Source organism: Schistocerca piceifrons, chromosome 8 (assembly GCF_021461385.2).
Source record: "Schistocerca piceifrons isolate TAMUIC-IGC-003096 chromosome 8, iqSchPice1.1, whole genome shotgun sequence".
Classification (NCBI taxonomy): Eukaryota; Metazoa; Arthropoda; class Insecta; order Orthoptera; family Acrididae; genus Schistocerca; species Schistocerca piceifrons.
In genome coordinates, this window is record NC_060145.1 from 303,847,399 (window position 1) to 303,991,577 (window position 144,179).

Below are 144,179 nucleotides of genomic sequence, written 5' to 3' on the forward strand. Positions count from 1 at the left end.
ATGGTTCTATGAACGTTGTACACGTGAAGCATTAAAACCACCATCTTAACTCTCCTATATTTTTTATTAACCCACTGTCGAGACTTCTTAGACTGACGGGTTAGACTTATCCTTAGTTGAGTGAAACTCAGTGAGAAAAATTAATAGCTGGGATTGTGTTCGTCGCGCACAAATACTAACTTTAAAAATAGTCAAAGGATGGTCATATATCTAAGTGGAAAACACTTCTAAGGATGTCTGTAACTCCTAATTGTAATTGTGGTCATATTTTCATAGACTACCTAAAGTAACGAATTATTTACCTTTATATTTCACTGCTCTTTCATAATATATATTGTAATTAACTTAATGATATTTAAGTATCACTGTAAACTGGCCATTTATACACGAGTTCACGTAATAGTAAACAATATTTAGTTTAATAATACAACAATGTCACACTTTAGCACTAAAAAGACTACAGATTTCTAGATAAAAGTGCTATGGAATGGATACCATGGGAAATACGAACTATATACTATTAGTGACACGCCCCCGCGTCACACGAGTAGCGCAAAGAATTTGCGGCCGAACGACTTGTCTTATGTAGCAGTGATTCTGTTGACTGGCCATTATGTAGAGCTTTAGATAACTGAATATTAGCTCCAAATTGTAATACTGCTCATATATGCATAGGAAGTGAAACAAACCTTGTTTCATGTAGCCTCCAGAAGAAGCTCTTAAAAGGGTATTACTTATATTTTAATTGTGGTACGGCAGATATTTTCTATGAATTTAGTATATTTATTTGTAGACTACATTAATAACGTCTGCAGGCTTAGGTGCAAAAATGAACATACTACGTTAAGATGTTACACATGACAGAGCCACGTACAACCGATCATTTGAGAAGTAATGCACGCTTAGGTCAGCTCCAGCAACGTTCGATATATGCTTTGTTAATTGTCATACCAAAGGCGAGTTTAATAGGGAACTCGAGCCGTTTAAACTGAAAAGGTAAGTAGTCTGTGAGTATCATTGGTATTTTTTATATCAAAACTGTATGTTCAGTTCCACAGACAGTTTTTAATACGAACACGATTAAAAACATTTTAAAATTGGTTATTCGGAGTCTTATTCCGTTGCAAAAAAAGGGCCGGTTTAAATATCTCAATAAAACAATAGGTCCGTTGCCGGTCCGAAATCCTTGGGTGCATCTCGCAAGTGATGGGGAATTGAGCGGGGAAGGAGTAATAACCTCACAAATATATTTTCGCTCACCTGGTGATGATACGACGTAAGGGTTGGCATGATCCTCAATGGCAGCGATTGCAAAAGTAGGAAAACTATGATGTATGATGAAAAAACTAATATTGCTCCTAGTGGCCAATCCACCACTTATGAAAGATGAGGTGCCTGCACCATCACGCAAGTAACATTTGGGGGATCGTGAAAATCTTTGTAATCTGAGTACTGAAATATGAGAGTAAATATAAATTTGCCCTGCGTAGTTGAGAAACTCAACCATTTTTGAACAGCAACAACATCCTGCTTGCAACCATCCAAGAGACAAGATATGCTGATGACCTAGCAAGGGTTAGCGAAAATTGAAGAATTTTTAAGAAAACTGGCCTTCAGACATTCCAATTCCAATCTCAGAGTTTTAGGAACGGCGTTCGCAGATCAGGAAAGTATACTCCGAAATGTTAATTTTGAATCCATCAGTGAAAGAGTTTTAATAACTAAATGCAAAAGTAAATATTACTCAATATTCAGTTTCCATACACCAACCAATGAAGAAAACAAGAAAAACCGGGTCAATGTAGAAAACTTCTGAGGAGATCTGGAAAACAAGAACAACATAGTTATTATGAGGGGAGTGTTCAGTGCCCAACTGGAAAAGGAGAAGTCACACCAAAACGTTATTGGAAACTATTGAACTCATAAGAGAAAAAACATAAATGGCTTAAAATTAGCAGATATATGCAAGTCACTGGGTCTTAAAATCGTGACAGAGTACTTTAAAAACCTACGTAGAAAGCAAAAAACATGGCTATCACCAAATCCCAGCTTGGGACGGTTTCAGATTGATCATATCGCCATCTCCAAATGCAGAACATAGAGTCAAGAGAGGGATCGAAGTTGATTCAGTACACTACCAAAAGGAGCTCAACGTGAGATTTATTCCAAAACGTAAGCAGAAGAAACAAATCAGTACCATTAAGAGAATTAATAAAGAAACTTTGCAGAAAAACGAATGTGATTTTCAAAAGATGCTGAGGTAGACTCCTTGGCGGAATTGGCAACCAGAGCTGATAAGGGTGTGTATGGGAGTGGGCTGCAGATTGGTGGTGCAATCACGTGATTACTGCCAATTACAGAACGTGGTCTGGTTTGGCCCCCTGCCCCATACTGACTGAAACCGGTCATCGTCAAAAGAATTGATATTGTGATCAAAGACTGGAATAAAAACACATTTGATTCATTACTATGTCCTAAATCAAGTATGCAGTTGAGAGAAATAGAAACAGAACATCAGGCATCAGTTTGCGTTCCAGACGAAGATCCAACCGTTCACTTTTCAAATCCGTTTCATTATACGAATCAGCAAGATGTATTATGGAAACAAAAGTGTTAGCAATTGAGAACGAATCGGCAAGTTTACAATCATTTATCCTCTCATGTATCATCCCTTTTTTCTTAGGAAATATTCGAAACTTAATTCCTACCTTTTTTTCGTTGTCTGCAGTAGATAAGTGATTGCAGAGCAAACCATTATTTTTAACAGAAAATGTGCTCTCTGGGCCGCTAGATATACTTATAACGTGACACTGAACTTAATAGTCAATCGTCCATAAGAGCTCCTACTGACGAAACCAAACTCGAATTCACTCGAAAACCAAAGGGCATCTGAGTATTTTGTGACAAGAGGCGGATGGATGATTGTCAGGTAGGTTGGTTGTGATGTTAGCGTCGTAGTCCCTACTCCTATCCTCTGTTCTGGTAACCTGGGCTGTGTGGTAAGAAACTGGACAGGTGGGCTATTCGCGGCTGATATGCCGCCATTGGCCAGACCTCAGGACGAACCCGGGAAACAGCAGTGCCACGCACTTATTTTCTTCGTAGGTAAGCGGTGACTGCAAAGTTGTCAGCGTATTTATTGTACTGATCATACACGATTAAACTGTTGATCTCCAGGGCACTTTGAAATAGCTAATATTCTAATTGATTTACCTGGAACTGCTGCAATTTTTTTACAACAGAATTAAAAATGAGGCTCCACAATGTCTCTCACAGCTATGTAAGTTAATAGTTTATAATAAAAATCAGATCATCTTCAATAACAGCTTTCCACTAATTTCCTCTGCCACTCACCCAGTTTTTTGGAAAGTTTTGCCGGACACGATGAACTCCTGCTTTCACGAGTTCCGCAAGATGAAAATAATGAAAAATAGTTATGTTGCACATGAGACGTATACATGCAAATGAATAAAACTGATGTACTTTAAACGACATTCGCGGAAATGTGCTCGGACTCTATCAACGTAATCAGCCATTGAAGCGAGGAACTTTAGAACTCATAGTAATCCGTTCACGATCTGCGATAATTTTTGTAGCAGACTGACGATTTCTTGTTTGATCTTTCAACGAACTGTCAATGTTCTTGCATTTGAGTATTCGGCCGGGGTGGCCGAGCGGTTCTAAGCGCTACAAAAAAAATGGTTCAAATGGCTCTGAGCACTATGGGACTCAACTTGTGAGGTCATCAGTCCCCTAGAACTTAGAACTACTTCAACCTAACTAACCTAAGAACATCACACACATCCATGCCCGAGGCAGGATTCGAACCTGCGACCGTAGCGATCACGCGGTTCCAGACTATAGCGCCTAGAACCGCAAGGCCATTCCGGCCGTAAGCGCTACAGTTTGGAACCGCGCGACCGCTATGGTCGCAGGTTCGAATCCGGCCTCGGGTCTGGACGTGTGTGATGTCCTTAGTTAGTTAGGTTTAAGTAGTTCTAAGTTCTAGGGCATTGACGACCTCAGCAGTTGTCCCATAGTGCTCAGAGCCTTTTTTTTTTTTTTTTTTTTGCATTCGAGTACAATATATCCTGCGAAGTATTTAACTTAATGAGTGCCGCATCTTCACTGGAGAACTCTGAACAACTGAACACAACATTTAGAAGCAAGTTATCCTCGCTGCTGTCTTCCGCACTATTATAACACGTCACCGATAATGGTGTCACTGAAGTAGAGTTACTAAATACAGTTTTCCGTGGTTCCTTCACGAAAGAAGACGAAGTAAAAATTCCAGAATTCGAAACCAGAACAGCTGTTAGTATGAGTGACATAAAGGTAGATATCTTAGGTGTTGTGAAACAACTCAAATCAATTAAGAAAGGCAAGTCTTCCGGTCCAGATAGTATGCCAATCAGGTCTCTTTCAGAGTATACAACCGCTCACTTGACGAAATGTCTGTTTATAAAGACTGGAAGGTAGCACAGGTCACACCAATATTCAAGAAAAGAAATAGGAGTAACCCACTGAATTACGGACCCTTATCACTGACCTCAATTTGCAGTAGGATTTTGGAGCATATACTGTACTCGATCATTATGAGTCACCTTGAAGAAAATGACTTATTGATACATAACCAACACGGATTCAGAAAATATCGTTCTTGAGCAACACAGCTAGCTCTTTATTCCCATGAAGTAATGGGTGCTGTCGACAGGGGATCTCAGATCGAATCCATATTACTAGATTTCCAGAAGGCTTTCGATACCGTTCCTCACAAGCGACTATTAATCAAATTGTGTGCATATGGAGTATCGTCTCAGTTGTGTGACTGGATTCGTGATTTCCTGTCAGAGAGGCCACAGTTCATAGTGATAGGCGGTAAATCATCGAATAGAACAAAACTGATATCTGGCGTTCCACAAGGTAGTTTCATAGGCCCTCTGCTGTTCCTGATTTACATGAATGATCTAGGTGATAATCTGAGCAGTCCCCTTAGATTTTTTGCAGATGACGCTGTAATTTATCATCTAGTAAAATCATCAAACGTTCAAATCCAATTACGAAATGATCTAGAAAGAATTTCTGTATTGTGCGAAAAGTGGTAATTGACACTAAACAAAGAAAAGTGCGAGATCATCCACATGGGTACTAAAAGGAATCCGATAAATTTTGGGTATTCGATAAATCGCACAAATCTAAGGACTGTCAATACGACTAAATACCTAGGAATTACAATTACGATAACTTAAATTGGAAAGACGGCATAGATAACATTGAGGGGAAGGCGAAGCAAAGACTGCGTTTGTTGTCAGAACACTTAGAAGGTGCGACAAGCCCACTAAAGAGACAGCCTACATTACACTTTTCCGTCGTCTGCTGGAATATTGCTGCGCGGTATGGGATCCTTACCAGATAGGATTGACGGAGGACATCGAAAAACTGCAAAGAAGGGCAGCGCGTTTCTTGTTATCGCGCGTTAGGGGTGAGAGTGTCACTGATGTGATTCGCGAGTTAGGGTGGCAGTCACTGAAACAAAGGCGGTTTTCTTCGCGGCGAGATCTATTTACGAAATTTCAATCACCAACTTTCTCTTCCGAATGCGAAAACATTTTGTTGACACCCACCAACGTAGGGAGAAAGGATCATCATAAGAAAATAAGAGAAATCAGAGTTCGAACGGAAAGATTTAGATGTTCCTTTTTCCCACGCTCCATTCGAGAGTGGAATGGTAGAGAAGTAGTATGAAAATGGTTCGATGAACCCTCTGCCAGACACTTAAGTGTGAATTGCAGAGTAACCATCTAGATGTAGAACTGAATGGAAATAAAATTTTCGTAAATTTTGTTGGTTTCTCCCAGAGCATTAAATTATTTGAGGAGAAGTGTGGTTTGCTCTGACTTCAATACTCCAAATCTTGAAGAGGCAGTATATTTAGAGCTGGAGGAGAATTATTGAAAACATTCGAAGAGGTAGGTATTCTCAACTTCGATAAGGTATACATTGCTAGTCGAATAAGCTACGTCTGCGAAAGTGAGATATTGGTTGTTGGTGGAAAACAGCTTATTTGTGACATGAAACAAACAGTATATCACCATTTCGACGGCACAACAACTAAAGGGTTCGTTGAAAGAATAATAAAAGAAACGGAAGGACTTGGTCTAAGCATTCTAGCTGTTACATTTTAATATATTTTTTTTTTTATCAAAAATTTGAAAAAAATTCTCTCACACCGGCCTGATTTAGCTTCACTGATCAGGATAGTAAAAACATGCGTACGTTAAGGGAATTTTCATTCACAAAGCAGGCTTATCACATTCACACAGTTCAATACTGTTCTGTCCTGATTAAATTGAGCTTAACTTAAATTCCATAAGGCAGTGAAGCCATTTCGAAGTCTCGGTGCGACGAAAATTGTCAGTCGATCTCCTGAAAACATTTGTAATAATTATTAATTTTCGGTGATCACATGGGGAAGACCGGAGATCTGCTGGTAAGACCGTGTTAGCCTATTTATTTGAAGTAACTGGATATCTTGAGCATACAAAACGGCAGGTTCGTCCAGTGTAAATCAGACGTTCCCCACTGATCCCGTGCAACACAGCGTAGTAAGCAGACACTGTCAATAATAATCAGTTAAATAATACGCGAACACACTTACTTTAGTTTAGTTCATGTATTAAATTCCTTCTCATACAGAATCTCATCAAGATGGCGACTATCTCAACAATACATACATATACATCCTCCTTCTTTCACGACTAATCGGCAAGCATTCCTTCATTCTTTTCCATAAGAGAAAACATAGATAGCAGAGCAGCTATTCCATGGAGTAAATGGACGCTCCAAGGAATAATTGGGCTTGAAACTACTTTGCATTGATAATCGGTAAGATAAGAAGAGATATTTCGAGATATGTACTGAGTTATATAATTTATAAAATTTCTGAAAATATCGTGGAGAGACCGCTGCAAGAGACATTGCAACTTGCGACATGGGAGCAAAAGTCTGAAACCAGCTTGAGCTATATACAGGTAAAACGTATTTATCAAACCATGCGGAATATGACAGAATACTAAAAGAATACTTTAGTGTATCCGAGAAATTACCGAGAAAGCATCAACTAAGCGAAGGGATCAATTTTTCAGATGTCATGACTACAACAAGAAGGTTAATACAGAATCTGCCATATCATCAGAAGGGCCATCTTTCAGTTGCATTTCATATTTCAGAGACGCACCCGAAATTTGTCGACGTACACGTCAAAGTTTGAGGACAGCTGCGTACTCACTTGCACGCGATCCTGCTCAAGCTGTGATGTATGTGCAGAAGGAAATAAGATGATTTCGCGGAAGCAGAAAGCGGTACGTATTAAGCTCTATATGCACCAAACATGAGTTCTAGAGCTACATCTACTTCTGGAGTAGTACTCTGAAATTCAAACTTAAGTACTTGGTAGAGTGTTCCTAAAACCACTTTCAGGTTATTCCACTGTCAACAAGCACGTGGGAAAACGGAAAGCCTCTTTTCGTGCGAGCTCTGATTTAATTTTCCATTGCGTTGGTTTCTCCCTTTTTTGTTAGGAATCAACAAAATATTATTCGTTCGGAGGAGAAAGTTGGTAACTGAAATTCAGTGAAAAGATCTCAGCGCAATGAAAAATGCGTTGGTTTTTATCATTGCCATCACATGCCACTCGTCAAACCGTGACACTATCTCCTCTAATTCGCGATAGTACGAAATGCGTTGCCTGTCTTTAAACTTTTTCAGTTTCCTCTGTCGATTGTATCTGACAAGGATTCTGTACCTCGTAGGAGTAGTCCAGAACAGGACGGACGGAGTGTAGGCAGTCTCTTTAGTAGATCTTGTGCATCTTATAAATATTCTGCCAATCAAACGCAGTCGTTGACGAGCCATCCCCACATTTTCTGTGTGATCGTTCTAAATACAGTTGTTCGTGATTCCAATGGCTACGTATTCAGTTGAATCCACCACCATTAAATAGTATGATTTATCGCGTAAGCAACATTTACCTGATTTTGCTTTAGTACTGTTATGGGGTGCATCAAACATCGTGTTGTTCATGGTCAATTGCCCCGTTATCCACAATGCAGATATCTTCTTTAAATCATTTTGGAACTCGTACTGATCTTCTGATAAGTTTACTAGACGGTAAAAGACAGCATCATTTGCAGACATTAGAAGAGGGGCGTTTCGATCGTGTCGCAAAACGTTTGTATAGATCAAGAATAGCAGGGGGCCTGTAACACTTCCTTGAGAACCCTAGATATTATTTCTGTTCTACTCGATGACTTCTTGTCTGTGACCTTTCTGACAGAAACGATGAATCTAACTGCACGACTAAGATACTGCATAGCCATGCAATTTGATTACGAGACGCTTGTGAAGAACAGTGTCAAAAGCCTTGAGGAAATCTAGAAATATGGAACCAACTTGGAATCTCATGTCGACAGCACTCATTACTTGGTGTGAATAAAGAGCCAATTGTGTTTCACTACAGCGATTTTTCGTGAACCCAATAAGTGTGAATATTTCGTTTTCTCCAAGGTACATGATAAGATTCCAACACAGTGCATGTTCCAGGCTTCTACTGCAAGTAAATGTCGGTGATATTGTTCTAATTCTGCGGATTACTTCTGTCTCCTTTCTTGTGGTATGGTGTGACCTTGTGCAACCTTTCGGTCTTGCGTTATGGAGCTTTCGGTGAGCTATCGGATGTATGCGGCTGCCAAAAATGTATCTATCTCATCAGTGTACCCCGGAGGGAACGTAGTTGGTGTACAGCCTGGAGTGGAAGATTTGTCTCTAGTGAGTGACCCAAGTCGCAGCGCCACACTGAGGACCCCTACTTCTAAATTACTCACCTTGGCAGCTGTTCTTGATTCGAATTCTTCTTTGGTGAAAGAATGTTGGAAAACCACATTAGTAACTACGTTCTAGTGGCAATGCCGATAGTAACATTACCATCACTATAGCTCAATGTATTGACTGTGTCTTGCGACGGTATGCTGTAAATTCAGACAGGTTTTTTTTAAGGTATGCTGACAGTTTTGGAGTAAGAATATTTTGTGGAAACTGTTCAAAGTACTTCGCACTTAAGTGCAAGATGAATTTCGAGCTTCTTTGAGACATGGTCAAACTTGGAGATTTGCATTATTTACAATCTGACATTGTTTTTTCATTACTTTTTCGACAGTGTGGTTACCTGTTTTCTATACCATTGGGGACCTGTTCCGTCTCTTATTAATTTCTTGGCATGGAACTCTCAGTTGCTGTCTGTACTATTTGTTTGGAGTTAAGCAACATCTGGTATACGTTTACGTAGTTTTAAAGTAGTGGAGACTGTCTCCTCTAAATCCACATCTGTATATATATCCATACTCACAAAACAACTGTGAAGTATATTGGAGAGTATATTTCCGATTGTACCGGTTATTAGACTTTCTTCTCGTTCCATACACGCGTGGAGTGTGGGAAGAATGACTTTTTAAAAGCACGTGTTTGCGCTGTACTACATCTAATCTCGTTTACACGGCCTCTGTGGGGATGTTTTAAAGCTGGCTCTTTAAATTTTGTGAGCAGGCTTCCTCGGGATAGCTTCCGTCTATCTTCAAGAGTCTTCCAGTTCGCTTTCTTAAGCATCTCCGCGAGACGATTCGACAGGTAAAACAAACCTGTGACTATTCGTACCGCCCCTCTCTGAGTACATTCAGTATCAGTCTTGCGTAGTATGGGTCCCACGCAATTGAGGAATGCTCTAGCATGGGTTACAAAGTGATTTGCAAGCCATCTCCTACACGCACAAGTAGCAAAAAAATGGTTCAAATGGCTCTGAACACTATGGGACTTAACATCTGAGGTCATCAGTCCCCTAGAACTTACAGCTACTTATACCTAACTAACCTAAGGACAGTACACACATCCATGCCCGAGGCAGGATTCGAACCTGCGACCGCAGTAGTCGCGCGGTTCCGGACTGCAGCGCCTAGAACCGCTCAGCCACCATGGCCGGCGCCAAAAGTAGCATTTCCTTAGTATTCTACTAATGAACGCTATTCCTCCAGCTGCTTTTCTACGACCAAGCCAATGTGATAGTTCATATTCCTGCGAAGTGTTACACCAAAGTATTTGTATGAGTTGACCGAATCCAGTTGTGACTTGTTGATATTTAGTCATCGAAAACTACGTTCTTTCGTTTTATAAAGTGTACAACTTTACACTTGTGAGCATTTAAAGCACGTTACCAATCTTAGTGCAAATTTGATATCTTATAAAGAATTATCCAAATACTTCTGCAGCTTTTTTCAGACGGTATTTCATTACAGATAACTATGTCATCTGCGAAACATCTGAGGTTACTACTAATATGGTCTGCAAGTCCATTAATATACAGCATGAACAGCAAGCGTTCCAACACACTTCCCTGGAGCAAACACAAAGTAGTCTGTGCATCTGTCGATGACTCTCTATCGTGCTGCGTCCTCCCTGCCAACAATCCTCAAACTACTCACAAATTTCGCTGGAAACCTCATACAATCGTACTTTTGATAATATACATACGTGTGGTACTGAGTCAAATGCTTTACATAAATAGAGATGTACTTTATCTACCTGACTGCCTTGAACTGGGGCTATCGGGATGTCACGTGAAAATAATGCAAATTGCGTTTCACATGATCGATCGTTTCGGAAGCCATGCTTGTCATGGACGAGATCATTTTGTTTAAGATACCTAGTAACGTTTGATCTCAGGCTATGTTCAAAGTTATTGGAATGTTACGAATATTGGGTGGTAGTTTGCGGGTCACATCTGTTATCCTTCTTGTCAACACTTGAAGACCTGCGCATTCTTTTAACTACTGGGGCAGATAATAGTTAAGAGAAAAACCTCGGAAAAACATTCGGTACAGAATACGGTAGGGATTCCATCGGGCCGAGGAGCTTGCTTCAATTTCAGCGATTTCAGCGGTTTCACCCCATCATTGACGGTAAAACTTATTTCACTCAGTGGAACGAGGATTAAATAGGGGCAATTCTCCTGGGTTTTCCTTTGTAAAAGAACGTTTAAAACGTTCAGCCTTTCTGCTTTTGCTTTGTCACTCTCAATTTCAGTTCTTGCCTCATCTATGAGTGTCTGGAGTTAAGCTTTGGTTCCACTAACAGCCTTTGCATATAAACAGAATTTCCTTTAATGAGAGATCGTTCGAAAATATTCTGCCGCGGTAGTCGTTAATGGCTTCACGATCGCCATCTTGATAGCCAAAAGCGTTTCATTTAGCATCTCTCTACCTGTAGTCCTATGCTCTGTTTTACATATGTTTTAAAATCGTCTCTTAGGAAGCAAATTTATGTCTCCTTTTTTAAATAGACGAATTTTGCGTTTATTTTTGGTGGATTTGGATATCACGGTATTCAGTCTCACTACAAAAACCTTGTGTTCACTAATCCCTGTACCCAGCATAATGTTCTGTTATTGCTCAGCACTATTTGTCGCTAAGTGGTCTAGTACGTTATCGCAAACATTCACACTTCGTGATACCTCCTGAACTAACTGCTGGATATAATTTTCAGAGAAAGCATTTAGAACATTTTTGGACTATGTTTTTTATCTACCACTGGCTTTAAATATGTATTTTCGTCAACATTAAGAGATTAGATTGAAGTGCTCACCAGCTATAATAGTGTGAGTCGTGTACCTATTGGAAGTTAAACTAATTTTCTGAACCCTTTTGCGCCTATATATCTTAATGGGGCAACAGCTAAGTGGATTCAGTAGCTGATTTATCCAGTTGTCGAGTATAATCTTTACCCAAGTGTCTCACAGCAACCATCTGTTTCACTACAAGATAAACTCCTTCTAACAGCAAAAGACACCACACCACCAACTGAATTGAATGCAACGTTTCCGAATACGTTGAAAGGTGGCTACACTGAGTCACGGAACCAGAGATTGCGCCAAAGAGTATTATTTAGCCGCCTCCACTGGCAGTGCTTGTTGAGATGTGGTAGTGGGGAGTGCTTGTCGAGAAGTCGGAGTGGAGAGTGCTTATTGAGAAGTGGGCAGTAGGAGTTCTGACGTATCCGTGACTAGTTGTGAGCATGTTGTATGCAGTTGTTCTGATGGGCTAGACAGCTGATGCTGTTCGATTGCGGATGTTGTAATGATCAGAGTGTATGTTTAGTCAATATATATGAAGGTAAAGAAAATCTTTTATATTTTATTTCAAACGTGCTAAATAACAATGCCTCTTGGTCACAGGTTCAGTCAACAAAGCATCTGGCTTGTGTTCATGTATTAGAGTGTAATTCTGGTTTCTATGTGCAATTATAGTATTTCTGTTTTTTTTAATTACTTCAGTGTAAATGGTGCTTAAATTGTCTTGTTTTATTGAGGAAGAACCGTGCCAGATGTGTACGTTGAATCACACTTCCACACACAGAACAGTTACACTTGTGTTTTGTTGTTTCATAGGTTTTATAGTTGCTGGGGACTTAATTAATTAATTGTGTTAACGGAAGTTTTCTTTCATTCTTTGTTGTTATTCTATGCAGTCAGATTGCGGAGTAATACTAGTCAGGGCCAACCGGTTACGAGACTGCGTAATCGGACAGACACCCACTAAAATTAAAATTATTTGCATTATATATAATTAAGCCCCCATGCACGTGGCGACCGCTGCTTCGGATCGTCCCTTGGAATTCTTCTGATAGTAAAAATAGCAGACAGTAGTATTGTTGAAGTAATGTGTAGTTTAGTAATTGTAGTCTATATTGCATGTGTAGATTTGGTAACTGAACATTTGTAGTTGTCTTGTCATTCTTTTAATGGTATTTTGGCAGAATTTAATTTTTGATGTCTTGTATACAGGTCTGACAATTTTGTGCAATTGTGAAGGTTTTAATTGTTCGTTAGGCGTGTTTGTCGGGAAGCAATTCGTGTGAATGGTATTGTTTGTGGTAAAGTGTTATATTGTGTGTAATTTTCGTATAGTGACGAGCTTTGTATGTTTTGTAAATGACTACCCGATCGATGAAAAAGGCAAAAATGGTTGATGGTGAGAATGACGAAATTGTTAACATGGCGAACTCGCCAACACAGGAGAACAGTATGATGAATAATGAAGTAGAAAACAACTTAATAAGTCGGGAAAATAGTCCGGAACCAGTTCAAAATTTTTCCAAATCAAAAAATTTTCAGAATTCGAGATTAACGACAGAAGATTCTGGAATAGTATCGAACACAGATAGCTTTACGGCTATGTCGAAGGAAGTTAGTTTTACGGGAAATGTTAGGGGCGAAAAGAATTTCGAACAAGTTAACATGGAGCAGTTGATGAGTGCAATATTAAATTTGGGATCTCGGTTAGACTCACGGATAGGAACAATTAAAACAGATATGGGAACATTGGCAACACGGTTAGAAACTGATATGGGAACTTTGGCAACACGGTTAGACTCACAAATAGTAACAATTAAAACGGAGATGGAAACAATGGAAACACGGTTAAGACTCACTGGGATCACAGTTAGGATCTGAATTAAAAACAGAGATGGGAACTTTGGCAACACGGTTAGAAACTGATATGGGAACAATGGAAACACGGTTAGACTCACGAATAGGGACATGTTTCAAAAACATGAAAGATGAATTAAAGATAGAAATTAGAGAAGAAGTACAACCGATTTTGAATGCTCACAATAACAGATTAATTTCAATAGAAATCAGACAAAAGGAACAGGATAGAGAACAGGAAGAAAGAGATCGCGTGATAGTACAAAAATTTTCACAGTTAAATTTACAACGTGCACACGATAAGGAAGAAATACTTGAAAGAATCGAGGAATTCGTACCAAATGACAGAATAAATAACCTATCACAACAGTATGAACAGTTGACTACTAAATGTGTCAATACTGAAGCCCGAGTCGCGACACTTACGGAAGACGTAAATAAACAGAAAGAACAAATAGGTGACGACGGAAAGAGTTGAGGAGATTGCAGATAAATTGACAAGTCTTAGTTTAAATGGGAACAGAGATTCAGATGATACCATTGCCATTTTCAGAAACCGAAGAGTACCAGAGCATAAATAAACATGTTGAAAATCAGGAAAAATTTAATGAACGCGTTAAAAGGGGATTTGAGGCATTACGAAATCAAGTCAAACAAATTGAAGGCGAAATCGTAGGGATAGACAGCAGAAGAAATTTAGAATCACAGATAGCAGAGGGGTTTGAAGAAAATAATTTGTTTCATTTACGAGATGCAACAAGAGAGCGCCAGGCGCGCGAACTTGACAATAATCGATATTGGGACTGGGACAGACGCGGTAGGTCTTTGTCGCCACGAGGAGAAAACTTTGACTATAAACACTTTTTAACCGTTCGGAAATTTAAGATCTTTCGCAATTCTAAGAATGACATACATCCATGATCATGGTTAGATCAATTTATGTACGCACTTCCACCAAATTGGCCACTAAGTCACAAACTGGAATTTATGTGTGGATATTTAGAAAACGAACCGGCGACGCGCATGTGCGCACTTATTAGAGATTGTAATAATCTAAATGATTTTTATCATGCATTTCTATCGCCATATTGGTCCGAAAACACGCAAGACAGAGTCAAACATAGTCTTATTATGCAGCGTAATTTTAAACAGTCTGAGTTCCGCACGCCATCAGAATACTTTGAAGACATGATTCAAAAGAATCAGTTCCTTTCCAACCCTTATAGCCCGACTGAATTAATTCACATTTGTTTAACTAAGCTGCCACAATCCATAAGACAAATTGCTTTAGCCGGAAGATGTAAGGACGACATTGAGACTTTTAAGACGTTGCTACAAGAACTTGAGTATGACAACGACGACGGGACTTCTTGTAATTTTTTCAGTAACAGTAATTACAATAGATTTTCAGAGGAAAGGGATAGTGATCGGAACGGACGTTATAGTGGTAATTTTGAAAATGACAGACGTAACAGACAGGACAATAGATACCAGCCTTATGACAATAACAGACGGTCTAACAGAAATTACACAGACAGTTATAATAACGGAAATTCCTACCGGAATGATCAATCATACGGAAACAGTAATCGGTATCATCAAGACAGAAATTATTCATACAATAATAGGAATTCTTACTACAGAAATAACCAGGGTAGTAGATATAACAATAATTTCAGAAGTGACAGTCGAAATTACACAAGAGGTAGTCGTGCAGATAGCCAGGAAAACAGAAATTTTAATAACAGACACAACCAAGAATTTACATGTAACAGACAGGAGGGACCTAATTGGCATCCTCCGCGTGACAGAAATTCAGAGAGACAAGTGCAAATCGTAGAAAATGATCCACGAAATGACGGAAATAATCAAAGACGTGACGCCAACAATCGACAATGACTTGTAGCTTCGGCTTCTGGCAGCAATATAGACGGTTCAGAAAGTAGTCACACTACGACTTTACACTACGTACGCCTGGAAGACATGAGAGACATTTTGCTAGACGAAAAGGAAAATAATGTAGACACATTTTTACATCCTGTTTTTGAAGTATGTGTGGGTAAGAATAAGTTCGCTGCAGTTTTAGATTCTGGGAGCCCATTGAATGTCATTAGTGAATCAGTTTTTCGTATATGTGTAAGAACTATTGCTTGTTCTGTGTTACCTGTTTCTGTAACTACAATTCGAGGAGCTATTTCTGGAAAAAGTGTGGAAGACAAACAACAGACCAACCTAAATTTCATTTGTCAAGGATACGAATTTTCTGCTAATTTTATTATTGTTCCATTACTCAATACACAAATTATATTAGGTATGGAGTTTCTTAGCACACATAAGGCAATTTTAAACTTTAAAGAAGGAAGTGTGAATTTGACTGTTGCCGGAATGCCGAAGAGTTTGAAATTTTTCGGGTGTTTAACAAAATCTGAATCAGACACAAAATGTTTAAGGTTTCTTACTTCTGATGTTTTCGCTGAGCATTATGACGACAATGTGTTCATTCATGACAATGACAATAGATACAGAGACGGGATGGATGATACAATTAATAGCGAAGAATTAATTAATGAAAAGGTTAAGAAAGCTGAAGTGCCAAATGACGTTGCAAGAGAAGAACTGCACCAAATTTTGACTTCACATGCTACAGTATTTAGCCATCACACAGGAACTATACAAGGCTTACAATATTTACTTAAAGTAAAAGAACACACACCATTTCAGTTGAAAACGTACGCTATTCCTTTGGCTTACAGAGACAAGGTTAAGAGTGAACTTCAATACATGTTAGATCGAGGCATTATTGAGCCAGCAGTCAGTCCTTATACCAGCCCATTACACGTCGTTCTTAAAAAGATTGGGTCAATTCGTTTGGTTCTGGATTCCAGACAGACAAATAATATCATCATTCCTGAAACTGACCGACCACAAAATTTAGATGAACTTCTTCAGCATTTCCATGGAATTAAAGTTTTATCCACGATTGATATGCGCGCAAGTTTTTGGCAAATAGAACTCCACCCTGATAGTAGAAAATACACTGCCTTTTTAGCCTTTGGTAACTGTTATCAGTTTCAGAAATTACCGTTTGGACTTACAGTGTCTTCAGCAGCATTCATTCGTAGTTTAAACGAAATTTTACCTTTTATCTTCGTGACAATATTACTTCATATGTTGACGATATTCTTATTGCTAAACGTTCTTGGAGTGAGCACAACAAAATTTTGGATTCATTATTACGCATTTTTGCAAGAGTTGGCATTACAATGAACTTAGAAAAATCTGAATTTGGTCGTTCTCAGGTGAAATTTCTTAGTCATATTATTTCTACAGACGGTATTCTTCCTGATCCAGAGAAACTAGACGCTATTCGTAATTATGCTGTTCCTACCACAAAACGTGATGTTCGTAGTTTCCTTGGTGTCTATAATTTTCTTAGACGCTTTGTTAAATTGGACGATTTGACCACACCTCGTTTATGTGAACTATCTGGAAAGAATTCTAATTGGTGTTGGGATGAGGAAGCTCAATCAGAATTTGAACAACTTCGTGATTCTTTAGTTGCTGCTCCACTTCTTTCACATCCGGATTTATCTAAAGATTTTTGTTTGGCGACGGACTCATCATACAAAGGCCTAGGTGCACATTTATTTCAAGAGATAGAAGAAAACGGCGTTGTAGTACAGAAAACTATTGCATTTGGAAGTCGTGTTCTCTCTAAATCAGAAAAGAATTATTCGATTACGGAACTTGAAGCCTTGGCTGTTGTATGGGCTTTCACAAAATTTCGCATGTTTTTGTATGGCAGACATACTAAGGTTTACACCGATCATCGAGCTCTGGAATTTCTTATGTCAACAAAATTAACTCATGGAAGGTTGTCACGATGGGCGCTGTATCTACAGGAATTTGATTTCAGTATTGTTTACATACAGGGATCTTCAAATATTATTGCTGATGCTTTATCACGTGCACCTATGGGTTTGAAACAAAGTGCTGAGCAGGACTGCAAGGAAAACAATTATTGTTTGATGTATATTCAAGGTGTTGCGTTTGAAAATTTTATTTCGTCTTCGCTCCATGACATCGCTATGGAGCAAAATAAGGATCCAATCTGGAAGGACATTAAGGAGAAGTGGAGGAGAAAGGAAAGCGTAGCGATTAGACAGTATTATTTAGTTCGCAATGATATTCTTTTTAAACGAAAATCGGTCGACAACTCTGTTTGGTTAGTTTGTATTCCTGATGAGTGGGTCAATAAATTGATTTGGTATACACATTGCAGTTATGCACACTTTGGTCCCAGAAATTGCTTTCATAAATTACGAGAAAATTGCTACTTCAGTAATATGGAAAAACGTATTCGATCTGTTCTTGCCAAATGCAAATTATGTCAAAAGGCTAAGCCGCCAACTATTTCTCACAGAGCACCGTTGTTTCCTATCATTCCAGCGAAATTAAAGGACATGGCTGCAGTCGATTTGTTCGGTCCAGTGGTTCGTTCTACTAATGGTTTTGCGTACATTTTAGTAGCAGTGGAATTGACATCAAAATATGTGTGTTTTACACCTTTACACAAAGCAACAGCTCGTTCAATATCTAATGCCTTCATCTAACATTTTCTTAAAGAAGTGGGTCATGTTGATAAGGTTATATCAGATAATGGATCACAGTTTCGCTCTAAAATTTGGCTTCGTACTCTACGGCGTCGTAAGATTAAACCAATTTTCATTTCACTTTTTCACCCTCAATCTAACGCTTCAGAGAGATGGATGAAGGAAATCAATAAATTGTGTCGACTTTATTGTCATCAGAATCACAGAACGTGGGATCAGTATCTTCATATTTTTCAAAACATTCTGAATGAACTCCCTAATGATTCAACTTCTTTACAGCCTATATTGATATTAAAAAATAAAGCACCGACAAATCGCATTTCTGAAATCGTTCCTTTTCCGCCTACACGGAAACTGCGGCATTCTGAAGTTGTCAATCTGGCTCTACAAAATATTGCATCTGCGGATGCTAGAAGAGAGAAATCAGCTAAACATCCTGATCGTTTAAAAACCTTGTCAGTTGGTCAAAAGGTGTTAATTAAGTCTCATCGTTTGTCTCACGAAGGAAAAGGTTTGTGTCGCAAATTTTTTCTGCTTTATAACGGTCCATATAGGATTTGCAAAATTATTCAAGATAACACTGTCGAAGTAGAAACTCTTAAATCTCAGCGTTCTAAGGGAATACATCATATATCCAATGTTAAAATTTTTGTGGAATGACATACTTTCGAGAAACCAACAGTTATACGTAAACATGCAGAGAATACAAGGATACCACGCTGTGTTCCGGCGGTGGCACATACTCAAAGCAACAGACAAGTCTGCGCGGCGTACATGGCAGTCGTTGACCACAAACAATTACTTCCTACGTCACGCGTACCTACAGCTGATCGAGCGCTCAGTGCGAATGCACTGACAGCCGTAAACAAATACACAGTCTAATTTCTCCGAATAAATTCAGTATAAAGCGATAGTGACTTGATAAATTATGTTATTAACGTTCAATATTTTTCAGGATACGGTTGTATAAAATATTTAAGAACTTCAGGTAAATTCTGTGTGTGTCCGACGTTAAGAGGACTTGCTATCGAGAAAATTTCAGGAAGAATGTAATTTCGAAGAAGAAAGTAATAAACTAAAAAGGTAACTATTAATTGAGTTTATTTTTCAGGTAACATATTTCCACTTAGGAACTGATATTGACAATGATTGATCAATGAACAGGGTTGTTACTTGTATATATTATGCATCGCTTGGCTGCACTGCTTTTTCACTTATGTCATATTTTTCTATTATGTGCCTGCTGTGCTTATTTATTCAAATTATAATTGGCACATGATTAATTATGCTGATATGGTTATGTATGTAAGTTATACTTTGTGTTTTATCTGCTTGCGCCTTCATGTTTTCTTATTAAGATTACATATGAACATTTATTTGCTTATGCTGATATGATGCTAATGACCTGTCTATAATGTGAGATATATGTTTGCTGCTTTGCGTATGGATTGCATATTTACACATTTCTGTTTTGTTGTCATGACTACTCTTTAATTTCATATATAGAAATGCTGATATATGGTGTACGAACGTGGAGTTTAGGTCACACTATGGTATTAATTATAGATTGTTTGCTTAGCAGAGCCTCGTTGTAGGGATTGTGCTGCATCCACTTGTTGACATTCTGTTCTCTACTGGTATATTTACTCGCTATAGCATGTTTCGCTTACGCTCAGTGCTTTATATTTCAAGATAAGAAAATGAACTGCTACAATTCTACGAACGACGTTGGTACAAGAAACTTCATTGAAATCACATGAGCTGGAGGTTTTATGGAAGCTGTATAAATTTATGTTACTAGGAAGGAAGCTAACGATATGACATACCAACACTAGGTTTAGACCATTGACAGTTACTACACTGCATTCTTCGTGAGCAATTGAAATAGTAAGTGACACTTGACACAAGAAATACTCCACATGTTTGCTTCTGTTTTGCCATGATTCTTGAAGTGGTGTACACACTATGAAATATTACTATCATTCACACTCCGAACTCGTACTTACTTACTGAAAGTTATTCAAACTGAAGGCTGTTAGAGGTCATGTATGCATTTCTTTTATTTTATGATGGACAAGGTAACCAAAATGTATTTTATAATTCATAATGAGTAGAAGATTTGGCTCAGGTGGACTACACAGAGGTTGTGTGTGGACATTGTGTCTTCGGATTGTATGGGATGATGAATTGAAGTTTGCACTAGGATTTTATCTGTACTTGTTCGAGGAGACTGACTAGAGGAAAGAGTTGTTATGGAAGTGAAATGATATTGGTGATAAGGTTTATATGTATCGACGTATTGAAGAGGTATTCTTGAGGTATTGAGATTATGTGAAGTTGATGATTATTGGAGTTTTGGTGGACAAGAGGTAAGGTAAATGATATTGATGATAAGGTTTATATGTATCGACGTAAGAGGTGTTATTGAAGTATTAAGATTATGTGATGCTAATGATTATTGGAGTTTTGGTGGATAAGAGGTAAAGTAAGTGAGGAGCATATTTTTTTTGTTGGTTTATATGGAACAAGGAGGATGAAGTTGGCAGACTAGAACACTCAAGTGGAAAGAAGATTGTCTACACACACACTTTGTTAAGTCACTAAGCAGTATATATATATATATATATATATATATATATATTTTTTTTTTGGAGAGAGGAAGTATTTTCATATCTTGGCACACTGACAGTTGTTGAGCAACTGTACATTTTCATTTGGCTTGGCAAACATTGGTCTTGACATGATGACTATGACGTTGACTAACTATTATTGACTGTTATACACTGTTACCACTATTACTTGATACACATGAAAATTTTGACAGAATTGCATTTACTCAGTTAACACTATTCAATTATACAGTAGTACTTAAATGTGGATGAAAGATGAGTGAGTGTGTTTTGTGTGTTTCCCCTTCCTAATCCCAAATAATTGGTACCGACCTATCTCCTAAATATAATTTTACTTGTTTGTTGTGGCTTGCACTGACACCCATAAATATTATAGGTTTACTGATATTTGTGTATTTGTAATATTTAATATGACAATTATCTGATATCATTTGTGTGTTTATTATAATTTGTATGTTTAGTGTAAGAGCATTGATAATAATTTTGTAAAAGCAATTGTGTGTGCCTTCAAACTGTTGTTCGTGCTTGCACCTATTCAACACTGCTGGGTGCCACTTGGAAATGTTTAATTTCTGCTGATGAACTCTGATGAACTGTCTAATTAGTGATAGTGAATATTATGGACTGTTACCTGCACTTGTTCAACATGATGGGTGCCACTAGTAGATGTTTAATTTATGTTAATGAACTCTGATGAACTGTCTAATTAGTGATAGTGAATATTGTGGACTGTTACCTGCACTTGTTCAACATGATGGGTGCCACTAGGAGATGTTTAATTTCTGCTGATGAGCTCTGATGAACTGTCTAATTAGTGATAGTGAATATTATGGACTGTTACCTGCACTTGTTCAACACGATGGGTGCCACTAGGAGATGTTTAATTTCTGCTGATGAACTCTGATGAACTGTCTGATTAGTGATAGTGAATATTATGGACTGTTACTTGAAGCTGCTCAACATTGCTGGGCGCCACTGATGAACTGCTTCTACTGAGATAATGTCACTTGTTGGTGTCTGCACCTGTTCAACATTGCTGGGTGCTACTAATGGAACTGCTTCTACTGAAATGATTTCACTTGTTGGTGTCTGCACCTGTTTAACATTGCTGGGTGCCACTGATGGAATTGCTTCTACTGAAATAATGTCACTTGTTGGTGTCTGCACCTGTTCAACATTGCTGGGTGCCACTAATGGAACTGCTTCTACTGAGATAATGTCACTTGTTGGTGTCTGCGCCTGCTCGCCATTTTTGGGTGCCACTGTTGAAGCCGTTTAAATACCGCTGATGAAATGTTATGAGATTGCTATTTGCACCTGTTGATCATTGCTGGGTGCTACTGTTGGAACTGTCAACTACTCTGAGGAGCTCTACTTGTTTATTGAACTATTGAAAGGGTTTTATGTGAATATTTGTAAGATCTGATTTTTTGTGTGTTTACTGTTTATGAGATGTTATGAGACTCTTACCTGCACCTATTCGTCATTGCTGACGCTATTGATTGAATTGTTTAACCACCTGATACTTGTGTAAACTATTATGTAAAATCATATGTATGCAAGCATTTGTATTCCTTACTGTATTTTATATATTAGGTTATTGAAGGGTCAGTGCAAAGCCAAAATTTATTTAGTTATGCGATATTCACTTATTAATATTACTTTTTAATTTTTGTCTGTATTTTTTTGGACGAATTTGGTGGTATTTTCACCACCAATGCTGGCAAAAATACCATCAAATTCTAGCCTGTGGAGGAGGGGCGTATGAAAGGTGGCTACACTGAGTCATGGCGCCAGAGATTGCGCCAAAGAGTATTATTCAGCCGCCTCCACTGGCAGTGCTTGTTGAGATGTGGTAGTGGGGAGTGCTTGTCGAGAAGTCGTGGTGGAGAGTGCTTATTGAGAAGTGGGCAGTAGGAGTTCTGATGTAGCCGTGACTAGTTGTGAGCCTGTTGTATGCAGTTGTTCTGATGGGCTAGACAGCTGATGCTGTTCGATTGCGGATGTTGTGATGATCAGAGTGTATGTTTCGTCAATATATATGAAGGTAAAGAAAATCTTTTATATTTTATTTCAAACGTGCTAAATAACAATGCCTCTTGGTCACAGGTTCAGTCAACAAAGCATCTGGCTTGTGTTCATGTATTAGAGTGTAATTCTGGTTTCTATGTGCAATTATAGTTTTTCTGTTTTTTTTAATTACTTCAGTGTAAATGGTGCTTAAATTACCTTGTTTTATTGAGGAAGAACCGTGCCAGATGTGTACGTTGAATCACACTTCCACACACAGAACAGTTACACTTGTGTTTTGTTGTTTCGTAGGTCTTATAGTTGCTGGGGACTTAATTAATTAATTGTGTTAACGGAAGTTTTCTTTCATTCTTTGTTGTTATTCTATGCAGTCAGATTGCGGAGTAATACTAGTCAGGGCCAACCGGTTACGAGACTGCGTAATCGGACAGACACCCACTAAAATTAAAATTATTTGCATTATATATAATTAAGCCCCCATGCAACGTTTAGGTTCTCAGCAAGAATTTCAGCAGAACTTATCTCCGGCTTCAGCAAGCTCTCAGTACATCTAACGAATTCTGCTTCTGTGTCTTGTTTGTGGTCTTGTCTTGGTCCTTCCCCGAATATAGCGCTTCCAAATTTGGAGCTGTATCACTATGCGTTACGCCATTTTAATGGCACATGGTGAAGTAAGTTACGGAATTTGTTTCTACATGGTAACTAATTTTCTTATGAAGTGTTATTTTCAAAGTACTATGAGTGTTTGTGTTTTTTCCTACTTGTTTCGTATTCTTCTGGAGCAATTTGCGGACAACAAGGTGCCGGACCCTGTTAACGCCGGCCCGATAGCCATTTCTTGCCATAAAATGAGTATCGCTGTTTTAAAATGCTGCTTATCATTCTTAAATTGAAAAAAGTGGTCAGTGTAATAATATCCTTGTTTCAGTTCATTTCTATCTAGGTTTGTATGTGCTCCTTTGTTAATTAACGTAACGCCCTTAATATGCGGCGGTATTATGCACTTTGCGAAAGTGCAATATATTATTGAAAGTGTTACAGATCATTCAATGGTTGTGTGATGAAATTTTTACTGAATTTTACCTGAAATAAGCATGTCTGAAAACACTGACAGATCAGAATCCAAACTGAAGTTCACGTACGACAGTGAAACATTAACACAACGACTTTGACTTGCAGTACTACAGACGATTCTGATGTGCTGACATATAAAAGATCTTGAAGCAGTCTGTTACTGAAATATGACGTTTAACTATCTGACGAGTGACAAGTTACCGGAAATGCTTACAACTACAATATTAATTTTAATTCATTTGATTCACCAATTTTTATGCAAGAGATTATTTGAAGCAGGTATGCCGTAAATATTTAGCATCTCTGGTTCTCATAGCAACACACTAAACAACAATGATTATCTTAGGCGATATTAATTGAAAATTTTTAATTGAAAGAGATCAGAAGTTATTGTGCTCCTTATACTCTTACAGATTTTATGAATTCGAACCTGCATCCATCGCATAACTTCGGAAACATAACACTTTACTGACCCATTTAATATAAGCGAGAATGAAACGAAGATAATTATCGCACGGGATGCCGCAATTTTACTATTTCAGTCGTACACAGCTTCGACAATTTAAAATTATTATACCAATGCTTCGTAGCTGCAACGGTGTCCCGTGTTTGACCTGAACCCTTTGAGACTAAACCCACTTTTCGGAAATCTTCTACCCAAAAAGCCCTCTAACCTTAAAAAGCGCATACCTGAAAAATCGGGAGATTATTTTAAGTAGGTTTCTGCAAGTCTGTTCGACAAGGATTGTAGGTAAAGGTGTTTTGTCATCAGTGAACCCAGTATATTACACTAACGATGGCATTAGCCCTGTCACGGTAAAAGCCAAGTAGACTACTACCGGCTACTGCTAGATTAGCAATTAGCCGATAATGTTACTCCTGTGTTGAGATTTGAAATGACCCTGATGGTGTGTAGTGGAAAGGTATGTAACAATTTTTCGTTTCTGGAAAGTTTTCTGTTGGAAAGAAGCCAACAGGAAAGTCAACTGCAATTACGTAAAAGGAAACTGTAGCTGCCCTGACAGGCAAATCTGTACCAAGCAAAAGCTTTGTTCAAAAAGAAACTTAGCTATTGGAACGAATTTTACTTCATACTTACGTTACGTTTTACAAATTAGATACGAGAAAGGAGCACACATTAGCTAGAAATGTATGAATGTACCAGAGATTTGGTATGAACAACACAGAACAAGTATTAAAACTTTATAGGAACAACTGGCTCTCAGTAACACTTACTAAACTTACAATGGTTGGAACTTAAATAGTGGCAACTATTTATTCACAACCGATAGAAAATAGTTATATGTTTGCACCTGTTACTGTCCTTCGCCGGCCGCGGTGGTCGTGCGGTTCTAGGCGCTCCAGTCCGGAGCCGCGCTGCTGCTACGGTCGCAGGTTCGAATCCTGCCTCGGGCATGGATGTGTGTGATGTCCTTAGGTTACTTAGGTTTAGTTAGCTCTAAGTTCTAGGGGACTGATGACCACAGCAGTTGAGTCCCATAGTGCTCAGAGCCATTTGAACCATTTTGAACTGTCCTTCAGAGCAGTCACCAGCGTTGTGCAGAACCAGTTGCCATCGATGTGGATGGCGTAGTATATCGTTAAAGAGCCTGTACTGTTGATGGCTGCCTATCGAATCTCTGCTACAGTCTGAAGCGAATGCCACGACGTGGTTCCTTCATCTTCGGAATCAAAGCGAAGTCACAAGGACCTAAGTCCGGGGAGTATGGTGGATGGAACGATACCTCCCTGTCCCATCGATCAAACGGAGCAGCCACAGCTTGTCGTGCAAAATGATGGGTGGGTTGCGCAGAAAGTGTCGCCGCTTCTTTTGCAAAGCTGGTCGCAGGTGATGGTAATGCGTTAGGATGACACCATCACAGTCGTACACGAGAATCACCATAACTTTCACCATACAGGAGCTCTGACGCACTTTCGGCTTTCGCAGCGACCCAAAATGACGCCATTCTTTGGATTGGCGTTCCAGTTTTGACTAGTACGATGTGAGTCATGCGTCATCCAGCGTTACGATACGGCGTAAGAAAGCCTCTCCTTCGCGCTCATAGCGCTTCAAGTGCGTCTGAGCAGCGTCGTAAAGCATCTATATCTGCATTTGCGTCAAGTCATGCGGAACCCATCGTGATGCAATTTTTCACATGCCCAGGCGTTCCTCCAGGATGTGAAGCAGAGTCGTATGCACTAATCCGGTTTCGTGGGCGAGTTCACGAATCTTATGGCGTCGATTACTGTCCATTAATACGGCAACAGCACGCACTTCTTTTTCAGAGACGCTAGGACGACCTGCCCAATGCATATCTGCCACAGTTTGCCGACCGTCGTTGAAGGCTTTTACCCAAAGTGCCACTGTTCTGGACGGCCATGCCGATTCCCCGCAGGCCTCTTGGAGACTTTGATCGTGCCGTACGACCTCCGGCACATTCAAACTTGATCCAACTCCGCTGTTACTGTTTCGAAAACATAGTGACACCGTTACGTTAGACCGCTCGCTCACAAGTGACTGTGTTTCCCTCGATTGTGCGCACGCCTGCGACATGGGACAGGCGAGTCCATTTGCTCAGAGGTATGGTCTGTATGTCAACAACGTGTGCTATCAGCGACAGTAGTAGATTCCATCGCATAGTGTCTCTACAGCAGTGTTGCCACTGTGAAAGTTCCAACCTACGTATATTAAAGCAGCGAGGATATGACCTTTACAGTAAATGGTCATTAATGATGGAGCAGTACTAACTTTAACATGTGGTTGTTTTATCGTTTAGTTATTGGGGAATACTATCACTCATATGGTTTTCTGATAATTATGTTATTTGTTCAGATTACGGTTAGTTTCAACAGAGAGCATTTACTTCTGTGTGCTAAACATAACACACATAAGACGTGTGATCTCTGAATCTGTAGTAGTTTGGATAGTGGTAGCCTCTTACTTTTTATAACACATGAATGTTACAAAATTGGTAGTGGCGCTGTGTTAGTTCAATAACTGTGGTTGGGAAAGCAAAGCTGGCTGAACCGTTTGTAAGGGGGGAGGGAGGGGGGAGGGGGCAGAAACCAATCTATTAGTGTCAGTGGCGAATGGTGGCGGCGTGTTTATTGTAGTAAGGAATTCTATAAAATGTACCAACGTTATCAGGGGTTGTGAATTAACTTTCATGAAGTTAAGTGTCAGAATCGGTCAAAAATGGTGATCGGATATTTTATAGACCGCCTGGGTCAAGAGCTCTAGCGGCATAGCACTTGAGACAGAGCTTGCAGAATATCGTTAATAATTTTCCTGATCATGCCGTTATAATGTCTTCAACTTGCAAGGTATAGATTTGGAGTGTCACGCTACCAAAACGGGTCCCAGAGACAGAGATTCATGTGAATTGGTTCTGAACATCTTGTCCGAAAGTTACTTTGAACAGATAGAGAATCAATTCGTGAGGATAACGTCTTAGACCTCCTGGAAACAAACAGACCTAAACTTATCCAGTCAGTTAACGTAGAGGAAGGTATCAGTAATATTAAGGCTGTGATAGTATCTCTAACAACGGTTCTAACAAAGAACGTTAAGAAATGTAGAAAGATATTTTTGGTTAGCATGAGTGATAGGGTAAAAATATCAGAATATCTCAGCAGTTAGCATCACATATTCGGTGATGAGGAGTGACATGTGGGGAACAAATGGTAAAAATTCAAAGGCATCGTGCAATACGCCCTAGACAAGTATGTTCCGAGTAAGGTCTTAAGAAAAGGGAAAAACCCACCCTTGTTTAATAGCCGCGATGGAAGACTGCTACGTAAACAAAAAGAAATGTATCTGAGATTCAACACAAGTAAAAACGAAGCTGACAAACAAAGGCTGAACGAAATGAAAATCGCGTAAGGTGAGCAATCAGGGAAGCGTTCAGTGGCTTTCAAAGTAAAATTTTTTCAGCCAATCTGAGCAAGAACCATAAGAGGTTTTGTTCGAATGTAAAATCAGTAAGTGGGTAGAATTCATCTATTTATTCACTCGTGATCATACTGACACCGAAATTAAACATAACAGAGAGAAGGCCGAAATAATGTATTCGGTCTTCCGAAACTGTTTCATGGCTGAAGATCGTAAGACGGTCCCTCCTTTCAATCGTCGTACGAACGTCTAAATGGCAGACACTATGATAATCGATAGCGGAATAGAGAAACAAATCGGTTAGTAGTGGAAAGGCGTTGGAATCATATGACAAAGCTATAAGATTCTACGAAGATCATGCGAAAGACCTTGCCGCTGTTCTAGCAGTAATTTATCGTAGATCGCTCGAGCAACGAACGATACCTAGCAACTGGAAGAAAGCGCGTGTCATTCCCGCTTTTATGAAAGGCCGTAGGACAGATGCGCACGGTTAAAAGACCTATGTCTTTGACGTTAGTCTGTTGTATAATCGTGAATCATGTTCTGTGCTCAAGAACTATGACGTTTCCGAGAAAGAAAACCTCCTCGGTAAAAATCAACATGGATTCCGCAAACCGAGATCCTGCGAAACAGCTCGTTCAGTTCCTCCGTGAGATCAACATCGCCGTACACAACGGCGCCAAGGTTGATGCCGTGTTCCTTGACTCCAGGAAGGCATTTGATACCGCCCCGCACTGCCGTTAGGCTTCTTGCAGACAGATCTCGAAAACTCGTTCTTAACGGAGCAATATCGACAGATATAAACGTGATTTGCGGAGTACACCAAGGAAGTGTGATACCACCGTTACTGTTTACAGTATATATAAATCGTCTAGTAGAAAGCGTCGTATGCTCTTTACGGTTTTTCGCACATAATGCGATTGTCTGTAACAAAGTAGAAACGCCAGGAGATAGTAAACATTTGCAGAATGTCCTCCACAGAATTTAAGAATGGTGCAGGCTCTGGCAGTTGACCATGAACGTAAATAAATATATCATATTGCGCATACATAGGAAAACTACACTGTGCCGCTACACTGTTGATGACAAACCGTTGCAAATAGTATCTACAGTAAAATACCTAGGAGTAACTATCCAGAGCGAGCCGGCCGGTGTGGCCGAGCGGTTCTCAGGGAGCTGGTTGGCCTCTGTGATAAAAAAACTGAGTGGAAGGATCAACAAACGAACTTTAACGGATGTCATTTGACGTCCGCAACGACCGAACTCAACGATCAATAACGGACCATCCTCGGGCATGGATGTGTGTGATGTCCTTTGGTTAGTTAGGTTTAAATAGTTCTGCATTCTAGGGGACTGATGACCTCAGATGTTAAGTCCCATAGTGCTCACAAGGGAATATCCCCATCGCACCCCCCTCAGATTTAGTTATAAGTTGGCACAGTGGATAGGCCTTGAAAAACTGAACACAGATCAATCGAGAAAACAGGAAGAAGTTGTGTGGAACTATGAAAAAATAAACAAAATATACAAACTGAGTAGTCCATGCGCAAGATAGGCAATATTAAGGACATTGTGAGCCCAGGGGCGCCGTGGTCCCGTGGTTAGCGTGAGCAGCTGCGGAACGGGAGGTCTTTAGTTCCAATCTTCCCTTGACTGAAAATTTTACTTTCCTTATTTTCGCAAAGTTATGATCTGTCCGTTCGTTCATTGACGTCTCTGTTCACTGTAATAAGTTTAGTGTCTGTGTTTTGCGACCGCACCACAAAACCGTGCGATTAGTTGACGAAAGGACGTGCCTCTCCAATGGGAACCGAAAACATTTTATCGCAAGGTCATAGGTCAACCGATTCCTCCACAGGAAAACACGTCTGATATATTCTATACGACACTGGTGACAGCATGTGCGTCACATGACAGGAATATGTTGTCGACCCACCTAACTAGTACACTTGGCGAATGGGTAAAAAGATTCTTCTACCTTGCCCGGTTTAGGTTTTCTTGTGGATGTGATAATCACTCCCAAAAAAGTGATGAAAATATAAGAGTTTGTCACATAAACTGAAAATAAAAAGTTAAACATTTCACTCAAGGGAAGACTCGAATCTAGGACCTCTCGTTCTGCGGCTGGTCACGCTAACCACGGGACCACAGAGCTCCTGAGCTCATATTCTCCTTAATATTGCGTATCTTGCACATGGACTACTCAGTTTGTACATTTTGCTTATTTTTTCATAGTTCCACACAACTTCTTCCTGTTTACTCGATCGATCTGTGTTCAGTTTTTCAAGGCCTATCCACTGTGCCAACATATAACTAAATCTGATGGGGGTGCGATGGGGAGGTTCCCTTGTCAGAGCCACTTGACCCATTTTTTATGCAGAGCGACCTGAAGTGGAATGACTGCATAAAACAAATAATGGGGAAAGCAGATGCCAAACTCAGATTCATAGGAAGAATCGTAAGGAAATGTATATCATCCACAAAGGATGTGGCCCAAAAGGCGCTTGTCCGACCGGTTCTTGAGTATTGTTCATCTGCCTGGGATCCCTAAAAGATAGTACGAAGAGCGGCGCGTTTCATCACGGGATCGTTTCGACGGCGCGAAAGCGTTACGGAGATGCTCAACAAACTCCATTGGCAGACGTTACAAGAGAGGCACTGTGCATCACGGAGAGATTTACTACTGCAACTTCGAGAGAGCACTATCCGTGAAGAGTCGGACAACACGTTACTTCCCCCTACATAGGTCTCGAGAGATGATCACGACAAGAAAATTTAAGAAATTAGAGCCAGTAGAGAGACTTACCGACAATCTTTCTTACCACGCGCTATTCACGAGTGTAACTGGGTTGGTAGGCTCAGTTAGTGGTACAAAAGATACACTCCGCCACTTACCATTAGGTGGCTTCTGGAGTACGATGTAGATTGTTGGCAGCTTGCGTACTTCGCTAAACGCTTTTTTTATTTTTTTCATCACCGATTGCTGCTCGCGAACTCTGCGCTGCGCTAAATACTTCCACTTGTTCCGTACTAATGAGCCACGTCCTATTGACGAAGTCCCTTTTCCTTCTTTCCACACCACCCAATTTTCTGGTCTTATGATTCTTTTTTAAATCCACCGATATGATTCTTGGTACAACGATCAATGATCTCCTCTCAGCGGTTTGCAATAGCTGAGAACACACTTTCGCGAAATTTATCATTATTTAAACTGATGTACTCGCGTACAAACACGTTGACGTTATCTTCAGCTACGGCGTCACTGTCTACGGAAACAGTTTCATTACATTTTTCTATGAGGCCCTTATTCTGTCCTGTTGTCGTACCTAAAGCTTCCATATGTACAGCTGAAAGATCTGGTTTCTTCATTACTGGCAGCTGTGCTGTTTCATTGTCTGCCTACAGTGATTGAGTCCTGAGCTCACATGTCGCTCCGTTTGCAGCAGTCTCGGGTGCTTTGCAGTCGCTTTCTCGTGTACTTAATTCATCACTTCTACGTCGTTACTGTTTCTTATGTCTGGAACGTGAAAATCTGTTGCGCTAGTTTTGGTCGCAATATACAGGGTGGTCCAAAAGTCCGGAAACACCCTGATAAAATCCAAATGGAGTAGCAAACAAGGAAACAGAGTCCCTACACACGAGGAACGGGAACGGGGAAACTTTATAGGCTATGCCACCAACATGGCGGCCATCTTGAAAGCCGCCATCTTGCATTCAACTCCAAAATTTTAAATGGGAATGTGGTCATGTGACATATCAAACAGATAAAAAATTTCACCAGAAAAACAATGACATTGTTATTTTAAACATAGCTTTATTCATTCTTGGTTTATAGCCAATTACTTGCGGCAGGAGTGGGGCGCTCGGCAGCGTGAGTATTACGTACTGAGAAGTCATAAAATGGAATCTGAAACGGTGCAAAGTGACTATTCCATGCCTGATATGTTACATGTGTTTAACTGTTAGGTATCATTTACTCATGCTAACGTTTTAATCATTGTTTCCTTATTACAGGTTACATAATTTCCTTAACACATGAAGAACGCGTTGAAATCATCTTGATATCAGGAGAAAGAAGCAGACGGGTCATTGCTGAGGATTTCAACAGTTGTCACCCAACCAGACAGCCCATCACTCACAGCGCAGTTGCCAAGCTTTTCGCCAAATTCCGGACAACAGGTTCTGTCGCAGATAAACCTAAGGCTGGAAAACCAAAATCCGCCACCGATGAAGCAACCACAGTGAGCGTGTTGGCACCATTTAGCAAGAGTCCGCAACGGAGTACTCGTCCCCTGTCACAAGACTGTGGGGTTAACCGTACCTCCATACTGCGAATTTTATTGCAGCACAAATGGCACCCGCACAAAATTCAGCTGCTCCAACACCTGAACGAGGATGACCCAGACCGCCGGGTACAGTTCGCAGAATGGTTAACACAGCAGCTTCAGATAAACCCACGTTTCCCCTATCAGGTGCTATTCAGTGATGAAGCCAATTTCTGTATCAATGGTGAAGTGAACAAGCAGAATCACAGATACTGGTCCGACACAAATCCGCACTGGATTGATGCTTCCAAAACGGTCGACTCACAAAAAGTAATGGTTTGGTTTGGTGTGTGGGGTACCAAAGTCGTTGGACCTTTTTTATTGATGGTACGTTAACAGCCAATGGTTATCTGAGGTTCCAGCATGATGCAGCCCCACCACATTATGGGCACAATGTGCGAGCATACCTGGATGTGCAGTTCCCTCAAAAGTGGATTGGTCGTAGGGGTGCCTAGGAGTGGCCACCACGTTCACCAGATTTGACTCCTTCGGATTTTTATCTTTGGGGTCATGTCAAAGCACTGGTTTATTCTGTGAAAATACGGGATTTGCATCATCTAATGCAGCGCATTGTTGATGCATGTGGTCAAATTCAGCCAGATGTGTTGGTCAAAGTTCATCAGGACAGGGTTCGGAGGATAGCATTAACAATCCAACATAATGGACAACATATCGAGCCAGTCCTATGACTGTTGGTGGTCTCTCGGGACTGTGTAACATCGGCGTAATCTCTCTTCGGCACATAACATACATGCTGCCAAGCGTCCCACCGCTGCCAGATGTAACTGGCTATAACCCGAGAATGAATAAAACTATGTTTAAAATAACAACGGCATTGTTTTTCTGGTGAAATTCTCTATCTTTTTGACATGTCATATGACCACATTCCTATTTGAAATTTTGGAGTTGAATCCAAGATGGCGGCTTTCAAGATGGCCGCCATGTTGGTGACATAGCCTATAAAGTTTCCCCCTTCCCGTTGCTCGTGTGTAGGGACTCTATTTCCTTGTTTTCTACTCCATTTGAATTTTATGAGGGTGTTTCCGGACTTTTGGACCACCCTGTGTATGCTGCCCTCGGTTTCCCGCGATATTGTTGTAATGGTAGTGTCGCTGTGCAAACTCTCTACTGCAAGCCGCTGATGTATCTCCATCCTCGACCTCTGCCTGTACTTCGTTGAACCATATTAACACGATACCTGTTACCGTCTTTTTGTTCATTCTCGTTGGGATTACCTCTGTTGTTATTTTGATGGTAATCACGGTTGCCGTGCCGATGATCGTCATCCTCGGCTCTTTCTAGGAACACAGAATAACATTTATGATTGCTTCCCACGTTAGTCCTGGAATACACTGGCAGCTTTTTTCTTACCTCCCAGATTATCTCGGATTCAGATAGTACTTAAGCGTGTCAGTTTTAGGCACCAGGTTGATAGTTTACAAAGCTAACGTCGATTCTGAACAGGTGACGTTGCGCGAACGCACCGATAACAATTTAACATTATGTCGTAGGATTCATTAGTTACAAAAGCAAGTCACAGAGGTTTTCCTTAGATACTCGTGAGTTGCAGTACCGAAATGTTGCCTCAATTCGCTAATCGCAGCCCATAACGTAGGAATAAGCAGCAGAAGCTTCTTCGAACCATGTGTTTTTAATATTACAGGTCTCTGCTCAATATAACCAGGCCGGTCGCGGGTAGGATTAATTAAACAATTTCCAGGCGATATTACGTAATTAAATCAATAGGTATCTTGAATAATAGCCGCTTAGCTGCTCTTGCAGACGATTTGTTTTACTATCACTTTCGTAGCCTAGATGCCACATTATCAGGTTAACTCTGCCAAATCAGAAAAAGCGTTCGCTACGATTTTGGTCCAATTATTGTTACAATCAACAGCAAGAAATACAGAATACATGGTGAATGATGACATTAAAATTACGACATGGGCGGGACCGAACATTCCTTGGCTATGAACATGTGACATGATCGCCTCGTATGAGGAAAGTATAGGTCCACGGTTCCTCAACCGTGCATCGAATTTCGGCACCAGTTCCAAGAAATAAAATTAAAATTGAAAACAGCAGTGACACAGGGCTCATTCACAAACGCATTCGTATCAGCACAGCTACATTAGTAATCACACACATAGCAATTATAGAACAGAAAATGTTATATCAAGTACTTCAGAAACGGGTAGCGGCAGTACGGTGTTGAAGTTGCAGTTTCTATATAAATTGCCGCTCGAGTGCAAGGCAGCACGCCTTTAGCAACGTTGTAACTATTACTAATATATAAGGCATGCTTTCCTAGTAGTTCTTAAAGTTAGAATTGTTGTAATGGGTACCAAATCCTACAAGTTCTAGTTTTATACGTTGACATCCTATATTAGCCTTTACAAATGAAACGACTGGTCAAGTGTAACAGCGATATCTAGTCCCTATAGTCCCTATCCTGGAAATAATACGGAGGTGGCGCATTATCTGTAGCTCAGTCTTTTGTCTCTGGTTAAATATAATGGAAGTAGAGATAGGTGACTGATTTTTGTCTTCAGCTATAGTACTATCATTGCCCATGAGTGTTATAAGGAGCGTGTTTTTTTGACGTTGTGGAATGCACCAAGGCAGCAAACTCATAAAAAATAAATCCTTACTCAGTGTTGTTTCAACCTAGCAGTTAGTATGTATGATGCTCCCATGATTCTTACTTCGCTATATAGACCAGTTACGTGCAACACGAAAATCAGTATTACTAGAATTTACTCATACAACTTCTTTGTTTGCTTATGTTTAAAGTGACTTCTACATCCCCATGGCATTTGATGTAAGATCTACGTAAATGTTTTATTCAATTTTTATGTCCATTTATGTCAATGTAATTAATCTGTGTCTGTAATTTTATAATTTATGTTCTGTAAAAGAGTGGAAATGCTCCAAATTTACTTGTGGTACTGGTTCATGCATAGAGAAAGTAGGTTTGTAGTCATGTAAAAGCTAGAGGGAAGTCCCTCCGCGACGAAACCCACTTGGCGGGGGTACAAAAGGTGGATTTGACGGTCGAACTGCATACCTACAATGCAGTAAGAGTCACTCGGTGCAACCGTTGAATGTCGGTGGCTAGCAGACTAAGTGTTCTCATTTTGTATGCCGACTGAGGCTAGAATAGCAGCAAGATAAACATAGCCTCGAGTGTGGAAGAAAGAAATATTGCTCGTATTTCATGGCATGCAATGGTTACCTCCGTAGTACAAATCCGACACTAAGACGAGAATTTTCAGAGTGTGTTGTACAGTATGAACCATGGATAGTCTTGCCGTCTTTTTGAAAAGTGAAAGGAAAGCGACACAGTCACCACCACCATCTCATTCAATAAGTTCAGTGATGTATAATTGCATGGCCCATTTATTTAGTTTCTCATCCGGATAATAATACTGTTTTGTTTGAATGTTGTGTAGAAGACTCATATTTAATCCATAGTCATTTACCTACCCGGAGACCTTTTCCAACTGCTGGAATGTTTTCGAGACTCCTAGTTTACTGAACTGAAAAATAACTGCTTCCTTTAACTACAATTAATAAATTTTGTGGAGTAGTACATGTCATAATCATTCACTGAGCCGTTTTTCTGAAGTACTCCACGTACTTTTCATAAAAGAATAGCTAAAGTTTCACTAAAATCGATTGCCAGGAAAAGGTCTAAGGTGCTTTGTTTAAACATCGTTCTTATTGAAACACCAATACAGTATCAAAGTTACCTGAATAAAACTGTCATCAATCAAAGCAGTTAGTGCGTAGTAAACTGGAAGAGTCAGCTTAAGGAATAAATAACACACAGGTCTCTAACAGAATGTATGTTTCATGTGTTTGGAGTTAATATGTTTTTCATGCTGTGTTCAAACAAAAGTAATCTGCCTTGATCTTAGTCACTAGTAGGTTGGTTTCTGGTCCCCCATAAGAATTGTTGAGCCACTTTTGCTTTCCAAATTACAGTTACAGTACTAATGGAATGTAACTGCAAATTTTATAACATTTATGTGGTATAATATGCAAGTTGCTTCCACTATGCCAACCGCCACAGATTCAAGGACCGCAAGCTTTAAGTGTGCTCTATTTAGTATACAGAAGTAAATGCTCTCTGATGAAACTAAAAGTAATCTGAACAAATAACATTACAGAAATCCATTTCCCTGATAGTATTCCCCAAAATTAAGTGATAAAACTACCGTATGTCCAAGTTAGCAGTGCTCCACCACCAATAATCATTTACGAGTAATGGTCATTGGCTTTCTGCTTTAATATACAGAAAATAAGTGTTACTGGTTGTTGCCAAAAAGTTTTAATACGTCTTCCGTATTGCTCACGCCAAACCGCTGGTACATCGCTAGCTAAAGTGCGCTCCTGTCTCATATCTAATTTACAAAACATATCGTCAGTTCCAACCAAAGTCCATACCAATAGCAAATATTCTGTACGAACAGTGCTATTACTTGGTACAAATTTGCCTAATTACTCTGGCGAGCGTCTACTTGTTAATAACAAAACATGGGTTGATTGCCGTTAATTCTGCTGTTACTTTCTTTGAACAGAAATCTTTCGAGAAATGGAAAATAGTCCGATAACGTTCCATTAAACACGACAAGGGTCAATTCAAATCCTATGGCAGGAATAACATTGGCGAACAGCCAATTTGGCAGTAGCCGGTAGTGCCATACTTGGCTTTTCCAGTAACAGGACTAATGATACTTCTAGGAAAAGGTCTTATATTTCGCTCCGCGTGACAGGACATTCTCTGAGTTCTTGTTCAGTTAAATGCAGATCGCAGCAGAGGTACTAAGAGCGAAACAAACGTATTACTACCATTGAATGTCCAGTGGCATGAGTTTGCAGAAAATTCGATAAAGAAACTAGCAGCAAATATTACGGGGGTTTAGAAAGTAAAATGGAACTCATATCCCGTATTGGAAACAAAAACAGCAGCAGATCAAAGCGAGGAAACGAGAGAGGGCAGGGCATTCCGAGAAACGTCATGAAGCACGACAGCAGTTACCGAAATGAATACATGGGTAGCGCCACAGAATGTCAGCTGGCTTACGTGGAATACGAAGCGTTCGTAAATGGTTTCAGATAATGAGCCCGTCGCAAACAAAACAGGAACTAAAGGGCGGAACAAATGGGAAAGATTACGTGGAAAATAGTGATCAGTCAAACGAATCGGCTGACACGTTCTAAGCGCCTCAAACAGAGAAAGAACCAATTGAAACACAAGAGGTAGAATCAGAGCATGAGGAGACAATAGAGCAGGTCAGTTAAAAATGTTTGAGCATGAATAATACATCGAAAATTTTGTCTACAGTAATCATAGCACAAGTCAGCAGCATAAACAGTCAGCTTGCGGCACGAGGTGTAAGGGTCAAGGCACAAAACGGTAACCTTGAGAATCATCTGAAAACACAGGCAAAGGCATTACTAGCCTTAACGACCAGCTGAAATCTGAAGCTAATATCATGGAAATACAGGAGATTAAAATCAGTACAGGTTGGAAATGTAGACAAAACAGTCGGCGTTCTGAGTATTGCAATCATGGACTTGAAAGTAGAAATAAACAACACAAATTCGAATGTTGTCACTATACAAGGTCAGATGAATGATATTGAGACTTTGGATTAGGAAATCATGAATATCGAAGAAACGATACAGTCTTTAATAGTAACGAAAGTGAACGCACAAGTTTTCGGTCTGAAAACCGAAACTGGTGATGTATATACACTACGGGCCATTAAGTTTGCTACACCAAGGAGAAATGCAGATGATAAACGGGTAATCATAGGACAAATATACATTTTCACGCAAATTGGGTGCATAGATCCTGAGAAATCAGTACCCAGAACAACCACCTCTGGCCGTAATAACGGCCTTGATACGCCTGGGCATTCAGTCAAACAGAGCTTGGATGGCGTGTACAGGTACTGCTCCCCATGCAGCTTCAACACGATACCACAGTTCATCAAGAGTAGTGACTGGCGTATTGTGACGAGCCAGTTGCTCGGCCACCATTGACCAGACGTTTTCAATTGGTGAGAGATCTGGAGAATGTGCTGGCCAGGGCAGCAGTCGAACATTTTTTGTATCCAGAAAAGCCCGTACAGTAACTGCAACATGCGGTCGTGCATTATCCTGCTGAAATGTAGGGTTTCGCAGGAATCGAATGAAGGGTAGAGCCACGGGTCGTAACACATCTGAAATGTAACGGTCACTGTTCAAAGTGCCGTCAATGTGAACAAGAGGTGACCGAGACGTGTAAACAATGGCGCCCCATACCATCACGCCGGGTGATACGCCAGTATGGCGATGACGAATACACACTTCCTATGTGCGTTCACCGCGATGTCGCCAAACACGGATGCGACCATCATGGTGCTGTAAACAGAACCTGGATTCATCCGAAAATATGACGTTTTGCTATTCGTGCACCCAGGTTCGTCGTTGAGTACACCATCGCAGGCGATCTTGTCTGTGATGCTGCGTCAAGGGTAACCGCTGCCATGGTCTCCGAGCTGATAGTCCATGCTGCTGCAAACGTCGTCGAACTGTTCGTGCAGATGGTTGTTGTCTTGCAAACGTCCCTATCTGTTGACTCAGGGATCGAGACGTGGCTGCACGATCCGTTTCCATATTCTGCTAACAGTCATTGGATCTCGACCATCGCGAGCAGCAATGTCGCGATACGATAAACCGCAATTGCGATAGGCTACAATCCGACCTTTATCAAAGTCGGAAACGTGATGGTACGCAATTCTCCTCCTTACACGAGGCATCACACCAACGTTTCACCAGGCAACACCGGTCAACTGCTGTTTGTGTATGTGAAATCGGTTGGAAACTTTCCTCGTGTCAGCATGTTGTACGTGTCACCACCGGCGCCAACTTTGTGTGAATGCTCTAAAAAGCTAATCATTTGCATATCACAGCATCTTCTTCCTGTTGTTTAAATTTCGCGTCTGTTAGAACTAAACTGTCAAATGTGAGATAGACAGTCTCTGATCCTGAAGGTACTTGTTATGAAAGTGATAAGTAGCGAACAGAAGTGTGACCAAAACTTTTCGCGAATAGAGAGTGAAACGTTCGACCTGAAACAGGAAATTAGAGACAAGGCTAGTAATATCAATGATATGATACATTACAGTAACCAGTTAAAGGACAAACAACGCTTTGAGCCTGCCAAAAGACAAACTGGCTGCCATCCATTGGAATTTCTGATTTTTTTTTTCAATTTTCCAAATTATTTACAAGATCAGGAAAGAATTAATGTAGTTATCAGTGCATTAACGATGCGACTCAATTAGAATACAGATCAAACGACGTCTAAGGAATTCGGACAAAAGTCTACCGATCAATACCGGTGGGCACAAAAATGAGATTGTTTATGGCGAGAATTCATAATGGCCAGACTGTATGACAAGAGGGGCAGAAAGTTCATGAAAAATTTCTGCGCTGATTATATCAGCGTTGAGCACTCGTAAGCTCCAAACACACACTTTAGCCCCCGCTGTGAGGTAATTCAGAAGTTAATTGTCTGCTAACAACTTTGATTTCGTCTCTTATTTAGAAGCATCTCCGTCCAGACTCCAAAGATCTGCTGAGTGATCAGCTCTCGCTTAGAAACAGGTTGCCTTTGATTGTATTTGCTCTCTTTCTAAATGATTTGTTACTTGAAACTTGCTGGCAGATTTAAACTGTGTGCCGGACCGAGACTCGAACTCGAGACCTTTTCCTTTCGCGGGCACGTGCTCTACCAACTGAGCTCCCCAAGCACGACTCACGCCCCGTCCTCAAAAGCTTTACTTCTGCCAGTACCTCGTCTCCTACCTTCCAAACTTTAGAGAAGCTCTCCTGCGAACCTTGCAGAACTAGCACTCCTGAAAGAAAGAAGGCTAAGCCATGTCTCCGCAATATCCTTTCTTTCAGGAGTGCTAGTTCTGCAAGGTTCGCAGGAGAGATTCTGTACAGTTTGGAAGGTAGGAGACGAGGTACTGGCAGAAGTAAGGCTGTGAGGAGGGGGCGTTAGTCGTGCTTGGGTAGCTTAATTGGTAGAGCACGGGCCCGCGAAAGGCAAAGGTCCCGAGTTCGAGTCTCGGTCCGGCACACAGTTTTAATCTGCCAGGAAGTTTCATATCAGCCCACACTCCGCTGCAGAGTGAAAATCTCATTCTGGATTTGTTACTTGCCAATCTGCTTAACCAGCGGTTTATATCAAATAGTTAAAACGACCATTTGTACTTGTCGATTCAAATGACTTATAACCTATTTATCTAATGCCTTTTGCTGTATAATGAGAACGACCATTTTCATTTGTTTTCTTGTTTTTTCCTCAACTTTGTTATATAGTCGGAATGTCTTATTGATATTTAACGTAATTTATTTATTTTTAAATATGTTTCAGCCGTGAGAGCTGGTATGAGCTGCGGGGCCACCTATATGTTTAGTGATCAATGTGACTAATACATTTTCCTACGTTATGCCGTAATGTGGCTAAGGTTTTAAGTTACTAACTATGAATGTGCTGTGTTGCAGCTGTTATTTATAAGAGCTATAGGTGGACGCCATAAACGGAAACACGACTTGTAGGTACGCACTTGGAACTCGCGCTCACCGTCCATTCGGATATGTCAGCCGGGGCAGGTCCACTTACTCACCTCGCTGAAAACTCGTATACAGCGGCCGGCCTCTACTTCAGGAGACTCGAAAATTCAATGTAGCTCCGTGTCTTCATCGACCCACGGCGCCACCGATCAGCTGATTTCTAATTACATCTGGTCATTGTACCCATTCTTGTGCCCCTTCTTACAAGCCATGTAATTTTTTGGTAGAAATTTATGCGCTCCAGTAGCACGTGACATAAGGTCTTAATGGTGTTTCACTTCTTCAAGACTGAGGATCTATTTCGTTTGAATTATGTCATAGACACAAGCACCCAAATTGTGATTAGTCTTTGTAAGCTTTTAGGCGTGGTAGCGCTCGTTCCTTCTTACATACGTGAAATCTTTTATAGCCAAACTGTCAGTCTGTTGATTCTAATTGTCTTATGTCTCATGGTCTTTTAATATTTTTTCTTGTGATACGAAGTAAGGTCTTCAAAAGAAGCACTTGAGGATTCACGACATACACAAACAGAGAGCCCCAGTTTGGCAATATCGATAACTTTTGAGAGGTGCATATGGAGCCTGATGACAGCATATTGAATTGCCGAAACTGATCGGGAAAATAAAATAAAATAACTTCTCAATTTGCATGGCCTATCGGCGAATTTCTTTGTTAAATATTAGACCATCCGCTGTCTGAAGTCGACAATGGAAACCGAGACTGAATTCTAACATATGTCACGTCCTACAATAAACATTATTACGTTTAGATTAGATTAGATGTACTTTTCGTTCCAGTTGTTCCATAGTAATTAGATCCTCTGGGATGTCGATCATGTCAGAAAACAAGAACACACAATCAATATTTACAATATAAGAAAATATATGGTAATTTATCTTCCAGAGATCCAAAATTAAATTGACCTTGTGGATGAGGATTCGGTAAAAAAAAGGAAAAGGGAAAAAAAGAATCTTAAGCCCAGTTAAAAGGACATAAGACTTGCCACCAAACATGACGTATTCAGTACACTTAGATGGATATATAATTCCTAGGCTATTGTAGCCAAACAACATGAAATAAAAAATAAAGTAAAAAAAAAATACAACGTGTTGTGGATTGGCAAGAGAGCCAACCCACTATGAGAGGAAGCCGAAAGGCACGCGTTTAAGCTCACGCAGGCTGGTGTGAGGTCTGGAACAGGACAAGGAATTTAGACTTCAGAAAAAAAGAGGTAACTGATGGAATACTTAACTTTAATCCATTAATGTTGAACGTAGCTCTTGTCTGTACATTATTTACAATATCAATAGCAACTGATAATGGCGCCTTGCTAGGTCGTAGCAAATGACGTAGCTGAAGGCTATGCTAACTATCGTCTCGGCAAATGAGAGCGTATTTTGTCAGTGAACCATCGCTAGCAAAGTCGGCTGTACAACTGGGCGAATGCTAGGAAGTCTCTCTAGACCTGCCGTGTGGCGGCGCTCGGTCTGCAATCACTGATAGTGGCGACACGCGGGTCCGACGTATACTAACGGACCGCGGCCGATGTAAAGGCTACCACCTAGCAAGTGTGGTGTCTGGCGGTGACACCACACAACGCTCATTTGCAATGATCGCATTACTGCACAAAATTTGTACAGAACTCAGATTATATGCAATATTCACATTATGTGTTATTATTAGTAACATACACATATCAATCGGTTGTGCTAATAACGTTATCAGTGAAACAGAAGCACTTGCCCACCAATGAAACTTTTAGATTCTTTTCAGATGAAGTTTGCTATTAGTTAAATTTTTTATGCAGGTCATTTTAGTTGGCTCCACTTCGGCGACTTGCATGTCAATGGGGATTAGATGATGATGACAGAGACAACTCAATAACCACTCCCTGAGAGGAGAAAATCTGAGACTCAACCGGGAATCGAACCCAGGCGCCTTGGAAAGGCAGTCCGTTTATATTACTTTTCGATCTGTCGTATCCACTGTTTATCGACATGTTCCCTTCTACGTTAACTATGTGTAGTGGCGTTTCCTGTACGACGTCCTTTATTATGCGTCCTCTGTCCTCTGTTGTGTTGGAATTCCAAAGCGTGGGCCTGGTGTTTATGTCTGAGCATATGAGCAGCTTCTTACCTTGTGCGAATTCGGCTATTAGCTTTATATAATTTGCATAGAGCGCTGTGAAATGGCTGCACTGGGCATATAGTGAAGCTATTATCCATATATCTCTTTGGTATGCAAGTTCAATTGTTGCCAAGTGTTCATTACATAATTCCTTTATTTTGACGACATTTATATGTTTATTTAATATGGAAACTACTCCTTGCAGTCCTGATTACCGATTATGGTTATTACATGTCGGAAAACATGTTATTTTTCCTTGGTTGGTACGTGCTGTGTATCGTACTGTTGCACTACCTTCACTACGTCACACTTATTTAATTACCTCCTTTGTCACACGCAATGTTCCGAAAATACTTTTTGCAGTCTGTAGAAGACTGTGTTTGTTGGTTTTACTGGTGTTACGACACCAGCTTGTGAGTTAACAAGCACTGCGCTCTCGTTTAAATATACACTCCTGGAAATGGAAAAAAGAACACATTGACACCGGTGTGTCAGACCCACCATACTTGCTCCGGACACTGCGAGAGGGCTGTACAAGCAATGATCACACGCACGGCACAGCGGACACACCAGGAACCGCGGTGTTGGCCGTCGAATGGCGCTAGCTGCGCAGCATTTGCACACCGCCGCCGTCAGTGTCAGCCAGTTTGCCGTGGCATACGGAGCTCCATCGCAGTCTTTAACACTGGTAGCATGCCGCGACAGCGTGGACGTGAACCGTATGTGCAGTTGACGGACTTTGAGCGAGGGCGTATAGTGGGCATGCGGGAGGCCGGGTGGACGTACCGCCGAATTGCTCAACACGTGGGGCGTGAGGTCTCCACGGTACATCGATGTTGTCGCCAGTGGTCGGCGGAAGGTGCACGTGCCCGTCGACCTGGGACCGGACCGCAGCGACGCACGGATGCACGCCAAGACCGTAGGATCCTACGCAGTGCCGTAGGGGACCGCACCGCCACTTCCCAGCAAATTAGGGACACTGTTGCTCCTGGGGTATCGGCGAGGACCATTCGCAACCGTCTCCATGAAGCTGGGCTACGGTCCCGCACACCGTTAGGCCGTCTTCCGCTCACGCCCCAACATCGTGCAGCCCGCCTCCAGTGGTGTCGCGACAGGCGTGAATGGAGAGACGAATGGAGACGTGTCGTCTTCAGCGATGAGAGTCGCTTCTGCCTTGGTGCCAATGATGGTCGTATGCGTGTTTGGCGCCGTGCAGGTGAGCGCCACAATCAGGACTGCATACGACTGAGGCACACAGGGCCAACATCCGGCATCATGGTGTGGGGAGCGATCTCCTACACTGGCCGTACACCACTGGTGATCGTCGAGGGGACACTGAATAGTGCACGGTACATCCAAACCGTCATCGAACCAATCGTTCTACCATTCCTAGACCGGCTAGGGAACTTGCTGTTCCAACAGGACAATGCACGTCCGCATGTATCCCGTGCCACCCAACGTGCTCTAGAAGGTGTAAGTCAACTACCCTGGCCAGCAAGATCTCCGGATCTGTCCCCCATTGAGCATGTTTGGGACTGGATGAAGCGTCGTCTGACGCGGTCTGCACGTCCAGCACGAACGCTGGTCCAACTGAGGCGCCAGGTGGAAATGGCATGGCAAGCCGTTCCACAGGACTACATCCAGCATCTCTACGATCGTCTCCACGGGAGAATAGCAGCCTGCATTGCTGCGAAAGGTGGATATACACTGTACTAGTGCCGACATTGTGCATGCTCTGTTGCCTGTGTCTATGTGCCTGTGGTTCTGTCAGTGTGATCATGTGATGTATCTGACCCCAGGAATGTGTCAATAAAGTTTCCCCTTCCTGGGACAATGAATTCACGGTGTTCTTATTTCAATTTCCAGGAGTGTATGACCGAAAGAAAATAGTAGACACAATATATCTACGTTTAGGACTTCATCTATTTTGTTGGTACTCGCTGCATTCAGCAGAAGAATGTTCATTAGTGGTGCTGTGGGTGTTTAACGTTTATATAGCATACATGCTTGTTTCATTAACTCTAACAACTTGGCGGGGTTGGTTTCATGGTTTCCGTCTTAAGGGTAATTCTGTCTGTTTGCTCCATAGTTCGGAAAAAGTCACCCTTTGGATGTAGCACCCTTCTTTGAGCTGTCTGTAAAATTTGCTTTCTTTCTAATCTACTTAGCTTATTGTTAATTTCAGAGTCAGTATCATTAAAGTTATTCTTGGATGAGATGGCCGCTGCTTTTGTGGTACTAGATGATATCAGGCTGGTGCTGGTGAGAGCATCTCTGGGACAGACGTGGTTGTTTTGCAATGGCGCCATTGGTCGGTGCGTTGGACCTCATGTCGGCAGCCTGGGACATGGGTGTGGCGTCAGGTGGTGTGTGGAGGTCGGCGTTTAGTGGCACGTGCTGTGCATCGTACTATTGCACTACCTCCACTACGTCACACGCATTAATTACCTCTTTTGTCATACGAAAAGTCATGAAAATACTTTTTTTCGTCTGTAGAAGACTCTATTTGTTGGTTTTACTAGTGTTACGACACCAGCTTGTGAGTTAACGAGCATTGCGCTCTCGTTTAAATATATGGCCGAAAGAGTCAGCCAACAGGAATTGTGAAACGAACCCTGTCGTCCAGGACTGCTTGCCAGAGATGATGAGGTCATCGGTCCCTAGACTTACACACTTCTTAAACTAACTTATGCTAAGAACAACACACACACCCATGCCCAAGGGAGGACTCGGAACCTCCTGCACAATCCGTGACATGGCATCTCACACCACTCGGCCACTCCGTGCGGCAACGCACCATACAACACTATCACTACCACCCGTCCTCTTGCGCAAGAAGTGACAATAGCGATCTCAGAGCTCAAAAAGGAGAAAGCACCTGGACCAGACGGAATTCATTTAGAAATATTACAACAGATAAAACTACAGATAAAGCAATTCCTTACAACCCTGCTAAACGACGCTCTACGGCTTGATCATGTGCCTACAGTTCGGAGTGTCTCTGTGGTGTCACCGCCAGACACCACACTTGCTAAATGGTAGTTTTAAATCGGCCGCGGTCCATTAGTACATGTCGGACCCGCGTGTCACCACTGTGTGATCGCAGACCGAGCGCCACCACAAGGCAGGTCTCGAGATACGGACTAGCACTCGCCCCAGTTGTACGGACGACATTGCTAGCGACTACACTGACGAAGCATCGCTCATTAGCCGAGCAGATAGAATAGGCTTCAGCTAAGTCCATGGCTACGACCTAGCAAGGCGCCATTAGCCTTACATGCAATTGATAATTATCGTCTAAAGCATGTCTCAACAAGAACGATGTATACAACAAGGATGGATTAAAGTTAAGTATTCCCAAAGCAACGTACTTTTCTTTATAGTATTCATAGAGCGTCCTGTTTCAGACGTCCCGATATTCTGCGTGAGCTTATAGCGTGCATATCGGCCCCCTCAAAATAACACTGTGTCGGCACTTCTGTCGACACATCAGTCTCCAAGTCATATAGGCCTATATGTCTTACAAATACGCTTGTCAATGTCCAGGAAAAGTTCCGCTTCAGGCGTTTACAGGCGCACAGAGCTCTCCACGGCCTAACCCAAGACCAATTCGGCTTTATGAGGGGAAAGTCGATTGATGATGTCATCAACCAAGCGTTACAATTTGCCAACAACACCTGGGATAAGTATGCAATGGCAATTATGAACGACATTTCGGGCACCTTTCATAATCTCTGGTGTCAAGGAATGTTGAAGAGGCTCAGACAACTGGAGGTGCTCGGAACACTATAGAAACGTATACTAGACAACTGTAAGCACAGAATGGTCGAATGGCAGATGAACGGCTGAAAAGTACTCAAACGAATTACAAAAGGCTCTATGGATCCATCTTCTGGGGCATCACCACTCAACCAAGTAATAGAACCCAGTACGTTGTCCTCGATGGTGAGCGTTCATCGGAGGTGAGGGTATCATATGGAGTGCCCCAGGTCCGCTGTTGTTTTCTATCTACATAAATGATCTTCTGGATAGGGTGGATAGCAATGTGCGGCTGTTTGCTGATGATGCTCTGATGTACGGGAAGCTGTCGTCGTTGAGTGACTGTAGGAGGATACAAGATGACATGGACAGAATTTGTGATTGGTGTAAAGACTGGCAGCTAACTCTAAATACAGATAAATTTAAATTAATGCAGATGAATAGGAAAAAGAATCCCGTAATGTTCGAATACTCCATTAGTAGTGTAGCGCTTGACAGTCACTTCGATTAAATATTTGGGCGTAACATTGCAGAGCGATATGAAGTGGGACAAGCTTGTAATGGCAGTTGTGGGGAAGGCGGATAGCCGTCTTCGGTTCATGGGTAGAATTCTGGGAAGATTTGGTTCATCTGTAAAGGAGACCGCTTATGAAACACTAATACGACCTATTCTTGAGTACTACTCGAGCATTTGGGATCCCTATCAGGTCGGATTGAGGGTCGACATAGAAGCAATTCAGAGGCGGGCTGCTAGGCTTGTTACTGGTAGGTTTGATCATCATGCGAGTGTTACGGAAATGGTTGAGGAACTCGGGTGGGAGTCGCTTGAGGAACTCGGATGGGAGTCTCTAGAGGAAAGGAGGCGTTCTTTTCGTGAATCGCTACTGAGGAAAGTTAGAGAACCAGCATTTGAGGCCGACTGCAGTACAATTTTACTGCCGCCAACTTATATTTCGCGGAAAGACCACAAAGATAAGATAAGAGAGATTAGGGCTCGTACAGAGGCATATAGGCAGTCATTTTCTCCTCGTTCTGTTTGGGAGTGGAACAAGGAGAGAAGATGCTAGTTGTCGTACGAGGTACCCTCCGCCACGCACCGTATGGTGGATTGCGGAGTATGTATGTAGATGTAGGTAGATGTAGAACTCCTTCTGCAACTACTGGAGGGAACAATAACGACTGACAGAGTTGTTGCACATGCAGACGACTTTTTGGTTGTAGTGTCTGGCTCTGAGCACTATGGGACTTAACATCTGTGGTCATCAGTCCCCCAGAACTTAGAACTACTTAACCCTAACTAACCTAAGGACATCACACAACACCCAGTCATCACGAGGCAGAGAAAATCCCTGACCCCGCCGGGAATCGAACCCGGGGACCCGGGCGCGGGAAGCGAGAACGCTACCGCATGACCACGAGCTTCGGACTGTAGTGTCTGGTAACAATAAGTCCCAACTAGAAGAAAGAGCAAAAGGAACACTCAATTCAATAACACAGCAAACTCAAGATACCCGATAACAAAACAACATACACTTTAATGAAACAGTCTCTCCAGAGAAACCCTAGTGTTAAAATAGGGTTCACAAACATTGAACGAGTAGTCACCACACGCTATCTTGGGATACATACAGACGAAAAGTCAAATTTCCATGAACACATTAGCTTTGTCATAAACAAATCAGAAAAAGTACTCCACAATTTGGCAAGACTAAATTCAGGCCAATTTAAATTCCCCTTGTCACTTTCACGGGCATACCATTGTTCTCTCTTCGTGTCGGTACTTAGCTTCGCCGCCAGCACATGGGCTCATCAACAAACCGGACCCTCGTCATAGGAGAACAAAGGAGCGGCTTGCTATCGGGAGCTTTCGGCACCACTTCAGTGGAACCACTCTTTGAATGTACCCAGTAGACATTACGATAAGATATGGAGCGGCAGTGTACTGGCTTAATGTGGGAAGGCACGACCAGGTTTTAAAGATCACTGGAGTACCAATTGACACGAAACGCCAATTAAAAAACTGGAGGATGGATACCTGGCAAGGTGAGTGGCACACAAGTGATAAGGGCCACGCTACACCAGTTCTTTACCGATGAGACTAAGACTCAAAAATATCGATTCCAGCCGCGGTACGGTCAACTTCTTAACGGGACACGGCCCTTATCACTTAAACCGCGTGAGTCTGTAGCAGGCGCCAACATGCACGTGAGGGGAAGAAGACTCTCCAGAACACATCGTATTTTTCCGCGGACGATATTCCAACATCAGACACACAATACACTTAAAACCTCAACAATATTCAAGATACCATACACGCTATGCTCAGAGACGAAGACCAATGGACCAAACTAAACAAACCCACTGACGATATACCCAAAGCGACCTATAGAGGGTATGCCCGAGCCAGACAATGAGCCTATATGCAAAGACAGGGAGGAATCTACAGGGTGGAAAACAGCTCTGATTCCGACATGTAATCAGGTGATGACACTAATCCCAAAGCGACAGTAAATGAAAATAAAGGAATATCCTAAATAAACAACACAACAGCCTAAAAAATTAGGTTAAGGTTCACTTATGAGGAAATGTAGAGTAGACGTTAGATTTAGGTAAAGACCTGTAACTGGCGGTCAGTGGCTTGATGGACAATTCCAAGGCACTCGCCGTCATACCACCACCACCTAGACACAAGACCGCTGAGCGAAATTCGTAGCAGGTCGTGATGTCACTCAAAGCGGTCCACCGTTTTGTGTTTAGAAGTGTGTTAGATTCAAGTGCTACATTCGTGCTTAAAACCACCGATTATAGTGTTCGCTTCTAGTCAATCTACTGTGAACATGGTTTACAAATGTTGTGTTGAAAGGTGTGGGAATCACGGAACTGCATCGAAAGCAATGTTGTTTCCCTTTCCGAAAGGTTCGAATCTGCGTCGGAAAAGACTTTCAGCAATTCATCGGGACAATTTCTAACCCACTCAGCACCCAAAGGCATGTAAAAATTGTCTACCTAGTACATTTATTTATTTATTTGTTGCTTGCTGTATACCTTAACTTTCGTTACATTTGAACAAAACTGTGAGCAAAAGTTCAGAGTAAATAGTATTCGTTTTCAAGTGGCTTCATTTTGATTTTGGAAACGAAACATAAATTTGTGGCTGGTGTTACATTTTATTCGTGTTTAAATACCTCTGCCATTTGTATTTCGTTACACTTTACCAATACTTTTTATCCTATATTTGTGAGTAGGTGTTGTTTTTCTCTCTCGCATTTGTTAGCATGGGTGCTATCGCATGTTGAAACTGCAGTTTTTATGTTTAAAAAGCGATCTCTCTCTACGAAGAATATCTATGTTGTTGTTCTGTGTGTTAGTTTTTTCCATCATTAGGCATTCTCAATTATTGGCTTCGCCAACTCACAACCAAATAATAATATTTCAACCTAACCTACACTTCAGGCTAAGCTACAGATTTCAGTGGCGTCCTGTATCACTTGAGCCACCTCATATAACGATATTCACGTTAATAACGCATCCAGTTACTTATTCTATCCGGTATCTTAAATGTTCCAGTTGATTAATTGACATATCAGCACAGCTTGGTACAGAGTGTTTAGCTGATATCTTCTTAACGTACTTCCAGTTGGATGTTCATGACTGTCTCGCTGAGGTGTGTCATTTATGTTGGCTTCTGTTCAGCTTTATTTAGTGTTTGGCCTGCGTGTGTTTTGCGGTTGCTCTTCTATCGAAACATGAAATTTGTCCTATATCAAGATCTTCATTCAGAATTACCTGCAATGACATGGTTTTAAAGTGTTTTGGCACAATAACATCCACAGTGAAATATTTTTCTGCAGCTGTTGATATCTCATATACCATGACTATGTATAAACTGTAAAGTCAAAATTACAAAATAGTTGCTATGTTAACATGCAGAATCCAACACATCACTGACATTAGGTGACGCTTGATCCATACTAGGAACTTCACTCTTATAGTTCCATAAATATCACAGTACTACAGTAATAGAAGCTGTTCACAGGTATATTTACACTACTGGCCATTAAAATTGCTATACCAAGAAGAAATGCAGATGATAAACGGGTATTCATTGAACAAATATATTATACTAGAACTGACATTTGATTACATTCTCACGCAATTTGGGTGCATAGATTCGTTCAAATGGCTCAGAGCACATGGGAGTTAACTTCTGAGGTCATCAGTCCCCTAGAACTTAGAACTACTTAAACCTAACTAACCAAAGGACATCACACACATCCATGTCCGAGGCAGGATTCGAACCTGCGACCGTAGCGGTCGCTGGGTGCATAGATCCTGAGAAATCAGTACCCAGAACAACCACCTCTGGCAGTAATAACGGGCTTGATACGCCTGGGCATTGAGTCAAACACAGCTTGGATGGCGTGTACACGTACAGCTGCCCATGCAGCTTCAACACGATACCACAGTTCATCGAGAGTAGTGACTGGCGTATTGTGACGAGCCAGTTGCTCGGCCACCATTGACCAGACCTGTTCAAATGGTGGGATATCTGGAGAAGGTGCTGGCCAGGGCAGCAGTCGAACATTTTCTGTATCCAGATAAGGCCCGTACAGGACCTGCAACATGCAGTAGTGCATTATCCTGCTGAAATGTAGGGTTTCGCTGGGATCGAATGAAGGGTAGAGCCACGGGTCGTAACACATCTGAAATGTAACGTCCACTTTTCAAAGTGCCGTCAATGCGAACAAGAGGTGACCGAGACGTGTAACCAGTGGCACCCCATACCATCACGCCGGGTGATACGCCAGTATGGCGATGACGAATACACGCTTCCAATGTGCGTTCACGGATGCGATCATCATTATTCTGTAAAAAGAACCTGAATTCATCCGAAAAAATGACGTTTTGTTATTCGTGCACCCAGGTTCGTCGTTGAGTACATCATTGCAGGCGCCCCTGTCTGTGATGCTGCGTCAAGGGTAACCGCAACCATGGTCTCCGAACTGATAGTCCATGCTGCTGCAAATGTCCTCCAACTGCTCGGGTAGATGGTGTTTGTCTAGCAAACGTCACCATCTGTTGACACAGGGATCGAGACGTGGCTGCACGATCCATTACAGCCATGCGGATAAGATGTCTGTCATCTCGACTGCTAGTGATACGAGGCCATTGGGATCCCGCAGGGTGTTCCGTAGTACCCTCCTGAACCCACCGATTCCATATTCTGCTAACAGTTATTGGATCTCGATCAACGCGAGCAGCAATGTCGCGATACGATAAACCTCAATTACGATAGGCTACAATCCGACCTTTATCAAAGACGGAAACGCGATGGTACGCATTTCTCCTCCTTACACGAGGCATCACAACAACGTTTCACCAGGCAATGTCGGTCAACTGCTGCTTGTGTATGAGAAATCGATTGGAAACTTTCTTCATGTCTGCAATTTGTAAGTGTCGCCACCGTCGCCAACCCTGTTTGAATGCTCTGAAAAGCTAGTCATTTGCATATCACAGCAGCTTTTTCCTGTCGGTTAAATTTCGCGTCTGTAACACGTTATCTTCGTGTTGTAGCAAGTTTAATGGCCAGTAGTGTATCATATACTGATGCATGTTGAATCATGCTCCTAGTACTTTTAGTAATTATTCCTAAAAAAATATTACAATTGAATATGCGTGTTGTTATGGTATATTTCTGTTAGGCCTAAAGGATTTATGATAATTAATTGAAACCCTCAGCTGCCGACAGGTGTTGTTGACGTACTTTTTTCCCTCATTTTCCCCTCATCATGATGTTGTGAATGTTGTTATTTACAATTACTGTACAGAAATTAATATCTGTCCCTAGTGAAAAACTTTTTTTGTCATCGTGCAGTTAAAGATTACTTGTTCAAAATGTAACCATAAATTCTGTTCAGGAGAAAAGTTTCTTCTTAACAGACTGTTTGCAGTAATGGTCATTCGGCAGACAAAATACTGAGGCTGTTACCTAAAGCATTCACAAATGCATTATTAAACAATTACATTAAGAAAAGGAATGACACCTTTACTTCTTCTTTTAAGAAATGGAAGCTTAGCTCATTTTAATGTATGTACAGTTTACATCCTAGGACATTTATCAGATTTCATAGGAAATTTCTTTAAGTGTCACACATTCAGTTAAACTGTATTTGGTCCAGCGAAAGCAGAGGAAGGTTCTGTGATCCATATTGGTGTATTACCCTCAACTGAAAGCACAATAATTGCCTTTGGGCCCATATAGATAGTTTGTTTCCAACAGTTTCATATGTCACAAAGTCATAACTGTTTCCATTCTGACTATTAAGCTGAAGGAAATACTTTGTCCAGCACTGCTGGCTAGTTTCAACCTCATCATTGTCAAATGTTTACGGATTGTGTACACAGCCATCTGTGGACTTAATATTGGCCTAAGGTTGAAACTGGGCCAGTTTTTCCTAGTAAAGTCTTTATGTCTTCCAGCTATTCTGTGCAGACATATTTGTATCTTCCTTTCAATTTGTTGAGCCTGAGCTTGCCAACAAGATAAAATCTGTTAAAGTAATTCTGTATTAAACCTCATGTTGTTAATTATAACTATGTTTGTGATTAGAGGCTATTATTTTGGCATGCCAACATATAAAACTTACAGTAGCCTATTACAATACTACACAGCTGAATCAGAATGACACCAGGGTGTTTCCTAATGTAGTTACTCTTCACAAAAGCTGTCCATACAGGCTGTCAGTATTGTTGTATATGTGCAACAATTAGTTATTGCTTTGTCTGTATTATTTTCATGAGACACAGTTACATTCTAGTAGTTGCTTATTCCACTCACAGTTTGGAATAGCTTAATATCAGACACAGTAGTTGGTCTCCATTCCCAAATTTGCATCTCATCCAGAGTGTAACCCTTAATTTATTACCAATCTTATTGTTTTTTTTTTAATTTAGTCATAAAGTCCTTCTGCAGCCTGAGGCTGTGTGCCAGGCTTGGGGGGCACATGGGTTTAATCTGCTAGAAAATTTCATAACAGCACACACTTTGGCATTGAGTGAAATGTTTGTTATTGAACTGTGATATTAGTGTTACATTCGTGACTCTCTTAGTTTTAAGAGAATCTCTTTCATTTGAATGCAAAGTGAAAGTAGTTTCTACCAGTAACTGTAGAATCATGTGTTACATAAGGTCACTTTGGACCAGTCGCTTCACAGTGTAAGTGAAACAGTTTATTCTAAGATTTATGCAGCAGGAATACGGTGAAAAAGTGCTACAATTTCTTTTCTTAAGGTGTTGTTTATTTAGTAATTAAGGTAAAATTGTTCCCACCTATTTACATGGAGAGTATTCTTGCAAATATTAAGAAGTGTTTTGTTGTTGCATTTTATTTGAATGTCTTGTATGTCATATTATACGCCATTCAGTTTAATTTAGAATCAATGTAAACTCATTACAGTTTTGACTTATATTGTGCATATGTAGTTAATCCCAGAATTAGTTCTTCTGATTTATTTTGTTTACTCATAAGTTCATTACAACGAAACTGGCCTGCTTCTAGCTTATGGCAGGGTCTGAATGTTGCATAGTTGTGCAATAATAATATAAAAGAGTTGTTTCAGTTGTGGATCAGGTATTCCACTGTAATGAGATGTTGCTCTGATATGTTCTCATACTCACTACCATCATTACTTATTAGTTTCCAATGACTAGCTAAATTTTCGCTTTGTTCAATGTCCTGTCATTGTGCAACATCCCACTCACACCTTTACATCATGGTGCATACATTCCAACAAATGTTTGTTGCTCTATTACTCTGTCTGAATTACTGCATTTGTTAGCAACATAAGTTAATAATTTATTTTTAATCTCAAAAATTAAATTTTATATACAGTAAGACTGATAATGTAACCTGTTATATGCTTCTGATCTGTTTTTCAACTGTGTAATTTTTTATGAAATACAGTATATCAAATATGTGCAACAAATCAATCATTCTGTGCAATTCCTCTGAATGTAGAAAAGGCTTGCTGCGTTTTAAGAAGGAAATTGTGACAACTGTACTTTCATAATGGAAGCACATTGTGCCCTGGATTTTGTAACAGCTTTTTCAGGTAGTACGTGTACATATGTCTGAAAAATGGTTCAAATGGCTCTGAGCACTATGGGACTCAACTGCTGAGGTCATTAGTCCCCTAGAACTTAGAAATAGGTAAACCCAACTAACCTAAGGACATCACAAACATCCATGCCCGAGGCAGGATTCGAACCTGCGACCGTAGCGGTCTTGTGGTTCCAGACTGCAGCGCCTTTAACCGCATGGCCACTTCGGCCAGCACATATGTCTGAATTAAATAAATTATTGTTCATTAGTTGTAGTGTTTTATACATCCGACACTAACATAAACTATTAATAATTATAGTATTTTAAGTATGCTGAGGGCTATAATTCTCATTTTACAGTAATTTGACTGCATAATACAAAGAATCAACTTGCTGTAGTCACCAGCAGTGACTTCTGATCTATCCCTGAAGTTGCTAAAGTGCAGATGTGAATTGTAGTGTCCATTGTCCTGAAATTTAATTGATTTCTTCGTATCGTATACAGCATTCCGTTTGTTTTACAGGATAGCTTGATTTCCTTAGTGAGTCACTTGTCTCCTGCAGTCACTTAGATTTACCGTTAATGAAATTCTCTTAGGAAATACAGCTTCAAATAACGCAACAAATTAATGAAGAAATAGGTTAAATTTATTATTGACGTTTTTAGCTTCATACATGGCCCTATTCAAACTGCTGCAAATGTCTGTTGAAGGTTTGCGGATTTTCACTGTTGACTTACATATTGTTCCAATTGATAAAACTACTCTTGTTAGCAGAGCTTACAGCGATCATTTACAGATACTCGAAATTTAACGCCGTTTTCAATGCGAGATGCTTATAATAGTTTCCACACCGAAGCTTTGTATCGAAACATGGCAGAAAATCCTAAGGGATTGTGGTCGTATGTGATGTATGTTAGCGGCAGGAAACAATCAATGTCTTCTCTGCACGACATCAATGGAGATACTATCGAAGGCAGTGGTGCCAAAGCAGAGTTAGGAAACACAGCCTTCCGAAATGTTTTCACAAAAAAAACGAAGTTAATATAGCAGAATTCGAATCAACAACAGCTGCCAAGATGATAACCGCAGAAGTAAATATCCTGGAGTAGGGAAGTAACTTAAATAAATGCAAGTTTTCTGGTCCAGACTGTACACCACTTAGGTTCCTTTCAGAGTATGCTGATGTATTAGCTTCATATTTAACAATCGTATACAACCGTTCGCTTCACGAAAGATCCGTACCCAAAGACTGCAAAGCTGCATAGGTCACACCAATATTCAAGAAAAGTAGTAGGAGTAATCCACTAAATTACAGGCCCGTATCATTAACATCGATAAGCAGCAGAATTTTGGAACATATTGTGTTCGAAAATTATGAATTACCTCGAAGAAAACTGCCTATTAACACACAGGCAACATGGATTTAGAAAACATCGTTTTTGTGAAACAGAACTAGCTCTTTATTCGCATGAAGTGTTGAGTGCTACTGACAAGGGATTTCAGTTTGATTCTGCATTTCTGTATTTACGGAAGGCTTTTGACACTGTACCATACAAGCGACTTGTAGTAAAACTGCGTGCTTATGGAATATCGTCTCAGTTATGTGACTGGATTTGTGATTTCCTGTCAGAGAGATCACAATTTGTAGTAACAGACGGAAAGTCATCGAGTAAAACAGAAGTGATTTCTGGCTGTTCCTTATCTACGTAAACGATTTGGGAAACAAAATGAGCAGCCGTTTTAGGTTGTTTGCAGATGACGCTGTGGTTTATGCACAAATAAAGTCATGAGAAGATCAAAACAAATTGCAAATCGATTTAGAAAAGATATCTGAATGGTGCGAAACTTGGCAGTTGACCCTAAATAACGAAAAGCGTGAGGTCATCCACATGAGTGCTAATAGGAATCATTTAAACTTCGGTTACATGATAAATCAGCCAAATCTAAAGGCAATAAATCAACTAAATACATATGAATTACAATTACGAATAACTTAAATTGGAATAAACACACAGAAAATGTTGCGGGGAAGGCTAACCAAAGACGGTTTTATTGGCAAGGCACTTAGAAAATCTAACAGATCTATTAAGGAGACTGCCTGCACTAAGCTTATCCGTCCTCTTTTAGAATTCTGCTGCGCGATGTGGGATCCTTACCAGATGCGACTGACTGAGTACATCGAAAAAGTTCAAAGAAGGGCAGCACGTTTCGTATTATCGCGAAATATGGGAGAGAGTATCACTAAAATGATTCAGAATTTAGGGTGGACATCATTAAACAAAGGCGTTTTTCGTTGCTATGGAATCTTCTCACAAAATTCCAATCACCAACTTTCTCCTCCGAATGCGAAAATATTTAGTTGACACCGACCTACCTAGTGAGAAACAATCACCATGTTAAAATAAGGAAAATCAGGGCTAGTACGGAAAGATACAGGTGTTCGTTCTTTCCGCGCTTTATACGAGTTTGGAATAATAGAGAATTGCAAAGGAACTTAAATGTAACATGCGGAGTATCCATGTAGATGTAGATGCATTTGGAACAGCTGACCATCATGGTCAGGGAGACATCTAAAATTTCACTTACGCATATGTTGCTAATTCTTTTATTTGCAGAGTATTGTCAATCAGGTTTGTAAAGTTCTTTGCAACTCTTGTGAGAAAGACAACAACTGCACTCGGCTCATTACATGCTCAGAATCTGCCGTATTTTTACAGGAAAGAAAATTTACATTACAATAACAAAGCATGATTATTTTTGTTTCTGAGAACAGGTGAGTTAAAAGTGATTGTTTGTTTGGGGAATGTGCTCAGCTATACTGAGGGAGTTGTATGAACAGCTACCACATTATCAGGCAATATATCAACAAGGAATTAAACGCAACAATTCTCAAACTGTTGAGAAATACAATTTTTATCTGCATAGGCTTAGATGCTAATTATTCTGTACTTGCTTATAATAATCTTGCAAATGTAAACCTGCAAAATGAATCAATGTTTTATTTAGAATACTGAAAGGAGAGGAATTAAATATTATACACAGTATTAGTGGAGACTTTTTTAAGTGAGTGCAAATAATTATCGTCTGATTCAGAAAAAACTGTAGTTTTTCCCAGTGTATTTTGCACAAATGTACCCTATTTTATCATGTATATCGCAATATGATTTACATCCCGCATTCGTACGTTTTCACTGGCTGTTGATAAGTCTTAAACAACTACATTACCGATTTAAAAAATTATAAACTATAGCTTCAGCTGCACTACTGACCAGTAAAATTGCTATACCAATAAGAAATGCATATGATAAATTGGTATTCATTGGACATATACATTATACTAGATTTGACATGTGATTACATTTTCACGCAATTTGGGTGCATAGATCCTGAGAAATCAGTACCCAGAACAACCACCTCTGGCCGTAATAACGGCCTTGATACGCCTGGGCATTGAGTCAAACACAGCTTGGATGGCGTGTACGGGTACAGCTGCCCATTCAACACGATGTCACAGTTCATCAAGAGTAGTGACTGGCGTATTGTGACGAACCAGTTGCTCGGCCACCATTGACCAGACGTTTTCAATTCGTGAGAGATCTGTAGAATTTGCTGGCCAGGGCAGTAGTCGAACATTTACTGCATCCAGAAAGGCCCGTACAGGACCTGCAACATGCGGTCGTGCATTACCCTGCTGAAATGTAGGGTTTCGCAGGGATCGAATGAAGGGTAGAGCCACGGGTGGTAACACATCTGAAATGTAACGTCCACTGTTCAAAGTGCCGTCAATGCGAACAAGAGGTGACCGAGACGTGTAACCAATGGCAGCCCATACCATCACGCCGGGTGATACGCAAGCATTTCGATGACGAATACATGCTTCCAATGTGAGTTCACCACGATGTCGCCAAAAACGGATGCTACCATCATGGTGCTGTAAACAGAACCTGGATTCATCCGAAAAAGTGACGTTTTGCAATTCGTGCACCCAGGTTCGTCGTTGAGTACACCATCGCAGGTGCTCCTGTGTGTGATGCAGTCTCGTGCTGATAGTCCATGCTGCTGCAAACGTCGTCGAACCGTTGGTGCAGATGGTTGTTGTCTTGCAAACGTTCCCATCTGTTGCCTCAGGGATCGAGACGTGGCTGCACGATCCGTTACAGCCATGCGGATGAGATGCCTGTCATCTCGGCTGCTAGTGATACGAGGCAGTTGGGATCCAGCACGGCGTTCCATATTACCCTCCTGAACCCACCGATTCCATATTCTGCTAACAGTCATTGGATATCGACCAACGCGAGCAGCAATGTCGCGATACGATAAACCGCAATCGTGATAGGCTACAGTTCGACCTTTATCAAAGTCGGAAACATGATGGTACGTATTCCTTACATGAGGCATCACAACAACGTTTCACCAGGCAACGCCGGTAAACTGCTGTTTATGTATGAGAAATCGGTTGGAAACTTTCCTCATGTCAGCACGTTTTAGGTGTCGCCACCGGCGCCCACTTTGTGTGAATGATCTGAAAAACTAATCATTTGCATATCACAGCATCTTCTTCCTGTCGGTTAAATTTCGCGTCTGTACCACGTCATCATCGTGTTGTAGCAATTTTAATGGCCAGTAGTGTAAATCGCCATATATAAAGTTCCGTGTTTTAACAATACGGCAAAATTCTCACGTCTTTGCGTGGTATCATTTGCCAAAATCTCATTTTCGTTATCTCGGTTTACGAGATATCAGATGCGTTATGAATATTTCATTCCCGCGCGCCGGCGATCGGAAGTGAACTTTCTCCAAATGCTCAATTTTTTCGAGGCTGAAGGAAGATGTTGATCCTAGATTTTAAGAAAATTTCAAAATATCATCTGCATTTCATACTCAGCAACAGAATCCCTAATATGTACCAAACACAAAATCGTAACGAGCCCTATCTCTTATTGCAGGTTTCTTGAATTTGATACCCACATGTGGAGTACGAAAATAGCTAAGACCGTTATCGAAATTATGTTCACTTCAGAATGAAGCTACAAGTATTTCCGAAATCAGTTATTTACTACGGAGCAGATTGTGTAAAAGCGTTTGAGAAAGATTGCAGGCCGTACGTCTCGATTCCTTCAGCGCAGCGCCACGCCAACCCTGGCCCGCTTTGCGTGTCGTCATAAGAGTGTTCCGTTGCCTTCTTTCTAGGTGGTGGTGGTTATACACGCTTGGTGCAGCGACATTCTTCCAGTATCATCTTTCCTATCATCTGTTTTTATTGTTCCTAAAATATGCATATGGTTTATAATTCGATTTTCCAAAATTTTGTTCATTAAATGCAATATTCTTGTTTATTTTAGAAATTTTTTACATAGTTTATTATATGTTTAAAATTTATAACTGTTATAACTTCTTCTCTGTCTTCATAAATTCCTATATTCTATTCATAAATCGCTAATTTTAAGGTTTTCGTTTCTGAATTACTTTTAATTTTATAAGTATTCAAAGCTGCAAATTAGTAATCCTTGTTATAAATAAAAAATAACAAATGAGTTTCAAATTCAATACATTTTCAATCTCGTATTGTGAAAGTAGGATCTATCTTAGTAACAAGGTGGCAGCAAATGAATAAATAAATAAATGTCAGGAGATACTCTTTATTACCATCTTATACAATTTTTGGCACAGACAAGAGATCACTGCGAAGAACTGAGAGAGTATATACTGTTATGGAATATGTTGAACTGATAATATCATGGAGTTCAAGACGACAATGCTCGGTAAAGGTTATTTCAACAGACGAAATCTTGGACTGCAGGTCGCCGTGGACGGGACTTTGCAAGAGCACAACTCATTTACTAGAGACAGTTACATCACGACGGGACTTGACAGTAGGATTCAGTGTTTCAACATTTCATCATTTTCTCATGGGTGATGAGGTATTTGGGCTGTAACAGCCTGCAGTTTAAATAAAGACATATTCAGATTAGGAAGACCTCGAGTTTCTGGACCCAACGTCAATTTCGTATCTGTTCCAGCCTATTAACGCAAAGAAAATTATAGATGTATAAGAAGTCGGTTGCGTACATAGTGCAGGAGGAACACATTCTTGAATTCTGGAACATTTCTCGTCAGTGGCCAACTGCTGCAGGAGCAAAGGACACAGAAGGTGCGTGGTTTATGATTTCCAATATTGATAAATAGTTTGTTTTCGTGAACCTATATTGTGAATTCTTTAAATATTGTCTCTAAAATTTACTTACATTTACATTAGAAAGTTTATTTGTGCGATATAAAGGTTCTAAGGTTTCTATTCCTCAATTATTTCAGAAAAACTTTAGGTTCAAAAGAAATACTGAGCTGTGGTTAATAAATAGACATAATGTTTTAGTATATAGTAAGTCAGTTTGATTGTTCATAGTGGTATCCGTCACATGGTCGCAACAAAGAATTAAGAAAATGCTGTGGAAATATTAAAAGAGTTTTCTTCCACCTTTCTCAAAGTTATGGCTGACGGACATAGGGCCCTTCCGAAATAAGCGATGCAGTTAGATTCATACACGTTGACATAACAATCCCATTAGAATCTAAGAATAGTAATAAAAATGAGTCAGGATAACCAACGATGCAGAACTATAACACACAGAGAGAGAAACGCAATTATAAAGAACATTTACATTGCTAATATACCAATTTAAACAACTAGTACGATTTTGTTTTAAGAAAGAAACCACTGCAGATGCCAGTTATACTTGACTAAGTAACTGAAGTCTTAACATGCCAGGAGTTCTCAGAAAACACTACAGGTTACAGCAGAACATAAATAAAGGTACTGTGGTCAAGTGCTGCTAAAATTACGTTCTGCTTTGGCATACAGAAACACAGTATTCGACAGTTAGCAACCGACTCAGGCTGGTATTGCAAACATTGGTAACTAACACCGCTCATACTAACGTTGAAGTAATATTGATCAGAACACAAGCAAAATATTAATAATGACAGGCTCAAAAGTTTCGGTGTCAATTTTCGTGAGAGATTCAAAGTGACGACGGCGAAAGGTTTAACATAAGCTTGTCACCGTGTAATTTTCCTATGTGATTGTCTTGAAGATGCAATACCCATCGTGTGTGAACTTAGTGAAAGTTACCAGAGTCAAAGACCATCTAGAATCCGACCCATCCCTTAAGACCCAATGTAGATACACCTAACACAATGCAAATAATAAAATTATAAACAGCCGACCAGTTGCAATGGATAAAGAATTCTTTACCTAGGTTTCAACAAATTTAAATTTGTCTTCTTCGGAAGGTGGCAATTTTACATTAGTGAGGACTAATGTACCGTCGCCGTTTTTACAAATGTCGGCGTAGATCCATTTGTCAAAATTAAAATATAGCGAGAAGAGACATCTCAGCAGTTAACAAACAATACACTGACATATACCATCGATCCTGAGCAATCCCTCATGTCAGAAGATTTCCCGATTTTCGGAATTTTCGTCACACTTACAAAAGACATTAATTGCTCCTGAAATTGCACGTTCGTTCTAAGGATAATACCATACGAAAAGGTCCGAAGAGCATCTTTGTGACACTTGATCGACACTTTCACCACACGAGTCATTACGCTAGAGAAAAGGTCCAGAAGTGGCTGAATGGTTATGAGTACAGTATACAGGAGGTGTTTTATTCTGAACCATGCGCCTGTTAACAGTTGATGATTCAAATGGCTCTGAGCACTATGGGACTGAGGTCATCAGTCCCCTAGAACTTAGAACTACTTAAACCTAACTAACCTAAGGACATCACACACATCCATGCCCGAGGCAGGATTCGAACCTGCGACTGTGGCAGCAGCGCGGTTCCGGACTGAAGCGCCTAGAACAGCTCGACCATAGCGGCCGGCTGTTAAGAGTTGACGACAGTCGTTTGCTGTTTAGGTTTGCGTGACCGTTATTCACGGTGATTCATCAACTTCCTTCTCAGTATCCTGTTTTCACGATTTTGCATTTCCTCTACATCTGTACGCGATAAAATAGTACAGAACTGATGAAGTTATTTTCAAAGGCATTGCGTCACTGGAAAATTTCTCAAGGTCAATTAAGCTGAAATGGCTCTGGTGAAGTGAAGAATAATGATACATTTTCACCTAAAGGTTTTGTTGGAACCACGTGCAACTGCCCGTCACGGAGACGAAAATTTGAAAGTGATACTGAGTAACTCACTTTGCGTATTAGTGTAGTGTGAGATAAGACTGCGAAGATGATATAGCCACTTGTAAGATTAACAGCATACGTCAATATGTTAACATGCAACTCCGGATCGTCAAACAGATCAAGATTCCACCAAACATGCGATTGCGTGTTTGGCAACAAAGCTTTTTTCAATCAACCAGTATTTGCGTCATGTGTGATACTGAACCTCATAAATGACAAATTATGCTTGACAGGTTCCATAGCGCAAAATGCTGCAGACAAGAGATTCGTATCTTGTATAACTGAGTATACAGGCTGGCGACTCACCATACTGCAGCCACCGTTTCGACAATACAGCACCTTACACTGTGGCTTATGTGCTTGCTGGGCTCTGCTGTAGCGTTGCCGGCAAAAGGCAGACTTTCGAGCAGGGGGAATTGCAGAATCATTGGCGGATCCGATGTCGACATAGGTAACTTACCCTTGGCAACTGTCGTTCTAGTATAGCGGTTCGCACCTCTGCGGAGCGTCCATCATCAGTCCCAACTGGGCGCTGACGGCCGCTCAAAGTATGGAGGGCTAAAGTGTCCCTCTGATGAGTTTCCGAGCCGGATCGTCAATTCGTGGAAGCGGTGGCACCGTCTTTCAAGCCTCATCTGGCTACATGCACGGATCTTTCAATGGCAGAACAGCGGGTTATGATATTGATGTTGTAAGGTGAGTGTCTTTGGTCGGAATTTTTGTAGCTCGCACGGTCGTAAGTTCATCAGATAAATTTATTCCACAGCTCCATCAGTCGTTACGACAGTCTGCATCAGGAGTAATCAGACTGTATACAATTTGACCACGACAATCTATTTACGAGGTGTTTCAAATAATAACTAGTGATCATAAATACGTGATTAGTTGCCAGCAAACAAAAGAGACCAAAACTTCCGACCGATTTACGTAAGTTCACACAGGTGAAAGGTACGAATGTGTTTGTGTAATAAGTGACGATCAGTCTCTTCATGCTGAATAAAATAATTTAGACCGACTTGCTGCGGTCCTTTGTATGGGACCTCTACGAATTAGTACAATCTCTTCTTTTGTTACCAGCGACATAAAATAAGTGTTTAACAGAATTCCAGGAAATTCGTCGTGAGTAAAATGCTTTCACTGATTACATGAAAAGGAGTTGTCTGACTTTCTATTAATGGTACGTAAGTGGAAATTCTTTGCAGAATACACTTTGGAAAGCATTGTCCCTTTTTTTATCGATAGGGCAGATTTTAAATATCACTTAAAAATGAAATTAATGCTGCAACGGTATATGAAGGTACAAAACCTTTGACCACGGAACCCTTATAAGTCTTCCGCTATGGGTGGTTGTCACTGGTCTTTGAGACGATTTCAAAGATTTACATTGGAGTTTGTTTCTGGTGACATTGCTGCTTGGTTTGGGGATGTGGTTTCTCTTTAACATTCGCCACGCTAACCATTGATACTTTACACTTTATTTGAAGTTGGTGAACGCAGAAAAAAGATCTCTGTAAACCGGCTAGGTGATGATACTGTAACGGTCACACAACAGATCCTATGAGAGGTTGAATCTCACGTCGACGTAGTTGTTCTGAATCTACGCCAGTAATCGTGGAGAGCGTACCTTAGTCTATGACAAACGTCATTTACCAACAGAAAGAAACGTGATTCGTTTAACTAAACGTCGACGCCTCGTTTTCAGTTCGTAAGTTTGTGGTCCTACTTAATCCGGTGTAGCAAGTCAATTTCTTTGGCATTGCAGAAAGCTCGTATGTTTACAACTCAGATCCTACTTAAATTTACTAAAATTCCAACGAAGTGTTCCCACAACTGATACTAAAGAACAACGGTGAAACTCCTAAGAAACTCTTGCATATTAGTGGAGCCGTTTGTAACCTAGAACTAAGTTACTTGTTGTCGGGTAATGATTGCCTATCGGCCGCAAATAACTTATTGTTCAAGATGTTAGCCAATGCTGTTAAAATCATACGATAGAAAGAAACTCACATGAACTCGAACCCAGGCGCGGATGATTTTAGATCTCTGAAGCTCGCGGTATACAGAAGATCCCCAACAAAGGAACATTGCTTGATCACATCTTGGAGCTGTAATACATGTAGTATATACCTGTACTAGTTGCTACTCGCTGCAAGCTCGTGCTGAATAGAACAGGTCAGAAGTGGCACTAGATACGCATGAATAATGCCCCCGCACTTTTACACCTTGCTCCACGTAATATTATGTTTCTTATGGAAGGTTTGCTCTCTGAGAATAGGACATCAGACCTTTTGAAGTGTTTTCCCACAGAAATAGACCCAGCGGAATTTCCTCTGTGCTAAAAGTGTGAGGATTCTGAGTTCATTAAAGCTCATTTATCGAAATAAGTAATTATTTCCTTGTCTCTGAACTTCTGTGGTGCACTACAGAAAGGCTAGAGGGAGAATGGGGGTGGGTAGGGAAACTTGATGTTTATGCACAATCTTCATAATGAATTGTGTATACTTCAGCGTCTCAAAATAGGGAAACGAGTGACGAGACTACTAACTTTGGACCAACTTCGTTAATTCCCAGTGCACATATTTATTAGGCAGACTGCTGTTGTTGCAGCTTCGTGATCAAACGACAGCGACTTCACTGAAATGCACATTCATATTGTTTCCCGCGTCACGAATGTGTCCATATTGAGCACCTATTATGTGAGTTGAAACATGGAGGGATGTGCTATCCACTGATGTATATCTATAGTCTGTAATTTTCTCACAGTCGTCTTCCGCAACCACAGAGATACTTATGAATAAACCTTTATTTACACAGCTCTGGCACGGATATAAACGCCGGTCAGAAACAATCTTAACAGCTTGTAAGGTTTTTACAAGAAAGGTTGTGCTTAGAAATAACTGTGAAGGAAAGATTCGAGACAACGGCTGCTTCCGTGTCAATTAGAATTGAAGTTATCCAATCAGCTCACTGCGCGCGCAAGTTCAATCCATCCCCCAGATAAAATTATTGTCATTTGTTCCGACATGGCAGATAATACCGTACGAGGCTGCACAGCCATTGGCTCGGTCTCGATCGTTACTACCGTTCTTTGCCCAATTTTTATATAGCTCTCTTGTTGGTTTGGAGACACCGTCTCTCGTGGGCAGATTGCCAAATTTCAATGATAATTAATTCGGAATTTGTGCAAAGTATCGATTTTTTCTTAACAATCATTTCTCAGCACAAACCACCCTGCAACACAATTACAAGCTTTTCAGACCTTTTCGAACAGCTCTGTGCGTCAGTTTAGATGCACGGAATGTCATGAATGAAGTCTTATGATTGCAGTACTTACTAGTCCAGAGTACAAGTAGGGAGTGTTCATTACGAGTTCAAGAGAATTTTTCAGACACAAGTACTATAACGCATTATGATCTGACAACCTTTGTGGGTGTTCTTGATTCGTATTTAATATTTCTAGTATCATATTTCAGTGCGGTGCTAGAAACTCCAGAGTGAATATCATGTTGCTTGCCGGGTGATTAAAGATGGTGGACACGTCAGCAGATAATAACGTCACGAAATAAATTAGTTTTGCGTCTCTTCCATTAATTATAGTGCTTTACTCTCCCAGACGTACCGATGTATGTTATTGACTTTGAAATCGATAGCATATAAACTAGAAGACAATAAATAAAGATGAGTGGGTAAAGAAGAAGAAATAATTACTTTTATTTTCCTCTGTGAGAATGAACTATCTCATTGGACGTAATATATTATCCCCTAAAGTATCTATAGACAAGGCAATAGCTTGCTTTATTGATGGATGAGTAGTTGCCTTATGAGGAGATTTAGGAAATCAGCAATTACTGACATTAGAGTGCAAGATGAGATTCTGGTCACAAATTCTTTTTCGTGGGTGGTGGCTTTCATGTCCACTACTGCAACAATCTCAGTGTGTCTCCTATAAATGACTGAGATGAGTGTTTGCTGAATAACTCTATAAAATGCTCTAAACTCATTTGTGATTACTTCTTTGAGTCAGATTGACACCAAATCGCTTCGGGCAATACAGTGCGAAAGTGAAACATGACTGCAAAATTAACAATGAAACTCTTAACTGTACTGGCGTATTAAGTGGGAAAGATGTGGAGACAGGAGTGAGGTGGTATAGCATTAAATGAAGATATGCAGTCGAACTGAGATCATTCTCAGGAAAGTTTAAGCTAGAGCAAGTGAGACGTTACTAGGACTAACTACTGCGATCTAAGTGGGAACAATGAAGGAAACATTGCAAACGATGGAAACGAAGTGAACTTAATATGAACTTGGTTGAGGATGTTGGGAAGCCTGCTGAAATAAAAAGATTGACGAATGCAGGGGGGTTTAACTACGGAATCTCGCCATGCTGACCTGAAGACAAACCTAATCTCTACAGCCAACACGTACTGTCATGATGACGGGGTCTATCCATGGATAACAGAAGTTTAATTATTAGTTATAATCATTTCTATAACAGGAAGTACTTCACGGATGATATAACATGGTCCTTTATAATTACTGTTCGCAGTTCAAGAATACAATCGTTCTAGTGGTTGGGGGGAATTCAGCGTTATAAATTCGGCAGAACTTTACATGTAATTCTTGAGTCATTTTCAAAGCGTTATTACTGACCTAATATCTTTATTTCCTTTTATTACCAACTAAACTCCCCACGAGGGGGCGCGCTAGCAGCAAATAAAACCACCCTTCGTCAGCTTATCCTCTTGTAGCTCTGCAGTATAATCTCACGAATGTTCGAGCTGCGCAGGCACGGCCTTCATGAAAGGGACTGCTTATTAGGTGTAGATCTCACCATTGTGTATCCACAGTAAACGCTAGAGGATAGATGAAGGAATGCGACTCATTTACCCCTCGACCAGGATCCAAAGAACTTGAATAAACTCTCAGTCAGTGTTTGTAAAGCCATATGTCAACCTAATTTCAACTGGTTCCCTTATCGTACTGTTGCAGTAAGTGGCCGTGAAAGGCTTCATGTCATAATCAGCATCTACACAGTGTTTGCTTTGTCGTTGCAAGCATAATACCACACAACGATCTTCAGCTGAGGTGTTGGTCTGTCAGAAATACGGCAAACTGTGACTACATGGTATTCGATAAACATCTGCCATGCGTACAAACAGATTACATTATTCTGTATTTTAAAACTTTTTGTCACATGGTTTGTTGAATATAGGCGTTCTTGAATGAATTTTTTATGCTGATTCGGGAAACAACTTCCGTTTCTGTCTATCACGTCAGGTATTTACACAAGATAAGAAGCAATATTTTGACGATTTGTACTTCTGAGACCACAAATATATTCAAACGCCATATCTCATAAGGTGAGTTTTTAATAAAAACACATTTAAAGAATAAAATACATTTAAGAAATGCTTTACAGAGCCCCCCTCTAATTTATTTCGTGACTATCTTGTCTAAAAACATGAAGTCAAAAGTGTTCCATTAATTTTTAAACTTTCTTTTCTTTGACTTCATTGCAGATCTTGTATATGATGACTCTCCCTCTTCAACGTCGAACAATATTCAGCCATAATAGTTGTTTTCCAGTTCCCCTGGTACCTCCTCATATCTTAATGAAAACGTTTACCCAGCACTTCACTATAATGTCCCAACTTTTCAGGAAAGTAGTCGATACGTGATTGTAGAATGAGGACTTTCAAAATCATATTGCAGCCCATCTTCTCGAAATTTTACAACATTTTTTTAGCAAATGCCTTGCATTTAGAATCTTTGTTATTCCTGAAAGTTCTCAGTAACTGATCGGAAGGCGGACCATACGCATTTTTCTCTCCTCTTCATTGTCTTATCAAAATCTTCATCCCTTATCAGTTTCTTTATCTGAGGACCAACAAAAAATGTGTCGTGCGATAAAGAAAAAATTCGTGATAGGTCTTGAAGCAGAGTGCATCCTGTGGTAGAGCCTTTAGAAACTGGTTGATGAAGTCCAATGTTGTGTGTAGTGCTGGGAGCAAGATTTCCTTTTTTTGTGTTTCTACAAGGGGTCCGTGCATGGTATTATTAGTTCCAGGCACAAAATTTCTCCACTCTGGCCAAACTCAAAATCCAATGTGTTTTCCTTGCCTGACTGTCCGATTCGTGTATAAAGCAAGGGATATTTTAGAACGCGCTTGCTGTCCTAATATTATTCCGATAATTTTGAAGTCACCACAGATTAGCCACTCGTGTCCCTCATAATGGAGACTGGTTAAGAGTATCTTCATGTTCTCATACGCCCCTTTCAGTTGAAATGAATGGACTACACAAATGTATCAAAACACGTTCCCATTATGTAGTAACCCGCCTTCTGGCTCCTCGTTGATGAGTCTAGGAAGTCCCCACTGGGCACGATCACGTTCAGTGCCATAGAAGTGCATCAACTCGTTTGCGTCACTGCAGTAAACTACAGAGGCATTCTGTGAGAATAAAGCAACTAGTTCTTTCTGTCTATGGCTGTACCATGAGTAATGTGTTTATGGTTCCAGTATATTCTTAGTTATTAACCGTGAGCCAATTAGTTCCCCAGATCCCTTAGGCAAATTCTAATCTCGTACGAGATTATGAGGTTCACTCGGAGAGAGTAATTGTGGCGTAAATTCGTATTCCTGCTGGTAAACATCACTACTCTCTTGGGTAATTTTCATCATCGTCTTCTGACATTTTCTCTAAAATAGCTGGAGGAAGAGGAGAAAGCAGATCTTCTCTATGTGCATGTGTCCCAAAGGCTGAATCAAAGTTTGGATACACAATTTGTTTCTTATTTTTGGAGCTGCAGCCCTGAACATTAACTAAACAGAAGTAACAGTCATTAAGGTGGCTTTTAGGCTAGCCCTACGCAATTGGAAATGCAAATGGCATGCATGTTTTCTTTCCACAATCCTCAAAACAATAGCGGCAAACTGTCTTTGGCACCCATCACTTGCCCTAATCACCACGTTTCATTTTAAAGTAAGTATGGTAAGCTTTTTTCACCAAGTCTGTTTTAACCATTCTTAGGCATTGTACAATTTCCACAACACAACACGAAGTATTTGGGTCGTCGACACACTTGCGCGTTACATTGCAGTAGCTGCAAAACAACAGGCGAACTGTCTTATTAATATTGTCTTATATATACAGAATAATCAAAATATAACCTGTGAGATAAACAAAATTTTCAGGGTTACACACTAACAACTAGCATCAACAAGTGCAGCAACCGGTAGGTATACAGCGCCGTGCTGACAAAATTTCCCTCCAACGATACCGATAACTTACTGGCACAGCGATATATTTTAAAGCAGATTGGGGAAAAACTGACAGTGATAGGAAAAAACCGAAAACAAATTTGGAATCAGTATAAAGAGTTGAGGTGATACCACATATTAGTTTTCAGTCGTCTGACACCGCAGACTATTGTTATGTTTCAAAAACCATAAATAAGTCCTGTGCTATGCCACAGTGATCGAAATATCGGTACTTTCTGAGGAATTTAACTGTTCGTAGACCAGCGAGTTATTCGAACCATGTATATGGAGAAAAATTTAAATTTCACGAGAATGTCATTGTTTCCGCTGGCTTTCCAGGTGTCTGGGTCTCTACTTGGCGACAACACACAGGCCGTGGTGCTGGCTTCAGACGGGTATGACACCCCTGGTGGTCTGGCAGTGACGGTGACCGGATGGGGAACCACTTACACTGACGCGCCACTTCCCCACATACTACAGAAAGCGGACATCAGTATTGTGGATCCGCCCACTTGCCAGGACATGTTCGCGAGCATAGACACTGTTACTGAGCGGCTGGTGTGTGCTGTTTGTGCCTCTGGTCAGCGTCAGCACCCAGGTGGGCATCGTCTCCTGGGCAAACCTGCAATGTGAAGACGGCCCTGGCGCCTTCGCCAATGTTGGAAACCTGCGTTCCTGGGCTCTAGCTTTGACTGGTGTATAACACACTATGTGCCTCGACGCATATATGTTTGATCTAATTACATAAGTTGTCTGTAACTATTAATTGTTCTGAAATCAATGTATTTTTCTCAAGTAAATCTGGTAAGTCGCTTTTTCTCATCAAAAATTAACTAGTGACACACCAGCCCAGAAATGAGAACATCCACCGCCATATGTGATATCTTCCTGCACTGTCCGTTCAGGAAGTTCGAAGGCTGGTTTTATTCATGACGTGCAAGCAACGTCAGAAAAGTATGAATGGTGGTAGCTTTATCTAACGAGTGTAAACAACACATATGTACTCTACCAGTCAGTTGTGAGCAGACTGTATCAAACAGTGGACTTGTGTTGTAGTATCAACGTTATTGTGCCACAAATCGCAACGGAGAAATATTTCTAAATCAAAGGATCCAGCCATTCTCTAGAATGTTATGAAGAAAATGAACGTGTCTTCAAAATTTGTACCGCATATCTTTCCTCACGAACAAAAGATCGACGCTGACACGCCTGCTGCGACTTGATTGAAATGCAAAACACAGACAGTTCTTTCCTAGAAACACTCACCCCGGATGGCGAAACTTGGTGTTATCACTGTAATCCAATCACAAAACGACATAGTGCAGAAATTCACATGAAGGGTGAACATTTTGACGAGACAGTCGCCGTTCAAAGAAACGTGGTGCACAAGCTGAACAGCATCCCAAAATCCCAAAGAAATACTTTCCTGACAGTTTCACGTACTTGTATGAACGCTTTGTGCGTTGCACTCAAGTGGGACGGGGGGCAGGGGAGGGGAGGAAGAAGTGCAGGGAGATTATGAGGAACACCTGAAGCCTTAAAACAACATTTCTGTTTTTTTTTTTTTTTTGTTAATCTAGTCTTGAAACTTTTTAACTAACGGCGTACATTGATCGTTAGATGAGTATGACTGTGTGAGAAAAGTTAATAATTATGCGTGTGTCCATAGTTGTTCACAGTGCACACATACCGACACTGAAATAGTTCAAAGGAGATACACGTATTCAAGTGTTGCAATGGAGTCTACAACACGAACATATATGACTCCCAAAAATGAAAAGTTGTTACCCTTTTCCATTACTGTACTTTTTCATTATCAAAAATGTGAAGTTGAAAACCACCACTAATATACAGACAGAGCAGACAACTAACAACATTAGCATATGGTCGTAAGATATCGAAAGTGAATATGTTCCTTGGGTCACTTTTCACGATTTACCACAATCGTGTGAAATGGGTCAGTTTACAGAATATTAACTTAATTGGTATTTAAATACCGCTGAAGGCTGGCCTTTTACAGATCAGTTATCATAACAGGAAACAGTATTTTGTTTAATTACCCAAGTATACGACACTTTTGCGCTAAAAAACGTTCAGGTTTGTGAAACAAAAAGCTGTTCTATGAAACAGATGCAAAGCGAAAAGCGAACTATACGTTCAGTAACAGTCATAATCTACTTTCAGGAGTTCGGTACAGGTATAACTCCGAAGCAGAGATGAATGTCATCTAACAGGCTACAGCTAGGATCCACGCAGAGGCTACAGGGAGCTTGCAGAACAAAATTAAAACTGTACTATGGAGTGTCACAGCAGATGGTGTCTTTGTAATATTCTTGACCCCTATTACGGGTACAGTAACTATTAGTCATCAGAAATGTCCAATAACCAAATCACGGAATATGTGGGAACTTAAGATGCTAGCACGCAGAACATTTATAAGCTCCTTATTGTTACGTGGTAAGTGGATGCAAGCGGTGGGTAAATATGAGTGTGATACTTATCTTCAAAACATGTTACAATATTATTTGCAAAACTTCGATTAAAAGGAAACAAAATTCAAACCTTCATTCAGTTTAAAAAATAGATAGTTTTAAATCAGTGAAATAGATAATAATAGTAGATTAGCCAGTAGTTAACGTGAGCAGAGGTGAAAACAGAGGGAGCCAATTACCGGCTGTAGTGCGCTCGATCAAACACTTCCCATCGAAAACGCTGCAGGAGCAATTTCATTGCCCCTGCAGACTGCGACCGAGAATTATCACAAAGTAGGAACCGTATCACAGTTCTGTAATGTGGGCTGCATAACACCAGGCGAAATCTCTCACCAAGACCTCATACTTGGCGGGAGACACTATTTTCTATGCATCTTTATGTGCTCACCATGCGCTCAGAACTGAAAAGAGAGAAGTGATGTAACCGACAGACATACTAGAGACTCTGTCGAACATATATTTGCAAAGCTTTATATGATTTCCACAGTGGTTTCCAGTTCATGACCGATCGGAACTTACTTTCCGAATATCCCTCGTAGCTGCAGACGTAGATGTAGATATTGTGACATGTTTCTTACTTGCCATCTTCCGGCGAAGTGTCTGGGTCCCACCGGATGCTGCATGGAAAGCGGAAAATTATCTTTAAAATTTTTATTATGAAGACAGTTTTCTACTCTGCATTCACAGTTGTGGGCTCGCTCCCTCCATTAAAGATCTCTTAGGCCTAACACCACGTGTGGGTGTGGCCGCGGCACGTCAGCCAGATGCAAGGCAGCTTTAAGAGAGACATTCAGAGCACGCGGCGAACGTCCACGTCGGTCACACGTACAAGTCGACTATAGCGGACTATACAGCAGTATCTACAACGGGCGAACGTTCAACTTCGGAAACACGACAGTGCTATGCCATACCAAGGGTTTCTGGGATTCTGTTGACTAGAAAGCGAAAGAAAGAAGAGTGATCGAAAGTACAGTGGACAGAGACAGTGGCTTTCATCTCAGCTCCACTTGGGACGACTAAAATTAAGAATTCGCCAGTTGTGTTACCTGGTTAAATGGTCCAAACAGGACAGACTGGTGGCTCTGGGACTCGAAGCGAGACCATTCCCCCCCCCACGTTAGCTAGACTCTGACCACTAATAATTCCCACTTCCGAGCGCTCATGACTGGCTCACCTGGTGGGAGATGCGATCCGCTACGAACGGATAAAAATCGACTGGCGCCCCCAGAAGAATTCCACAGATTGATGTCAGCATCCATCAAATGCGGTAAGAGAATGAAACTTCCGATGTGTTGCTGTAAATAATGTGTATCCTGTATCCATTCTTGTTTTCCTTTTGATCAACTGGAAAGCAAACTACACTAATTTTGTCACTCTCTTTCATAGTTCACTGCCACAAAGTACTGTATCAGAAGTTGGATCTCCACATTCAGCATCTCACTCTCCTTGTGTTTAACTACGAACGTCATTGAGCGATTATGAGCTTCTCGTTTACTTTGAGCCATGTAGAAAATAGTCGATTCCTATACAGGTATCGTAATTCTAGTTTCTGAAAAATCAGCATCGTCACCGACGTCAAGCATTAGTCCCTTTGGCCAATTTCTCTTCACAGCTATTCGTCTGATCTCTTTAAGGGGTTGTAAGTAGGCTGTTTAGGTTTTTATATTGGTAACGCCACGTAGCGCTCTGATGAAAATCACTGGTTGCGCTGTGTGCAGTCAGTGGCTGGTTGGCATTGTTGTAATACTCGCCATTGTAGTGTTGGGCAGCGGCAGCTGGATGTGAACAGCGCGTAGCGTTGGGCTGTTGGAGGTGAGCCGCCAGCAGTCGTGGATGTGGGGAAAGAAATGGCGGAGTTTTGAAATTTGTAAGACGGGATGTCATGAACTGCTATACATATTATGACTTTTGATGATATTAAGGTAAATACAATGTTTGTTCTCTATTAAAATCTTTCATTTGCTAACTATCCCTGTCAGTAGTTAGTGCCTTCAGTAGTTTGAATCTTTTATTTAGCTGGCAGTAGTGGCGCTCGCTGTATTGCAGTAGTTCGAGTAACCAAGATTTTTGTGAGGTAAGCGATTTGTGAAACGTATAGGTTAATGTTAGTGAGGGCCATTTTTTTGTAGGGATTTTTGAAAGTCAGATTGCGTTGCGCTAAAAATATTGTGTGTCAGTTTAAGCAGTCATGTATAAATTTTTCTAAGGGGACGTTTCATATGTCGACCCTTAGCCGAGGATACTTCACTGAAATCTTCTGATTTTTTTCTTGTAGTTTGTGTAATTAGTGTAGCTTTTGTTTATTGCTAGCGCATAATTATAGAGAGAATTTCCTTTGTAGTTGTAGTTTTTCATTGTTGTACAGTGAAACAGTTGTGGCATGCATATAAATTTACAGCAAGTATTTCGCAGCTGCGCTTGCAATTAACGAGATATTATTTTCAGTGCTACGTTAATGTGTTCTATTATTTTTGCTCTTCAAATTGTGCTTTTCTGTGTTATCGTGTGAAATATTGTGACAATAATGGCGTGTGAAAAACGTAATACTAGGCTCCAAAGTAAACTGAGAAACGACAGTGAAGACGAAAGCAGTGTGTTAGCGCCACCGAGTAATGAATTAACTAATGTTCAAAGTAGTAATTTGGTAATTGTACATAGGGAAATGGAGCGGGCTGCAAACAATGGTGTAGACAGTGGAAAAATTAGTGAACAGGGAAGCATTATCGATCGATCGGTCGGCAACAGCTTGCCTCAGGAATCCGAAATGACAGGAAACAATCTTGCCAATACTGTAGATTCAGGTTTTGCGTCCTCACCGTTTTCTCAAATAAGTCAAGACACATTTTCTGCTTTTCAAACTGCGAATATTGCCGGTTCAAATGCATTGCCGAATAGCACTGAGGAACATGTTTCAGACACCAGTGCATTGTTATTTCAATTAATGCAACAAATGGGACAAAAGCTTCAAAAGTTAGACACAATGGAACAAAATCAGAGACAAACACAGCAAAATCTTCAAAAGTTAGACACAATGGAACAAAATCTTCAAAAGTTAGACACAATGGAACAAAATCAGAGACAAACACAGCAACAGTTAGACACAATGGAACAAAATCAGAGACAAACACAGCAAAAGCTTCAAAAGTTAGACACCACACTTGAACAAACACATGAAGATTTAACTGCTGAGTTACATAACATTGAATCGAAATGTCAAAAAGTCTGTAATGACGTAAAAACACAGATTTGTTAGCATTTTCAACCTATTTTTTTGCGGTATGAAAATGCATTACAGAATCACGAAGCAGCCATAAAAGAACTGCAAACTATTGTTCATCAAAATCATGAGACCTTGCAAGCTAAAATTGACTCAGTTGCATCTACCGATTCGGTTACGCAAGTTGCAAAAACTGAAGAAAACTTAAAGGACACAGTAGATACTCTGAAAATTGGTTCAGAAAGACACATGGAGGAAATTAGTTCATTATCAGAGAAAGTAGTTGAACTTTCGGATCAATAAATAATTTATCTACGAAGGTAGATGATAATCTGAATGACACAAAACCGGTAGTCTTTAATGACACAGAAGAGTGCGAACAAATTAGGAAATTCAAACAAGATCTGATTCAAATTAATACGCAACACCAAAGAGAAATCCGGGAAGTACAAGATCAGCTGACACAGGTAATACAAGAATTACGTATTTCAGAGGACACTCGCGCTCCAATACGGGAAGAGGGACATAGAAATACGGAACAACCACAAAATAATAACACAGGGCACTTCGGAAATTATGAAATAAATTGGCAAGGTACACCGAATTTTGAGATGGAACCGCCGAAACGACGTAACAATGACCGACATGCGACTCGCCGACATGATGATTTTGACTATAAGCTGTTCATTACTACACGTAAATTCAAAACATTACGAATTATGGCAACGACATTCATCCACAAGCGTGGCTTCATCAATTCTCTCATTGTTTTCCACCCAACTGGTCATTAGAACACAGATTAGAATTTATGTGTGGCTACTTAGAGAATGAACCAGCTGTAAGAATGCGATCAGTCATTCACGATTGCCAGAGTGAAGGAGAATTTTACCATGCCTTCCTCTCAGCATATTGGTCTCAAGCCACACAAGACCGAGTAAAACATGGCATCATAATGATGAAACATTTCGAACAATCAGAATTTTCCAGTCTTGTGAAATATTTTGAAGACATGTTGCACAAGAATCAGTACCTGTCAAACCCATACAGCCCCTCAGAACTCATCCACATTTGCGTAATCAAATTACCTGAACATTTACGGCATATTATTTTGGCAGGACGTTGCAAAGACGACATTGAAACTTTCCAGGGACTCTTACAAGAATTAGAAATTGACATTGACAATCGCGGAATGCGAAAACAGGAACACAACAATTACAGGTCACATCCGTCGCAATTCCGCGATGAAAGAAATAACAACTAGACACGACAAGGGTATTCTCACAACACAAATAGTGACCAAAACAGACACCACCCGTATGACAACCGTTGGCAGAGTAGTAATAATTACAGGGAAAGATCACCTCTCCACGGTAATGACTATCACAGAGACAATCAGAGGAACAGACAATATGGGAACCAAAATAAATATTATCAGGGGAGACAGAATAACTTTAGACGCAATGGTCCAGTGCACAGTTACGATTCAGAGAGAAATTCTCCACCACGTGACCGACAAGAAAGAAACTATGGAATCTACCGACATGACGACAGACGATATGATCGTAAAGACAGACCTGAATTGCATCAGGACTGGCGGGATTCAAACAGAGCAGGGCCCTCTCGACAAGGTGAATTTGTAAAAGTTAGGTCTCCAAATCCCAATAACGACGCGCGCCAACAAAGAGACAATAGGCAATGACTCATACCGCTGGCAGCCACAAAACGTACGTATGAAACTGACGACGCAGTTGCCGTAGCTAGTAATTACGTAAAAATGGAAGACATTAGGGACATCTTACTCCAGGAACACGACGTAAAACATAACAACATTGCATATCCTGTGATTCACATTACAGTAAATGACGTAAAATTTACTGCAGTACTTGACTCTGGCAGTCCCATTTCAGTAATTAGTGAAACAGCCTTTAGCAAATGCAACAAATCGAACGATTGTCCCACACTTCCGTTACGTAAGATTAAATTACAAGGTGCAATCTTTGGAAAAAGTGTAGATGTGCGCCAACAAACCAACTTAGAATTCTTTTGTCAAAGCCACAGCTTCTCTATGAACTTTCTCATTGTTCCATTATTGTCGACGGAAATTATATTGGGAGTAGACTTTTTTAATGAATACGAAGCAATCTTAAACTTTCACGATGCTGAAATAAGTTTAGAGAAAGATGGTAAGTCAATAGCTTTGAAGTTTGAAGATTGGCTCTCAAACCATGACGAGGAAATTAATCGGCTTTACCTTCTGTTATACAACAGTTCGGAATTTTCTACGGAACTAGACACTAACAATCACTCTGCAAGTACTGACAGGGATGATATCGACGATATATTTGATACTAATGAGTTAATTCAGAATAAAACTCGAACAATTGAGAATTGTAATGACACTGATAGGCAAGACCTTTTTGAGATTTTACAAGCACATTCCACAGTTTTTACTCACAAAACAGGAACAATCAAGGGATTTGAATACCGATTTCGTGTTCGTGAGCATACTAAATTTTGTGTTAGGACCATACGTAATTCCGGCGCATTATAGGGACCGTGTTAGAAACGAAATACAATCTATGCATAACGAGGGCATTATTGAGCCTGCAGTAAGCTCATACAACAATCCATTACATGTTGTTGAGAAGAAAAATGGATCGATCAGGCTTGTCTTAGATTCGAGACAAATCATTCCTGAAACAGACAGGCCGCAGACGATGGAAGAACTTCTTCAAATTTTTAATGGTGTAAAAGTGTTGTCTTCCATTGATCTCAGATCCAGCTTTTATCAGATCGAGCTTCATCCAGAATGTAGAAAATACACATCTTTTCTTTGTTTCGGCGTTTGTTATCAATTTCGGAAACTTCCTTTTGGTTTGAATACTTCTTCGGCAGCCTTCATTCGCGGGCTAAATTCCATATTACCTGATTTCTTAAAACGTCACATCACCTTATATGTGGATGATATTCTAATAGCAGAAGCCTCATGGGAACAACATAATCGCATCCTCAACAGTTTGTTACGTATTTTTGCAGAATCTGGAATTACAGTTAACTTGGAAAAATCTGAATTCGGTAGGTCAAAGATAAGGTTTTTGGGACATATTATTTCTTCTGAAGGCATTCAGCCGGATCCTGAAAAGTTAGAAGCAATCAGGGCCATTCCAGTTCCATCCACAAAAAGACAAGTCCGCAGTTTTCTACGTCTCGTCAATTTTTACCGTCTTTTTCTGAATATGCAAATTCTAGTTACACCAAAACATTGTTCTCTCACTGGAAAGAATACTATTTGGAACTGGGACGAACAAGCACAGTTGAAATTCAATTCTTTGAAAGAATCGCTACTTAACGCGCCAATACTAGCTCATCCAGATCTCTCAAGACTTTTGCCTTAGCACGGATTCTTCTAAAGTCGGTCTTGGTACCCATTTATTTCAAGAAGCCATAGAAAATGACATTACTGTTCAGAAAACCATTGCTTTTGCTAGCCGAGTGCTAACAAAATCTGAAAAAAATTATTCCGTTACTGAATTAGAAGCTTTAGCTATCGTTTGGGCATTTAACAAATTCCGTTTCCTTCTTTCTGGTAAGCACGTAAAAGTATACAGTGATCATCGTGCATTACAATTTCTTATGTCTTCAAAATTAAATCATGACAGGTTAAAACGTTGGGTATTGTTTCTGCAAGAATTCCGCTTCACAATAGTCTACATTCTCGGCAAGGAGAACATTGTTGCGGACGCACTATCACGCGCACCGGCTGGGTTTGAGAAAAGTAACACAGAAGGCAACCTCGAGAAAAATTTCAGTATTCTTTACATTCAGAAAGTCGCCTTTGTAAACTTCATCACCACATCTTTAAAGGACATTGCTCATGAACAAGATAAAGATCCGATTTGGAAAGACATCAAAAGTAAATGGCATGAAAAGACACACACTCAGATTCGGCATTATTATCTGGTTAGAAATAACATACTCTTCAAACGCTGCACTGTTGATGACAAGCTATGGGTACTTTGCATTCCAGACGATTTTGTTAATAAGCTCATTTGGTACATTCATTTCAGCTACGCACATTTTGGTCCACGAAAATGTTATCATATTTTTCGAACGACTTGTTATTTTAACTACATGGAAAAGAGAATTCGAAGAGTCCTGTCTATTTGTAAACTTTGTCAAAAGGCGAAACCATCTACTATCTCACATCGTGCTCCGTTGTTTCCTATCATTCCTTCTAAATTAAAAGAATTTGCTGCTGTTGAACTCTTGGGAACATCGAATGGATTTTCGTACGTTCTAGTCGCTGTTGAACTTACTTCAAAATTTGTTTCTTTCACTCCGTTACGTAAAGCCACTGGACGGTCTGTATCCAAAGCCTTTGTTAAAAATTTCTTACGTGAAGTTGGACACGTTAGTAAAGTCATTTCAGATAATGGACCGCAATTCAGATCTGCTGTTTGGTCACGCATGCTTCGGAATCATAAAATCAAACCCGTTTTTATTTCATTGTACTCACCACATTGTAACCCATCTGAACGGATTATGAAAGAAATCAATAAGCTTTGCAGACTTTATTGTCACAGAAAGCATCAGAATTGGGACAGATATTTACACTTATTTCAAAACGTGCTGAATGAAATGCCTCACGACTCCACTGCTTTACCACCTACTCTTGTACTAAAGAATGAAGAACCACCGAACAGAATCAGAGAGCTTGTATCTTTTCCGAAACCACGTAAACTTCGACACAAAGACATAGTTGATTTAGCTATTAAAAATATAAAATCTGCAGCAGACAAAAGGAGAAAACTACACGACAAAACAAATGCAAAGAAATTATATATTGGTCAGAAGGTTCTCATTAAAGCTCATTCATTGTCACATAAGAAGAAACAGTTGAGTCACAAATTCTCTCTAGTTTACAATGGACCTTACAGAATCCGACGTATACCACATGATAATTGCGTTGATGTTGAAACTCGCGTACTAGGAAGAGTAAAGGTTTACACCACATTTCACATGTAAAACCGTTTATTGAAATATAATCTGCTTTTTAACTTTGTCTTTGCCATAAAACTTTCCACTTCACATTTCTAGTATGCTTTGTCAGACTTAAGAAATTGTTAACATGCAACAGTGTTTGAAGCTAAATATCCAGTCAAGAACCAAGAGAACTTATTTAAATAGAAATTACGAATGCATTGTTATAGTGAACGGACGACGCAGTGTTGTTGTTTGTACATTCTTGCTTCTTAGTTGCATGATCGCGTAACGACTATGAAGCTCACATACTTGGAACATATACCGGCACTGCTAATGAGATTTTAATGCAACATTTTGGTTTCCTTGAAGATACATTCTTGATTTAAAGCACTTTCTGTGAGATACCAGATGACACAGTGGTTAGTTTATGTGACAACTACATGATTATATCACGACGCTACTAATGAGCGACAATTTATAATGTTGCTTTTGCAGTGTATCTGTTTTATATCTGCACAGTTTTTCTGAATTATTCTGGAAAGTAAAACTTGTTTTAGTAGTAACTTTTGTGGTATAGCTACAATGAGACAGCCTTTTTCATAGCACAACAATACGTTACAGCACAGTACTTCCTTCATCACGGCAATAAGCGTAATAACTAAGATATGTATAAGCAAAGCAATTCACTCCGTTTATTATGCGGTAAGTACATTGACTTCATCAGAACTTTGCTTACAGAGGACGATAACTACGACACTTCCACAGAATTATCTTACAACAAGACGCACATTTAACGCTACAGGACACACATTTGAGTGATTAATTTTGTACTTGAACCATTTATTTTTCAAGATTTTTGAATTACAGGGGTTTTCCGTGATACATTTCATTCCATTGCTGTAATCTGTAATACCTGAGGGTATAATTACATTAATCCTCAGGGGGTACACGCCTACTTTGTGTACCATGTGTCTGGCAATCACAAGGAGCCCTAGCTAATATGGTATTTGCTTTTACAACTTTACACATCGGTACCATATTTCTCTAACACATAAATTACACAGCTATCTGATCATTTAACTGAGAGACAAACTTTTTTTTACTACATCATTGACAGATGTTTACGTAATTACATGGTTGGATAACTTCACACTTATGAAATTGCATTTTGTCTGTATTTTGTGAAATGTTCTTATTTTTTCGGAACCTTTGTGATACTATGAGAGCTTTGAATGATATATTTGGTATGGGATCATGATTTTTAAAGTACGTTTGAGGCAGATGACACGTTTGACATGAGCAGAGAAGTTTTTTAGGTTTTGAAATTGTTGGAGGAAGCTACGACGATTTTGAGAGTTGACTGAGGTGTTATGATGTTATTATTACGATGACTATGTGTATTATGCGTTGCAGTATGTTTATGATCAATAAGCTGATGCTATATGGGTTATTTGATTATGCTATGTATCTGTTATGATGAAATATTGAAGAAGCGTCGACGAATAAGGTAAGGAATAATGAGTAGTGGTTAGGGACTCTGGTTTGTGAAAACGGTTGTTGCAAACCAAGAATCGTACTTTAAGAGTTATGAAATGCATATAAATGCGTGAATGTATTACAATGCCGAAGAAAATTTTTTTGACACTGTTATATCAATAGGATTTTGTTTCCACAGATTTGTAACGCAAATTCTTGACCTGTGAAATATTTTTATATGAGACTGTCACTGTAGCGGAAATTGCTGTCGTAAATATTTCGGTAAGAAAGTTAAGTGACCACCTTCACGTAATGCATCGTGGGCACCCAGCTGCGCGACAGATGCCTGGAAAAAAGCCATTAGTGTTTGCCTTTCAGAGGCACAGGTGGAGAAGAAAAAAAAGGCCATTACCCTCGCTATTGACATTCCTTTATAGAATGCATCGCAAATACGACACCCTCAAACTTGATAACATGATTACACTGTAGAGTTCTTAATTTATGATATTTACTGAAATAAAATGATGAGAAACATTTCATGTCTATTGTCTTGCTAGTTGGAAGATTGGTTACTGCATTATGAAATGCCTTATGGCTAGCGAATGACGTTTCACGCCTTGCTTTGCATTGTTTTGTTTAATATCTAGTTTCTAGCTGCACTGCAGCATTGGTTAAAATAAAATTTAATAGATTTACTAATATAGTTATTTTATGCGTACAGATCCAGTAAAAAAAAATTATGATCTACTTCCAAGAAAACGAGGGAACATAAATAGACATTTCCCTTCACAGGAACTGCATAAATAATTTTTTTTACAATTTGGTAACTTGTCTGCTAGAGTAAGTTCTCGTGATGCATCACCCTAGTGTTAAGATGTGACATAGGTATTAAACATGGCCTTTTTTACTGTAATATTTTTTCTGCTTGAGCTTTGTCATGTTTAGATATAAGTTATTGCATTTGCTGCTGCTGTTTGCCAGGCATAGTGTTACTGAATTTGACTTTGTATTACTCTGTTAAGCCAGTTTTACTACGGATTTATTTTTCTTGTTTGCTGCACAGTGCTTTATATTAGTTGTAATATTGCAATTGCTTTGCCAATTTCCATTTTTTTGTCATTGCTGTTTGTGTTAATTGTTTTGCGCTGCTGCATTACCTCGTCCCTTAATTTAGCATCTGAGCTCAGTAGCTTAAGAGGGGGTAGACTATATATGAGAACGAGTTGTGATGAATTGGATGAAATGCATTGAGAAGCTTTAAGAAAATGGTTTGGCCAAAAAAGGATTTTGAAAGAAGATATGAACAAAAATTAGGGTTTAGGGACAACAGGTTTAGGTAGGATTTTCTTGGGAGTAAATGATGAGGTAAGATAATGGAAAATAAATAATGAGGTAAGAAATATGTGAACATATAAATACAGAAAGCATGCTTGGATAGGATTTTTTTTGGTGGAAACAAATGTTGAAATAAGACGAAAGATCTATGGAATGACGTTTTGGATTGGACTGCAGTACCAAATGTTACACTGAAAACAAACCCTGTCCTGTATTTTTGTGTTATTACACTATGTGAATTTGTCTTTTTCCTGTCTTTATGTGTTTAGCTAATAAGATTTATGTTGTAGAATTTTTCAAATACTAAGTTATTTTCTTTGTAAAGATGTTTGGACATTATTTATTCTGTTCTGTTTTAATGCTCATGTGTGAAATTAATGTTTCGAAAACTGTTCTCATTATTTTATATATGTACTTGTGTCATAATTCTTGTAACACTGATGTACATGTTTATTCCTATTATTTTGTAAAGCCCCTATTACTACAAATGTTATCTGTATTAATATGTTTTAATGATGTATTTTGTACCTTTGTTATTGTATTCTTATGTTATAAAATTGTAATTGACACCAGTTCATCGAATTAAGTAACTTGCAAGCTACATTTCACTGCACACGTTTCTGTTGGTCATAGTATATGGACAATATGTGAGAAGTAGGGACTGATAGTGTTTGCACGTGTGTTAATAATTCAGCAAGGGACTGGTTAACAGCATTGCTGGTTCTAAGGACGGTTAAAAAAAAACTTTGTGAGTGCACAAGTGGTGGTTTATGGACTTGCTATATTCTCCACAAGACTCTTCGATGGTGATTGTGCACCTGCACAGTCGCAATAGATGGCTGCGGGCCATCTCTACAAGGACTACAGTGGGTCTGCACCTTTGATGACCCACCAATACCATTATTTCTACAAGGACCACAGTGGGTCTGCTCCTTTGATGACCCACCAATACCATTATTTCTACAAGGACTGCAGTGCGTCTGCACCTCTGGTGGCGCACCAATACCATACTCTCTACCAGGACTACAGTGGCTCTACTCTGTGATGACCTACCTACCAATATTCTTGAACTTGGACTGACTCTGCTGTAGGTTTGCTCTGTTGTGGCCCATTACCTGTCTGCATGCCAAGAGTAAGCACTGTCTTTCCGTTGGAAGGACAACATTACTTCTTCAAGACTGCATGGAAACCCACTACCTCCGTGTGCATTTTCTTTTACTGCTCAGACTTTGAGAAAAACACTGCTATTTTACTGTGATGAACGATCAGGACTGTCTTTATGGACTGTGAGAAAATTTTAGCTTTTGACCAACATTGTATCAATAAGTGTGTGCATTTGATTTCTTTGTCATTGTAATTATGAAAATATTTTTCAAATCTGTATCGGCCACTGCCCAAAACAATTTGTAAAATTTTTGTGGGGAGCATGGGGGCTATGTAAGTAGGCTGTTTAGGTTTTTATATTGGTAACGCCACGTAGCGCTCTGATGAAAATCACTGGCTATGCTGTGTGCCGTCTGTGGCTGGTTGGCATTTTTGTAATACTCGCCATTGTAGTGTTGGGCAGCGGCAGCTGGATGTGAACAGCGCGTAGCGTTGGGCAGTTGGAGGTGAGCCGCCAGCAGTGGTGAATGTGGGGAAAGAAATTGCGGAGTTTTGAAATTTGTAAGACTGGATGTCATGAACTGCTGTACATATTATGACTTTTGATGATATTAAGGTAAATACATTGTTTGTCCTCTATTAAAATCTTTCATTTGCTAACTATCCCTATCAGTAGTTAGTGCCTTCAGTAGTTTGAATCTTTTATTTAGCTGGCAGTAGTGGCGCTCGTTGTATTGCAGTAGTTCGAGTAACCAAGATTTTTGTGAGGTAAGCGATTTGTGAAACGTATAGGTTAATGTTAGTGAGGGCCATTTTTTTGTAGGGATTTTTGAAAGTCAGATTGCGTTGCGCTAAAAATATTGTGTGTCAGTTTCAGCACAGTCTCGTATAATTCTTCTAAGGGGACGTTTCAGGGTGTCCAACGTCTCTCTTTCCTGCTGGGTTCCTTATTTAGTTATCTTATTTCTAGGCATCCGTTGGACACAGTCTTTCCACTTGAGTCTGTGGTTTCCATTTGTAGTTACAATGACTGCAACATTTAGCTCTGGTATAGGAACATGGTTTCCAATACGATATAATGACAAACATCGCACCACGGAATGGAGGATGAGGATTAGATTCGTCGCAATTGATCACCTTCAACACTGATGAAAAACATGCAAAAGCAGTTTTTGTGGCAATACAAAATCCTTTAACTACGCTGGAAAATGGAAAAGTATTTTATTGCTGTCGAAAATTCTGTGGCGCATTAAAGCTGGGTTAGGCATACATTTCATGCTACTCCCGAAGGTCATTCAACAGCCGAAGAAGAAGTTTTCATAGGCTCTATGACAAGTGGCGAAACCAAAAGAAAGTTTAGTAGTACATTACTCTTTCAATTTTGGGCAAGGATGGATGACGAGTTTTATGTTTTGAAAACAAGAGAGTTTCGTATACTATTATCGTTTTCAACACGCTATCTTTGCGAAACTGGATTTTCTACGTTAGTGCTTTGAAGACAGAATATAGATTTCAGCTAAACTGTGTGTCTATTTATAATATAAAAACCTCTTTCAAAAATCTTTTCTCAGGAAGCCAGGGTAAAGAAAGTCGCTAATAACAACTAAACTTCATTTTAATTTAGTTCTGAGAAGTTAATAAGTGATTTCATTGTGCAGTACTGATACAGTACTATTTATAGGTGCGTAAACGTGAAAAATGGCTCTGAGCACTATGGGACTTAACATCTGATGTCATCAGTCCCCTAGAACATAGAATTGCTTAAACCTAAATAACCTAAGGACAGCACACACATCCATGCCCGAGGCAGGATTCGAACCTGCTACCGTAGAGGTCGCGCGGTTCCAGACTGTAGCGCCTAGAACCGCTCGGCCACCCTGGCCAACTTAAACGTGAATTTCAACTTTTCATTGGCTCACATGGTCTTTTGTTTTGCTTTCCTTTCAGTAAATTAAACAGTTTTATGTGAATTTTAATTGCTTTCTTATGTCAGAATGTACACTCCTGGAAATGGAAAAAAGAACACATTGACACCGGCATGTCAGACCCACCATACTTGCTCCGGACACTGCGAGAGGGCTGTACAAGCAATGATCACAAGCACGGCACAGCGGACACACCAGGAACCGCGGTGTTGGCCGTCGAATGGCGCTAGCTGCGCAGCATTTGTGCACCGCCGCCGTCAGTGTCAGCCAGTTTGCCGTGGCATACGGAGCTCCATCGCAGTCTTTAACACTGGTAGCATGCCGCGACAGCGTGGACGTGAACCGTATGTGCAGTTGACGGACTTTGAGCGAGGGCGTATAGTGGGCATGCGGGAGGCCAGGTGGACGTACCGCCGAATTGCTCAACACGTGGGGCGTGAGGTCTCCACAGTACATCGATGTTGTCGCCAGTGGTCGGCGGAAGGTGCACGTGCCCGTCGACCTGGGACCGGACCGCAGCGACGCACGGATGCACGCCAAGACCGTAGGATCCTACGCAGTGCCGTAGGGGACCGCATCGCCACTTCCCAGTAAATTAGGGACACTGTTGCTCCTGGGGTATCGGCGAGGACCATTCGCAACCGTCTCCATGAAGCTGGGCTACGGTCCCGCACACCGTTAGGCCGTCTTCCGCTCACGCCCCAACATCGTGCAGCCCGCCTCCAGTGGTGTCGCGACAGGCGTGAATGGAGGGACGAATGGAGACGTGTCGTCTTCAGCGATGAGAGTCGCTTCTGCCTTGGTGCCAATGATGGTCGTATGCGTGTTTGGCGCCGTGCAGGTGAGCGCCACAATCAGGACTGCATACGACCGAGGCACACAGGGCCAACACCCGGCATCATGGTGTGGGGAGCGATCTCCTACACTGGCCGTACACCACTGGTGATCGTCGAGGGGACACTGAATAGTGCACGGTACGTCCAAACCGTCATCGAACCCATCGTTCTACCATTCCTAGACCGGCAAGGGAACTTGCTGTTCCAACAGGACAATGCACGTCCGCATGTATCCCGTGCCACCCAACGTGCTCTAGAAGGTGTAAGTCAACTACCCTGACCAGCAAGATCTCCGGATCTGTCCCCCATTGAGTATGTTTGGGACTGGATGAAGCGTCGTCTCACGCGGTCTGCACGTCCAGCACGAACGCTGGTCCACCTGAGGCGCCAGGTGGAAATGGCATGGAAAGCCGTTCCACAGGACTACATCCAGCATCTCTACGATCGTCTCCACGGGAGAATAGCAGCCTGCATTGCTGCGAAAGGTGGATATACACTGTACTAGAGCCGACATTGTGCATGCTCTGTTGCCTGTGTCTATGTGCCTGTGGTTCTGTCAGTGTGATCATGTGATGTATCTGATCCCAGGAATGTGTCAATAAAGTTTCCCCTTCTTGGGACAATGAATTCACGGTGTTCTTATTTCAATTTCCAGGAGTGTATTTTGCTATGTTTTCTTTCAGTAAATTAATCAGTTTCTGCGTTCATATATTTTTTATTTTCAATTTTGACTGTGGTACCGAATGGTACTTTTAACCCTCAATGTGCTACTAACAAGTCAATGACTAACTGATGATGCGCGGGTTTTTACATGGGAACGAACACTGATTGTGGAAATGTGACTTCTTACATCACTTCGTATGAAATCATTTCGTCCACCTTAACATACATTTTTCACAAGCAACTAGGAACCTAGCAAGCCAAGCACGCTTGAGAAACGGTTGAGCATTTACAAGGAAATAGATTGTGGAAGAGGATATCTAGCAACTAGGACTGCATTTTCGGGATAGCCACTGGAGCGTTTATACGAGCAACCATAATCAGTTACTAGCAAAGCGGTTAACGAAAATGGCATTTGGGAACCGAATGGAAACTTTGCAATCATTTATGACGCATACAGAGCCGCAGATAACGGTTCAATCGAGTTACCTTATAGAGAGAAAGCTAGAAAAGCAGCGATCGAAAGTCTAGGACGTTAGGGAGCATTGGAAAGACTGCTTTATGCCGGGACCGAGGGAGTGAGAGACCGCGCTGATCGCCTTTACTCCTATTTATGGCCTTTTCACGTTTTTGCTTTCGCGATAGATGTGAATGTGTGTGTGTATTGTGTATTAAACTGGGGACTCGGAAATGACAGAGAGGTTTCGTCGCCCCGAAGTCCTCAATGGTTCACAACCCCACAATAGGGCACAGCGGTCCACCCACCCCACCGCCATCCCACACCGAACCTAGGGTTGGTGTGCAGTTCGGCCCTCAATGGAACCATCCCCCCCCCCCCCCCCCCCCTCTCCTCTCGGGAACGTCTTATACCATACGAGTGTAACCTCAAATGTTCGCATGGTAGAGTATTTATGATGTATGCATACGTGGAGAGAGCGTCTGCGCAGCAATCGCCGACAGAGGTGGAATAACGGAAACCAGCCGTCATCCGCCGAGTTCAATGGAAAACCGCCTTAAAAACCATTTACAGGCTGGCTGGCACACCGGACCTCGACACTAATCGGCCGGGCGGATTAGTGCCGGAGACAAGCACGCCTGCCCGCTCGGGAAGCAGCGCGTTAGACCGCGCGGCTAACTGGACTTGACGTGTATTCGATATACACAGAAGCGCCAAAGAAACTGGTACAGGTATGCGTAATCAAATAGATATGTAAACAGGCAGAACACGGAGCTGTGATCGGCAATGCCTATACAAGACAAGTGTGTGGTGCAGTTGTTAGAAAGGTTACTGGTACTACAATTACAGGTTATCAAGATTTTAGTTGGTCTGAATATGGTGTTTTAGTCGGCGGACGAGAAATAAGAAACAGTATCTCCGAGGTAGCGATGAAATGGAGAGTCTCCCGTACGACCATATCACGACTGCACCGCGAATCCGGGAAAACATCAAATCTCCGACATAGCTGTGGCTGGAAAAAGATCGTGCAAGAACGGGACCGACGAAGACTGAAGAGAATCGTTCAACGTGACAGAAGTGCAATCCTTCCGCAAACTACTGCAGATTTCAAATTGTATCGAGCGGATGGATGTGTATGGGTATGGAGAAAACCTAATGAATCCACGTATCCTGCGTTTCAGCGTGGGACCGTTCAAGCATGTGTAGCTCGAGTGATGTAGGACCACTGATACAACTAGCTGCGATTCTGACAGGTGACACGTAAGTAAGCATCCTGTCTGATCACTTGCATCCAATCATGTCCTTTATGCATTCCGACAGACTTGGGCAGCACCAGCAGGACAATGCGACACCCAACATGTCCAGAATTGCTACAGAATGGCTCCAGCAACACTCTTCGAAGCTTAAACACTTCCGCTGGCCACCAAACTCCCCAGACATGAAAATTATTTACCATATCTGGGATACCTTCGAAAGTGCTGTTCAGATGAGCTCTCCACCCCCTCGTCCTCTTTCGGATTTATGGACAGCCCTGCAAAATTCATGGTGTCAATTCCCTCCAGATGTACTTCACACAATTGTCGGGTCCATGCCATGTCGTGTTGCGGCACTTCTGAATGCTCGCGGGGCTCTTACACGATATTAGGCGGGTGTACTAGTTTCTTTGGCTCTTCGGTGTATTCTTATTTAATATGGAAACTGCTTCCTTGCTGTCCTGATTACTGGTTATGGTTATTACATTTGTCGGATAGCATGTCAATTTACCTTGGCTGGTATGTGGCTCTTGTAGATACTTTACATCTATGTTTACGTCTTTAACTATTGTGGGGAGTTCAGCAATAACTTGCTTGCTCGTCATTCCATTCTGTTTCAGAAAGTTCATTATTGATGCTATGGGTGTTCAACGTGTACGTAACATTTGCTACCTGTTTGAGCATTATCGAAGTACGTCCGTCCGTGTGTTCTGACATGGTCGGCATAAATCTTACATTGCCAAACGATTCTTCTCTTCGTATACATAAATGCATCATTAAGTCTAACAACTGGTCAGGGACGGTTAGATATGTTTTTCGTCTTAAGGGTTATCCTGTCTGTTCCAAGATATTTGCCAGGTGTACCAGTTTCTTTGGTTCTTCGGTGTAATATAGTGAGGGCCGAAATTCGTGGAAAGGCCTTGGAGGCGATGTCGGTCATTGCCTGCTCGTGCCTATGAGTTACATTTGTCTCCGTACAGCCTTTGTCGAAATGTCTTCGAAACGTTTATAATTTAAATCTGAGGGGCTTGACTCACAGCTGCCCGTCGATCGCGTTATATGGCACAGCGGAGTCGACTTGACGTCAAACATTTATGGTCGTCGTGTGTGGGGTAATGGAAACATTTTCTCTCCAATATTCAAGATCTACCTGAGATACTTCCGAACATAGAAACACGAACTCTTGTGTAATCTCCAGTACTGTGACCTTCACACAGAAAGCCAGTCAACTCGCGACGTGACCTGTGTTCAGTACACAACTGCGTGTAAAAACCTACTCACACATTGTTCCTAAACTCGCTCCACGCGCCGCATCGAGCCACAGAATTTTGCTGCTACACATGGCATAACCTGAAATGAGACAACCTTCCCCGCGACTTACTCGGTTACGTAGAAATGAGAAAGTAATGCACTTCTTGAGCAGAGATCTTACGTGTGATAGCTGCGTAGACGGAATGGAGTTTAGCAGGTTGCTAAACATTGTCGAAACACCTGATAAAAGTAACTACCTCGTCGACATATGGCGAAAAAGAAATAGTCATCGCCGTTCGACAGCTAAAAACAAATCATCGAAGACAGGGAGTAGCGGAAGTCACAATACATGATTGGTAACTGACAATGAGAAACATATAAAACAGATAGAAACTTGAGTGTCTTGCTCCAGTATTTGATAACTATTAGTGAATACATCCAAACATCGATTATATTAAACGCAATTCATATTTCTCTCGGCTCCTGAAAAGCTTCAGACTCAATACCACACGCTATTGTTCTCGATTAAAAATTTTTCATTGTCTTTCCGTTGACGCAAAGTCGACATACATGCATAAAATATATCTTAGCGTATTTAACATGAAAGAGAAGCCGGATGTCTTCTTTATATCGATCCCAAAATTCAGTTTATGATTGAGAAACAGAGCAATGGACAACTTAATTTTTTGGATGCATCAGTGATCAAACGGGTGCACTGAACTTATGGCTATAAATTGTAGAGCAAACCTACAGACGGTAATTGATACCTTCATAAGGAATCCACCCAATATCCAAGACAAAAGAAATTGAAAGTTGTACATATTACGATTAAGGGTTATGAAAGACGTTTATATCCTGAGAAAGGCCAGATTTTTTGGGATATTTGACAGTTAATTTGGAATGTTTACGACTTCGGGTAGCTTTGAAGGCCGAACCCATGAATGACATGTGTTCTTTCGATACCAAAGTCTGTGGTGTTATTGAACAGAACACGGGCGTGCGAAACAATCGGAAGCAGTTGTCAGTCAGAGAGTGCGGGAGGGTGTGTTGTGGAGTATTATTAATAAACGTTCTTTACAATCATACACAGATAATCAGATACCGATAAGGTTACTTGGGATCACATACATCAGAAGTGATTTGCACAGTAATGCAAAGTTGCAGAAGTGGGTAAAAATTATACTGGCATGGTCACAATAAAGTGGCAAAGAATGGGGTGGGCCTTATGATTCACGAAGACATTAATTCCATTACAGACGTAAGTTTAATAAGTGAAAGGGTAATTGAAGCGAGAGTAAACATGGGAGAGAATAGTTTTACTATACCCCAAGTGAAAGCGCCTCAACAAGGGTGTAGTGAGTGTGAAAAAGTGAATTTCTTGAAGAACTCGAAGATCAAGTAAGAGAGGATAACATAACGGTAATTGGGGAGTTGGATGCTCAGACCGCTAGTGATGGAAATGTATACGAGAAGGTGATTTTGGATATATGAAAAGAAATGTTGAGGTGAAGAAATTGTAAATCAATGCACAAGGAATAAGTTTCAGTAAAGAATACATTCTTCAAAGAGCGAGATAGCCATAGATGTGCTAGATATGGCTGGAATTGAAAATCTAAGACAGATATCGACTATGTCTTAGCAGACGAATTAATTGCAAAAAACATGAGAGCACTAAAGTTATACCAAGTGAGTGTCTACCAGTAGCTGATCTAAATTGTAAGACTAAAAGAGTGACTGCTGTACAAAGAATGCCTAAAATTAAGAAATGGAAGATGAAAGAGGAAGAAAATAGGAAAAGTTTCCAGAAGTTAATAGCACAAAAATTGCTAGTAAAAAAATGGTTCAAATGGCTCTGAGCACTATGGGACTCAACTTCTGATGTCATTAGTCCCCTAGAACTTAGAACTAGTTAAACCTAACTAACCTAAGGACATCACAAACATCCATGCCCGAGGCAGGATTCGAACCTGCGACCGTAGCGGTCTTGCGGTTCCAGACTGCAGCGTCTTTTACCGCACGGCCACTTCGGCCGGCAATTGCTAGCAACAGAGACTGATACTGTGGAGAAAAGTTGGAACCAGTTTAGAACGTTAATAGTCAGCAATGCCACACAAGTATAAGGCAAAACAAAAGGTAAATGAAAGGAGAAAGGAACCAGTTGATTGGACAGTACAGCAAAAGACAGAATTAAAGAAGACAATACAGCAAAGAAAAACATGGAGATTCTAAAAAAAAGAGAGCGGAAGCAAGGACTGGTGCCAAAAGGTGAGCACAAGGGGATGACACTGGAGCAGGATTGTCGACAGAAAAAATTCCAAGCAAAGAGAGTAGTAAAAGAAGGAAAGCAGAAGAGACTGGAAACATTTATCCAGAAACTAGAGAAAGACAAGAAGGGGAACCAAAAACAGTCATATGGGTTGTTGAAAAGTAATGAATGTGAAGGAAAAGATCCAGAAGCTATTGAAATAGATGTTGGGAATATTATCAGGCACATGGAAGGCACCGGGGAAGTAATGAAGAATTATTTTTAAATCTTGCTGAATGGGGAAGGAGAACAAGAAAGTGACAGTGAGCTCATTGAAGTACAGGGAGAACAGCATCCAATATCTTGGGCAGGAACAGAAAACGCCATGAAATAGGTGAAAGATCGGAAGGCGGCAGGAGTGCAGGAGCTGATAACGAAGTGCTGAATGACTGGAAAGAAGAAAGTGTAATGTCACTGTTTAAAAATTAAGTAGAAAGAAGGGCACCAACTATCAAGGAACCCCACTTCTGTCACATTGCCTTAGGGCAATGGGAAAGATAAAAGAAAAGTGAGTGCAAGAATTATAGAACATCAATTTGAGAAACAACAGCATGGATTCAGAAGTAACAGTAGAACGATAGACCTCATTTTCCCACCGTCAGTTAATGGAGAAGTATTGGGAAATAGGAAACGATCTGGTAACAGTATTCCTGTATTTGGAGAAAGCATAAAACATACAACATTGCACCAAGGGGTAAAATATGGGAATACTTGAGAAAACAATGTCCCTGATTCATGAAATTAAAAAGTTCCGGTACTGTATGAAGGTTGTGAAAGAACCGTACAAGCGGAAGGTGGAAGGTCAAAATGGTTTAAGAAAAAGAGAGGGGCTCGGAAAGACAGTTCACTTTCCCCAATACTCTTCATACACTTATGGACACAATCATGAAAGAAACCAAGGCTGTAGTAAACGAAGATCTCAGTGTTTTTGCTTTTGCTGATGACATCGTCATTTGGCGAGAGACAGAAATGGAGGTTCAGAGGAGGAGGGTTTACTGGACAAAAATTTGACGAATTTAAGTTGACTTTGAGTAAGAGTAAGACAGAAGCAATGAAGATGATTAGGACACCCAAATTTTAATACATCATGCTAGAAGGAGAGGAAGTTGAAAAATGGCTCTAAGCACTATGGGACTTAACATCTGAGGTCATCAGTCCCCTAGACTTAGAACTACTTAAACCTAACTAACCTATGGACATCAGACACATCCATGCCCGAGGCAGCATTCGAACCTACGACCGTAGCAGGTGCATGGTTCCGGACTGAAGCGCCTAGAACCGCTCAGCCACAGCGGCCGGCAGGAAGTTGAATGTGCAAAAAGTTTCAAGTATCTCGATAGGCTCATATACGTGGCTGAAATGCCAAACTAAAAGTTTTCAACGGTGTAGCAAAAGGATACAGATTCTTCCTCCAAGTATGAAACCTAATATGGGACAAAGGAGTCCCTTTAAGAGCTAAACAGACTATGCAAAAAACATGTCTAATGTCAATCACTACATATAGTCTGGAGACTTGTGTCATAGGTAAGAGAGAAGAGAAATCATGCATGTGAAATGAAGTTCCTTAGATCAGTTCTACAAAAACGAGGAGAAACAGTCAGGAACGAATGTGTTAGGAGAGACCTGCGGGTGACCTTGACCGTGGACGAAAGAATAAGCACAGCAAGACCGTAACGGTGACTGGTAGCAGTCACCGTTTAATGTCAATAACAGTCACGGTAAAGTCTAACCTAAAATGTTCGCATTTAAAGACTGTACCGTAAGGTCATGTGAAGCGAATGTACCCGACTCTAACTGCACATCAGTATTTGGATATGGAGTTATTGACTGGGCGGCCAAGGAAGAGATGGACATACCAAATTAACTAAAATCTCAAGAGGAGTAACGTGGGATGCAGTGTGGAGAGAAAAGCCATACCAAGGTAGAAATCAATCGAGGCATATCGTTCAAAGAGTTCCTACGCGGCTCGCTGGAAGGAAATACTGATGCCGATAACGATATAAATGTAGGATTCCGAGGCCATTGTCACATTCAATTAAATTTTTTGGGGTTTTTGACCGAAGAAGGTCGCTTGGAACAGAGACCGAATCGTCGGTGATTTTATACATATTGACAATGCGGTCACAAATCCAGAAAAATTTTATTGGACGATGATGATGTTAGTATTTAAAAGTAGTGTAGCAAAAGCGATTCTACATCAGACTAATTAGAATGTAAAAGAGCTTGATCTAACATTGATAGCGAAAGGTTTTAGCACTAACAGTTTCCAGTTACTAAAAGGAAAGAAGCTTAATTAGTTGGACCTGTCGATCTTTCTGCTCAGTATACGATTTTCCTAGTAGTATTTTGATTGCGGGCTTGAATCAAAAGTCATTGCTGTGTATTTTCATTTCAAACGAAAACTTATTGATGTGATTTGATTTTCTGCTTGTATTTTCATGTAAACCTACTGTTAGAGTGGAGAGCAGTTATGAAGGAGGGTGAGGGTCGCGTTCTGCGCAGATAGAGAGGGAAGATACGTTGCTACGCTGCCGATTTCCTTCCGTCAGTTCACCCACTGAGACAGTTGACGGCGCACTAGCATAAACATTCTTCCACAGTGTACTTTAAGAACAGCATTCTTAACAACGAGAATCCCTACGCGCGCGCACGCACAACCTTCCACATAGAATTAATTAATATTGAACTCCATCACAACATTCCCAATCGTACAAAATATCGAGATAAGTAATTTCTCTACATTAAGTTCTATATGGTTGAAGACGACAGACTCTGAAAGTAAAACAGCTGTAAACAAAACATAAAAAAAAACAAAACAGGAAAGCCACTGCATGTGGTAACAAGGTATATATACAAAACTTTATGCTGTTTCCAGATTTGTAAAAACTTTCTTAAAAACACTAATTTGTATATATGTAAATAATAACCAATATTTTTCCTATTGTATAACAGAAAGCAAATGAAGGCCCAGCGATGATGCTGGAACCTCAACGAAACATCTCTGAGTCATAGCACGCCGGCTGGTGTGGCCGAGCGGTTCTAGGCGATTCAGTCTGGAACCGCGCGACCGCTACGATCACAGGTTTGAATCCTGCCTGGGGCATGGATGTATGTGATGTCCTTAGGTTAGTTAGGTTTAAGTAGTTCTAAGTTCTAGGGGACTGATGACCTCAGATGTTAAGTTCCATAGTGCTCAGAGCCATTTTGAGTGATAGCACAAAAAGAAACAATTGTGTTTTGCTCAAGGTAGATCCCTTCCAAACGTACAGTTTATCTGTAAAGCAAACACAGACGGAAGAGCTTCTATTGCAAGGCGACATACACACTATTCTGTCAGTAATCATGATGTAGCTTCATTCTTTCTTTATATACTGTCAGTGTTAATGTTCGTCTTTTGACCGAGAAGGATTTGTTTCGTTAATCAAACGAATTTTTGCATTGCTTACATTAGGCAACGACAGTGATCGAATATATTTAAAGCATTTTCAAGCTTTAATAATTTGTGACCATAAGGATATCAGAAACTGAACGTTTAATGTGTTGCTAAAGACAAATTTTCTTTCATTGTGTAACCTGCTACAGCGTTATAATGTGTGTACTTAATTGAACGAAATAGGTTTTATAAATAAAACGGCATCGTTACTAGGTCAAAGATAAAATTTGAGCTACTAATAGTTTTTTTAGCTGCTGCAGTACAGTCACACAAAGTCATAAGTAGCGGTAATTGGTATTTACATACTTCATAACAAGAAATCCACTCCATCGTCTTCGGCGTCCGACGTAGATGAATCAGATTCAGCAAGATTTATGACGAATGGTTCCATAACCGTGTCCCTGCCAATACCCCTGTTGTAATCTTCATCTAGCAGTTTTTCTGCGTGTCTTACGCCAGTTGCACTTGCAGATGTTGAGATGCTGTCTATTGCCTCATGTGTAGGTCTCTCAACATCTGCAATTTTGAATGTATTGTTCTTTTCCGCAATATGTGCTTTCAATTAGGTTGTAATGGCAACGATATGTTGGTAATCTAACGATACAGTGTCCATACTGCTTTGCAATTTCGTCCACATCATAAACTCTGTATGCAGGCTTGTGTTGATTGATAATAATCAACAATCCTGCTCTGATATGCGACGAGTTATGAGGTGTTTCGTTAGATGACAGCCATACAACAATGTCTGCCATTTTGGAGCTCGTAGTTGGAGCTTTGTTCACTTGCACTGAGAGGATGCTCGCATTGTCCATGACTATAACTGAAGACGCGGGAATATGCGGCAATAACTGTTGTGTAAACCACCCTTTGAAGACGCTGTACGTCATTTCAGAGTGGTAATCTTCAGAATTCATAGCGTTAGACGCCTTAAAAATCAGCTTACCCTGCGGAATAAAGCCAGTATCTGCTGATCCGACATGAAGCACTGTAATTCTGTTACACTTACCAACAGGAACTTTTAATCCACCATACCCATCTCTCATTTTCCAGCACATAGCCCTTGCGTGGTTCTGATTAACGAGAGTTTCATCTAAGTAACAAATTCGAGACGTGCAACTTCTCTGATCTCCTGCACTGTTCTCAAAAACACAGTCCTTTCAGCTACAATACCGCTTCGTTCCATTAATTATTTCCTACCACCGATAGATTTCTGATGCCTGAACCCCATGTCTTTCAGTATCCTCAACATGACGCATTTGCTTCAGTTAAAATTTGCAGCTTCTTTCATAAGCGAATCTAGTTTCTCTGCTGTTGGATACTCGCCTTCAGCATACATGCTGAACACTATGCGCCGCAAAATGTTTTTCGCAAAATCGTCTAGTTCTCACACTTCTTTTTTGCGGTTGTGTTGCTTCCCTGGTGATTTGAAAACAGCTGAGCCGCAGGCTTGTACAGACGTCTTAGCTTCGCTGGATGTTCTCTGAACGGTCCTCAAACCAATACCACAGGCTTCAGCTGTCTGCTCCTGGCATTTGGCAACGGTGCGACGCGCCTTGTGCCGGCGTGGATTCAACGGAAGATTGACTCTTAAAGTATTGGTACACACGTAACACTACTCCTCTTGCCTATTTGTGTAGCACTTGGCATGATTGCTTACCATCACTCATAATGAACACTATGAAGGCAGTCATCACTTAGCACGGAACACAACGACTGAAATAAACAGGTAGAACTTCCGAACACAACACGACCCGCTCAGAACGAAGACAAGAATGTCTGTAGCGCGCGATTGGTTGTGAGTCACATGATATATTTCCGCATGCTTCTGCGCATCCGACTCTCACCCGCCTTCGTAACTGCTCTCCGCTCTTACAACCGTTTGCGCTGTTAATAGCTTTATATGACTTCTGCAGTTAATTGAGTTTAGTATTTATTCACTGACTGTGTTCAAATATTTGTAATTTTCATTCCAGATCCAGATTAATGACAGAGATTTAGGAGAAGCTGGTTCAAATTAAATTTAGAAGGGAACTCGGCCCTCTGACATTAATGGTTCACGAGAGGCAGGCACAACGATGACAGACAAATACGATCAGAGTAGTAACTTTTCAGAAATTAGAGATGAACATAAGACTGCAATAGATTTTATACTTGAAAATAATTCTTTAGGATGTGACTTCTCATAACGTTCTAGCTCAGTGGTTGAAGGTTTAGGTCTTTCCACTACGACATTAATGCAAGCTGACACAACTTCTCCATGTTTCAGTAGTAGTGTGAACTTGACAGCAATGATCCGTCGCAAATTCTGCCTTCTGATATAGCCCCTTCCTCTTGAAATAGTAAATCTACAGATGTGAACGAGGATACTATATATCGTATAATAAATATGTTAGCAGAAAACAAGAAAAGACGGAAGAAACTAGTAAAGGGCTTAGATTGGAGATGGAAAACTTTAGGAATGAAATTAATAAAAATATCGAAACACAGGATGAGAACATTGCTAGAAGGCTAGAAGAGAATAATAAGAATCTTAGAGATGTACTTTTGATGTACTTGAATGAGTTCCTGAAACGGATTAGGAAGGAGATATGTGAGGATTTCAAGTCTGTGACCAGACTTCAGCACACAGACACTGTAGAAAGTTGCAGCTGAAAGACTACGAGAATAAGCACGATACATGCAGGCCAGAATTATTAAACGAGTCTGTGAAGATTAAACTACAAAACAGGTTGAGAAACTCATTACGTGTATGGCACAATTATCAAACAATTTTGATAAAAATGCTAATGACACTCACCAGTCCCCTTTACCTACACAAGGGAATTTCAGTCATAGCAATGTGTTTCAAATAAAATCAAATCACCATTAATCAACAATGTAAACAACAAGTTAAGGAAATTCACGAACAGCTTTCTCGTGTCGAAAATAACATCGATGAGGCAGGTAATTGCAATAGGTGAGACAGTTTTGATATTGGACAATCTGATGAGCAAACAGACTCATTGCATGTGAGAGTAGTTATTTGTGAACGTTACACTTTTGGAGAGACGATAACTGGAAAATTCATGCTCACACAAGAATGATGGTAGTAATTGAAAGCATTTTCTCACTGATTGGAAGCTCAATGTTTTCAGAAATGTTGGTAACAGAATTCACGCATGGGAGTGGCAACTACAGTTTGATTATTCTCTTCCACGTAACATGGCCAAATGGTCACAAATAAGAATTCATGTGCAGTTATCTCGAGGGCGAACCAGTTACGAGAATGTGTTCATTTGCAACAGAACGTCAAGTATATGGAAACTTCTGTCACGCGTTTTAGTCAGCTTACAAGAGCGCATCAAACACAGCATCATTATGCTCAAGAACCTTGAAATGTCTCATCTTTCAAGTTTGGCACGTTTTTTCCAGTACCTAGTATGAAAGAATCAGTTTTTTACTAAATCTTACCGCCCTTCGGAACTAATATGTAACTGTTCGATGAAGTTCCCGTTTACATTAAGACATACAGATTTGGCTGTTCGTTGTAAAGATGATACACAAGCATTTAAAGATCTGCCACAAGAACTTGAATTTCACAATGATGAGCGACCATTCCATTACAACAATAATGACAATCACAGAAGAATCTATCGACTACAGTATTATCGGGACAGTGACACTCGAGAGAACAGTTTAATAGTAACAGGGAAGACAATAGACATCCTGCGATTCATCAGCAATTCTGTGTAAATAATTGGCATTCCAGAGGTAACTTTCACAGTTGCGGAGATTACTAATGCAGAAACAAAGATCGGACCTTGTGGAATCGAAGACGTTATGAGAATGAAAACTATTTTAACCAAAATAACTATGGTGGAAGATCAAATCAGAACTGGCGAAGTCCAAGAAATATTAGCGCAGAGCGGAGCGCTGAGATCATTGAGATCAGGCCACCTTCCCGTCGTAATCCGATGAGAGGGTCTGTGATAACAATGGCATGTGGCAGTCTGTCACGACAATAGTATGTGGCACAGTCCGTCACAACAATGACATGTGGCGCAGTCGACAAACGATACATGGGAAAGCATTTCAACCAAAGGTATAAATATAGTAAATTTGGAGTACATTAGACGCTGCATTCAGTAAATGTGGGAAAATAGATTCCTGTGTGGCATTACCACTACAACATAAGAAGGTAAGAAGCGAAATTTACAGGATCGAGCGTTGATGTGAGGAACCAAACGCTTTTAGATTTTGCATGTCAAGGACATTAGTTTTCGGCAAATTTTCTAATAGACCCATTACTGACTAGAGAAATAATTTTGGGTGTTGATTTCTTGACTGAACATAAAGCGATTTTTAACCTTAACCGTACACAGGCAAACTAGAAATTAATGACACGATAGTGTGCTTGAAATTTGAAGAGTGGATTTCAAAGGAAGGCGAGTATCTTAATTGTTCAGCCCTTAACGTCTTGATGCAGTTTCATAGACTGTGTTGCTCATAGACGAGGGTAGAGTATGAGACTAGAGCGTTGTCTAGTAGTTCTTTCCCGAAACTGCCGCGGTCTCCTTTATCAGTAACCACTTGAATGTGATGTGAACCTATACAAACAATTATTGCTTCTTTTGTGCTAGCGGTAGCTAAGAACGCACCTGCGGCTTTGCGTTATATAGCAGCGGCCATTTAACTGTACAGAATGTTTGGAAACTTCCGTTACAAACTTCCAGGACTTGTAGAGGGGAATGAGTACATAACAGTATGGATAGGAAACCATGCCTGCAAACGTACCGTTCACGTTCTACGATGATTTTAATTCAGATTTTTAACTCATCAACCTCTGCTTGAGAAATTGAATTAGGCGTGACGCAGCGCTGTTATAAGGTAATAGCTCGAAAAGAAATATAACGAAACATCCATTTATCTCTTAAGCAAGTTTGTTTGTATTACCGCTTGAACATTGAGTATTTCCATTATTCCAAAACAAAAATGTAGAGAATAGTTCTGATGCATTACAACAGCGGCTCTATGTGGCGACCACCAACTTTGTTACAGACATTGTACATGCGAAGCATGGTCTGGTACACACACTCCATCTCACCTGGTGTCTCGCAGTTTTTCTTACTCAACAGTTGCCATTACACGTGACTGTTTCCTGAGAAAGTCATTCTGAGTATTAATGATTATCGGTCTTTACATTCATTTACAGGTAGTACGACGCAGCTTAGGTTAACTAGTATCACATACATCAAAAACAATTTGCAGAATTATGTTCACGTTTAAAAGTGGAGCAACAAAAGGCTATTCTAGATCAGACATCGTAATCGGAATTTGATAGTACTTGCTTGCACAGTGTTGCCAAAATGTTTTGGCACAAACAGTCCTCATGTAGCAAAACTAAGCATATTAGTTTCCAGGTATCACTAAAACCTTGGTGGACAGTAATAATAAAATTTCGAACTGATTTATGTATTAGACAGATGAATGATTTAAGGCTGACTGACAAGAAAAATGGTTACACCTTCAAGGGGCAAGGGTGACGTCTGTTAATTAGTGAGCTCAAAATAGTGAGACGATGGTCCGACAAAATCTCACCAAACTTCACTTATAGGCAGGGGGACGTGACAATGAAAACCTCGTGTCAACTTTTTAATTCAGTACATGAAATACGTACAATCATCAGCTGAATAAACTTTGACTATCAGTGCTCTATCCACGGCGAGACTCAGGGACTTCCAAATGTCGTCATCCCTGTGTCACAGCCTCTACTCGTACACACATTACATAATTCCCATACAGGAGAGGACATTTTAATTACACTACATTAGATGTATTCGCGATTGTCAATTTGGACAACCATCAGCTCTAGAACGGAGTCACAACAGTGAAAATCTCTGCGTGACTGGGACTCACGTTTCGCGAGTGGTTGCCTTACCTTTGGCTATCCGAGCACGACTCACAGCCATATGTCGTCAGTCATGTGTCTACAACACTTACACTCGTTACATATATTCCCGTATAGTGACACATTTAGCTCGAAAGCCGCTTGCTCGATGTCGGCGGATAAATACGGCATTGCAGTGCCTGTATTGTTAAGAAGACGATGCAGTGTTCCTTCAGATATCCGTGCATAGTGCGGACCGAGCACTCAACCCAAGAGCAGAGATACCCGGGACTGGTGAGAACTAACCACTACCAACGAGGCACGTTTTCCTTCGGTTTGTTAACAAGATCACGCTTCGCACTGGGAAACCACTATCCACGTAAGGATATGAGTCAATCTTCTGATCAACTAAAAAGATAAAAGAATGCTTACGAAAGGAGAAAGATGTATGGCAGCCACTAGGAACCCCTAGGTTGTATACGAGGTGCGGCTAGAAAAAAACAGGACTGATGCTGGAAAAAACATTTATTTACAATTATTTACAATTTCATGTTATCTCCTTCAATGTACTCTCCTCTTCGGTCTCTACACCGCTCCATACGAATTTTCCACTGTTCATAGCAATGCTGCAGATCATTTTCGGTAAGTCCATACATTACTTCCGTCGCTTTTTCTTTTACTGCTTCAACAGTCCCAAATCTAGTTCCTTTCAAAGCTGACTTGACTTTAGGGAAAAGAAAAAAGTCACAGGGGACCAAATCAGGTGAGTAGGGTGGATGATCTAAGATGGGAATGTTGTGTTTTGCCAAAAACGTCTTCAATGACAACGCACAGTGAGCTGGGGTATTGTCTTGGTGAAGGATCCATGACTTTTTTCTCCACAAATAGTTCCGTTTTCTCCGTACTCGCTCACGTAGGGTAGCCAGGACGCTAATGTAGTAATGCTGATTCACTGTTTGTCCCTCTGGTACCCAATCAATGTGCACAATCCCTTTGATGTAAAAAAAAACAATCATCATTGACTTGAATTTCGATTTTGACATTCGTGCTTTTTTTGTCGTGGAGAACCAGGAGTTTTCCAATGCATCGATTGGCGTTTAGTTTCGGGATCGTAAGTAAAAAACCACGATTCATCGCACGTTATAACATTTTGTAAGAAGGTGGGATCACTTTCAATGTTTTCCAGGATGTCAGAACAAATCATTCTTCGGCGTTCCTTCTGTTCAATTGTGAGACACTTTGGAACCGTTTTTGAACACACTTTGTTCATGTTGAAATTTTCATGAAGAATCTGCCTAACACTTTCCTTGTCAACTCCTGTTAACTCAGACACTGCTCTGATTGTTAAACGGCGATCTTGTCGAACAAGTTTACCGATTTTTTCAATGTTTGCATCATTTTTTGCTGACAATGGTCTGCCAGTGCGAGTGTCATCACTGGTGTCTTCGCGGCCATCTTTAAATCGTTTAAACCACTCAAACACTTGTGTTCGCGATAAACAATCATCGCCGTACACTTGTTGTAACATTACAAACGTTTCACTTGCAGATTTTCCTAGTTTGAAACAAAATTTGATGTTAACACGCTGTTCTTTCTGTACACTCAACGTTTTCCGACGCACAGACAAAACGTCAACTACTTAAAACAGACGCCACGGGCAGACTGAGTGCAGGAGGCAGATGAAACTCGAGCAGTAGGCGGAGCGAGAGTCACGTGACAGGCCACGCAACTTTCAGCCTTATTGCATTCGTTTTATTGATTCACCAGTACTAGTCCGGTTTTTTTCTAGCCACACCTCGTAAAATTCCTTACAGTTGTCGGCCAGTATACAGTCTAGTCACAGAAACAAGTACTAAGACTCGCTTACTCGAACACAAAAGGTACTGCCCCGAACGACGTACTGAGACATAGGCCGTAACAGAAGGGGTGGAAATCACGACATAAATTTCAGTGGGATGACCGTTTTAACCAGAAAAACTCATAGCAATTCGCAAATCTATAGACAGGCCATAGAGTTTTACAAATATAATAATAATTTAAACAGAAAAGAAGGTCGACTTAGGTGGCAACAAAATGACGGTTAATTACCTTTAATCGAGGACGTTAGAGCCATCATCATCTTGCATCACATGACGAATGATGATGCCATGTATGCAGCTCAATAAAGTCAGGACCCCCTATAGCCCTTGATACAGTTGCCGTTTTCCATCCGAAATGTTTCGCACACTCACAGGCGAAACGTCAGAGTACACTTCCATGTATCGACCACGCCTTTGTAGTCAGGAAGTCTTCACCAAAAAAAACCGGCCGTGAAAGCCTAAAATGATAAAAAAATGTAATACAACTCCACATCTAACACTTCCGTAGGGATCACGAAGACCAAATAACGCTAGTTACACGATTCATAACCATAACCATTCTTCCCGTGCCGCATACGGGAATGGAACATGAAGAAGTCCTAATAGGTCGTACGAGAGAAAGACCCTCTTCCCGTAACTTCGCAGTGGTTTCGCGAAGAATGGTTGTTGATATATTAGCAATGAAATGTATGAACGATAAATTTGTTGTGTTATTTCTTGATGAACATTATGGGCATAAAATGAAATGTAGAACAAATTATCTCTCTTAAGATTTACTTTGAGTTTTGTAATCATTCCGGTATTCTTCTGAAATCGACGTTAAAGTTATTGAGAAAATGTTTGAAGAGCACATTACATTCATCGACGATACCAAGATATCAGAATGAAATGAAGTAGATAGTGAGAAACATGTAAGATAAAAACTTTCCGGTGTACCTGATGCAAGCTATCAAAGTTCTCTTCAAAGACCGCTCCAGGTTCACAGCTTCCTCCAACGACAAAGCTTTTACTGCCCAAGTCCTTTCCCATAGCAATGCCTTTACAGCAACATCTGAAGATGACCTACATTAGCCAGTCGATTTGTTACGTAACACAGCTCAAACATAAAAGGGTGGAATCGCAAAAACTAACATGGGAATAAAAGTTGTGAGATAAAATTTATACGCAGATGGCAGTGCCGTGAACAAATATCGACTTTTAATAATCTAGGCTGCAACGTGAACACAACCAGTGAATACAGAACTATTGTCGAGAATTAGCCGCACGGTGACAAAGATAAAATTTTACAAGACACCGGCAGTCTCGTCTCCTCTGTATGGCAGTTAAATATGGCGTCGAAGGGCAATGACATGATCTGATCTCTGGTCACAGCAACGAAGTTTCTCAGAAAAATTGAAGGTTGCAGCAGACTGAATCACATCCACGAAGACTGCACTTCATGGGAATTGGAGTATTTCTCAGTACTGGGAAAATTCCAGGAATCCAGGTAAAAAAGACTCTACTATCCCATTCAAATGAGCAAGGAACCGCAACCGTAACAAGCTACTGATAACAGACCGATAAAAAAGGCATGTTTGTGAAGACGGAGGTAAGGGTCGGCTGACAGACCAGAACTGCCTCATGGGCCAAACTCAGTAGTGGATAATGATGTTGACTGTGAAATGTTTTCCCCTATGAGTGACTTAACAAGGTCACTAAACATTTCATTGTTATACTTCTGGGTTCCCGTCATCCAGCAGCGTTTAAATCTATAGATACAGGCAAGTAGCCATCTTTTTACTGTACCTGTTACATATGAGTACTAACAAGGCAGGAAAGAAACTCTTCCAGTTCCTCGAATGAGTGACCGTGGAGATCAGAGAAAATTGTAACCTTATATGCACGCAAAGTCTTTCTTCGTTATTTCGATCAGACTAATTAGAGGAAAATTACGACGACAGAATATACAAAACCATGCAACGAATAATGCCTGCGACACTGAAAGATTTGATTTATCTTGCCGCCGTAATATTACTTGCCAATGTGAAAATACTACACTCTGGGAAGCATTTTCCCTTCGATAAATTTTACCATAAAATGTAGAGGCCACCGAAGAGAAGAGATAGGTAAACGGAGATGTCACAAGTAAGTTAGTGTGTTGTCACTAGACCAATCCATCGTATACTTAATTGTACATAATGTTTCAGACTGATTCCTCTAATTTCACAGGACAGTTTCTTGTACAAAAATGAAGACAAAAACTTTGGGTTAATTCTAACTTACACGAAGGACTACAGAGTTTGTATTTTCAAAACAAACGTTCGATTTTGTAAGGGCTTTATCTGGTCCTTAGCAGTGTACAGAAGTGAAACGAGGAGGATAATTGCTTCAGACAAGTAAACAAAAGACACTTTCGAGATGTGGGGCTATAGAAGAATGCTCAAGATTAGATGGGTAGATCGATTAAATACTGAACTCTATCGAATTGTGCAAATAAGAGTTTATGGAACAACTTGACTAAATGAAGGGAGCAGTTGATAAGACGCATCGTGAGGCATCAAGGAAATGTCAATTCGCTGATGGGGAAAAGTTTGGGAGGTAAAAGTTGAAGATTGAGACGAGGACGTGAAAAGAGCAAGCAGGTTTAAACGGATGTAGGTTACAGCAGTTACTCACAGATGAAGAAGCTCACACAGCATAGATTAGCGCGGAAAGCCGCGTTGAACCAGACTCTATACGGAACACCACAAGAAGCACAACAATGAAGCAACTTTTGCGTAGACAAAATCAACTAACTATGAATTTTCACAATTAAAAAAAAGAAAAACATTCATAAATACTACAGTTTTCAATGCTGTTCGCCTGAAATGTCATTTTCCATTCTTTATAACACCAGAGCACTTTCATGGAAATGTCACAGACGGTTTATTTGGTATTTTCTGTAGTTTATGTGCCAAAAGCTTCAGAAAAATATGTTTTTCCTCAAAACACAAAAATTATTCCGTAACCAGAACTTCGCGTTTTGACACATAGAACACTTTTCAAGGGAATCTCAAAGCAGAAGTAAAATACTTTTTATGTGCTTGATTGTGCCATAGGGATCAAAAATTTCGGATCTCTCCTCCACACGAAAAATAGGGTGATGATTAGTGAGGGTCTCTTGAAGTTTTTAGCGGCAAAATACATACGAGATGAAGGTAGTTTCTTACCAATGCGGAAACTACGCACCAACTGCATTTTCTGCGCATTACTGAAAGTTCAGGTAGAACATTGAATGCTTAGAACTAATTATCTCAACCACTTACAAGTGACTGTGGGAACACCTCAGGAAAAACCTATGTGGCAACTTATCACGCTCGATAAAACAGAACCATTAACTTTTGCTGAATGAGCGAGAATTCCCGAAGTCTGATAAGAGACTGCAATTACTTATGACTGTGCACGTGTTACAGTATAAATAGGGTGCGACCCCAGCAGCCTGCAGCCACCGCCTCCAGAATGCAGCGCCTCGCCCTCTTGTTCGTGTGTCTGCTCGGCTCTGCCGTAGCCTTGCCGGCCCGCACCAGGCTCTGGAGCAGGGGCAACAGCCGCATCATCGGAGGAAGCAACGCCAACATCGCCAACTACCCGTGGCAGCTGTCCTTCCAGTATGGCGGTTCGCACATCTGCGGAGCCTCCATCATCAGCTCCACGTGGGCGCTGACTGCCGCTCACTGTGTGGACGGTATGAGCCTCCTGCTGATGACTTTCAGAGCCGGATCGTCTATTCGTGGAAGCGGTGGCACCGTACTGAGGGCCTCCTCTGGCTACATGCACGCATCGTACGACAGCGACACGGTGGACTACGACGTTGCCGTCGTTCAGGTGAGCAACTCGCTAAGGCCTTGCACGTAAGACCAATTTTTTAGTCAGCTCCTATATCATTAGGGGCTATGTTGTGCTAAATAAACCATACGCTGTGTGCAAAGTAGAGCCACCCTCGATCAGAAGGTCATGAAAACGTCAAGTTATAATAATATCAGTGCCTGTTTATACGGCATACAACTTCCCTCTTCCTGATTTGAGAAAATATTTCTATGTCAGGTACAAAGGGACATATGGTTTTGATGCAGAGTTGACGTCAGTGGACAGTTTATATTTTTTATATGTATAAACAAGTCCAAACATTTATGTTGAGCTATAGTAAACAATAATGTTCGAAATAGAGCCCCAACATGATTCTTCTGTATTTGTAACGCACTTGCATCACCAGGAAATATGAATTAACTCTGATAACACGTTATTATGTTGTGCAGCGGATCGTCTTACATTCGGTAGGTGACTGATTTGTTTGTAACACTACTGAGAGAATAAAACGGCATCTAATTTTAAATTTAGATGGATTTAAAATGCTACACAAGGTCATCTTTAAGGGCCTGTGAAGAGCTATGTAACTATGGGTAGTGACCTACTTCCCATGTTGGGATGATTAGTTTCGTCTGCGTCTACGATTAGGTGACAATCGTAAACAGGAATTAAAAGTTCTAAAGAGCATACAGAAATAATCAGTCCGCTAAGTTTTTAGGACTGGAAGACTATAAAATATAGCTACATATCAAATATATGAATCGATTTCTTTGTGCCACTCACTTTACTGCCGGCCGGAGTGGCTGAGCGTTTCTAGGCGCTATAGTCTGGAGCTGCGCGACCGCTACGGTCGCAGGTTCGAGTCCTGCCTCGGGTATGGATGTGTGTGATGTCCTTAGGTTAGTTAGGTTTAAGTAGTACTAAGTTCTTGGGGACTGATGGCCTCACAAGTTAAGTCCCATAGTGCTCAGAGCCATTTGAACTGACTTTACTGATCTAGAATCCAACATATACTGAATCAAATTCAGAAAGCCACTAAGAAAAAGTGTAGAACAACTTATTTTCTGAATGTAGATAAACAGTTTATCTGTTAGCACGGGTAGCTCTTTAGGGAGTCTTGGATGGCTACGGTGCTGTGTACATAAAAACAATTTCATTGGATTATTCGAAAGAGATGTTAGATACCACAGACAGGAATTCCACTTTCAGTGGAGAACAGCAACGCGCATACAGGAGAAGGTTACCTGCAGCTGATTAAAAGAGAAGTGTTAATTCTGTGAAGACAGAGACATCGTTCAGCTCTAACGGCAAACGGTACTACTCAATAATGAAAATATATCAAATGTGTAAGTAGAAGCATTTGTGTGATGAAATCACGAAATGTTCGATATTATGACCTACTTGGTAATATTACTCCAAAATCTGGGAATCGTATGATTTATGTGTTACTGCAAAGATTGATGAGCTCAGAGATCGTAAGATATAATAACTTTGGAACCTGTAAGAGATATGTCTGAAGAATGTAAACAAAAATTGTTTGATGAAGCAAAATTATACCATATGATGGAAAGCAGTTCTACTACAATGAATGTGTAGAGTCCATAGATCTCCAGAATGAGATTTTCGCTCTGCAGCGGAGTGTGCGCTTGTATGAAACTTCCTGACAGATTAAAACTTGGGACCTTTGCCTTTCGCGGGGAACTAGTCTACAAACTGAGCTACCCAAGCACGACTCACGAGCCGTTCTCACAGCTTCAGTTCTGCCAGTACCTCGACTCCTACCATCCAAATTTCACAGAAGCTCTTCTGCGAACCTTGCAGAACTAGCACTCCTGAAAGAAAGGATATTGCGGAGACATGGCTTAGCCACAGCCTGGGGGATGTTTCTGTAATGAGATTTTCACTCTACAGCGGAGTGTGCGCTGGTATGAAACTTCCTGACAGCACTTGCCCACGAAAGGCAAAGGTCCCGAGTTCGAGTCTCAGTCCGGCAAACAGTTTTAATCTGTCAGGAAGTTCCATACATCTGTTAAGATACCAGTCTGAGTACTTACGTCATTAATATCAGAGAGGAATCATAAATAATCAGCTTAGCATTTACAGTCGTCTCTAGACAGTCTCCACATTATCACTCCAAGAGTGAAAGAAATAAACACGCAGTGGATAATTGTACATTAAGATCGTGTACAATGGTCAGAATTACATCGCTGCCATTCAGACACAAATAAGAATTGCTTCCTCTCCTGTTCCAGGTGTCTGGATCCCTGCTCGGTACGAACGCCCAGGCCGTTAGCCTCCCATCCGACGGCTACGACCCAGCCGGAGGCCTGGCCGTGACCGTCACTGGCTGGGGATCCACGTACACAAACGGCCCGGCCCCGAGCAACCTGCAGAAGCTGGACATCAGCATCGTGGCGCGCTCCACCTGCCAGAGCATCTTCGCCAACGTGAACACCGTGACGGCCCGCATGGTGTGCGCCGGCAGCGCGGGCCAGAGCGTGTGCAGCGGAGACTCGGGCGGCCCCCTGGTCAGCGGCAGCACGCAGGTGGGCATCGTCTCCTGGGGGGTCAGCCCCTGCGAGGCCAGCCCCGGCGTCTACGCCAACGTCGGGAACCTGCGCTCCTGGATCCGCTCTGCAGCAGGTGTCTAAGGCCTTCTGGGTCACAGCTGCTCTCTGCAATGTGCATCTGCACGTTTTGACAAGAAGGATCCAGTTGTATACAAGAAGACCTTTCAGAAATAAATAACTATATACCAATTACCTATTTTTTTGTTGTTGGCGAATATAGAGATCCTATGAGCACTTAATGAACGTAAACTTTGAAACTGATTACCACTACTGAAGTAAAAGCAGAAAACAAAATTTAAATTTTATATTTGTGCACGACACAACTGTTGTTGGTCAGATGAAATCAACAGAACACACACTCGAAACCTGGTGGAAGAACAAATTCACACGTCTGCTGCGGCCATCTCATTTCACGGTCAAGGAGTTATATAGACTGACTGAAAAAAGTCACAACACCAAGAAGGTACTGTGTGACATAAACGAAAGTTGGTAGACGTGTTCCTATATCTCAGACATGATGCGTGTTCTGATTTCGCGCCACTCGACTAAGAGTGGTGCTAGTAGCGATCCAAATCGAGTTTGCTTTAAATACACACTGTAACGGCCGTAAGTGTTAGTTACCCTTTTTACTGGAAGTCGTAAGTTGACGTTAGTCAAAAATGCCTTTAAGGCGACAACGACGACATTTTCAGCACGTCCCTTCGTTTGAACGAGGCCGCGCAGTGGGGCTATGAGAAGCTGAGCTGGATGTTCCTTCTGTGATGTTGGAGGAAGACTTAGCAGGAATGTAGCCACTGATCGCTGGCGGTGGTGCTCACCAGTACGTCAGATCTCAAGAACGCCAGGCTCTGGAAGGCTAGAAGGCCAGAAATCCCCTTACGTAAGATGGGAAAGGAAAAGGACACATGGATGGGCGGACCCAAAAAATAATCCCTTCACTTTTCCTTTGACATTTCACATTTACTTACAGAACACATTACACTAATAAAAGGAATACAGTGTTAACCATGTAAAGGAATGAGCGGCCGGAATATTCTTTTTTTATTACAAAAAATCGGTTTAAACCGCTGATCAGAGGCCACAAGCCACAAGTAAGAAATCGGCAATGAATACAAAAATTGTAAGGTAATAAGGTGAGACACTTCTTGATTAGAGCAATGTGGTCTTAGAGTAATTAAAAGAAGTACTCTCCCAGAACCAAAAGAACAAATCGCCACTGACAGCTCCGAAAAGTGTTTCACAAAATAAACTTAAATTTATTTAAATATTAGTTAGACCAGCCTTTGATAGGAATATCAGTTGCGGTGGTTACTGAATTACAAGTCCAAACATTCAGTCTTCAGAACAGACCAACCATGAAAGTTATGTTGCTACGGTTCCGATACAGCAAGTTTTTCTTTTTCATGCATGGAATGAATACAATACGGAAATGATGGCAAAAATAATGAGAAAAAACGTTACCCATTAGCATCATCAAAGTTTCCAAATATTAGCACAGTAAGTACAGGCTGAAACAGCCTGATGTAAGAAACCTGAAGCTTATTGAAAAATTGGGTATTATTATTCATTTCAGAAGAGACGTAAGATGAAGTTTCATATCAGCGCACACTCCGCTGCAGAGTAAAAATCTCATTCTGGAAACATCCCCCAGGCTGTGGCTAAGCCATGTCTCCGCTATATCCTTTCTTTCAGGAGTGCTAGTTCTCCAAGGTTCGCAGGAGAGCTTCTGTAAAGTTTTGAAGGTAGGAAACGAGATACTGGCAGAAGTAAAGCTGTGAGTAGCGGGCGTGAGTCGTGCTTCGGTAGCTCAGATGGTAGAGCACTTGCCCGCGAAAGGCAAAGGTCCCGAGTCCGAGTCTCGGTCGGGCACACAGCTTTAATCTGCCAGGAAGTTTGATATCAGCGCACACTCCCCTGCAGAGTGAAAATCTCATTCTGGAAACATCCCACAGGCTGTGGCTAAGCCATGTCTCCGCTATATCCTTTCTTTCAGGAGTGCTAGTTCTGCAAGGTTCACAGGAGAGCTTCTGTTAAGTCTGGAAGGTAGGAGACGAGATACTGGCAGAAGTGAAGCTGTGAGTACCGGGCGTGAGTCATGCTTTGGTAGCTCGGATGGTAGAGCACTTGCCCGCGAAAGGCAAAGGTCTCGAGTTAGAGTCTCGGTCGGGCACACAGTTTTAATCTGCCAGGAAGTTTCATATCAGCGCACACTCCGCTGCAGAGTGAAAATCTCATTCTTGAGACGTAAGATATTTGGCGGTTAATATTAGCATAAGAGCTTATAATTAAGAGTGTAGACTGAACAAACTTAAGCAATACGCTACTAGTGCGAACAGCTCCACGAGGGGAATGTTGGGCAGCCGAAACCACTCCCGAAAATAACAATGCCAGCAGCGCGTAACAGCAACAGGCCCCACGTCCAAGTGCTACACCAGAGAGTAGACCCACAACTAGTAAACCTAAGTGCTGTTAATGAATGCCACTCAAGTAAACGTATGCTACAGGACGCAACTTAAGAAAATGTAATCCGCCCACGCCTTAATAACTTAGTGGCGTAAAACCATCAAATATTACATAATAATCAAATAGTAACATTACTCAAAATTGCACAGCGAAAACACCGCTTAGTAAGATACAACATTATAATGGTAGCGCAATAATCATCTCCCCAAAGAACTTAGCTGCATAGGCCGAAATTATTAATGTCAGTATGTTACAGTCAATATGTCACTTGGGTTACACAGCCTGAGACTTGTTTGCACCAAGGAAATTTCTATGAATAAGGCTGTCTTCCGAGGCACTTAGTTCATAAAACAATCTAAAGCACAATTTAAACAGCATGTACTACTTCGACAAATTTTCTTACAATAATTATAAGATTAAACAATAAATTCGAGAAAAAATCTCAAGGCACCACTTAGTAAACGAAATTTACTACAGACCTTCTGAACAGTTCAGTATGTCCAAATACCAAAGTTAATTATATATTATGGTAACGACAAATGCACTGACGGCTCACAGGAAAATAACACTAGGCACCACGTTTAATTTACCAGACAGCTTGTGGCGTGAGCAAATGACAGTAAGGAAAAACTTCAAAAAGTGGTTCAAATGGCTCTAAGCACTATGGGACTTAACATCTAAGGTCATCAGTCCCCTAGACTTAGAACTAAGGACATCACACACATCCATGCCCGAGGCAGCATTCGAATCTGCGGCCGTAGCAACAGCTCGGTTCCGGACTGAAGGCCTAGAACCGCTCGACCACAGCGACCGGCGCAAAACTTCAAGTGGCACTTAATATAACGGCAAGCAGACCCAGTTACATGTGAGGAACAAGCACTAACCATTAAATGGATAAAACTTATACAGACCAGTTGTGGTTAGGAATAATTACAACAGGTGACAAATTTTTTGAGATGCATAAAGCGAGAGTCACTGAGGCGGGTATATCACAGCGCAAGCGATACCAACGGTTGTCACACTAAGAAGAAGTTATTCTATAATTTCAGCGCAATGTGTAACGCAAGGAACCAAAAACGCACAGCATGGCCATAAGGGAAGGCAATTCAGCTGAAGCACAGTGAAGCGCATGGTGGAAACAGCCACTAGCGGTACGCCGCGCGGGATTAGCCGAGCGGTCTGGGGCGCTACAGTCATGGACTGTGCGGCTGGTCCCAGCGGAGGTTCGAGTCTTGCCTCGGGCATGGGTGTGTGTGGTGTGTGTTTGTCCTTGGGATAGTATAGGTTAAGTAGTGGGTAAGCTTAGGGATGATGACCTTAGCAGTTAAGTCCCATAAGATTTCACACACATTTGAACATTTTGAACTAGCGGTACACTCACAGCTAAGTAGTCTCTGTACTAATAGAGCCAACGGGCCACACAGCCGACGGGCCGACCAATTTCCGTGTTTCCCTTTCGCAACGTACTCAGACCCGACCCGTCCACTCCACGTGGTCCGGCGGGGGAGGGGGCGGGGGGCAGCAAATGAGCGAGGGAACGGGAGGGGGGGGGGGGGAGAAAAGATGAAATGAGGCCGGAGGAACCCTCATTTTCTATTTCTTACGAAGAGGAAAACTAACCAGCCTGCGTCACACGACTAACATGAACCTTTAAGGTTTTTCTGGGTGAGATGACGAATAAGTAAATTAGCTGGGCTCAAGACCGTATCAACGGATCATGGGCCAACAAATCGAATATCAAGTTTCCCTATAATTGCGCTATGCTGTCAAAATTTCTGACGAAAACCTTATGCTACACGAAGCCTCGGAATAGTTTGTAAGAGGTCCGAGTAGATGTAATTTTATGTAAGAGGCCCGAGCAAATGTAATGCAGATGTAATTTTATGTAAGAGGTCCGAGCAGATGTAATTTCGATGTATTGCTCATGCGCTGCCTGCGATATGCAAGGTATAAGAGAATCGTTGACCAGAGAGCAGTGTTGACAGTACGAACTGTGTAGCTGTAGTAGTAAGTCTGTGTCTAGTCGGGAGTCTGCTCTGGTCTGGTATGGTGTATCGTGTTGACTGGCTTGGTCGCGGTGCAGCGATGCCGGAGCCTGAGTATTATTGTATAAGGTAAAAAGCAGCCTCGCGCATATCTAGTAATGTTATGTAAACTCCCATGTAAATCTTTCAAAAATGTCCTAATAATAATCTTTGTGATATGAAGTAATTTCTAACAAGCATTCATTTCAATTTAAAGAATTTACTAATTTCTCCAATCCATGATCATTCCGATTGTTGCAAAAGAAAAATCAGTTGCTTCCTTTCATAAATGACAAATCTATCGGCCAGCATTGCACAGAGCTGTGCCGGAAAAACTTATTGTAAGAGCAGATAGTTGGCGACTTTATTGAGGTATGAATTTTTTCTTTTTTATTCAGAATGATCTTACAGGGCCATGACGCAGCTCTGCTGTCGTCCAAAATTTACCACATTACTGAATTTATTTTCTATTACGAGGTTTAGGACTTTTTCTGTTTCGAGCTTACATTAGATGAGAAAAGAATTTTGTGGGTACATTAAATGTGAATGAATTTCTGTAGGAAGGTTATAAATGGGAACCAATTTTGTTCTGAGGTTACACAAAAATTAGAATCATATTCATATTTATTATTATTATTTATTACAATTTTCTGTGGGGAGGTTACACTTGGCGACAACCGGCCAGGATCGTATTTCTTTGTGAATCTCTGAGAAGTAGTCATATATCTGCTCTTATTTACTTAAATGTAGTTTGCATCTGGCGCAACGCATTTACTAATTTGTCACTCTTTCTTTCACAGATCGTCGGCAATTTATTGCTCTTTGTTCTAATTGTGTTTGTTCCATTTTTGCTTTGTTTTTGTTTCATTTTTGTGCTTGATTTTGATTTGTGAAAAAAAATGCTGCGAAAAACTGTTAACAGTACATCGCGATGTGCAATGAGTGAAATAGCTGACTCGAATAGTTTGACAGATAATACTAGCGACACTCAGTCTAATAGTGAAAATCCCCTAATTATAGATATTCAGTGCGTACCGATCACTAATATTGATTTTGATCCTAATGATGAGCAAACAAATGCAATTATGTCCAGAGTAAATGTAACAATTGATGACGCGGCACGTTCCGATACAATAAACGCTGCCCAGTTTGACACACCCGGTTTGCAAAATTTGAATTGTGAACAGATAAATTTTTCTCACGAAGATGAACAATGTAGTCAAAATACGTCAGATTTATTTGATTCCGAGGTAGTGACCCACAGTGCACATCCGATTGGCAAACCTTTTCAAGAATTACAGAATGACCAAATGGTTACAGAAAAAGTGACAAATGCAGATACACCAACACACAGCATAGAAAATAGAGTCGCTAAAAAATGGTTCAAATGGCTCTGAGCACTATGGGACTCAACTGCTGTGGTCATTAGTCCCCTAGAACTTAGAACTAGTTAAACCTAACTAACCTAAGGACATCACACCCATCCATGCCCGAGGCAGGATTCGAACCTGCGACCGTAGCGGTCTCGCGGTTCCAGACTGCAGCGCCAGAACCGCGCTGCCACTTCGGCCGGCAGAGTCGCTAATTTTGGGTGGGATCAAGTTATGGCAGTATTGCTACAACTTAATAAAAAAAATAGACAACAATTCTACACAGTCGAAGAAAGAAGAAGACGACAATTTAAAACAACTTAATGAAAATCTCAAACAACAAATTAATGAAATTCATGAAAAATTAGACAACAATTACAAACAGTTGAATGAAAAACAAGACAGGTCGATCGAACAAATTAATGAGAACTTTAAACAGATTAATGAATGGATTGCAGCCGTTGCCGTGCAATGTCATGATATTAAAGAACAATTACGTGAGGATATTAAGGTTTGTGCTAGGAATAGCAGTGAAGAAATTAGATCTGTGGCTCAAGAATTAAATAATACGCAAGCAGCTACAACGAAACTACTTAAAGATGAAATTAGTGCAGTCGCTAAACAATGCTCTGAAAACGCAACACAGTTACGCGACGAGTTTAGATTAACGTCAGCAGAACTTTCACGCCCACTTGATGAAAAATAGACGCGAAATTTGACCAACAGAACAGCCAAATTGACGAACGTTTTAATCACCACCTACAAAACAGTGAAACGCGTTACCGTAAATTTGTACAGGAACAGAATAAAGTAAAGCGACAAGTCATGGAAACAATTACTGCACAGAGACAGGAAGATAAGCGTAAATTGTTTACGAAAGCAAAAACATACGTGGACAACAATATTGCTACAGTATCAGACGAAATTGATACTATCAAACAGTTGAACACCGAATTACATGATGAAATCTCCGATCTTAAAACAAAAACAGACACACATACAGTAGACTTTCAGACAGTGAGCGACAGACTTGAACAATTAGAACTAATACAGGATCCCGATGCCATCAAAGCAGACGTTAAAAAATTGAACGAAACCACACGTAAAATACAAAAACAAATTGGCGCTTGTGATAATAAAAACGATGATCAGGTAAAAGTACTGACTGAAAAATATGATGAATTGGCCACTCGTATTGATGTTATCGAAAGTAATAATGACACCAAATCAAACGATACTTCGCCCGCATCTCGTGGCCGTGCGGTAGCGTTCTCGCTTCCCACGCCCGGGTTCCCGGGATCGATTCCCGGCGGGGTCAAGGATTTTCTCTGCCTCGTGATGGCTGGGTGTTGTGTGATGTCCTTAGGTTAGTTAGGTTTAAGTAGTTCTAAGTTATAGGGGACTGATGACCATAGATGTTAAGTCCCATAGTGCTCAGAGCCATTTGAACCATCAGACGATACCTCACCAATTTCGTTTAATCGAACATCCGAATTCCAAAATTTACAGCAGACAATCAGTGAGATAGGTTCGTCCAATAATACATTACGTACAAAATTGTCAACTTTACAGCAAGAAGCGACAGAGATGAAAAATGTTTCAGCCTCTAACACGGCACAGCATACGCCACATTCCAAAAATTTTCACACTCACACTGCATGTATAATTTAGGTAATTTACAGAGAGTACGTGAGTTAGATTCCGAACAGTCACAGACAAACAGAGTAGGATACAATCATGAACCTGTTCAGACATTCAGAGACGAAAATTTTGATTACCACCACTTTCAATCCGTGAGAAAATTAAAGGTATTTAAGAATTACAGAACACAGATTCATCCTTTGGACTGGATACGACAATTTACTTTTGTATTTTCATCAGCTTGGCCTGTAATGCAGAAACTAGAATTGGCTTGGATACAACAATTTTCTTTCGAATTTTCACCGGCATTGCCTGTAACAGAGAAACTAAAAAAGCATTAACAAGAATATACTATACACATCGTATGATAGCAGTCTTAACTAATTATTTTTCTTTCAGAATACGAGGCGATTGATGCAGGCTGTCAGACAGAACTACACATCTTAGTTTTAGTGATGAAATATGCTAGAAATAAGAAACTCTATACTATGAATAGTTGTATGAAGTAAATGGTAATATGAATAATGTATAATGAAGCGTCTTTTTTGTAGATGATAATGAATGATGATGAATAGTGATGAAGAATATGGTAATATGAATAATGAAGTTTTTCTTTGCAGGTGATGATAGTAATGAAGTTATGGTAATATGATTAATGAAGTTTTTCTTTGCAGATAAGGATAATGATGAAGTTTATACATTTACTGTTAGTTAAGAAATGCTACGTAGTTATTTAAGTATTTGTTGCAGTTCGTTTTGACAGTATGTCTTATGTCGCACAGTATAATGACTGAATGTTTTGGAAAGGACACGTTTCATTACCTGTTAATTCGAAGTACACTACTTTTCAGCATAATATGCGTTTCTTCTTTCAGCTTAATAATCAATTTTGTATTTTTTCCAGGAGAAGCTATTCATGAAATTAATGTGCTATAAGCAGTTAGTTATTAAACCTTTTCTAGTACTTGCATTTTTTTTACCCATTTGTGTGTGTCATTCATGAATGTTATCACATATACTCTACTTGTTTCATAACCTTGCTACAGCTGACTCATGACGAATGACGCCAATAATCCTTATTTGCAGCAATAAGTCAAAAGCAAATATTTTCATGCCCCAGCAATTAATTATCGATCCCAACGCAATGCATTGCTAGCAAAAAAAAATGTATTACCAGTCCCAAATAATGCTACCAGTTTGAGTTCTGAGTAATACTGAATGATGTTTTCTAACCACAGACCTTGAGTAATATTTACAGTGTGTTACATTTTCAATATGCCCTATGTCACTTGAATGATGAGTTCTGAGTAATGTTTTCTAACCACAGACCTTGAGTAATAGTTACAGTGTGTTACATTTTAAATATGTCCTATGTCACTTGACTGATGAGTTCTGAGTAATACTGAATGATGTTTAGTAACAATGTATAAATGCTATGCCAATAATTTCTGTAAATAATATTTTTGTTTACTCTATAAATAATATGTCAATAATTAACTCTCATTTTGAATGATGACTTTTGAATAATACTGAATAATGTTTTATAAAACTATATGAATACTTTGTAATTGGCCAATGAATGCCACTGTTTCTTATATTTTAAATTTGTCTTATGTCACTTACATGCTATTATATATTAATACCAGTTGCCTGATGCTACACTCATTAGCTCCTGTTTTGAAGGATGACTTCTGATGGTTTCTAACTGGCCAATGAGTGCCAATGATTACTGTAACTACATGAATTATGTTAATGCTTTGCCATTAATTAACTCTTGTTTTGAATGATGACTTCTGATGGTTTCTAACTGGCCAATGAGTGCCAATGATTACTATAACTAGATGAATTATGTTAATGGTATGCCATTAATTAACTCCTATTTTGAATTATGACTTCTGATGGTTAGTAACTGGGCAATGAGTGCCAACGATTACTATAACTAGATGAATTATGTAAATGGTATGCCATTAATTAACTCTTGCTTTGAATGATCACTTTTGAATAATGCATGGTTTGTAACTAGCCAATGAGTGCCGATGTTCACTATAATCAGATGACTTATGAATAATATTCTGTAATACTTCATACATAGTACAGAAATGTTTAGTAACTAGTCAATGAGTGCCAACAATTAGTCAAATCGGTTGATAGATTAGTGTAATTCTCAATAATGACTAGCATAAGACTTAATGTCCTTCACCTTCTGACCTAATTACCAGAAATTACTGCAATATCCGTTTGTCCTGTCTATCCTTATGATCATGGAGCACTATATTTGGTTTCTGCACTAATTCTACGTTGGTGAAAGAGTCTGGTGTTGGCACATCATGGTGTCCACCACCTCGAACAATGGAGATGTTATTATGGTTCCACTGTTTGGTGTACCTAATGTACTACCAAAATGATAACATTGAACATTAATACGACATATTAGTGTCTTGGCTACACTGATTAATACTTCAGGGAAGAGAACTTCAGATTCTCTCACTTGGTGTTGTGCTTCTGTAGAAAGATATGCACTTTCAGTGCAGCTACGTGCAACCTACTGTGCTACAACCATGATGCAATCCTTCCCTTTCCTATTCTAGTTCTTGTAAAATGGTAAAAATATATACAGTGCGTGTGCACTTTATGTCATTTGTTAATATGTTTTGTACTCATTGCGTATACATTTTGTGATTTCTTGATATGTTCTGTACTCAGTGCATGTGCACTCTATTTCATTTCATGTTCTGCACTTATATATATGTACATACTCTGTGACTGTAAACTTAGTTAATTAAGGAAAATTTGTTGCTCATGGCAAGTCCAATTGACTCACCATCGCTGCCCCCCCCCCCTCCCCCAGTGGAGGGTTATGTAAGAGGTCGAGCAGATGTAATTCTATGTAAGAGGCCCGAGCAGATGTAATGCAGATGTAATTTTATGTAAGAGGTCCGAGCAGATGTAATTTCGATGTATTGCTCATGCACTGCCCGTGATATGCAAGGTATAAGAGAATCGTTGACCAGAGAGCAGTGTTGACAGTACGAACTGTGTAGCTGTAATAGTAAGTCTGTGTCTAGTCGGGAGTCTGCTCTGGTCTGGTATGGTGTATCGTGTTGACTGGCCCGGTCGCGGTGCAGCGATGCCGGAGCCTGAGTATTATTGTATAAGGTAAAAAGCAGCCTCGCGCATATCTAGTAATGTTATGCGAACTCCCATGTAAATCTTTTAAAAATGTCCTAATAATAATCTTTGTGATATAAAGTAATTTCTAACAAGCATTCATTTCAGTTTAAAGAATTTACTAGTTTCTCCAATCCATGATCATTCCGATTGTTGCAAAAGAAAAATCAGTTGCTTCCTTTCATAAATGACAAATCTATCGGCCAGCATTGCACAGAGCTGTGCCGGAAAAACTTATTGTAAGAGCAGATAGTTGGCGATTTTATTGAGGTATGAATTTTTTCTTTTTTATTCAGAATGATCTTACAGGGCCATGACGCAGCTCTGCTGTCGTCCAAAATTTACCACATTACTGAATTTATTTTCTGTTACGAGGTTTAGGACTTTTTCTGTTTCGAGCTTACATTAGATGAGAAAAGAATTTTGTGGATACATTAAATGTGAATGAATTTCTGTAGGGAGGTTATAAATGGGAACCAATTTTGTTCTGAGGTTACACAAAAATTAGAATCATATTCATGTTTATTATTATTATTATTTATTACAATTTTTTTGTGGGGAGGTTACAAGTTGCCTTCCCTGATCTTAACGTCTCTTCTGACAAGGATGACCTAACTCAATATTCTCGCCCCTGTCCCAATTTCGTTTAATGACTTCAGAGATAATACAGTCAGGCAATCATCAGCTCCACAAGTTGGCAAGAGAAGACTTAAGAGGGCAAGCAAACATACGTGCTGCCAGAACTGCTCTAGAGTCTTCGTACTGCGCAGAACTAAAGGTGAAAACGATCCAAGGTAGCAAATTATTCCATCTGGCTCGAGCCTTAGCATGGTAAATGATCAAGGGGGCGCTCAAATTTCTATTAACTCTTTCTGAAAAGGTAGACTGATGGTGATACGAGATGGTAGTAATGTGTTTGATATCATTATTAAAACAAAAACAGGGGCATTGTCACTAACAAGGGCCTTAGGTCGTCCAAACCTAGAAAATATGTTGGTGACTGGACAGTCACCAAACAACCTAGGAAGAACGTTCGACCGCGAACAATATATAACGATTTCGCCCCTTAGTGTGGGGAAGGGGACCCACATAATCAATAATTTATCCATGGGACCCTGTTCCCTTTACGACTGTAATAGCTCCTTACGTGAGTTGGTGGTCGCTTCACTCATATTACACCGTTCTCACTCGTCTACTAAATGACGAACATCCTTGTATAACGGCTGCCAGGTGAGGTTATGGCTCATCTTAGCTAGGGTCTTATAAGGACCAAAGTGTCCACCCCGTAATGAATTATCAAAATAATGATAAATGGTGGGCACAAGCTCGATAGGTACACAAATTTTAAGTTCAACCATTCTGACAACTTCACGACACAACATCCCCTTCCTTAACAAATAACGGGGAACCCCCCCACAACAGACAAATCATGCGCGTTGTCACACACCTCTGAGAAGAGGGGCGTATAGCAGGCAACTTAAACTGCGAAACTCGACGTAACAACGATAGTCAAGCAAGGAAACTGAACTTCCAAAGACTCCACAAACGGGTTCTCAGTTGAGACGAGCACAGACATGGAAGAGCAGGCCTACCGATGCCACAAACGTAGGCACAACGAGCGGGGGGTTACTGACATGAATTATACTCCACTCCCGGTGGCATCAGCTGTTACGCCTTCGCCCACGTGTAACTGGACCCTCATGCACCTAGCGGTTATGTGTCCCACGCCGAAAACAACGTTTACCAACTGCTCACTTACCGAGTGACTGATGACAATTATCCTTTGAAATAAAAGGAACAGCTTGAAAGCCCTACCCTGCTTCCGTTGTTCATCCAGAAATTTAAGTACACTATTCGAAACAAGTAATTCATTCACTCAGAAAAGATAGTAGGTCTGTGGGCAAATACAAAATGCTGACGATCCTCCACTTTCTGAAATATTCGAGAGATTATCGACTTAATGTCTCATTACATGATGGCACTTGCCAAGCCCATTCCGAATAGGTGGTGGTAGCTTTCTCTTTCTTATCCGAGCTCTGAGGTGGCTCAAGTATCTCAGACAACAAATCGCTCAACATACCTTTTGACAAAGAATAGAACAAAAAAAGTACCAGCGAATGGGAAACTTGCAAAGCATCGACATGAAGATCAAAGCAGACTTATAACCACAACGCTTCACCAACTTGATCTAGCTGATCAATAGACAACTCGGAAACCCCGCTGAACAAAAAAAATAATTGGGTTGGGCAACTTGGTAAAGGAATCAGAGACCGATGTACCACTGCCTTGATTCTCCACATACCTCAAACACTATGATTGACTAACAGCTAAATTACCTTCTTCTATACTACCACCTTCACTATCTGAAGTCAAAGAACCAGTACTGATCTATAAATCTTTCACCCTAACATCTAACGGTCTCCTTTTGCTGATCAGTAAGCTCAAGGTGCTTTAATTGAGCAAAGCGGTTACTCCAGTGGAGCAAATGCGCTTGCTGGTGGGTTGACTACCCTCCAAACATTGATTATTACGAGACAGTTTCTCCAAAGTTACAGAAGCAGTAGCAATAGAAGCATCTACCTCTTCGACAGTATCGAGGGAAATGTGAAGAGGATTTTCCAATGCTGTGCACAATTTGGCTGCTAGTGCTGCGACATCACTCTCAATAACACTACTCTTAATCCTGAGATCATATTGGAGGTGCTTGCATTTGAGATAGCATAAGCCCAAGCAACCTACAGAATCCATAGAAATATGGTTCTCTGAAACACTTAAAATAATGTTTAGTACAAGAATTCATTACTGTCAATTATCAAAGGAAAAATGATGCATAAGAGTTGGAAAATTTCCCCCGCCCCGTCCCCTTTACACGGAACAGAAGTAACCACATTCTGCCTTGAAAGGAACATCTGCAGCTCAAATTACTAAATCACAAGTCCAAACATTTGGTCTTCAAAGCAGATCCTTCACAGAAGTTAACGCAACAATCGCGAAACAGCAAGACTTTTTTATGTGGATGGAATGAATGTAGTATGAAAGTGAGGGCAAAATAATTAGTAAAACATGTCAAATATTGATTACCGTAGAAAAGAAGATCGAAGTTCCCAAATAATGGCAGAATAAATGCAGGACGAAGTAGTACGACTTAGAAAATCTGAAGCTTATTCATAAATTGGATAATATTACGCATTTCAGGAGAGACGTAAAATATTTGGCGGGTAATATTAACATAAGAGCTTGTAAATAAGAGCATACGCTACACAAACTTAAGAAATAGATTGCTAGCATGCACAAGTCAACTACAGTAATGTCGGGCGACCTCAAACACTTCCAAAATACACCATGCCAGTGTGTAACAGCAACAGGTCACCACCGCCAAGAACCGCTCTAAACAGCGGTAACGCAACTCGTAAAACTAAGAGCTGTTAAAAACGCCACTCATGTGATACAGGAGCTCAAGGATACAAGTTAAGATAATGTAATTTGCCCACACCTTAAGAACTTAACGGCGTAAAACCATTAGCCGAGCGGTCTAAGGCGCTGCAGTCATGGACTGTGCGGTTGATTCCGGCGGAGGTTCGAGTCCTCCCTCGGGCATGGGTGTGTGTGTTTGTCCTTAGGATAATTTAGGTTAAGTAGTGTGTAAGCTTAGGGACTGATGGCCTTAGTAGTTAAGTCCCATAAGATTTCACACACATTTGAACATTTTTTTTTTGCGTAAAACCATCAAATGTGCCACAATAATCAAACAGTAACGTTACTCAAAACCGCATAATAACATAAAACGGTAAAAGGATAGCGTAATAAACATCTTCCCCAAAACAACTTAACTGAATAGGGTGCAATCATTAAGCTCAAAAACTTACAGTCAATAAGTCACGTAGGCTACACAGCCAGAGACTTGTTTGCAGCAAGATGAAACTTCTATGAGAAGTTGAAACTTACCTCTAGGAGGGGGTACTTCATTACTAGTATTTACAAGTAAGACTCTCTTTCAAAAGCAGTTAGTTTTCGGAACGGTCTGAAACACAATCTGAACAGCACACATTAGTTCAAAAAATTTCCTAAACATAATTAAAAGATTAAAGAATAAATCAAAGAAAGTATCTCAAACCGTTAAAAATAACCGCTTAATAAACCAGATTTACCACAGAGCTAAGAAACAATTTAACAGCACTAAATAACCAATTTCATAAACGCTCGGTTAATGCCCTGACGACTCACGGCTCACACTGATTTGAAAGCCACCGGATTTAGGGTACCAGATAGTTTGTGACGTACAACTATAAGGCAAAACTTCATGATACACTTATAATGGCAAGCAGCCACCGTTACACTTGTGGTAGAAGCACTAACCACTGAATGGATCGAACATGAACAGACCCGTTGTGGTTAGTAATAATGACAACGGGTGACAAATTTTTGGAGATCCATTAACCAAGAGTCAGAGAGCGGCCTTTTAACAGCGAGAGCAAACGTTGCCACACCAAGAAGCAGTTATTTCCTAATTTCTCCTCTATGCAAAACGCCAGCGCACAAAACCGCACAGCATGGACACAAAGAAAGACAATTCAAGTGAAGCACACTGAAGGGCGTTGTGCAGACTTCGATACAGCTACTAGCTCTACCCTCTCAACTAACCAGTCTCTTCACAAATACAGCCAACGGCCCACACAACCGATGGGCAGACCACTGTCCGAGTTACCCTCTCGCCACGTACGAAGACACTTTGCCACTCCATAGGTTTATATTAGATTATATATACTTTCATTCAAATTGATCCGTAGTGAGGAGGTCCTCCAGGATGTAGAACATTCCAGAAAAACAACAATACATGACAAATATTTACAACGCAAACAAATAAGCTAATGTACCATTCTACAGGTCCCAAGTGGAATGATCGTCATTTTTTAATGAACACTATATGAAAGAATCATTTTACAAATACTAATGCACTGAATTTAAAATAAAAAAGTTTTTTTATTTATTTATAAGGTAATAAACGTGTAATGCAACTACTATAATACTTATTTACAATGAACACATTACTGCACTGAAATTGTGCAGAAGTTATATTGTACTTATATACATACACACACAAATCAGTTAGTTCTGCTGAGAAATTCATCAGTGGAGTAGAAGGAGTTGGCCACCAACAATCCTTTAGGCTTCTCTTAAACTGAATTTCATTGGTTGTTAAGCCTTCTATGGCTGCTGGAAATTTATTAAAAATGCGTGTTTATGAATAATGCACACCTTTTTGTACAAGACCAAGTGACTTTAAATCCTGTGAAGATTATTCTTATTTCTAGTATTGATTCCATGAATTCAGCTGTTGGTTTGAAAAAGTGATATATTTTTAATGACAAATTTCACTAAACAATAAATATATTGGGAAATAGTAGTTAGTATCCCTAGTTCCCTGAACAGGCTTCTTCAGGATATTCTTGAGTTCACACCACATATAACTCTTACTGCACGTTTTTGTGCCCGGAAAACTTTAGCTTGGCTTGATGAATTACCCCAGAAAATAATCCCATATGACATTATGGAATGAAAGTAAGCATAGTATGCCAGCTTTTTCATTTTTATATCCCTTATGTCTGACACAATTCGTAATTGCAAATAGAGATTTGTTAAGACGCTTCAGCAGTTCTGTGGTGTGCTTTTCCCAGTTAAATTTATTATCAAGCTATGTAACCTCCCACGAAATAAATTTTAAATGACAGAAATAATAATAAATGAATAGTAGCCAAGCGTAACCTCCCTGCAATTAAATCTACTGACAAGACAATTAAATGTGAAAAATCGCAATCTGACCCAAGTATAAGCTCCCACAAAAATAATGAGAGACAATTTAATGCTAATGAAACTTCAGTCACAATGTAAACTCAATTAAACCGAAATATCGGTCTTTGGCCCTGTGCAAAAAATCAGAATTAATTTCTTACCTCATTGAAACTGCATGTCAAAGTTCTGCTCTTATTGTTGGCCGCGGCTTGGAGGAAATGCATTGCAAGTATTACTTTTTTTTTTTTTTTAAATTTAACTGAAACTTTTCTTTAAAGGAAATGGAAGGAAATCGTTGGTTCAATTAAATGGTTCTTTAGTTAAAAATTGCTTTGAAATCAAAATTATTATTGGGGCACTTGTTGAAAATTAATTACAATAAATAAACTTTACATTATCTGATGTACGCAATGCAGCTTGGTTAGCTTAATTAACAATATACCTCATTCAGCATCTTGACCAGAGACCCATGTCGACGCCCGCGGACTGCGTCCCGCTCGCGACTCTCTCGCGACTGTACAAGACCACTACTGCCGACAGACTACCCACAGACTGCACTGGCCTACTGCTACCGACAGACACTGCTCGCAACTCTCGCGCGGTCAAGCGCAGACTAGGAACGACAAATAGCTCTCTGGTCAGAGACTCTGCAATGCCTCGCCATCGCCGCCACACAACATTCGTGATTCAGCTATAATCCCAAGAGTTTAACACTGTCCACTTCTTCTGTCTTTTTGTCATCATATGTTAGGCGTATATTCGTGGGACACCCCTTACAAGTTCTCAACTGCATGTAGTGTGTATTTTTCGAAGTTTAGTGACAAGGAATCGGCTAGGAACCAATGATTAATGTCCACAAATATTTTATTAGCTGATCTTTCTAAGACTGCACTTCATTTGCTATTTATTGCAACGTTTGTATCAACGGCAAACAAAACGAACTTGGCATCTGGTAATGTTACGCTTGATACATGTCTCTTTCCTAATAACACCCTTTGTTTCCTGCCAGAGATATAAGATTCGAACCATTCTGCAGCCGTTCCTGTTACACTTTAATATTCTAATTTACTTAAAAGGATATTGTGATTTACACAGACAAATGCCTTTGACAGATCACAAAATATACCAGTTGCCTGCAATTTTTTATCTAATGAATTAAGCACATTTTCACTGTAAGTGTAGATAGGCTTCTCAATATCAGGAACCTTTAGAAATCCGAACTGTGACTTTGGCAGTATGTTATTTGAGATAAGATGGTTGTAAAGCCGACTGTACACTACTTTTTCTAAAATTTTTGAGAATGCTGGCCAAAGTGAAATTGGACGGAAATTTGATGCCATTTTATTATCTCCCTTCTGAAACAGTGGCTTAACTTTGGCATATTGTAACCATTCAGGAAATATTCCACTGATCAACGACTGGTTACACAGGTAGCTTAAAATGTTACTTAACTCAGAATCACATTATTTAATTACCTTTGTTGATATTTCATCATACCCACTAGATGTTTTTGATTTTAAAGATTGTATGATGGACATTATTTCTGCTGGGGTAGTGAGGGTCAAATTCATATTATGGAAGTTACTTGACATGTCTGGTCTGAGGTATTCCATAGCAGCATCTACAGAACCTGACAACTCCATCTTTTCAGTAACAGTGATGGAATGTTTGTTAAAAAGTTCTGCAACACTACACACATCTGTCACCTACGTATCATTTACTCTCAATGCTATTTGTCCCTCTTAGTGTCTGGTTCTACCGGTCTCCTCGATACCTGTATCCCATATTGTCTTTATTTTGTTATCTGAAATGACTATCTTTTCCTTGTAATATATTTGCTTTGATGTCCGTATTACAGCCTTTAATATTTTGCAGTATTTTTTGTAATGTGCTATAGCATCAACATCGGAACTGTTTCGGATTGACAGATACAGTTTTCTTTATGTTTTACAAGATACCCCTATTCTTTGAGCAATCCATGGCTTCTTTGTAGACTTTGCTCTAACCTTGGTAAGTTTTTGCGGAAAAAAGTGTTCGAATAAGGTAAGCACTTTATTAGAAAAAGTGTTATATTTTTTATTCATGTCATGAGCACTGTAAACATCAGTCCAGTGAATGTCTCTGAGGAGTGTCCTAAAATAATCGAGTGTTTTCAAGACTTCGCGCCAGCGATAACACAAGAAGCTAAGGGTTATTCCTGCCACCTAGAGGGGCACCAGCAAATGAAGAGGGGGGGGGGGGGGGAGAGAGAGAGAGAAGACGAAACGAAGCCGCCACGACACGGCTCAAGACCATAGAGTTCAAAGTATGCTCTGCCACATCATACTGCATCTGCAGCAGCAGTGTGAAAGTTGGTTCTGTGTAGGTGCCAGTGATGGTCCTGTGTTGGTTAAAAGAACACCAGTTGAGGGCCTGCAACCAACCTGTCTGAGTGATCGACACAGTGGACCTACACCTGGAATTATAATCTGTGGTGCGATTTCATACGACAGCGGGAGAACTCTGGTGGTTAGCTCACGCACTCCGACTGCAAATTTGTACGTCACTCTGATGAGTATGCTCTGCTGCCATTGATGAACAGCATTCCAGGGGGTGATTTCCAACGAGATAACGTCCTCCCACATACCGCTGTTGTATTCCAACAAGTGTCGACAGGTAACCTTGATCTGTTCGATCACCAGATCTCCGATCGAATACATATGGGGCCTCACTGAACAGCAACTCCAGTTTCATCCACAAGCAGCATTAACAGACCCTGTATTGACTCATCAAGTGCAACAGGCAGGAACTCCTTTCCACAAACTGACAACCGGCACCTGCACAATGCAGTGCACGCACGGTTGTATGCCAGCAACCAACATTATGGCTCTGAAACCATTTCACATCTGCAACGGGTTATCTCGTGATTACATTAATCTATGACCTTGCAGTGTCACCTAGTAAAATGTAATTCCATTAACGTACAATAATTATATTTTGATGCTGTGATGTTTTGCAGTCAGCGCACATATTGTGTTTACAGGTAACTATGACGAAATATTGGTTACCAGTCTCTCTTACAAGCAAGGGCTGAAGCCATCTCGAATGGTTTAAGGCACTTGAATTGGAATTCAAGTCACCACCAGTGCACTGGTTCACGGCGATTTTCCTAAACGGCATTATAAATAGGAGAATAGTGTCATTGTGTATGTGATCCTAGAAGGATTTGGCGAAGCCATTCTAAAACGATTATGGCCTTGTAACACGGACGGTGATCGTGTTGGAAGAGGCAATCGCCGCCGAGGAAAATGTAAAGACGCTCGCATGAACGACGGTTTATCAACGTACAACCATCAACCTAATGTGGAACAAAACCACAGAATATCGACGATCCCATGTCCAAAACGTCGTAGTGTCACCCTGGGAACACGCAGGAGTTGTCTGTTGCAGAGCTATGTGCACTGAAAACTGAGTTCCCAAAAACTGACACCTGTACCAGAATTATACTCCGTGTTAGTTCTACCACAGACCGCCGCATATCGTGTACCACAGAGCGGACAATCCTCAGACCTCCGCCTTCTGTGATCAGACGTGGATGCCGAGCACCTTGTCCCCCATTGTTTCAGCGTATTTCAACAACCTCCCGGTAGATGCTCACGATACTGGATAAACCTATTGGATAAAAATATGGAAACATGAAAAACACAATACATTAGCCTGCATAATACTGTATAGAAAAACCACTGGCATTCCAAACAGCTACTAGTAATCTCGGAACCCTATGTCATTCAACATACAAAACATAGGCAACTTCCGGTAATGATGATGGAGGCGGTTAGTGCTCACGAACCCTTCTCTGCAAAAGAGACCACAAAGGAACAACAACATCGATATCTGGTAACTATGGTAGCCAGGGGAGATTCGACAGCTCTTCCTCCTGCCCAGAAAACCAGTCATGGAGGATCAAGCTGTGAGAACAGCGTCTCTGAAACACAGAGTCGCCATTGGGGAAGAAACATTGTACCACTGAAAGGACCAGATTAACGCAAATGTCACATAATCCTTGTCAGTTATGCAGCCCTGAAATGGAATACCACCACAAGACTACCCAACTTATCACCGAAACCCCGCCATGTTTCGATCTTAGGACGTAAACTTCAACAAAAGTTGGAAACTTTGTCAAACAAGACTTATCCGATCAAATGACTTTCTTCCACGCTCCTTAGCCCAGACTTTACTGTTACGGACATTTACACCACTGATGACTGGTTTTGGAATTCCAGCTCTTCCGTGAAATTCCCTGCTTCTGAAGCCTCCTTCGTGTTGTTGCGGCGCTAACAGGGTTCACGAGTGCGACAATTGGTTTTGCAGCGAGTTCTACAGATGTCATACTCTGAAAGCAGGCTAAAGCCGGAGACAAGTTCAGCTGAAATTTTGGCAAAGTACCAAACGGTGGGGTGGCTACACGATATTATGCGAGCGTACAAGTTGCTTTGTCTCTTCAGTGTAATTTATCTCGAAGCGAAATAGAAGTAGGTAGTTACTGTTAGTTAGTAGCCGGCCGGAGTGGCCGAGCGGTTCTAGACGCTACAGTCCGCAACCGCGCGACCGTTACGGTCGCAGGTTCGAATCCTGCCTCGGGCATGGATGTGTGTGATGTCCATAGGTTAGTTAGGTTTAAGTAGTACTAAGTTCTATAGGACTTATGACCTCAGCAGTTAAGTCCCATAGTGCTCAGAGCCATTTGAACCATTTTTCTTAGTTAGTATGGGTCGAAGTCACTCTCGGAAACCGGAATAAAAGAATAATTTGAGCCTTTTAACGGCCTCCCAGCTCAGCTGATGCAACCGCTGCCAATTGAAAGAAAACTTGAGTCTAATTTCAAAGATGTACTCGACTCATGCAATTATATAGTTGGTGGTGACTACAGTTTACCCTAAACATGTTGGCGAAAATACATGTTTAAAGTCGAAACTGTGCTACACGCACTAACTGAATATTAACCAAGGAGTTAGTTTATGTTCAGACTCGAATAGTAAACGGTTGTGCAAACACTCTTGACATGTTGGCAAGAAATTATCCTGAGCTTATAATGAGGGTCCAAACGGATAGAGGGATTAGTGAACATAGGATTGGCGTAGTGAGAGATATTGCAACTCCCAAATCTTCCAAAAAATAAAAGAAAAATGTACGAATTCAAAAAGCACATAAAAAGTCCCTTGACGCCTTCCTGAGAGACAATCTCCACTCCTTCCAAATTAAATATGCTCGAATAAATGTAGACCAGACATGCCTAGAATTCAAGGCAATAGTATCGACAGCAGTTAAGAGATTTATACCACATAAATCCCTTTGATACATAAAAAGGATCGAAGAAACAACCAAAATCAAACGAACGCAAAATCTGCAAGATCTTTTACAGAAGCTCGAAATTTATCGTGAACATTAATGCGAGATGCAATAGTTTCCATAGAGAAACATTGTCTCAGAACCTGACAGAAAACCTAGAGAGATTCTCGTCGTGTGTAAGCGGCAAGAGACAGTCAATGCCTTCTCTGCGCCATAGTAAGGGAAATACTATCGATGATAGAACTGCTTAAGCAGACTTACTGAACACAGCTTTCCGAAATTCATTCAACAAAGAACATTCCAGAATTTGAATCAAGAACGGCTACCAATATGAGTAACATAGAAGTAACAGAAGTAACAGAGTAACACCTCCGAGTAATGAAGGAACTTAAATCATTTAACAAAAGCAAGTCTTCCGACCCAGACTGTATACCATTCATGTTCCTTTCAGGGTATGCTGATGCGAAACATCCATATTTAACAATCACATAAAACCATCCGCTTGTCGAAAGATGCGTATCCAAAGATTGGAAAGTTGCACAGGTCACACCAATATTCGAGAAGTTCAGTAGGAGTAATACCCTATATTACAGGGCCATATCATTAATGTCGATTTGCAGTAGGATTTGGGAACATATATTGTGTTGAGAGGCACCCACTTGCCTTGCTCATACTGTGGCATCAAGCAGTCAGGCCTGCAAGATGAGTGGTCTGCCAATCGAGTGGATTCATTCTTATTTATCGAGTAACATGAACTCTAGTACTCACACTTAAGTTACAAGTTATCCTCCTATATAATTAATACGCAACGGAAACGCACATCTGACTATCAGTGATTTACAAAACTCTGACTGTTCACTACGCACTGGCAATACCACATTTTCTGTTTGTCTTTTATTTAACGGCTTTTATCAACACGTGGCCACTGCACTGAATATGAATGGCGCACACATTATAAATTCGGGACATTATGACAACATACAATTCAATGGAAAAGTCCACCAATCTTTTTCTTTTCACTATCTTATTAATTCCGATAAATTCTCTAACCTAAACACACAAATTCTACAATCCACAACAATAACACATGAGAAATTCCGCCCAGTGGGCATGGCTTTACAATGGTGAATCTCTATATTATGGTCTCGTAATTATTTTAACGCTACAGTGCACTTTCTGGATAGGATGGTGGATCTTTTATTATACCTCACACTTCGACTCTCACAATCATCATCACTAAATTTTCCTTCAGACCGAGCGGTACCGAAGGAACAAGCATAACCCACTAATCTTTTGAAACTACCTCGCTACTCTCTCATGCAAACCACACATACCCAAATTACATGACATACACCACACTACAACATGAAATACTACCCAGAGAATGGTCACAACATTATCACTTTCAGCTTTCCCACTTCAATTAATATTTATCCCAGTTTCACACGACACAGCCCCACTTCGTAATTCTACTTTCCTACTATGAACTCTGGAGATATTTCCACGTCTTCCTGTGCAATGCAAGCCAAGTGGCGTTGCTGGATAGACGGCCGACTCACCTTGATTCTCTCTCAGAGTTTAAATCTAGCGTCACACGGAATCATATCACGCAAAGTAACATTAAGAACATATTCATCACACACGCGAGTCCTCAACTGATACCATGGACGAGTACTTCTCTTTATCCTGTGTCTCATACACAGATTGAGACTCACACAGTACTCACCACGTGGAAGTACTCGTCTCTAATTTCAAGTCCTGCACACGCCATTTCTTAAATATTTCAACTTATGGTACACACGCTATTTCTTAAATATTTCAACTTATTGTACATACGCTAGTAATTCAGCTTAACTTAAGCACATGGAAGTATTTCAACTAATTGTTACACGTGGTTTCATTGTGACCGTTGGTCACTTCTGAAGATTACTACAATCCCTTTAATATTACCTGCCTGACATTTAATTCTCCCCACAAAAGTTCCTGAAATAGAGAAATTATTATTTCAAACTACTCTTAAATATTCCACATGCATACCATGTCTCCACTCTTTCATCATTACGAAACACAACTAAAACAGGTCTTAACAGCACAAGATCCAGCGGCAGAGTGCCGAAACATGGCCTTTCTCTAGGTCCTCTCCCATCTCTGTCGAGGTGGGGGAAGCACCTTGCTATCGTATTGGTCAGCCACATTTCAGGCGCTCAAAGCTCTGGTAAATTTCATCTCTTTGGTCCCACCAAAGGTGGCCAAAGGATCGACTCAAAGATGATCATATATTCAGATTCACTATCTGCAGTTAGCAGACGACCATACATTCATTCATTTCACAGATCTCACCAAACTGGATGTAGGGATTTATTTTGTGGGAGTGCACATATGATCAATTAAATAAATAAATTGTCATTCTTTCCCACACTGGTATCCGGCTTCGCTGTATTAATTGAAATTGAGTTATTTTACAAAAAATTATGTTGTTCTGACAAAAATAATGAAGTATGTTGTACCTATTTTCAATGTCGGGCGGTACTGTACCCTTTCACCACCGGCTACCCATGCAGAAAAAAATGGCACGGTACTATCCTTGCAATGCGAGGGTAGTTCCGAACATTTTTTTAAGAAAACTGTATTAGAACAAACGTAGCAAGTCATCAAAACAACCAGGAGGAGACCTTAGCCCCTGGTGACCTCAAATAGACGACCAAATGCTGTTACTTCACCAAATTATTGTCACAGTTGTTGCATTATTGTACTCTCCACAATCTGGAGTAACGTACACATACATATTTACAACAATCCCAATGACAAATAAAACATCACATCATACAAATAAAAAATAATGGTGAGGTAAAAATTGGCTGAGTTACCGCGATCTCCGTTATTTTTAGGAGTAATCCAAACTTCAGTAATTCTAAAACAAATAAAAAAAATACTAATTGTACTCGTGAAATTCTAAATAGCTCACCGTCCAAACACAGAACAAGTAATCTGACATTCATAAATTGCGTTGTAATAATCTTTACACGGCAAAGTCTATATACAAAACAAAATCAACAAAAGAAAAAAAAATTGCGTACACTAGTTACACGTAGAAGTCAGGCTCCATATCAATACACGCAATAAATAGTTAGAAATAAGTGCTTGAATCCACCAGTAGCTCTCGTATCTTACTCTACTGCTCATTTCTCTGTTGTCACACAATTAGACGACAAGAACTTGCATTTCGACTAGCCTTCGTTACACTTTAATGTGAAATATCACCACTGTGATAATGAAATTTAGTGGCTTCAGTCAACACACCAACAAGATCATTACTGTCCACGACATCAAAATGCATCAGTTAATTCCGATATTTGTTGTGCAATGCAAACTCTTGTCCCCTGTGACAACCTTACTGACCAATGCAACAAGAGCCGCTACGTTAGTATTACGCCACCGGCTAATAATTAAAGCATCATTGTACCAAATATTCTAATAAACATGCTACGTGAACTTGATAACTCAGAACAAACAAAAAACAAACACTAACAATTCTAAACACAAATGTTAATGAAATACAATTACACTTGCTGTCCCTTCAGGAATGAAACATATAAAAAAAACATTTACACAATTACAAATACATTATTCCCTATCTTGCGAGTCACACGGAATCATTTCATTCTGTGATTTTCTTGGGGTCAAAAAAGTTGCTGACAGGTTCCCTAGAAACACTGTCTCGGTGTCAAAGCTCTCCCATGGTTACCCGGACGAAAGTCTTTAGTCACTCAAATCGGCATTTTGAACACGCACTGAACAGTAAACTGTATCTCACATTAAACACAAATGTCATAGTCACTCTCAGCGCACCATCCACACGAATCTGGTCGTCCAGAAATGGCCCTACCACTACTATTACCCACGGTTCTGTCCTTTCAGTTCATGGTGTAATTAAAATTCGTAAGTTCCAACAAACAGCACTTATTCCCGCACCAATTAAAGAAATGTCTCCTACTACAGACGCAAATGTCAATGTCCCACTCTAGTTTCTTGCGTTCATACAATAATTAGTCACCAAACGACAACTGTCCTCTTCAAGTATACCAAGCGTCCCACATGCAATTCACAAAGCACACTTAACAAGTCACTGCCAAAAGTTTATGGATCCCACCGTTCAGCGGTCAAGACAAAACAAAACGATCGTCCTGTCTGCTAAAGACAAAATCTTTTCCACGACTCACAACACCACTTTCCACCTTATCGAGACGTAACGAGCAGTCATCTTGCTTCACGGCTCCACAGTCCAGTACTAGTTAACAGTTGCTGGTAACAAATGCCCGCTGGACTATATTCACATTCACTATCTGCGGTTAGCAGACGACCATACATTCATTCATTTCACAGATCTCACCAAACTGGATGTAGGGATTTACTGTATTTTGTGGGAGTGCACATGTGATCAATTAAATAAATAAATTGTCATTATTTCCCACACTGGTATCCGGCTTCGCTGTATTAATTGAAATTGAGTTATTTTACAAAAAAAATGTGTTGTTCTGACAAAAATAATGAAGTATGTTGTACCTATTTTCAATGTCTGGCGGTACTGTACCCTTTCAGTGTTACAACACCATGAATTACTTCGACCGGAACGGGTTATTGACACACAGTCAACACGGATTTAGATAACATCGTTCTTGTGATACAGAGTGGTACTGACAAGGGATTTCAAACAGATTGCGTATTTCTAGATTTCCAGTAGGCTTTTGGCACTGTACCTCACAAGCGGCTTGTAGTCAAACTACTTGCTTATGGAATGTCGTTATTATGGCTCAAAAGAAGAAATTAATGTTTTTAAGGTGGTAATATTAAAGTCGATGTTATTGAACTAGTGTATGTAGTGTCTCTGGTTGTATGTCTGTGAAGGAGAACATCAATTTCCAGAGCGGCGTCGACTACTCCTACAACGTATGTAATTTCGTGCAAGTAGACAAGTTACTCTCGTAGTGTAGAAGCAGCTGCCGATTCCAACGGTCGCCTGTAAAATCTTTTAAATGTAGGAGTTAGAAACCTTCTATAGGATCTTCTCGAACTGGGATACTGCCATTCGCATTTGGTCATTCGATGATTGTCAACAGGTGAAATGAGTTCGTTTTAGCAGAGAAAAGTTTCTCTATGCTTTTGATTGTGTTATTGATTATTGAAACAGGTTCTACATCAAACATCGACCACCATATGTTCGAAGTCCTATCAAAGTTGTACATTGCAGTTCATCACAGAAAGTTTTGATCAAAAATAAATACGCGAAATTACCTTTGAAATGCACCAGACAGTATTATGGCTGTTACTAAACTCCACATTAACGTTGCATACCACTTGTGAATCTCAAAAAACAAAAATTATACAATACGGCAGCTAACAATGACTGTTTCATTGCACACACTTCATACACGTCCCCTCGTTATCCTGTCGCGCATCAAAGTCCGGTCACATTCCGATTTTCTTACATTTCTTCGTTCGCCATGGAGTAACGCTCAGTAAAAGAATACATATTTCGCTCGCGCAGGCAAAACCCTCCGGTTTGTGCTATATATTAACTCTGAAAAAAATAAAGAAATAAAATTAGCAGTGTTTTCAGCGTTGGAGTACTGGATAGCACCGGTGTTGAATCCGATCATCATGAAGACTGTCCACCGTCGCGTGTCAGGGTTCGTTCATCCGCGTCGTCGTCGTCCGACGATTCACCTGACCGCCTAACCGGGAGACGCCGCACCGGATGGTCCTGTGGATGAGGAAATGACTCATGCTCCCGACCCTCCTTCTCAAGAGATCCCGTCAAGCCCTCTGAAGAAGGAGAGGACACTCCCCATTGTGGTATATGTCACTAATTACACGAAACTGAACACTGAGCTCCAGCGGCTCATTGTCGGCCAATTGAGAGCTGTTTACCAAAAAGATCATGTGAAATACCTGCTTGACAGTAGGGACCATTCTCGACTTCGTAAAATCAAAGGCGATGCCTTACTTTACCCACCAGACGTTGGGTAATCGCCGCACCAAAATCGTCATCAAGGACTTGCCACCAGAGGTTACGGCAGAGGAGGTCAAGGAGGAACTGCTTCGACTCGATTCCGAAGATCCTTTGGTCCACCAGTACAGCAAGAGGAATCCTGAGACCAGGGCATTGATCCCCTGCCCTACCCACGTCGTCTCCCTTTCCCGGAGGGAGGACATAGAGCGGATTTACCAAATCCGGTATCTTCTGTACACGAAAGTCCGGACTGAATCGTACGAGGGCCGCAACGGGCCAGCCATGTGTCGCAAATGCCAACGTTTACGACATACTGGGAATTACTGCTCCTGCAATTGCGGTGTGTTAAGTGTGCTGGCACACATTTAGTGGAGAACTGCACACTCCCTGCTTTGGAGAAACCTATCTGTGCCAGATGTTTGGGAATGACGCACGATCCCCACCACATGGCATCCTGGAGGGGGTGCCCTGTTTACCAGAAGGCACTGAAGTCTTCTCGTCCACCCAAAATGAAACCAAGAACAAATCGACCTCCCCCACCGCTACGGGACATGACCAACTACCCTGTTTTGCGGGGTCAGCCTGGTGCACTGTCTTCAGCAGCCACTCTGGTACCAGTCACTCAGGCACCAGATGGTTTGGTGGCTTCTGTGCCCCTTCCTGCCCAGACTCCCACGACATCCTTTGCTGCTGCAGCCCGGTCTCCTCCTCATTGTCTGTCTTCCGTGATGGCTCCCACTGCTCACCAACTACAGGAGCCAGCTGCAGCTCCCTCCAGTCCATCTGTGGCTCTGTCTCAGCCCTCTGTACCTGCCCCCACTCTGCCTACTACTACACCTGCTCCTGCGCGCCGTAGGGGCAAGCAGACCACCCGGGACCCTGTCCCAGTGGTGGAGACTGATGCATCCTTTCAGGCGGACATGCGTGAACTCCTCCAGGTCATCTACTTTTTCACGAAACCCCACATCCGGGCTGTTATTCGTGACACTGCACAAAAACTCCATCGGTCGGAGGACGGGCTCTCCAAGGTCATCGCTCTAGTGGCTGGGTTTAGTCAAATATTGATGTAATGGCGAATGGACCTCCACACGACCACCAGCCCCCTCGGGATCTTGTCACCTGCATTTTTAATGCTAATGGCATAAAACGAATGAAGACCGAATTGAACACCTTCCTCCATGACTATCGTGTGGATGTTTTACTGGTCACAGAAACACACCTCAAACCGGCAGACGATTTCCACCTTCGCAATATGGTGTGTTACCGCTCCGACCACCTCGACCGCCGTGGTGGAGGCACAGCTGTATTCCTCAACAAAGCTCTTGTCCATACCGAAGAGACTCTCGAGCCAATGGAACACATAGAGGCCACAGCAGTTACCATCTCCACACGCCTTGGTGCCATTACCTTTGCAGCAGTGTATTTGAGCCCAAACAAGCCACTGCTGGAAGCAGACCTCCGCACATTGTCATCCTTTGACAGGCTCATCATTGGGGCAGATCTCAATGCCAAGCACCCAGCTTGGCATTCTCGCGTGTCTAACCCCAAAGGCCGGCTCCTCCTTGACCTGGAGGATACTTTAGCACTATCAGTCTATGGCCCCCATGAACCTACCCATATCCCAGTCCGTACTAACTGCCAGCCAGACGTTCTGGATGTGGCCATCTTCAAAAACATCACCGCTCAGTTTTCGCTGGAAGTTCTCCACGAACTGGCCTCTGACCATGAGCCAGTACTCTTGCACCTCACCTATGCTGCCCTTTCATTTGATGCTCGTTCCACTGCGACCCTCACCAAATGGGACAAGTTTACCAGGGTACTTAATAACACCACTCGACACGACCTCGATTTGACAACACCAGCCAATATAGTCCGTGCTGTGGATTACCTTACCGCCAAAATACAGAAAGCAGTGAAACTCTCCACCTCCACTGCACCTCGAAATTTAATACCCCTGGACGACTTTCCCCCTCTGTTACGAGAGCTGAAGGTGCAAAAGAACCGCTACCGCCGGAGGTGGAAGCAGTTTCGTGACCCCCAGGACAAACGCCAAATGAGACGCCTCCAACGCGAATTCAGCCACCGGCTCGCCGAATGGAGGTCTGAACAGTGGGAGGACAGGATGTCCACATTCCTACTCCACCAAAAATCTGACAGGGCTGTCATTCGCACCCTGCAGCGTTCTAAGCCAGCGACTGCCCGTCCTATTCGCACAGCAGCGGGCTTGTCATATGATACCCTCCAAATTGTGGAAACGCTGGCAGATGCGTTCGAGGCCCAAAACCGCCCTCTTGTCCAGGACCTTTCTCCGAACGAACTAATGGAAGAACATAAAGTCCTGACAGCTGTTGCTGCTTTCCGCAACCGCCCAACCCAGTCTGCTCCCCTTCTTACGTCCATGGCAGAAATTCCGAGCAGCCTTCGACGGAAACGTGGCCGGTCGGCCCCTGGATTTGACGGAATTTTAAATGAACATCTTTGCCACCTTCCCCACACACCACTCATCTTGTTCACCAAGATTTTAAACTGTTGTCTCACATCTGGCCTTTTCCCCCCTCAGTGGAAACAAGCCAAGCTGATTCCGATCCCCAAGAGGTTCAAAGACCCTACAGTCCCCACCAACAACAGGCCCATCAGCCTCCTAAACACTGTGGCGAAGGTCCTTGAATCTGTGATCCTTCACCAACTTTCCCAACCTCTTGCAGCAGCTAGGGCGATCCGTACTGAACGGTTTGGATTCACTTCGCACCTCTCTGCTGAACTTCAGGTCCTACAGATCACTGAACACATCAGCAAAGGCTTCAACACTGCCAAGTCGACAGCTGCCGTTTTTCTGGACTTGCAAAACGCCTACGACAAGATCTGGCAAGACAACCTCGTACACAAGATGCTGACACAGACCCCTATACCGGATATTTATGTCAAGATCGTGGATGTCTTCCTCCTTGGTAGGACTTTCCTAGTGGCTCAACGGGGAATGCGTTCTGGCATTCGCCAGTTGTCGGCAGGCACTCCGCAAGGATCGGTGATATCTCCCAGCCTATTTAATATCTATGTCAATGATATGCCCGTCATCCCCGAGTGCCACTTTGCACAATACGCTGACGACACAGCGCTATACACCTCTGGCCGCATTACTGACGCCGTCGTCGCCTGCCTCCAGCGACAGGTGGACACCACTATCACCTAGTGCCAGACAAACAAAATAGCTCTCAATGCCGCCAAAACTACGGCAGTTTACTTCACGAAACGGCGCCCAGTCCTCAGCCGCAATATCTCGATTGCAGGTGAGCAGGTGCCCTGGTCCCCGACAACCACCTATCTCAGGGTCCAGATGGACCACAAGTTGCTCTTCCACTGTCATGCAGAGTATGTCACCAACAAGGGGCAAAAGCTAACCAGGGCTTTGTACCCGCTCTTACGCAGTAGGGAACTTAACCTGCATACCAAGCTCCGCATTTACCGAACAGTTATCCTGCCTGCCGTCACGTATGGATCTGCTGCATGTTCCATGATTAGTGTCACCAGGATGCGGACGTTGCAGCGCCTGCAGAACAAGGTGCTCAGGTGGAGCCTGCACGGCCCGCCACTCACGAGAATTGTCACTCTCCACGAGGAAGCGGATATCGTCCCCCTAAAGACGACCATACGCAACAATGCACGGCGGCTCTATGAGAAAGTGGATGCCTTGCGGGACACTGTCCACGGGTTATGCCACGTTGGGACCACACTTCCACGCCGCTGCTGGCATCGACATCCAGTTCCCCTAACCATCCTAGAGGAAACGGATTCCGACCATGGCTAACGATAGGTCTGGCACGCCCACCATGGACGCATCCTTTGGCGGGACTAGCCCCCATTCTACGTCCAATATTTTCCAATCATACCTGCCCATGTTAGGCTAAATTTTTCTGCCTGACTCATGTAGTACTGTCACCGTCAGAGGGTGGTACGGGACTACAAGTCCCACCGCCACACCTCCAAACTGAATTGCAGGGACGCAGTCACTGCTCTGCGGAAATTTACTGCCTCACCAACACAGTTAGACCGCATTAGACCGGTGATGCTGTATTGTAACATATAAAAAAAAATCTGCGTTAACAGCGTTGGAATACTGGATATCAACGGCATTGAAACCGATCATCATGAAGACTGTCCACCGTCTCGTGTCAGGGTCCGTTCATTCGTGTCGTCGTCGTCGTCGTTCGACGATTCACCTGACCGCCTAGTAATTGATCTTTCTTGTAGTGAGGCAGCGAACACATCGACTCTATCTGACCACCACCCGGCTGTACCTGCACATCTATCTACGCCGTCCTGGCACCGTGGCGAGTCTTCTGGACACCCTGACCCAGTCAGAAAGTCCTCTGGCCGTCGCTCCAGACGCTCCTCCGCCCACACGGGCTGTGGTGGTGGCGGATCGTGTTCCGATACCCCCCTGCCGGGGGATGACGCAGCAGATGGCCCTGTGGATGAGGAAATGGCTCATGCACCCGACCCTCCTGCTCAAGAGATCCTGTCAAGCCCTCTGAAGAAAGAGAAGATACTCCCCATTGTGGTATATAATGTCACTAATTATACGAAACTGAACACTGAGCCCCAGCGGCTCATTGTCGGCCAATTGAGAGCTGTTTACCAAAAAGATCATGTGAAATACCTGCTTGACTTACCAATCCCGATTTCGCAAAATCAAAGGCGATGCCTTACTTTACCCACCAGACGTCGGGTAATCGCCGAACCAAAATCGTCATCAAGGACTTGCCACCAGAGGTTACGGCAGAAGAGGTCAAGGAGGAACTGCTTCGACACGATTTCGACGATCCTTTGGTCCACCAGTATAGGAAGAGGGATCCTGAGACCAGGGCATTGATCCCCTGCCCTACCCACGTCGTCTCCCTTTCCCGGAGGGAGGACATAGAGCGGATTTACCAAATCTGCTATCTTCTGTACACGAAAGTCCGGATTGAATCTTACGGGGGCCGCGATGGGCCAACCATCTGTCATAAATGCCAACGTTTACGACATACTGGGAACTACTGCTCCCTGCCGTTGCGGTGTGTTAAGTGTGCTGGCCCACATTTAGTGGAGAACTGCACACTCCCTGCTTTGGAGAAACCTACCTGTGCCAGATGTTTGGTACCAACTCACGATCCCAACCACATGGCATCCTGGAGGGGGTGCCCTGTTTACCAGAAGGCACTGAAGTCTTCTCGTCCACCCAAAAAGAAACCAAGAACAAATCGACCTCCCCCACCACAGTGGACATGACCAACTATCTTGTTTTGTGGGGTCAGCCTGGTGCACTGTCCTCAGCAGCCACTCTGGTACCAGCCACTCAGGCACCAGATGGTTTG

General features: G+C 41.1%; 1 protein-coding gene across 1 annotated transcript; it reads left to right on the forward strand.

Moving 5' to 3' along the window:
* Nucleotides 1–45,077: 45,077 nt before the first annotated feature.
* Nucleotides 45,078–111,112, forward strand: LOC124712295 (trypsin delta-like). Its single transcript, XM_047242588.1, has 4 exons — nt 45,078–45,122; nt 70,524–70,813; nt 108,068–108,479; nt 110,714–111,112. Exons 1-4 carry the CDS (start codon nt 45,078–45,080, stop codon nt 111,110–111,112), a joined length of 1,146 nt encoding a protein of 381 aa, XP_047098544.1.
* The last annotated feature ends 33,067 nt before the right edge of the window (nt 111,113–144,179 follow it).

Coding starts and splice junctions, on each gene's coding strand:
- LOC124712295 (XM_047242588.1), top strand. CDS start 45,078: ATGGCCGCTGCTTTTGTGGTACTAGATGATATCAGGCTGGTGCTG. Junction 45,123..70,523: donor ATGATATCAGGCTGGTGCTG/GTGAGAGCATCT, acceptor CTGGCTTTCCAG/GTGTCTGGGTCTCTACTTGG. Junction 70,814..108,067: donor CTCCTGGGCAAACCTGCAAT/GTGAAGACGGCC, acceptor CACGTGTTACAG/TATAAATAGGGTGCGACCCC.